General features: G+C 56.6%; 3 protein-coding genes and 6 long non-coding RNA genes across 26 annotated transcripts; 3 read left to right on the top strand and 6 right to left on the bottom strand.

The window, feature by feature from the left end:
* Positions 1 to 19,125: 19,125 nt before the first annotated feature.
* Positions 19,126 to 22,763, bottom strand: LOC103542264 (uncharacterized). Its single transcript, XR_011531170.1, has 2 exons — positions 21,009 to 22,763; positions 19,126 to 20,629 (listed from the first exon to the last, which is right to left on the bottom strand). It is a non-coding gene; the product is annotated as an uncharacterized lncRNA (long non-coding RNA).
* A 12,861-nt stretch (positions 22,764 to 35,624) lies between these two features.
* LOC103542265 (uncharacterized) lies at positions 35,625 to 40,040 on the top strand. Its single transcript, XR_011531169.1, has 3 exons — positions 35,625 to 35,954; positions 38,335 to 38,530; positions 38,999 to 40,040. It is a non-coding gene; the product is annotated as an uncharacterized lncRNA (long non-coding RNA).
* Positions 40,041 to 51,264: 11,224 nt separating this feature from the next.
* LOC103542266 (uncharacterized) lies at positions 51,265 to 64,184 on the bottom strand. 16 transcript variants are annotated; one of them, XR_011531155.1, is made up of 7 exons: positions 59,644 to 59,740; positions 56,655 to 57,063; positions 54,374 to 54,542; positions 53,919 to 53,981; positions 53,562 to 53,661; positions 53,034 to 53,348; positions 51,265 to 51,685 (listed from the first exon to the last, which is right to left on the bottom strand). XR_011531155.1 is itself a non-coding variant. In XM_070589433.1 (5 exons), exons 1-5 carry the CDS (start codon positions 60,108 to 60,110, stop codon positions 51,519 to 51,521), a joined length of 966 nt encoding a protein of 321 aa, XP_070445534.1. In that variant the 5' UTR covers positions 60,111 to 60,208; the 3' UTR covers positions 51,265 to 51,518. The 16 variants fall into 16 exon arrangements, 2 of the variants coding, with proteins under 2 accessions (XP_070445534.1, XP_070445535.1); XR_011531156.1 differs by having other exon boundaries at positions 53,562 to 53,649; XR_011531159.1 differs by lacking the exons at positions 56,655 to 57,063; positions 59,644 to 59,740 and adding an exon at positions 54,692 to 54,817.
* Positions 64,185 to 77,391: 13,207 nt separating this feature from the next.
* Positions 77,392 to 79,290, bottom strand: CEBPB (CCAAT enhancer binding protein beta). Its single transcript, XM_070589432.1, has one exon. The coding sequence runs from the start codon at positions 79,037 to 79,039 to the stop codon at positions 77,996 to 77,998; it is 1,044 nt and encodes a 347-aa protein (XP_070445533.1). The 5' UTR covers positions 79,040 to 79,290; the 3' UTR covers positions 77,392 to 77,995.
* An 11,908-nt stretch (positions 79,291 to 91,198) lies between these two features.
* On the bottom strand, positions 91,199 to 110,049 carry LOC139078269 (uncharacterized). The gene is made up of 3 exons (XR_011531166.1): positions 109,553 to 110,049; positions 100,907 to 101,082; positions 91,199 to 95,051 (listed from the first exon to the last, which is right to left on the bottom strand). It is a non-coding gene; the product is annotated as an uncharacterized lncRNA (long non-coding RNA).
* Positions 94,966 to 100,905, top strand: LOC103560082 (uncharacterized). Of its 2 annotated transcripts, XR_011531165.1 has the most exons (6): positions 94,966 to 95,053; positions 95,459 to 95,585; positions 96,301 to 96,434; positions 98,207 to 98,287; positions 98,574 to 98,601; positions 100,379 to 100,516. It is a non-coding gene; the product is annotated as an uncharacterized lncRNA (long non-coding RNA). The 2 variants fall into 2 exon arrangements; XR_547115.2 differs by lacking the exons at positions 94,966 to 95,053; positions 96,301 to 96,434 and having other exon boundaries at positions 95,411 to 95,585; positions 100,379 to 100,905.
* LOC139078271 (uncharacterized) lies at positions 102,331 to 103,707 on the bottom strand. Its single transcript, XR_011531168.1, has 2 exons — positions 103,555 to 103,707; positions 102,331 to 102,914 (listed from the first exon to the last, which is right to left on the bottom strand). It is a non-coding gene; the product is annotated as an uncharacterized lncRNA (long non-coding RNA).
* Positions 110,050 to 110,127: 78 nt separating the features above from the next.
* Positions 110,128 to 133,572, top strand: PEDS1 (plasmanylethanolamine desaturase 1). Of its 2 annotated transcripts, XR_011531164.1 has the most exons (7): positions 110,128 to 110,415; positions 118,288 to 118,407; positions 127,082 to 127,173; positions 128,383 to 128,527; positions 129,920 to 130,132; positions 132,166 to 132,890; positions 133,136 to 133,572. XR_011531164.1 is itself a non-coding variant. In XM_070589435.1 (6 exons), the coding sequence occupies exons 1-6, from the start codon at positions 110,292 to 110,294 to the stop codon at positions 132,285 to 132,287; spliced, it is 816 nt and encodes a 271-aa protein (XP_070445536.1). In that variant the 5' UTR covers positions 110,128 to 110,291; the 3' UTR covers positions 132,288 to 133,572. The 2 variants fall into 2 exon arrangements, 1 of the variants encoding a protein (XP_070445536.1); XM_070589435.1 differs by having other exon boundaries at positions 132,166 to 133,572.
* On the bottom strand, positions 123,037 to 127,816 carry LOC139078270 (uncharacterized). The gene is made up of 2 exons (XR_011531167.1): positions 127,649 to 127,816; positions 123,037 to 126,223 (listed from the first exon to the last, which is right to left on the bottom strand). It is a non-coding gene; the product is annotated as an uncharacterized lncRNA (long non-coding RNA).
* Positions 133,573 to 138,654: the final 5,082 nt, after the last annotated feature.

Below are 138,654 nucleotides of genomic sequence, written 5' to 3'. Positions count from 1 at the left end.
CGACCCAGGGACGAGGCTGCGCAGGCAGCAGGGAGCCGGGCAGGAGCGGGCTGGGAGCCCAGGACGGTGAGGCAGGATCTGAGGGGCCGGGAGCAGAGGGGAAGGGCAAGCAGCTGCCAAAGACGACACACCCACCACCCTGGCAGGAGAGCTTCCAGTGGGTGGCCCCACCCACTCATCCACCCATCCACTCATTCACTCATTCCCCATCCACTCATTCACTCATTCCCCCATTCACTCATTCCCCATCCACTCATTCACTCATTCCCCCATTCACTCATTCCCCATCCACTCATTCACTCATTCCCCCATTCACTCATCCCCCCATCCACTCATTCCCCCATCCACTCATTCACTCATTCCCCCATCCACTCATTCCCCATCCACTCATTCCCCCATCCACTCATTCACTCATTCCCCCATCCACTCATTCCCCCCATCCACTCATTCACTCATTCCCCCATCCACTCATCCCCCCATCCACTCATTCCCCCATCCACTCATTCCCCCATCCACTCATTCCCCCATCCACTCATTCACTCATCCCCCCATCCACTCATTCCCCCATCCACTCATTCACTCATTCCCCCATCCACTCATTCCCCATCCACTCATTCCCCCATCCACTCATTCACTCATTCCCCCATCCACTCATTCCCCCATCCACTCATTCCCCCATCCACTCATTCACTCATTCACCCATCCTACAAGTCTTTCCTGAGCACCTTCTTGTGCGGGGGGCCACGCTGAGGGCTGGGAACATGACGATGACCAAGAGAGACAAAACTGGAGCCGCCGTCCTGGAGGGGGTGACAGGCAAATAGCAAAAGCTACAGAGACATATTAATCAAGGAAGGGAGTGTCAGGGGTCAGTGAAGGCCTCCCTGAGCTGTGACCTTTGACCAAGACCTGAAGGAAGAGTGAGAGCAAGCCATCTTTGGGACAGGTGTCCCAGGGAAAGGGAACAGTGAGTGCAAAGGGCCTGAGGTAGGAGCATGCCTAGCATGTTTGAGGAACAGCAGGAGGGCCCATGCACCTGGGGCAGAGTAAATCCTCCCCACAGCCAGTGGGCCGGGTACTACTGTTAGCTCCTCTCAGAGAAGAGGAAATTGAGACTCAGAGGCGGGAAGTGACTTGCCCAGAGTCACACAGTCAGGAAATGGCAGCAGAGAGCAGAGCACAAGTCAGGCTGTGTGGGGAGGGGGTGGGTGCATGACACAGCTGCATGGCCTGGGAGTGACTCCCAGAGAGCACATGTCACCTGCCTGGGTCACAGCGTGGATGCCGTGGTGGTGCAACCCGGAGCCCTGAGGGCGGCCTCAGCCGGCCCCCACCCTTCCTCCCCGCCCTCTGGTCCAGGGGTCGCTGGGTAGCCAGGAATCCAGGGAACTAGTTCAAGCCAGGTTGTGAGTGACCACCAGCAGTCCCCAGCTTGTCCCCATCCGGGGGTAACCTTTCACCAGGTCACAGAAGCAGTTTGGCAGCCTCAGTTTCCCCATTTGTCAGATAAAGGGTCTGCTTAGGTGGTCTCCAAAAGCAGTTGAGGATCCTGGGGTCAGAGGGAGGTGTGGCTTCCTGAGGTCACACAGCCCGGGAGTGACAGAGCCAGGTGACCCGCCTGCCGGCTCAGAGCGCCCCCTCCTCCCACCTGGACGATGGTTCCTCCTGGAGCTCGGGCCTCTCCGCCGGTCCCGCCGTCCTCCACCCTGCACCCCCTCACTGGTCACCCTCCCTGCCCTTTGCACACGCTGTCCCCTCCTTGGAAAGACCTTTCCTCTGTGCCATGTCCTCCACCCAGAAAGGAAGGACACAGAGAGAGACAGGATAGAGGGGAGAATATAGAGCTGGCGAGGGCAGGGGGTCAGAGAAGGCTGCTCTGAGGGTCAACATTTAGCTGAGACCTGAAGGGGGTGAGGGAGGGAGTCATGTGACTACAAGGTGGATGAGGGCTCCAGGCAGTGGAAGCAACACGCGCAAAGGCCCTGAGGTAGAAAGATGCAAGACTTATTAGAGGAACTGCAAGGGGCCATCAGGCTGGGAGAGAGTAAGCGAGGGAGAATGTGGGAGGAGACGAGGTCACCGAGAGGCGGAGGGTTTGTTGGATGTGGGGTCATGCAGGGCCCTGTGGAAGAACTTTGGGTTTTACTCTCAATGGGAGGGAGCCCTGGGAGGGCTCTGGCCCGGGGAGGGGCAGGATCTGACTTCGGTTCTAAGGGGATCCCTGAGTGGAGAATGGGCTGCAGGGGGTGAGGTCCCCAGGTGGGCGATGCTGGTGGCATGGACCAGGGCAGGGGTGGTGGAGGTGGGGAGACGCAGGACGGATTTCAAAGGTGGGGCCGACAGGATGTGGCGAGCAGCGGGCTGTGGGGGCGCGTGAGAACAAGGGCTCGGGGACCACTCCCAGGTTTGGGGGGCACCTGGAGGACAGAGGAGCCTTTAACTCAGACGGAGTGGCTTCGGGAGGAAGATCAGGAGTGGGGTGGTGGCTGGAGGCGAGTTTGCGCCTCCTCAGTTGCCCCGTGGCTGGCGGGGGGCGGGGGGCTGGAGTCGGGAGCAGGCGGGTGGGCAGCTGGAGCGATGCCTTTGGAAGCTGCTAGTGTCTAAGGGCAAGACTGTCTGCGGCCCCCCGCCCCTCCCCCCTCTCCCCGGTACCAGGCCTGGCCCTGGGGGGCCTCAGGGACCCACGAGCGTGTGTGCTGAGCACGGGACCACGCCGAGCGCGTCCCCTCGTTGACCCGGTTCATCCTCACGACATCCTGGAGGGGTGAGGACCAGCGGAGCCCCACCTGACGGAGCCCAGGGAGGGAGTCTGCGACGTGTCGCCCAGCACAGGGGGGAGTCAGTGAACTAATTCGGGAGGGCTGCTCCAGCAGGTGCAGGGGGCAAAGGGCACGGCCGCTGGGAGAGTCACCTCCATTCCTTTTTTTTTTTTTTTTTAAAGATTGGCACCTGAGCTAACAACTGTGGCCAATCTTCTTTTTTTCTTCTTCTCCCCAAAGCCCCCCAGTACCTAGATGTATATTGTAGCTGTAAGTCTTTCTGGCTGTGCTGTGGGGGATGCCACCTCAGCATGGCTTGACGAGCGGTGCCATATCTGCATCCAGGATCCAAACCGGCAAAACCCTGGGCCACCAAAGTGGAACATGTGAACTTAACCACTCGGCCATGCGGCGGCCGCGGTCACCTCCCTTCTCACAGCCCCTGATCGTGACGCTGGGCTCTGGGGCTATGAGGAGCCCCAGTTCCTGAATCGCCAAAGTCACCTCCTCCAGGCAGCATGCAGGATTGCCTCTTGGTGATTGTGGGACCGCTGGGAAGGGCTAAGGGCAAACCTGGAGCTCCCCAAGGCCAGTAGGAGGGAAGCTGAAAGGAGCTGGGAGGGACGGGCGTGTCCCAGTCAAGGACTGAGGCCTCCAGCCCGGGGATAGACGAGGTCTTCAGGGCAGGCTTGGGGGACGGTGAGGTCCCCCCACCGCAGTGCTCTAGAGGCCGCTCGGCTCCCGAAGTGCCCTCCCGTGAGGCCTCCCTCTCCACCGCTCCACAGCCCAACGCCCAGCGCCAAAGACTGCCCTTTGCAGAAGGTTCCCCGCCATGACCCGGACGGAGCCTGAAAGAACGCGGAGGCTCACGCAGGGGCGTGACGTTGACTAAGCACCTACTGCGTGTCAGACTTCTGGCCCAGGGTCCCCAGCACGAGCGGGGCCCAGGCACGATTCAGACGCAGACCCACCTGGCCCTCAAGCCGGGTTCCTCCCCCTGTGGGGCTCAGAGCCCGCTCGGCAGCCATGAAGGACAGGAGCAGGAGTGGGGAGGGTCCCCAAGGGACAGGGAGGAGAAGGAGACCCGGAGAGGGTTTGTGGAGACCAACCCTGGACGGGCCCTGGGCGCAGACCTCAATCTCTCATCATAGTCCCAGTTGAGACCCCTCCTTCCTCCCAGGCGGTGACAGGTTGATCCAGGGACTGGAAACCCTTTCTGTCAAGAGCCAGCCAGTAAATATTTCCCCCTGGGGGTCTTACGGTCTCTCAAGACTCCTCCATGCCACAGTCTAGCGAAGGCAGGTATAGACGATAAGTTAACGAATGGACACACTGTGTGCCAATAAAACTTTATTTACAAAAACAGGCTGTGGGCCGGATTTGCCCTGAGGGCCATAGTCTGCCAATCTCTGGGCCAGTGAATGCAAAAAGGAGCACTTGGCACATAGTGGGCGCTCAATAATGTTTGATGGCTGAGTGAACTGATTCTGAATCTCACTTTCTCCACCCGCTGAAAAGAAATCATGACAATGAGCTGTTGGTTGAGTGCTTCCCCTGTTGCCTGGGCCCCAGGAAGCCGAGCCTGGCCTCACGTCGTTCCTCCTGATCTAGGAGATACTTCTATGAGAGACGGCTGTCGACGTCCCGTGTCACAGGAGCTGAGGCTCGGTGGCCCAGGCCGTGGGGCTGGGAAATGTCCAAGCTGGGATTTGAACCCAGGTCTTCTGAAACCAGGCCTGGGGCTCCCTAAACCACCCGGGGTCCCAAAGTTGTCCCTGAAGAGTGGAGACAGACCGGGGCCCTGGGGCCCGCATGGGGCCTGGTGCGGGGTCCGGCTCCAGACCCTCAGCTCAGTCCTGGGTGTCTGTCCTCCCCTGCTGGGCGTCAGCTCCAGCCCCCAAGCCAGGGGTCTGCTGCCAGCACCTGCTCCTGGGCAGAGGGTCAGACACACAAGGGAGGGAGAGAGACACACGTAGAGGGAGATGGGACAAAGACAGCAACAGAGGAGCCAGGGAGACAGACAGATGGAAACAGAGACACAGAGCCAGATGGAACTGGAGAGGGGCTGACCCATCTCCCATCCCTCCCACCCTCCCTGGGACCTCCTCACTGCCCCGCCAGGCTCTCCATCACCACCGACTGCCCCCCAAGGGAAAGAACCATCCAGCCCCCACGCAGTCCTGGGTTGGAATCCTGGTTCAGGCGATGACCACTGTGTGACATTACACAGGTGACTCTCCTTCTCTGAGCCTCATTCTCCCCATCCGTGAAATGAGGATGATGCTAACTCGGACAGCCGTACTGGCTTCTGGATAAGACCGAGCAGGGGTGCCTGGTACCACAAGTACCTGAGGACCCCAGGGGCCCCTCCCTGGGCCGGGGAAGGGGGGGTGAGGACATACTTTCTGAGCTCAGAGCCTGTGTTCCCCTATTCATTGGTCATTCATTTACTCATTCTTTCAATAAACATTTATTGAGCACCCACTGTGTGCCAGGTGCTGTGCCGCGTGCAGGGGATGCAGTGGTAAAGAAACGAACATGAGTGCCTGGCTGGTGGAGCTGGCGTTCTAGAGGGAGACAGACACCCACCCCACATGCACGTGACCCCGATGCAGCAGGCGGGGAGAAGGACGGGGGAGGAGATGGGGCCATGGGGAAGAAACGCCCCGGGGGCACACTGCCGAGTACTGGCCAGAGCTGGGCACGTACGTCCCTCATTTCTGTCACCCTGAAGCTCGCAGCAATCCCAGGAGACAGGTTCTCTATTGCCCCTATTTCCTGGGTGAGGAAGTAGACTCAGAGAGGTGAAGTGACTTGCCCAAGGTCACACAGCTGAAAAGGGGCAGAGCCAGAATTCAAATGGGCCTCGAAGTCCTGGGGACAAACAGAGGGTATAACCCAAGGTGGGATGGGTCCATGCCACCCCTGCAAGACACCAGGGCAAGGGCTGGAACGGGCGCCCGGCAGGCAGAGAATGAGACTCGCGCCAGAGGCCTCAGCAGCGGACAGGTTAAGCACAGGGAATCTGGATTCTCAGGCTCCCTGGCTGGGCCCCAGCTCGGGCTCCCGCCACCACAAGGCCCCAGATAGGGTGACAGCCACACCCCGCCTCAGCCGCTGGCCCGCGCCGCCTGCTGGGAACACACAGTCCTCAGGACCAGGAGGCTCAAAATAGAAAGCTCGGAACCTGGGCCGGAGCCTGGAATGCCGGGCGGGCGGGCTGGGGCTGCAGATGCCGAGTCCTGCCTGGCCCTGGGGCTGGCCAGGCCGCAGAAGCTTCCGGATCCAGCACCAGGGGCTCGGTCTGTCAGGCGCAGTTTCTGAGACTCCGGCTCCAGGATCTGATGGACCTGGCTCAGCCTCCGACTAGCTGAGTGGCCTTGGGCTGGTCACCTACCCTAAGGGACCTCAGTGTCCTCATCTGCCACTAGCTCAGACAGTTGTTCATTCAGTCATTCAACAAATGTTTGCTGAGCACCTGTAGGTTCTGGGCCCTGTGCTGGGGCCTGGGGACGCAGCAGAGACAAGCTACGTGCATCCGAGGCGACGAGCGCCCCAGGGGACAAAAGGCAGGACGGGGACATGGAATACAGGGGGCGGTGGGGGGTCAGAGAAAGCTTCCCATGCAGGTGACACTTGAGCAGAGCCCTGAAGGAAGGGAGCCCTGTGGACCCTTGGGGAAGAGTGTTCCAGACAGAGGGAGCAACCAGTACAAAGGCCCTGAGGCAGCCTGAGCTGTTTCAGAGACGCAGAGGAGGCCAGCCTGGCGGGAGGGGCCAGTGCGGAGGGGTCAGGAGAGGTCAGAGGGTGCGGGGCCTGGTGGCCGAGGGAAGGACTGGGGGCTCATTCTGGGAGCCCTGGGGATCCGACTCAGCCAGGGAGTGACCGGGCTGGTCCATGGCTTTAAGGGACCCTCTGGCTGAGCGCGGACAGGACATTCGGGAGGGCGAGGGGAGGCTTCTGTGCCAGTGTGGATGGTGGCAGTGGCGGTGGAGGCAGAAGGAAGGACTCGGAGGCCCTCAGGGCCTCGCGGCCCCAGCAGGAAGTCGGTGGTCAGGGGCCGAGCCAGAGGCTGACTAGTTTGTCCGGCCTGAAGCCGACGCCCCCCCGGCCCCCCGTGGGCCCAGGGCTGGGAACTGTGCCTGGAATGTCAGCCGCGAGCCCGCCCGCCATGCCCGTGGGACCCGCTGGGAGCCAGGCGGGCACCCTGGCCACAGCGCTGCCCACGCACAGATCCCTCGGGCCATCAAGCAGGGCGAGCGGTAATGACGGGACCCGGAGCCGAGGGGGGACCGCCAGCCAGAGCCCCCACTGCTGCCCCTTCCCGTCCAGTGAGCAGCTGCCATGTGCCCAGCCCTCACCACGCCCTGCCCACCCCCTCAGCCCCTCGGCCCCTCGGCCCACCGCCGCTGGGACCTCCGTGGGACCCAGCAAGAGCCAAGATGGGTAGGAGGCGAGATTCACACCCAGGACCACACCTGGCACTCCTTCCTTGCGCTGCACAGGCAACAAACTGCTGCAGAGACCAGGGCGAGTGCGGAGGAGGAGCACTAGACTGCGAGTCCCCTGGGGCTTTCTCTGGCCCTCAGCCCCCTCAAGTGTAGCAGTATTAATTCATTCACTCCATCATTCATTCATTTACAGCGTTTCCTGGGCACCTGCCCCATCCAGACCCTGCGCTGGGGGCTGGGGGTACAGCAATGAACAATGCAGACCAAACTCCCCCCCGAGAGATGGCGACATTCCAGAGCAAGAAGACAGCAAGAAACAGGATTACAAGTGGGGTAATTTTCTAGGATAAGCTCTCAGTACCAGGAAGAAAATAAAACAGCCCGAGGTGACGGAAATGAGGGGCTCACTGGGGAGGGCTTCGCTCAGGGGTGACTTTGTTGCTGAGGCCTGACTGCAGAGAAGAAACCACGTGAGGAGCTGCAGGAAGAGTGTCCTCCATCCCAGAGGGAAGAGCAAGTGCAAATGGCCTGGGGCAGCAGGATGATTAGTGTGTTCATGGCACAAGGAGGAGGCCAGTGTGGCTGCAGCTGAGCAGCAAAGAGGAGAGAGTGGGTGGGCTGGTGGCAGGGACTGTAGTTAGAGAGGCTGGGGAGTTGAAGGGGCTGGCGGTCCGCCTGAGCCTTGTGGGCTACTTCTGCTCCTAGTGCAGTGGGAGCCATGGAGGGTTCTAAGCAGAGGATGGACAGGATCTGTCTTGAGTTCTAAGGGAATCCCTCTGGCTTAGGAGGGCAAGAGTGGAGGCAGGGAAACCAATGAGGAGGCCACTGCAAGGGTCCTAGCAGGAGAAGGCAGGGCTGGACCAGGGCAGGCCAGTGGCAGCAGGCCCTTGGATGCTTGGACGAGCTCACTGGTGGACCAGCCTTGGGGGTAGAAGAGGGAAACCTGGGTTTAGCGCCTGGGCAGCCAGGTGGCGGGGGCTGCCATCACTGTGGTGCGGAAGACCCCAGGTGTGTGGTCAGGGCTTGAGGCTCCGCCCAGGGTAAAAGAGGGGCAGCCAGTCTGCCCGCCCCGCTGCCACCACAGAACCAGGGAAGGGATCCTCTGGAGAGAGGGCCCCAGCGTGGTGAGCTGCAGAGGCCCGGGCGACACAGCCCTCCACCGGCCCAGCCTCACCCACGAGGAGTGAGCGCACGGTTCTCTGCTCCGCCTGAGAATGCCAGTGGGCTCCCTGGACCTCCGGAGCGGGGGCAGCAGCGGGGAACAAGGGTGCCCGTCCTGTCCACCCACCCGCCTCCCCCCATAGCCTGGAATCATGGCCAGTCCTTCCTCCCCACCTCCGTCCAGGCTGTTCCCTTCGCCCCCTCCCCCGCCTCTCCCACCACCCAGCTCCTACTCGCCCCCCAGCAGCCCTCAGACATGGCGGCCCGAGTTGCTGGCCAGTCCCGCATCTGGGAAGCCCACTCCAGGCCCCGTCACTGCACACTCCCCCGCCCAGCTCGCCACTGCTCGGGTCTCTGGTTCTGCGTCCCCCTTTCGTAGATCTGAGGTCCTGGAGAGCCAGCGGGTTCCCAAGGTCACGGCAAGGTCAGTCACGTGCCAGGATTCAGACTCAGGTCTGTCTGCTTCCAGAGCTCTCGACCTCCGAGCCAGACGTCTGCTGGCTCAGGGGGCGAGGCTGACTCAAGACAAGGACGTGGGGGCCAGCGGTTTACGTGGGAGGTGACCCCAGGCACGAAGGAGAGCACAGCAGGGAGTGAGGACGGGAAACAAGGAGGGCGGGCGGTGCCTCTGGCAGAAGAAGCAGAGAACCTTTGTGGGCCCCCCAGGCGAGGGAGCGGGTATCCCCCCCTGCCGTCCCACTGCCCTGCTGGCCGGGGCCTCTCTCCCGCGCCCCACACTCCTGTGGCTACAGGGAGCCCTCGGGCAGGGACACTGGGGTCAGTGGCCACAGGTGTGCCCCCGCAGGGCCCTGCGCCCGCTCCCGGGGTCTTCCCAGAGGACTCCTCCGCCCCTCCCTCTCCCCACGCTGCCTCCCGGCTCTGCCCCGACCTTCTGACCCAGAAACAAGCCTGAGAACCAGAGCTGGTCCATGGGGGACACTGAGGCCCGGAGGTGGAATGCCCTCGCTTCTGGGCCTCCCCCCTCCCAGGACAGTGCCACCAGGTACACAGACAGCGACCTTCACTGGGATGCGGCTGAGCTGCGTGACCTTGGGCAAGTCCCTCTGCCTCTCAGAGCCTCGGTTTCCTCATCGGAAGAAAGAGATGATAAAAAACTGCGTCACGAGGTTTTAGCGTGGATTGAGTGTGACCCGTGCATAAGGGCTCAGCAGGGCACACGGGCTCAGCACAGCACACAGCAGACACCAGGAGCTGATCCAAATGCTGGGGTGTAAACGAGAAGTGCCTGGCACAGACATGCCACTCCACAGACAGGAGCCATTATTATTACAGTTGTCTGCGTTGTTTAGGACACTCTCCATAACGGCCCGAGCCCAGCCCGGCCCTGTTGGGACAAGATGTTGGCCAGGTGGCCTCCCCAGCTTCCTGGGTCCCCCAGCCTCTTGCTCAAGGCTGCCTGAACTTTGGGGAAACAGAGGAGGAGGAGGAAGGGGCGGGGGCTGCTGGCGGTAACAGCGGGCAGTGACCCCGCCTGAGAGGCCCCCACTGCCCCGTCCCCCATCCGCCGAGCCCCCGCCCGTTCCACGCAGGGGACGCCTTGTCTTGCGCAAGACAGGAAGGGGGAGGCCCGGGGTGGTGGCGGGTGACACCAGGACCCCGTGTCCACCCGGCTGTAGACGGGGTGGGCAAGGGAGGCCCCAGCCAGGCTTCCTGTGTGCTGACTGCACGGGGCAAAAAGGAGAAGTGGGGTCCTGGGTCACAGGGACATCTGGGCAGCGCCTTCCCTTCCCAGCCCAGCTCTCCCGCCTGCCGCCCTGATCCAGGGGCCCCGAGTTGAAATCCCAGCGCCCCATCTCCAGCTGCGTGACTTCGGACAGCGCATGTGCGCGGCCTCCGGTTCCGGGCGCTCCTGGGGAGCATGGAAACCCTCCTCCAGGCCTCCAACCCCTCTGGGGCATTGTCGTCATCGTCCCCATTCGCAGACGAGGAAACTGAGGCCATAGGGTGTTTTCAAACAGCAACCACCACGCTTGAAGATTTAGAAGCTTCATGGACAAGGGCAGGCCTGAGGACCTACTGTGCGCTGGAGACACAAAGATGAGGCCAACGTGACCCCATCTTTCCACCCCGGCCCGCAGCAGGCGTGACTAGTCAATTAGGATTCTCCCTCCTGGGAGCCCAGATGCAGCCTCAGAACCCTGCTCTCCAGCCACTGCCACCCGGAGCGCTGAGGCCAGAGTAAGGGAGGAGAGTGCACTGGCCTGCTCCATCCCAGCTCCGGGCCGGTTCAGAGGAGAACCTTCCCAGGAAAGAGGTTGCCCTCTGGCAAGCTACCTTTGGGTACTTCTCTGTGACCAGGAGCTCTGGGACCCATCTACCCCTGCCAGCCCAGCCAATCAGGCCTGAACATGGCGTCTCCAGAGTAAGCATCTACGAAGTGGGGCTCCAGAGTGGCTGAGGAACAGCGCACAGGGCTGGAGCAGCATGTGGGGGACCAGAGGCAAAGCCTGGGCTCGGGGACAGTCACAGAGCCCCCGGGCCTGGGCCTGCCCCCTGGAGAGGAGGGGCTGGGGTCCAGGGCAGGGCAAGGAGGGGGCCAGGGCAGGAAAGGCCAGTTCCCCGGCATGCTGTGGGGTCCAGCAGCAGAGCCAGGGCACGTCCAGTGACCCGGAGCCCCAGGGTGGACTGTGCAAAAGGAAAAACGAAACTGAATGCAGAGCCCTGGGCCGCCCGCCAGCCCCGGCCACCCGTCTCCACATTGGCCGCCATCACCCTGGTCCAAGCCACCCTCCTCCTTGCCTGCACATCCACAGGTGTTTCCAATCCGGTCCCCCGCTTCACCCTTGTCCCCTGCCCACTCTGCTCACACGGCAGCTGAGGGGATCAGAAGTGTAACCTGACCACATCGCTCTCCTGCGTCAACCCCCCAGGGACCGCCCATCACATTTAAGGCAGAATCCAGATGCCTGACCCTGGCCTCCGAGCCCTGGACGTCTGGTCGCTGCCCCCCCAACACCACCTCCTACCTCTCTGCCCGTCACTCAGGCCTCCCCAGGTACACAAGCTTCTTTCTGTTCTTAAGGAAGCCAACCGCACTCCCACCTCTGAGCCTTTGCCCTCGCTGTTCCCTCCACCTGTAACACTGTTTCCCCGTATTCTCCCTCGGTAAGCTGCATCTCATCAGTCAGGTCTCAGTAAATGCCACCCGACCCCGGGGCCACCCTGGACGCCTCCCTCATCGCCCTCCACCACACTCCCCTGGTAGTGGCTGCAGCACGCATCCGAGTCTGGAATATCTCCTCATTTGTTCCCTTGTGTGCCCACCTCCCTCAGCAGAGTATCAGCCCCACGAGGGCTGGCAATGTGCCCACCTGCTCCCTGCTGTGTCCCCAGCACCTGGCGCACAGTAGGGGCTCAATAGATACTGGTTGAAAGAGATTGAGAGGAAACAGCTTAAACCATCTAGGGGGCTCCCGCTGGGGTCTTCCAAGTCCCCGTTCACCGTCCCTCCCTGGGAATCACAGGCTGGTGCCCCTCACGTGCTGACCGGCAGCCAGTGCACCGTGCTGGGGGAATCCTGCTTTCAGTGGGAAAGAGGATCGATTAGTGATGTCTGCCAAGGCCAGGCAGGCGGGGAGCATCTGCAGGCATCTGTGTCCAGTTCATTCAGTGCTGTCTCCAGCCTCCCAGGACCATGCCTAGAACACAGTAGGTCTTCAGTAAATACTGGCGGAACGTCAGATTTGTGGGTTCTTCATCTACTTGGCTATTCCCTAAGGAAGAAATGCCACTTTAGCTCATTCAACCAACAACCGTCAGCCACCTGTTTGGTGACGCTCCACTGTGTGCTGACGCTGTGCACAGTCCGGGGAGACGTGCTGATCCTCTGTTCACAGAGGAGGAAGCCGAGGGGCTGGGACTGGACCGAGGTCACCCAGCTGGGTTCAGCTGACCCCAAAGATCTCCCAGAACCCAGGCTTGTGGGGTGGGGGAGTGAGGCCACTCCCAGACTCCTGCCCCCCACCCCGGGCATCCCAAGGCCCCCCTGGGGTACGGGGTGAGGACAGGCAGCTATGCTTCCCTTTTGGGACATGTCACAGGGCTGTGGTTAAACGGAAGCGGCCCCTGCCCATCCCAGGCGCGGGCTCTGTGGACCCCACCCTCCCCATTCCCAGCCCGGACTCTTCCCTGCTGACCCTGGCCGTCAGTTCCCCGTTCCTCTTTTCTCCAGGCAGGAGGAAGCGGGTGGGGCCATGGGAAGATCCAGAGACTCAGTTTCCTCATCTGACAAGTGGGCTCCACCCCTGCACCGTCAGGAGCTGGTCTCCAGGAGTGGTGGACATTCACTGAGACCATTCAGCAAAGACACCAAGCCAGGCATGGTGGGCGGGCAGGCAGGAAGCAGAGGTGGGCAGAGGGGCCTCGTGACCCCGTCTCCCTGCTCAGACCCACCCAGGGCTCCCCACTGCCTTTAGCCTAAGACCACGCTGCTCTGCCCGTGGAGTCTGTCCAGCCCAGCCCTCAGCCTTCCTCACTCCCCACTCACCTCTCACCTTGCTGCTCCAGCCACATGGTCTCTTAGAGTCACCTACCCATCTGCTTCATCCCACCACAGGGCCTTTGCACATGCTGTGCCCACTTGCTGGAACATTATTTCCTCCCTTTCTCAGCTACTAAGCCTCTGCTCATCCTTTAAGTCTCAGCTCTGCTTCTTCCAGGGAGCCTTCCGGACCTGGCCATTATAGGCCCTCAGATCACCTTGTGCTTGTCAGTCACAAATTGACATTTCTGAGGGTGATTTGGTTAATGTCCATCTCCCCCACTGGGCTAGGAGTTCCTTGTGGGCAGGCCTCATTCTCTCCCCAGCGCCTGACACAGAATAGGTGCTTTATTGATATTTGTTGAATGAATGAATGATAAATGCAGAGTGAAAGGAGCAGCAGGCAGGTCCTGCCCTCCAGGCGCCCTCTCCCACATCCAACTCTGGCCTTGGGCCCTGACCCAACCCTGCCCTGCCCAGACCCCTTCCTCAGGGACGGCTGCTTCAGCCACCCCACTCCTGGTCCCCAGAGCGCCACCTCCCTCACCTCTCAGAGCCTCACTCTCCTGGATGGAGACCAGAGGGCTGGCCCTTGATCGCGGGCCTTCAGACCGGGTTCCCCTGCGCCTGGTATTCTAGGACGGGCCTTGGGGTCTCCCTGCAGGAGAGGCCAGGAGGCCCCCGACCCCGACACCAACCAGAACAGCCCCCCTTATCTGCGTTGTGTTCAGGGCAGTCACAGTGACACAGGCACTTGGTCAGGACTTCGCCAACACACACTCAGCAAACACGAAAAGCCAGGCTCAGAGCCGAGGAGCCCCTGCCCGGAGGGTGGCCGGGAGGGCAGGCGTGGCGTCGGCTGGCTCAGCCCTATTCCCACACGGGGGCCCCCAGCTCGGGCCGCGCTGCCCCCTGGGTGGCCCCCACGCTGCGGCGCCGGTGGCTGCCTTTACGGAGGCCGCGCATCCTCCTTGGTGGAGGCCGCGTCCTTCCTGTGGAAGCCGGGGAGCTTGGCCGGGGTCTGCTTCCACCTCCCGGGCCAGCCTCAGGGGTGACGCGGGCCACCGCCCTGGGGTCTGCCGTGAGCAACCGGCACCACAGCTTAGAAGAAGGAAAAACACCGAAAACCACCGGACAAGATGTTCCCAAAGTGGGCAGTGGGGGCTGAAAACCCCCATCTCGGCTCCTGCTGAGGCCGCCTCCAGACTCCCGAGGGTCGTGCTGCGGCCATGAGGGTCCTGCTCGGTCGCCCTCTCCTCTGGGCAGCGTGGGGCTCAGGGAGGGACCTCCCCCCCACCACCACCCCAGGTCCGGGCAGCGCCCCTGGGAGGGGAGGGCCCCGTGACCAGCGGTCACCGCGGCACCTGGACCACGTCCCCACGGCCGCCTCCTCAGGAGCAGCTGCTGAGACTGTCGCCAAGCACAGAGTTTTGTGTACCTACTGTGTGCCATGTCCGGTGCAGAATGAGAAGCAGGTCCTGCAGAGTGGGGTCAGGGTGGACACAAGACACTCTGGGGAGCGCCTGCCTGCGTGAGGAGAGGGGGCAGGTCGCAGAAAGATCCAGAAGAAATGTGTTCCAGGAAGAGTGAAGGACGAGGGCAAGGCAGGGCAAGGGGTAGGAAAGCTCAGTGTGTTGTTCAAAGTCCGTGTGGCCAGAGCAGAGGGGGAGGGAGGGAGGGGGCGTGGGGGGGGCACGGGCCAGCCCTGCAGGGCCTTGTGGGGTGCAGAGGACCAGGCCTCTAGGAGGGCTTGGAGCAGGGCAGTAGCCTGGACTGACTGAGGCTCTAACAGGATGGAACAGGGTGGGGACAGGGAGGGGCATGAGGAGGGGGCACCAGGTGATGGCCGAGGAGGGGGACGCGGGTCAGGTCCTGGAAGAGGCGGAAGGCAGAGCCGGCGGGATTTGCTGACGGGCTGGATGTGGGTTCAGAGAGAAGAGTCGAGAACAACGCCAGCGTTTGAGGCCTGGTCCCCGGGTGGCTGGCAGTGCCATTTTCGAGCAGAGAAGACACAGGGTTAAGTGACACCCGTGTCTCTGATTTGGGCAACTGAGCAAGACAGAGGCCTGGGAGGAGGAGGAGAAGGCTGGGCCTGGGGAGTCCGCGGGGCCCCGGGGGACCAAGGGATGCACTGACAGGGACTGGGGAGCCCCCGTAAAGGCACGAGGGACGCGGGCGGCTGAGCTTGCCGGGCACAAGGTCAGGGATGGCAGGGGAGGTTGGAGCCCACCTAGAGGGCGTCCGGGAGGCCTGGGGCGGAGGGGGAGATGGCGTCCGGAGGTTCCAGAAGATGGAGCTCAAGGAGGGGAAGGGCCCGGGAGCCGAACTCGGCCCAGAGGACGAGCCAGAGGAAACCCAGCAAATCCAGGCCCACCCGTGCAAACCAGAGGGCGGGTGTCAATGAGGCTGGAACTGCTGACAGCCCAGCTGGGCCCCCGTCACCTTCAGAGCCATATTTCTTTGGGGCAGCCAAAGAGGCTGAGTCCTCATTGGTCCAAGTCAGCCAAGGGAATTCCTTTCTGGAATTCCTCCATTGTCATGTGGGACACCAGGGGAAGTCTACTGGGATATTTAGGAAATATTTCCCTGCCTGATAAAAGAGTGAGGTCTGGATGAGAAAGGTCTCTTGTCTGCCCACCCCATTCCCTTCTTGGTTAGGATGTGGTTATGTGGGATGTAATGTCTGGTGCCACAGCAGCCACTCGGGCCCATGAGGAAAACAACTGTGAAGAGATCCCAACCCAGAACCCAGCTGACTGATCCCAGAACAGCCCCACATCTGGACTTCTTGTTCTAAGATTTAATTAAATGTCTTTACTATTCCAGGCATGGAAGATGGCCTCACTGGGACAAGAAGAAAATGGGAATGAACCCTGAGTCGGGGAGAAAATAGAGAGGGGCAGGGATAAGAAGGCTGAAAAGGGGCCTTTTAGAAAAGATTTCATTTGGGGCAGCAAGCTCCTGGGAGAAAAAAGTATCACTTTGCAGACACTTAACCCCTCACCTAGAAGTGTGGGTGCCACAGACAGACGCACCTCATGCTACAGGAGAGGAAATGAGGCCCGGGGCCATCAGCAGCTGCCCACAGCAGAGAAAGGCTGGCTCGGTCACCCAGCCATGCTGGTTATCTCCCATGTGTCCTTGGACCTCTCTGAGCCTCGACTTCTCCATCTGCCACGGGGTTGAGAACAGCAGGCGGCCATCCTGGAGGTCCTGAGCCTCAAGGAGCCGCGAGCGCTCGGAAAAGTGGCTGAGAGGCAGCAAGCACAGGGCTCCGTGAGCGGAGGCTCCTGTTTCTGCAAACAGTAGGCGCTCCAGGAAGGGCCCTCTCCTTCACCTTCTGTATACCGGGAGCCCTTCCAATCCTACGCGTCCATTACCCTGTTTACTCCCCACGGCAGCCCAGGAACCTCGGCCACTCCCCAGCTCCCGGCTTCCCTGGCCCCACGTTCAGTGACTCACCCTCAGTGAGCACCCTCAGGCCCACCATGGCCCCACTGTGACCTCACTGAGTTCCCTCCACCCCTGCTCGCATGCCTCCTGGGACAGACAGCTCACTCTCTGAGAGCCCCACTCTCCAAAGTCCTTTGTCCTACGTGGCCCTAGGCGAGGACCTGGGGCCTCTCTGGGCCTCATTCTCCACACCCCTGCAAGGGCATCATTGCAGTCCCCCTGCTGGGCCGGTCACATGGCCCCGGAAGGCCCTGGGCGCAGAGCCTGGCCTAGAGCTGTGCTCGGTCAGCAGGAAGAATGGTTATTAGACGTTATTGTTACACGGGGCTGGCCCTGCCTCTGCGTCTATCGGGTTTGGGAGCTGAGGTGCCTGGAGTGTCCCCGGGCCGACGCAGCAGCTGGAAGAAGGGGAGGGAGCAGGGGCTCCTGGGACCGCCCCACGGCCCCTGGCTCCAGCTCGTGCCCCACCCAGGGCCACCGCAGTCTCTGAGGACCCATTGTTCCTGTCTGGCTCGGCTCCAGGGTCCTGGCCCTGCCCAGGCTCCCACTTCCCTCCAGGATCCCCGCCGCCCCCGGGGCGTGGGCCTCCCGACAGGGCCCTGGAGAGGGTGCCAGATGTGGCAGAACCCAGCCATGGAGCACGAGTTCGAATCCCGCTCTGGGCCTCCCCAGCTGTGTGACCTGAGGCACTTCCCCTGGGGGCCTCCGCGTCTGCATTCGTCACACGGGTGATGGGACCTCACAGAGCTGGAGTGAGGATTCAGCGAGGGTGGGGGTGGCAGGGTGCCCAGCACAGAGCAGGCCTCAGGGAACGTCAGTCCCACTTCCTCTGTTCCCTCGGCCTAAGGGACGGAGCCAGAAGAGCAAACGCAGGGTCGGGCGGGGGTGCGAGCAGAGCACTGGATGAGGAGTCGGAGGCCAGGGTCCCGGATCTGACCCCTGGCCCTGCTGTGTGACCTGGGGCAGGCCGCGGGCATCTCTGGGCCCCAAATGAGGGAAAGAAGAGACTGGGACCCTCCTCTCTCCCCAGGAAGCAGAGGGGAGGGGCAGAGCCAGGCTTTCTTTTCATTTTTTCATTTTCAGCACAAAGGGCTTGAATGAGAACCAGCTGCCGAGACAGAGAATCCTATTGTGAAGGCGCCAGAGGCTGGGGCGAGCGGAAGAGGCAGCGTCCCGGTGCGGGGCTGGGTAAACAGAGGCCGGGCCTCTGCCAGCGAGCTCACGGCCTGCCGGCTGGGGGTCTCCCGCACCTCCTGCGCGGCCTCGGTCTCTGTGCCCTGCCCAGGCGTCAGTCTCCTCGTCTGCAGCCTGGGTGGAGGAAGGCTCTTGCCGCCCAGGCAGGAGGAGCGTGTTGTCACGGCTCTGCAGAGCCCGGCTCCGCCACCCGCTGGCCGTGGGACTGGGGTTAAGCCACTTTAACCTCCCTGTGCCTCAGTTTCCCCATCTGTGAAATGGAGACAATAATAGTTCTAACCTGCTGGGAAGATGAACCAAAACAACTCAGCCCAGAGCCTGGAGCACAGGAAATATTAATGATGCACATTGTTCTTATTATTATCTCCTGCACTGGGCCTGCTACAGCCCCTCCAAGGAAAACCTTCTTTCCCCTGAGTACTGAGTCGTCTCGACAATTCCATCACGTGTTTCCTGAGCGCCTAGCATGTGCCAGCCTTGAAGCCCACATTCCAGGAGAAGAAAGATGCTAAATGCAAGGCTGTGTGTGTAGGGCTTGGCGCATACTTGGTGCTCAGTGATGCTGTTCACCCACCCCTGGCCCTGTGGCTGCTCTGTGCTGGGTTCCTGCTGGGGTCTGAGGCACAGCCCTCCCAGTGGTCCCAGGCAGAGGGTCTGGATGGGGGAAGGAGATTGGCATGTGGAAGAGGCGACATCCTGCAGTAAAGGATGCCCAGGTGGCCTTGGGAGCGGGAAGAGGTCAGGGCGGGCTTCCTGGAGGAAGCAACTATGAATGAAATTAACATCTATTGAGCATTATTCTGTGCCAGGCACTGCTCTCTTCACAACAGCCCTCTGCAGAAGGTTTTCTTCTCACACACCCGTTCTATGGGCAGAGTCTGAGAACAGAGAGCTCGGGAGCCTGCCTGAAGTCACACAGCAAAGACGCGATGGAGCCACAATTGGAGCCCTGAATTCTGACTCAGTCACTGCCCTGCTCCCCACGCAGTGCTCTCCAGCCTCCGGGCCTTCTATGGGGCTGTTCCTTCTACCCAGACCGCCCGCTCACCGTCTCCTCCGGCAGGAATCGCCCCGATACAGCCTCCTCTGCAGCCCACTCCCCACTTCTCAGACCCCCCCAAGGCCTCAGTGCTTTATACATCAGGGTGGGGGGGAGGCGTCCCTGATACAGACTCCTGAGAGGCAGGGCTGGCCCGGTTCCCCCCAGGAACGAGGAAGGAGGGGAACGGGAAGTTCTGAGCCTGCCCCGCGCCCCCGCGCCTGGCTCACAGCAGCTCAGGAGGTCGGCTCTGGGGTCAGCCCTGTTTTCCAGAGGAGAAAACCCAGGCGAGGAGGGGAGGAGGCCTGCACAATTCTGCAGCCCGGCCCGCCTCACCCCTGCTCGCCGCAGGCATGAAGGGACCCAAAGCGACTCTGAGCCTCGGTTTACCCATCAGTGAAACGGAGCTGGCCGGGCCCTTCGGGGAGGAGGAGACGCAAACAGACTCGCTCACTGGGGCCGGCGGGCAGGAAGCCCTCCCGCAGGCTGGCCGTTACTATTACTGCCGTCATTATTGTAGCTCAGCGACCTGCCCTGTCAGACCCGCAACCCCCACACCTGCAGCTCTTCCTGTAATGAGACCGGCGCCCAGGCCTCAGCGAGGGGCCCGGATCGCCCGTTTAATTATAATCTCTGGGAAAGGAAAACAGCCCCCTGGGCGGCTGCGCCGCTGTGGCCGCAGCCCGTGGGGGTAACCTGACGCCCCTCGGCCGCCCGCCCCGCCTCTGTCGGAGTCCCGCCCAGGTACCACTCCTGTTTTTCCAACCCCAAACCGGGGCTGGCATGAACTCAATGCCCGGCATTGTCCTGGGACCAGGCCCCCCAGGGCCCCGGGCCGGCCTCATCCTTCCTCCAGCTGGGGATCCGGCCCCCAGGAGGCATCCCAGGGGAGATCAGAAACTGGCGGGCCCGCTGGGCGGCCTCCTGTGTGCTGGGTCCTCATCTTCTTGCGTGTCCCCTCCTCAGGCCTATCCAACTTCGGCGCCTGGAGCGGCTCGCGCTGTGCCCGTTCTCCAGATGGAGAGACCGAGGCCTGGGGAGTCGAGTCGTTGCCCAAGTTGATGCAGGTGGACTTGGCGGAGCCCAGGTCGGGCCGGATCAGGACCTTTCCCAGGAGGGGTTGGGCCCTTGGCCCTCACGGGACCCGGGCATCGGGGGACTTCTGGGGAGTTAGGCTCCCTGCTGGGGCTCCTCAGAGCAGAGATAGGAGGCCCGAACCCTGGGGCCAAGGGCGGCGTGGCTGCAGGCTCTGGTTCCCCCACAGCACTCGGGGGTCCAGTCCAGCCCTGGCCCTGCCCTGCTGCCCTCTGGGCCTTGCTCTTCTGAGCTGGAAGACGAGGCGGGGAGAGGATTCAGGTCGCCAGCTCTGCGAAATGCTTAGCAGGTAGTAAGCACTCGATGGACAGGCGATTAAAAGCCAGAGCTTGGAAATGGCAAAGGTTATTAGCAAGCACACAGCAGCTGGGAAAAGGGAACTAAGACAGCGTGAGACCCCCGCCATGTCACCCGTGACCCAGGGGCCAGAACTGAAAATAGAGCGGCTCGGGGCACTCGCCCGCCACCCCAGGGGGATGTAAATTGATGCACGTGCCCTCTTTTGCTCCCTCCAGATCCCCGCCTTCCCCACCCTGAGCTGTGCCTGGGAAGCTGACCTGTGTGGAGCTTTCCGTCAGTTCACTGAGTGGAGGTGCCGCCAGAGACGGGAGGGCAGACCAGGGACAGCTCCTCCCTGCTGCGTCCGGGGCTGGAGCCGTCCTTCGTCACCGGTCTCGGCTCCTGCCAGGGGCCTCCCCATGCACCCCCACCCTGCAAACATCAGCGGTCCACTGGGGCCAGCCCCGCTCTGCGTCTGTCCCCGTTGGTTCCCGTAACCCTGCCCACACCTTTGCAATGGGCTCTTTGAAGCTCTCCTCCAGCTACTCCGTTCGAAAGGGGTGTTTCCCGCCAGATCCTGACTGTTATCCCATCAGAAATAAACACGGCAAAATGTGAAATTTGACAAAGCCAGGTGATGGGGACCTGGGGCTCATGATACCATCTTCTGTGACGTCCTGGGTGGTTGAAATAGTTCCTGAAGAAATAAGGAGACAGTGGAGAGAGAGCAAGCTCAGCGGCTGGGAGGCCCAGCCCATCGGGCTCCTGGCTGAGGGCCCTGAGGTCAGTGGATGTCACAGGGTCCATCCCCCAGCCTTCGGCCACACTGGCCCACTTCTCTCTCCTCCTGGGCCCCTTCTCCCCTTTCCTGACTCAGTACCTCCCTGTAGGAAATGGGCAGCACGTGGGGGTCACTGCAGAGGGGCCCCAAGCAGGACCACTGCGCCCCCCACAAGGAAGGGCCTGGCCCCCACCCACAGCTCCCAGCCGGAGAACCAGCAGCCCGGAGGAAATCCAGCTCCAATGGGATGTCATGGATGGGGGGCGGGGCGGAGGGGTCTCCAGAGAACACTTACCCCTGGGAATTCCCGCCTCTCTTCCAACCTCAGTTTCTCCATTGGACCAGGCGCTGTCCAGCCCTTCTCGCAGAGATCAGTTTTGGATTTTTCTTGTTTGTTTGGGGGGATTTCTTTTCACATCTCCATCCACAGTGACTCAGACTGTCACTTGTCACACAGGCCCACGTGGAATTATTTTGTGCACTGTTTTGGTTTCGCATCTGGCCCTTCTTCGCTTTTCCTTCTCTCTCCCCACGTTGGCACTGAGAGTGGGTTCTTCCTTGTTGTCTGTCAGCGTGAAAATCCGACGCAGATGATGCCTGGATGAGGGGTTTCTTTATCTGTCATTCCTTTTACGAGCCAGCATCCCACGGGACAGCCTTCAGCGTCTGGCTTTCCCACTCGTCCTCGGGCGTTCACGACAGCGCTATTCCCGATCGCCCAAAGGTGAAAACAGCATCCATGTGCAGCAATGGGTCAGCGGATAAACGTAACGCGCGCCGGCCACACAATGGGGCGGTATTCGGCCATAACAAGGAACGAGGTCCCCACACCCACCACGTGCACCTCAAAGCAGTGCAGATGGAAAGAAGCCAGACACCAAAGGTCCTATGTCGTGTGACTCCGTTTACGCGAACAGTCCGGAGCAGACAAACCCGCAGAGACGAGGCTGAGCCGTGGCTGCCGGGGCTGGAGGAGGCGTGAGGACTGACGGGTTTAACGGGCGCCGGGCCCCTTTGGGGTGACGGAAATGTTCTGGAACGACGTGGAGGTAACAGTCGCACAACGCGGTGAATGTAACAAATGTCACTGAATTGTGCACTTTAAAATGGTTCACTAATTAATGATTAAAGTGATTTTATGTTTTGTGAATTTCATCTCAATTTTTGAAACTATAAAAGATAGGAATGTAGGGGCTGGCCCCGTGGCCGAGTGGTTAATTTCGCGCGCTCCGCTGCAGGCGGCCCAGTGTTTCGTTGGTTCGAATCCTGGGCGCGGACATGGCACTGCTCATCAGACCATGCTGAGGCCGCGTCCCACATGCCACAACTAGAAGGACCCACAATGAAGAATACACAACTATGTACCGGGGGGCGTTGGGGAGAAAAAGGAAAAATAAAATCTTTAAAAAAAAAAAAAAAAAGATAGGAATGTATATGTTCCTCCTCTTTTTTAAAATAAAAGTGGAACACCATATACGCAATATTTTACCTAGTTTTTTTGAGTTAAAAATAAACCCTAAGGAAAAAAATACCTGTGTGATTAAGAATGTTTAAAAACAGGCAAACAGAAAAGATTTTTCTCACACAGGGCACCAGAGAAAACTGTGAGCCGTTCTTTTTAACAGCTGTGTACTAGTCCATGGTGTGGACAGACAGAATGGAGTCACCTGCTTCCCCAAAATGAAGAATGATGAGTTTTTTTGCCTCTTTCTCTTCCTTTTCCTTTGGTCTCTACACACATGTAGGCTCTTGACGCGTGAGGCAAGAAGGATTGTATTTCGCCCTTGCTCCAATCCTGTTTTTTCTCCCATTTTTCAGATGAGAAAAGTGAGGCCCAGAAAGGAGAAAGCCGGGGAGGGACGGAGCCAGCGCTCCACGGCAGGCCTGTCCGGCCCGGACGCCCACAGCCCTGGGCCCCCCTTGCTGGGGATGCAGCAGGAAATGATGCTGACCGAGGGGCCTGCCGGGGGAGCTGGCGTCCTAGTGGGAAACAGACGAGAACAAGATGACAGTAACATGTGACCTGTTCCCAGGTGTCAAGGTTGTAGGGAGAAATCAAGGAGGAAAGGGGGAGGACGGGACGGGGGAGGTTAAATTTTAAATAGGGCCCTGGCGGGGGCGTTGCTGGGGAGGTAATGTTTGGGCAAAGACCTGTAGGAGGTGAGAGAGCGAGTCCTGTGGCTTTCATCCTCTCCAGGGAACAGTGTTCAGAGCAGAGGGAACAGCAAGTGCAAATGCCTGGAGGCAGGGAGCTGTGCAGAGCTGGGCATTGCTGGGGCATGAAGGGAAAGAAGCAAGGTCAGGCCACGGGGGGCTTGTGGCCCAACTGAGGTGGCCGGGCTTTATTCTGGGGCCAGTAGGGAGCCATGGGAGGGTTTGGAGCAAGGCACATTGGAGGTTAGACTTAGGTTTCCACAAACTCCCTTCAGCTTCTCCGGGTGGGGGAGGGGGGCAGGAGAGCGCCTCGCTGGCAGCTCAGACTGGGAGGGGTCGTCGTGGAGATGAAGGGAGGCTGTCTGGGGCTGGACGGCTGGTCCGGGGGGCGGAGGGAGGCCTTGCCCGCCTCCCCTCTACCTCTGCACCCTTGAATTTAGTCCCTTTGGAGGAAGCCAGCTCCCAACCTCCCCAGAGAAAGTGCCAAGAAGGGAAGGAGAACTTTGCTGACTCAACGGCTTGGGCCTCCCAACTTCCCTCGGGGGGGGAGCTAAGCCCGAGGGTGGGGGGCGCTGAGGGCAAATAAATAAAATAAATAAAGCAATTACAACCATGGTAAGCGAGAGACAGCAGTTAACAAGGTGACCTGACGTGTGGGGATGTCATCAGGGAGGGCTTCTTGGAGAAGGTGGTGTTTGAGCCAGAATCGGAATAAGAGGTAGGCGTTCAACTAGGCCAAGATAGAAGGAAGAGCATCTCAAACAGAGGGAACAGCACCTGCCAAGACCCTGAGGCCGGAGGAAGCCTGGCAGGTTCACATTTCTGAAGGGAGGCCTGGCTGGGCAGCAGGAGCCCTGTGTGCCGAGCCCAGGGCAGATGGCGGCCTGACCGGGAAACACGCCCAGCCTGGCCCCACGCAGGTCAGCTCCTGGCAAGGGTAGCTTCTGTCGCGGGGAGCTTGCCTTGGTGAAGCTCCCAGCCCGTAATCTTCTCTGAGCTTCACCGCCAGTCAGTATTCGGCAGAGAAACATGGCAAGTCCCAGGAGCTGTGCTTCTCTTTGGGAAGACAAGGAAAGTGGGGCCCGGAGGGGTCGTCGACTTTGAGGGGTCACGCCAGGAGAAGCTGCCCAGAGTTCCACGCCCAGCACAGCCTCCCCGGCCCCTCCCTGCTCCTTGCAGGACCCACTCGGTCACACTTGGTGGGGGACCTTGGGGGGCAGGGGCGGCAGGAGAGGCAGAAAAGTCACAGCAGTAGCTGGCCCCACTGCCCGCGGAGGCTGGGAGGGGACGACAGAGGAGAGACAGAGAGAAGAGGAGAGGAGGGCAGTGAGGGAAGAGGAAGGAAGAGGCAGATAGGAGAGGGAGACAGAAGCAGAGAGACAGAGACGGGCAGAGGGAGGGGAGCGAGACAGAGACAGACGGAGAGCCCAAAAGGGGGAGACAGAAGGAGACAGAGGGAGAGACAGAGCCAGCCTGGGCGGGCAGGGCCCCAGAGCCGCCAAGTCTCGAACTCGCCGCTTCTGGGATTTAAGAACCTTGCCAAGATCCCAAGGTCTGATTTGAAAGCACTGATGCTCACTCGTTCGCCAAGCACACACTGAGCACCCACTGGGTACCGTGTGCCAATGCTGTTCCAGGCACTGGGGCACGGCCCGCAGACTCAGCCCACTCTCCCGGGGCCGACACCCTGAGGGGGCACAGGTGTTTTCCAGCAAGCAGACCCACGGATGTGTTTCTCCAAACAGTGATAAGGGCTTGGAGGGTGAAGACAGGGAGCCACGAGCGGGTGCCAAGGAGGCCCCGCTCCTGAAGGGGCGGCAGCCCAGGCTGCTGGGGCCGGGCTCAGCGGGAGATGAGGGGTGAGACAGCGGGACAGCGGGAGTCCCTCATGGAGCGGCCAGGAGGCCAGTGACCCGGAGTCAAGAGGGAGGGTGAGGCAGGGCGTGGGGCGGACAGGAGCCCAGAGCAGTGACAGGGTCCCACCCTGCAGGCCTTATAGGACCTCGAGGGGCCTCTGAGCCAGGTGGGACCCGAAAGGGCTCCGAGCTGGGGAGGGACATGGTCTCACTTGGTTCTAAGGGGATCCTCTGGCTGCAGGTGGGGAACTGACTGAGGGGCCCGAGGTGGAAGCAGGGAGCCCCAGGGGAGGTGCCCGCAGGGGTCAGGGCAGGTGATGGGGTGGGCCCCGCAGCGTCCGGGAAGGTGGGGAGACAGGAGGGAGCGGGCAGCTCTGCCTGGAGAAGCAGGAGGACTGCAGGGGACCAGGGCCCACAGGAAGACTCCTTCTCCAGCACGCCACCAACCGCCCTCTTTGGGCCACCACGAGCTGCCCCCCAGCCTCTGTGTCACAGGCTCCAGAGAACCCACACACTCTCGGTGGCCTGAGACAAGACTTCCCAAATTTGGGTGCTTCCTTCTGCTGGAGAGTTTGCAGATGGAAGAGAAAGGGGAGGTGGCGAGGGGAGGAGGAAGGGACACCGTCCCCTCGCCACAGACGCGCCGACACCGCCCCACAGCCCTGCCTGTGCATGAGCATCGAGTCAACATGTGCACACCTGAAACTCACACAGGCTCCTGTGTCAGTCACGTCTCAATGAAGCTGGAATAAAGGAAGAAGAAGAAAGACGCTCCAGTGGGACAAGCACCCGGGGCCCTCCGCCTCTTTAGGAAACGTTAGGAGTAAGTGATTCATTCCTGCCAGAAATGAGACGAAGAGACGATAATAATAGCAGTGGCTGCTCCTGCAAACTGATGACATGCCAAGGGCTTCCCAGATATTATTTCTATTTTTATAAATTGTCACTGTGTATTTGGATTACAAAATTAAGAGACTCGTAAAAAAACGAAAAAGTGAGACAGACGGAGGGGAGGGAGAGGAGGATAGGAAGGAGAGGAATTCTAACTTTACGGAAATGTATCTAACTCACTCTCCTCCGGTCATACTGGCCTTCTCACCGCCCCTCAACACGCCAGGCCTGTGCCTGCCTCAGGGCCTTTACACCTGCTGTTCCCTCTGTCTGGAATTCTCTTACCTCAGAGGCTGGGCCCCATGGCTCCCTCCCTCCCTGCTCACGGAGAGGCCTTCCCGGACCCCGCACAGTCCCTCCACCAGTCTACGGTTCTTCTTCACAGAACACACAGCTCCCTGACACTGCATTCGTTTACCGTCTGTCTGCCACCACTAGAATGTCAGCTCCGTGATGGCAGGGACTTTGTCTGTTCACTGCTATATCCAACATGTTCTGAACCACTCCTGGCACACAGTAGGTGTTCAATGCACATTTGCACCAGTGAATGAACGAGCAAATAAATGCATGGGCGAATGAAGCCGTCTCTCCCGCAGCTAGAGCAGGAAGAGGAGTCCTCTGAGGGCAGCCACAGGGTCCTGCTTGCGTCTGGCACACAGTAGGCATTTGTGGAATGAACAGATGGACAGTGGGGTCATCTGGAATTGAGAGGCACCAGAGCAGAGAAAACAAGACAAAGGAGGAGAGATTTCCCCAAGCGTTGGCACCTGTCCAGGCCCGCCCCTGTGTCGGTCACTTCATCCTCACAGCCACCCCCCAAGGCAGGTTTTATTTTAAGCCCATTTTCCAGATGAGGAAACTGAGGCTGAGTGAGGAGAAGCATTTTTTCCAGGTCCTGCAGCAGGAAGGGGCAGGGCTGGCCCTGGAAAGCAGACCTGTCCGCCTCCGAGTTCAGGGCCCCAAGCCGAGTGCGCCCGGCCCGTCCGAGCTGCCAACCGCGGCCGATCACCTGCCGTGTGCTGAGCGCAGGGCTGACCCCGCCGGTGGAATTTGAGCCCGGACTCTCCAGCCTCCGACATTTGTAGGAGAGACCAGGCGTCCACATTTTTGGTGAGGTCTCCTGCTCTTCAGCACCAGCTACCAGATCAAACTTTGAGGAAACACTGCAGGTGACACAGAGCGAGTCCCAGGGCTGCGAGTTTGAGACCCTTGGTCCAGGCTTGGGATTTCTGGGAACGTGGACACCGTGGAGGGTAGGGCAGGCAGAGAAGGCTTCCTGGAGGAGATGGAATGAGGCTGGCCTTGGGCCTAAGGAGGGTGGGGCCAGCCTGACAAGAGGAGGCCTGTGTGAGCGAAAGCAGGAGGGGCCTGGGGCTGCCCTCAGGCCACGCCGGGGGTCAAAGCAGGCTGCTGCCCGGAGTCCCCGCTGGAGAGGCCCAGCAGGTCAGACCAGATCCACGCCAGGGACCCCTGGGGGTCAGAGCACCAGGGCCACAGCCTCTGCCCCCACCCCCACCCTGCTTCCCTGCCATCCCCCCCGTGGCCCTCTGGGATCTCAGCTGCCTGGGACACATTTCCCAGAAGACTTTGTGTCCCTGTGAAGTCCCACGGGGCCAGCTGGAGGGAGGCACCGAGAAGGGCCCGGCGCGGTGGATGCATGGACTGGTCCCGGCCTGGGCCTGAGCTCGTCCACCCCTTGGACGAGGTCCTGAGCTTCTCTGTGCCTCCATTTCCTCACCTGTAAATGGGGTTGAGGGGGGTAACCAGCGTCTGGGGCTGGCATGCAGCTTAAAGGAGACAATGTGGTTTGACACTTTGAAAGTCTTTAGTGCTTAATAAACAGTGAGTGGCAGCGATAATTAGAGTTATCAATATAGCGACATGCCACAATTTCAAATCATATTGTCAAATAGGATGGAGGCTGGAGACATCAGTATGAACTCATGTTTACCTAAGTATAGATACAGACGGCCACAGAGAGAAATACTTACAGCAATGTGCATGTACGGGGGTTGGTGCGCACACACACAGGTGTATTTCTTTGCTCTGTCAGCTGAGAAGGCCCGAAGGAAATGCCATCCCACTAGCAGTGGGCACGCCTGGCACCAGATCTTGGTTTCTAATACCATTTTCCAAAAAAAGGAGCCAGGGCTCCGTGGAGAAGTGGCTGATTCTAAGACTGGGGCAGGAGGCATGTGAAATGAGCAGCCTGTGGTGCCCGGAGCCAGGAAGTGCTCAGAAGAGGGGCAAGAGAGCCAGCTGGAAGAGCTCCCAATGGTCAAAGCTGGAACAGTTTGAGTAGCAAAATAAAGTATCGGGGTCGGCCCGGTGGCGTTAGCGGTTAAGTGCACACATTCCAGTTTGGCGGCCCGGGGTTCGCTGGTTCGGATCCCGGGTGCAGACATGGTACTCCTCGTCAAGCCATGCTGTGGTAGGCATCCCACGTATAAAGTAGAGGAAGATGGGCATGGATGTTAGCTCAGGGCCAGCCTTCCTCAGCAAAAAGAGGAGGATTGACAGCAGATGTTAGCTCAGGGCTAATCTTCCTCAAAAAAAATTAAACTAAAAAATAAAGAAGTGTTGAATTATAACCCAAAGCATAAATAAAATAAATGTCCATGAGTCCACACTGACACAATGAAAAGAATGAATAAATAACTCTAGGAGGAATGGACACACGTCCCGTGCAGAAGAACGCTAAGTCGTTTATCTAGCGGAGCCTAGCTCCCTGCTGCTCAGGTCGGGGCTGGCAGAGTGACTTCCAAGGAGGACAGCACGGAAAGAGGAGAGAGCGACGGGACGGTGGGGAAACCTGAGGAGGGCTACCTGAGCCAGGTGACCAAGGTCGTCATCCGTTGTGAGTCACACTGATCGCACGTGCCCTCGATGTGATGGGGTAAAAAGTCACTTTGCTTCTGAGAGCCCCCGACCCAGGACCCAGGACCGAGTGGAACCACGAGAGGAACCTCAGACAAACTCTCCCAACAGAGGCGCAGCCTGTGAAACCCCGACAGCCCTGCTCCACGCCGCCAAGGTCACCGGAAACAGGGAGAGTCAGAGAAACGGTCACAGCAAAGGGGGCCTAAAGGGACGTGACAACTCATATGACGTGGATGGGATCACGGTCCAGAAAAAGGGTGTCAGGTAAAAACTAAGGGAATCTGAATAATGCATCAACACCGCTCCGTGAACTGTGACAAAGGTCCCGTCCTAGCGTTAAGGCGTCAGTCACGGGAGAAGCTGGGGGAGGGGGCTGTCTTTTCCATTTCCCCGTAAATCTAAAACTGTTCTCAAAAACAAAGTCTATCTTAACAGCGAGATCCTCTTTCCAGTATGCTTTTTTGCGCATTCTTCCGGTTCTTGGAACGACTCTCCGAACCCGGCTGACACGTCCTCGACATCAGCATCTCTATTGTTCTGCCGTCCGTCCTGTGGGTTCCAGACCTCAGGTGTCCAGACCAGAGCATGTTCATTGCTGGGTTGATGGGAAGTGGCCCTTTGTGAAAACCTTTCTGTGTGGAAACTGTGTCCTGAGCACAAGGACCTATTCCCCGGATGTGGGAGGACTGCCACACGCCACATAACGACGTTTCGGTCAACAACGGACCGCATCCGAGATGGTGGTCCCTTAAGATGAGCACCATAGAGCCGGGGTGTGTCGTTGGCTGCACCATCTGGTTCGTGTAAGTGTGCTCTGTGATGTTCGCACAATGACAAAATGGCCTGACACATTTCTCAGAACGTGTCCCCGTCATTCAGTGACACATGACTGTAAACCTTTGGTTCGTTCAGCCTGTAGACGCCTGTGTTTACCTCAATGTCCAGCAGTTGCCATCATGGGGTCAACCTCAGGAGTCATTACTGCTCTGGGTTAAAGTTCCTTCTTCCTTCCGTTTTTCCAGTTCTGACCTCAAGAGGCCAGTGCCCCCGTCTCCAGGCAGGGGTCCATCTGAGAGGTGGTCCCAAGGCTCCACACAGGACAGCATCCATGACAGAGAATGGTCTGGCTCAAAACGCCAGCAGTGCCGCTGGTGAGGATCCTGCGGTAAAGGAAGGAGTGGGCCCCAACCCGCTGGACGCCCCGCTCCACGCCTCCGCCTTGGCCCCGAGGGCAGCTGACACCGTCTTGGGGGAAAGAGGCAAGGGGAAGCACGAGGCAAGACACCCATTTCTCAGAAAGTCTGGGTTGGAAGTCGGGGGCCTGGGTTCAAGTCTTGCATCTGTGTCTGACTCATAGTGTCACCTTTGGTCCCTCACTTCCCGTTGTCTGGACCTCAGGTTCCTCATCTGGGAGTCAACAGCCTGGCCCAGCTGATGTCCCCAGCCTTCCCCAACTGACACAGCGCTGTTGAAATCAGGGCTGGCGGTGTGACGCCCCCTCCCCAGCCCGCCTCGCCCTCCCAACCAGCACTGACGTCCGAGCCCAATGCCGTGTTCGCCATGAACAAACTCGCGTTCATGCCGAGCGAGCGCACTGCAGTGCGTCCTCCGGCTGCAGTGACCGGCCGGCCGGCGTCTCTCTACTTCTTTATAAAGGAAAGGCTGCCCCGGGGGGGTGCAGGTGCCCCATCGCAGGGCCCGGCTCTGGGCTGGAAGTGAATCACAATGAGTTTGCACTTTGTGTCTTGCAGTCACTCAGTCCTTGTTTACCACAATCTCCGCTGGAATGACATTCGAATTCCTCACCCTGCCTCCAAGGCCCTGAAGGATCAACGCCTCCCTCTCTGTCAGCCCTCTGCCTCTCGCTCACTCTGTTCCAGCCACAGTGGCCGCCCACCTTGCTTGTCCTGACCTCAGGGCCTTGGCCTGTCTGTTCCCTTCGTCTTCAACACCCTTCTTTTAGGTCACAGCTGCTGCTCAGAGGGGCGCTCTCCAGCCACCTTATTTCAAGAAGTCGCTGGTCACTCTCCATCACACCCCCACCTCATTTCCTTCTAAGCCTTTACCGCCGTCTGAGATGCTGCTCTGGTTTGACTTGCTCACCATCTGTCCAAAGGCGGGGCTTTGGCCTGTTCTGTTCTGTGATGCGACCCCAGTGTTCTGCCCAGGGCCTGACACGCGGCAGGGTCTGAGTAAATATTGGTGAAATGAATGAATGAATGAAACCAGAAGCATTGAAATCCTCAGCAGTGGCCCTAGTCTGCAGCTGGAACAGCTGGTACTGGCTAAGCACCTGCTGTGTGCCAGGCACCGGGCTGCTGTTTCACCCCTGCTGGGGCGGGTGGTGTTTTGGTCCCCATTTTGCAGATGAGAAGACCGAGATGCCCAGGCTTCAGGGTCACCAAGGATAGAGCTGGCTGTGAACCCAGTCTGGGGACTCCAGTGTTTGGGCTCCTTCCCCCTACTAGGTTCCAGGGAGGGGAACCAAGCCCTGCCCCCCCAGCACACGCACCTGCCTGTCCCCACCGCCTGGTGGAGCCCCTGGGGCCAGGATGGGAGCCGGGTGCGCGGGCAGCCTGGCCTTGTGCCAGCCCGTGCCAGGAACCGGCTTAGGGAGCAAGCAGTCTGGACCAGTCCAGGGGTAGGTGATGTGGGCCGCTTGCCCCAAGTGGGCTCCTAGTGTTCACCAGGGCACAGAGGGTGGCAGCAGGCACAGGGGGCCTCTGGGAGCCTGAGGCTCCGGTCCCCCCTGCCTTCCCCTGGCGGTAGAGCTAACCCCTGAGGCCCCGGCCTGGCCCCTTGCTCGGTTTCGTGCTCTCAGCCTGGCAAAGGGAAGATCATCCCACAGCCTTCTCCAAGCAGCCAGGCCCAGAACTGGGCGACGCCGGGCCCACAGAAACCCTGGCACCTAGCACCTGCCCGGAAGAGGCCCCAGGGTGGGCAGGGGATGGGCAGGTGAGCAACAGCTGAAAAGCAGCCTGCGAGTCGTGAGTGCAGATCCCTCCTTGAACGCGTGCTAGCTGTGTGTCCTTGGGCAAGTCTCTTAACCTCTCTGGACCTCCACCTCTGGCAGATGAGCAGTCCTGTTGATTCAAGTGCAAGCTCCAAAGGGAGAGAAGGAGGGGGAGGACAGGTTCCCCCTGGGGACGGGGAAGTCCCCTAGTCCGCCTCCCACCCCCAGAGAAGGTGGCTGCCCCGCTGGGCCTGGAACAGCCAGTGGGAGTTTGGCACAGAAAGGAGAGGAAAGGGCGCTCTGGGCAGAAGGCACAGCCTGGGCAAAGGGTGGGCATTTCGCCTGACAAGCCTCTTCCCCACTGAGGTCCAGCTCCAGCCCCACCCTCGGAGGGCCTCCTGCGCGCTCCATTGTGGGAGCCCCCCCCCATCAGGGCAGCTTATCTCCCTCCCTGCACTTATGGCAACCTGCTTCGTTTGTTTGTTTTTTGCTCCCTCTGCCAGGTTCCCCCAGGGCAGGGACAACTCTGTCCTGCTGGCGGCTGGGTCGCAGAGTGTAGCTCAGCTCACGCTGAGCACCTCGGGAGCCAGCGACCCCTTTCTGTGCTGTAGATCCCTCATTATGGAAGGAGCTCCACCACGGCTCCCCCGCCAGGGTCACGACGAGAATCAAATGCGCTAACGTTCGTGAGCCCTCAGAACAGAGCCCGGCCGCAGCCGGTGCCCTGCACGAGCGTGTAAACAGAGAACGCGATGAGTGTACTCAGGGTGACGGCACACAGATTGGAAAGTCACGATACTGTCGATCACCACGCTGGATAAACTCTCACCCTGCGGTTTACGTTTACGTTGCATTTTCTGTTTTCCTTCTTCCTGACTTTTTATTTTGACAAATTTCAAACCCAAATTTCAAACAGCACAAGGGGCGTCTCGGTTCCCCAGCCCTGGACCACTAGCCCCACGCACTTGCCCTGCCGCTAGATGGAAGAAGAAAGACAAACGTGTAGGGTTGTATTTTCTCGTCTTGTTTTCCTTCCTGACCCAGGTGGGAGCAAGGTGAAGACACTGAGATAATCGCCCCGTAAACACTTCAGCTGCTGTGATTTTTCATTTAAATCTCTCACTCCGTGGACGGATGAATTCTCGGGCACCAACTGTGAGCGATTCGCTGATCTTATAAATCGGTAATTCTACAAATCTACTCATTGATGAACCCCTGAACCTGCAGGCGGTCGGTGCTAGACACCATCGTCTGCTGGTCCTGGAGTCTGCACACCGCTGAGGTTTGCTCCCTCGGTGTCTGGGATCCCGGCGCCCAGGCCCTGTGGCTCAGTAGCCTGTGCTTGCGGCTGGATTCCACCCTTGGGTGCCTCTGAGGCCTGATTCCCACTTCCCAGAAGCCGGTGGCGGGGACAGAGCAAGGGGAAAACCCCGCCGGTCCCAGCTCCTGACGCTATGCCCAGCCCCAGGGGTGCCAAGTGGCACAGGGACCTGGGTCACCGGTCCAGGGGTGAGACCCTGGCCTGGCCACACCCAGTGGCCCTGCAGGGCCTCACCGGGGTGCCCAGGCCCTGCTCAGGCCAGCCGGGTGAGGGGCAGACAGCCGGCCCCCACCCCCGCCCTATGCATGGAGCAATCCTCTGAGTCACCCCCACCTCATGACTCGCCTGCCTGCCACCACCAAGGCCTGTAATTACGGCCGCCGCCTCCTCCTCTGAGGCCGGGTCTTATCGGCCCATCGGGGCAGGCCAAGCAGGGGGACGCCCCAGAGGTCCCCCACAGATGCGGCCAGTCCTGGGGCCCAGTGGCACACGATCCAGGTGTGCCTCTGCCATAGGTGGCAGCTAGCCCCGAGCCCAGAGGCTGCCCTTCAGCTCCCAGAATTCCCACTGTGCAATCCCCGAGACTCTGCCTCAAGGTCCACCGCTCCAGCCGTTTTCCTGCTAACGTGGAGACGGATCGCTCACAGGCGTTTCGGAGGGAGCTCTCCAGAGCCCAGCCAGGCAACCAGCCCGGTTAGGACCGGGGCTCAAGGAAGGCCCGGAGGGGAGCTGCCTGTGGGTGTGGCTGTGCTGGAGAAGGGGCGACGGCGGAGGGGTCATCCCCAGCCCTCTCTGGAAGTAGATGACCTTTCACTCCCTTGTTTCCCCCTGGAGGAAGGAAGTCTGGGTCCCATTCCACGGATGAGGAGACTGAGGCTCAGAGAAGCAGCAGACCGACTCCCATCCCCTGGGCCGTGGCACGGGGGCTGTGCTGACGCTGGGGGAGTGGGTGGCGGCCATTTCCAGGGAAGAGGGATTCCCCCAACCCCCAGCAGAGTTGGGGGATGCTGGCGAGGGCAGTCCAGCTGCAGTCAGACACCCTGAGTTCAACCCCCGACTTAACCCCTCTGTGCCTCAGTTTCCCCAACTGTCAACTGGAGACAGTAACAACGCCGGCTTCATCTGGTTGTTGTGAGAATTAAATCCACGTGCGCTGAGACGCCCCCTGAAGGCACGCACAGGCTCCTCCCGTCCTCCTCTTGATGTGGGCCGATCCCTCCTCCCCTGGGTTGATGGAGGCGGGAGGCCGAGGTGTGAAGGCGAACTCTGGGCCCCCATGCCCTCCCCACCTACACAGGCCCCTGGGAAGCTGCAGCTGACCCCAGGCTGCCCCCCACCCCAGGCCAGGGTCCCTAGGATTAGCACCCCCAAGCCACGCTCAGAAGACACTCACAGACACCTCTGGAGGCCCGCACGGGGCGGCTGCTCGGCAGTTATTAATAATTTCCTCCCTCGTCCCTCCTCAGACCTGCTCAACCAGTCTCCCCGCAGGCGGCCCAGCAGCCTGACATTTGAACCAGCTATTATTCTCTCACTTCTGGGAGAAGCAAGGCGGGAAGGGCACTTGTCCTCCTGGTGGCAGGGGCAGGAGACAGGTTCCTCCTCGCTCCCGGCTCCCCAGGTGCCGCACTCAAGCTCCCCAGAGCCATGGGCTCGTGGCCCCTTTCCTGAAGCCCAGGGAGAGAGACAGAGATGAAGTCTGCCAGGGCGCAGCCTGGAAACCCGTCTTGAACAAGGGCAGGTGTGTGGGGTGGTTAAGACTCAAACTCCGGTCTGGATTCACGGCCTGGCTCTGCCCTTTACACACTGTGTGGCCTCAGACAAGTCACTTCACCGCTCTGAACCTCCGTTTTCTCGTCTGCAAAATGAAGTGATGAATTCCCACATTGCAGGGTCAGTGGGATTTAAAAAGCCTCAGGCCCAGTGCCCAGTAGGGCACACGGGAGACAGTTCTCTGGGGCCGGGGTCTGCTCACGTTCTTTCCTCCTGGGGGGGCAAGTGGGGCTGGGCCAAAGGGCCAACTGGAGCTGCCCGTGAGACAGAGCAGTGAGGCCTGGAGGCGCCAAGACTTCGAGGCCCAGGCCCATCTCCAGCCACATCTGAAACCCACCAGTGGGACAGGCCGGGGTGCGGCCCCCCAATTACTCCCTTTCTCTGTCATGACCGCTCATGGCTCCTCCTCTCAGTTAGGGCGTCTGCAGCACCCAGCACACCTGGCCAGACCCGGAAGGCCTGGTGCTGCCCGAGGCATCCACTGGCCAGGGGGAAAAGGGTGAGTCCTGGGGCCTTGGGGAGTCATCGAAGGCCCTGAGCAGGGGCGGCCCCGAGCTGGGCAGGTCAGAAGCTTGAGGTCTAACACTCAGGGCCTCCCCAGCTGTCTCTTTCCCTGGGGGAATATTGGAACGGCCGCGAGCTCAGGTGCCTGGTTCAGATCCAGGCTCCGATACTTGTAGCCAGCCGTGTGGCCATGAGCAAGTTACTGCACTTTTCTGCACCTTGGTTTCCATCTGTAAACAGGGGTAATAATAGCCGAGAATTAGGGGCAGTTTAAATGCAGCAACGACTTGTAAAGCACTGAGCACAGTACCTGGTACATAGTAGGTGCTCATTAATTGTAAGCTGGTAGTTGTTTCTGCATCTACCAAGTAGTTTTGCTCTTCATGCTGTTCCCTCTGTCTGGTAGGCCCATCTCCATACTTCGCATATGAACTCCTATGCATCCCTTAAAGCCCCACCTAAATAGTCCCTCCCCTGAGGAACCATCCCTGACCCCTTACACACACACACACCCACACAGGGGAAGTCTTCCCCTCGGGGCTCCCTGCCACCACACATGGCACCTCCTGGCAGCACCATAGGTAGATAAGCTGCTGCCTGTGGGGTTCACCATGAGATGGCCGGCGCCTGGCATGGAGGGATGTGGGTGGAGGGCTCTCTCTCTCTCTCCCTCTCTCACTTTGTCTCTTTTATTTCTCTTATAATTTCAACCAAAACCAGATGAGAAAAGTCCCCACAGATGTGGGAAGAGCTTCCAGTTTCTCGTCAAACTTTGAACATTTTCTCAGGCCGCCGCCAGAGCGAAGGACAGCGCGGATCCCACAGTGTGGAATCAGGATGGAAAAGCCCTTTAATCAAAGACGTTATCGATTATTTAGAAGGAAAACGAAAGGAATGTCGCGGGGCGAGGTAAGGAGAATGGGCCAGCCCTGAGTGCTGAGCTGGAACAGTCCTGAGATAAGTTGTCAAGTAAAACAAAAATGAAACGAGGCGAGACCGGGGTGTGAAGCAGACCGACTGCCGTCCGGGCGGGAGGAAGGGACGATTTACACGTTTGTTTGTGTGGACGTAAATCAGCTCTGGGGGAAGAGAGCGGTTAACAGCGGCTCTCTCTGGGGAGGGCAAGTCGGAGGCTGGGGGTCGGGGAGGGCAAAGGCTTACTTCTCACTCCATATCCTTTTGTGCTTCTTGGATTTTGTACCATGTGTTCACAGTAGCTAGTCAAAAATAAGCACATGAATCAAGTTTAGGGCTTTGCAAGTCACGTACTCCAGCACCAGGCCCCATCTGATACAGGAATACTCCTCAGCACCCCTGGCAGGCTATCCTACCTTGAATGCTCCCACTGACGGGGAGCTCAGTAACACACCAGCTAGCTAATCCATCCTGGGGTAGCCTGGAAGGGTGGGTTTGAGCTCAATGAGAGGAGGCAGATGCGTGCTTCTGGGGCTGCAAACAGCGCCTCTCTCTTGACCCCAAAAGTGGGTGGGAAATGGGTGTTCCTGCCTGGGAACCCACTCTGAGGGCCTGCCTGTCCCCAGGCCCAGGCAGGAGGTAGGCAGGGTGGTAGGGTGTGCTCCACTGTGACTCAGGCCCCACAGGTGCCCGGGACACAGCCAGCTTCCAAGGACAAGGCTGTGACTCAGGGCCACACAGCAGGGCCAGCCCAAGTGGCAGCTGGCGGGCCACCAGCACACCCGCGCCCTTCCCAGCCTCGAACCCCAGCAGGGCCTCTGTCCCAGGCACGCATCTCCTGGCTCACCACTGCCCCCTTGGCAGAGGGCGCGATGAGGGGATTAAGGCTCTGGCGCCAGACAGCCTATGTTGAAATCCTGCCTCCACCATTTGCTGGCTTGAGCCTCAGTTTCTCCATCTGTCCCGGGGTAGCCACATTGCCCCGCCCGCTCGCAGGGTTGTTACAGAGCTGCTCTGAGGGATCCAGTGCAGCGTCCAGATCGGCCCGGCTCAGAGTCCACACTCAGTGGCTGTCGGCCGCTCCCGTTGTGGGGCCAGCCCGATGCGGGGGTCGCCGACCCCGGAGCCTCCAAGGGAAGCTTGGCTGCCCCGGCTCAGCCCATGTGGCGTGGACCGCAGGCCCTGGAGGAGCAGTCTTCCAGGGCACCTGGCTTCAGCAAGCTCCCCCAGGCGACCCCCAGGGAGTCCTTTGTCCCCCTGACAGGGAGCCGCTCCACGAGCTTCCCCGTGTCATGAGCTGTGTCCCCTTGCCTGGAGCAGGGGCCCACACACAGGCATCGCATGGGGCCCCGGGCTCAGAAGCTCCTATGCTGGGTTTCAAGCTGGCACCATCTTGAAATCCTTAATTTTGGACAAGGGGCATCGCCTTTGCCGCTGCACTGGGCCCCGAATTCTATACACACAAAGCCGACACCCGGTGTGTGTTTTTGAATGAATGAATGAATGGATGGATGAATGATCTACTGGATGCAGGCTTGTGGCATCTCACCTGAGAGCCGTGATTCCAAGTTCCCTTCTACAGATGGGGAAACTGAAGCTCTGCTGGTGGGCAGACTCACCCCAGATCACCCAGAATTGGAACCCAGGCCTGTCGGCCCGGAGCCCAGGGCCCGTGGTCCCCCCGGGCGTGGCAGGGGCAGCTTCTCCCGCCGGGGGAGGCCACAGCCTGGGGGTCTCAGGGCAGCCGGGCCACACCTCCGGCCCTGCCCTCCCCCGAGCTGTTCTGCTTCCCTTTTCTCAGCTGGGGAAACTGAGGCCCAGCTCAGGGAAGGCACTGGCCCAGTTTGGCAAGGGTGCCTGCCCAGGAGGCGGCCTGGCGGGGTGCCCGGTCAGGGGGTGGGGGCCTCTGAATCGCTCCTCAGTCCCCGCCGACCACAAGCGGGTTGGGTGAAAGGCAGCTGCTCCCCGCCCGCTTCCCCGCCAACGTGGGCCCAAACAATGGGCCTTTGTGCCCGGCGTGGGCGGGTTGTCAAGGTGCGCGGCCCTGGCCCTGAGCCCTGGCCTCAGCCTCCACGCGGGCAAGGGGGCCGGGCCAGGGGGTCCGCGGGGGCCGGGAAATCCAGCAGACGCGGGAGCGGGGCCTCCCTGCTACAATCACAGCAGAGGAAACCGAGGCACAGAGAGGGTGCCCCACGCCCGCCAGGCCACACAGCACCTGGGCATCAGAGACAGGACGGGAACCTGGGACGCCAGCCTCCCTCTTGCTATGGTCTGAGTGTCCCCGCCGTGTTGAGGGGCTTGACATCGCTGCTGCTGACCCCTGCCCTTTGCGGGGCCAGCAGGGCCAGATCCCCTTCCTCTGTCTTCTCACTAGCCCCGTGCCCCCTTCTAAAGGGGCTCAGCCAGAGTGTCACCCCAACCTTTGTCGTCCCCGTCTCTGGGGGGCCCCCTCAGATCACATCAGCCACAGCATTGCTGGGAGAATGTCGCCCCTCCCAGGGCCCTGCCTGACCCACTCCAGAGAGCTCCCCTTTCGCCGTCACGTGCCCAGCAGGACACCACCTGGCCAGGTAGGCCCTGCCCTGAGCCCCATTTTACAGGGGAAACTCGGGGCTCTGCGAGGCGGCTGGGCTCCCCGGGGCCACCCGCTCGGGATGCAGCAGTCAATGCACATAGTTAGACTCCAGAGATTTCCACGACCCCCAGGAGGAAGAGGAGGCTGCAGACCAGGCCTCGCCCTCGCGGCACCAGCCTTCTCGTGGGAAATAAAGAGAAGCCGCTAGCAATAGTACTGACAGCCAGTAGCAACCAGTTATTGAGCGTTTCATAAGTGCTTTGTGCGCAGAACCTCATTTCATTGTCACGAAATCACTAGGAGGCAGGTATTATCATATTCCCATTTTACAGATGAGGAAACTGAGGCTCTGAACAGAAAAGTCGCAGCCCCAGGTCACACAGCAGAAAGTGGGAGGAGGCGCTAACCCCTGGGCTTCTGGTCCCCAGAGTCCCAGTCTTGTCTGCTTCCTCCTCCACCACAGCCAAGCTCCCTACACGTCCCTCGGATGTTGCCACCCCCCGTCCTCAGCACGTGCCAGGACGGAGGCGACAGCCCCACCCCCGTCCTCATCCAGCACGGGACAGACAGCATAAGAATCCAGAATGAGGATGCCAGGCAGGAATGAGCCAACCCTCACCGTCCACGCTCAGGAGGCTGGAGGAGCGCCGCGGTCTGTTCACCCGGCAGATCCGACTGCAAGAGTGACAGACACCAGAGCAGCCACCCCAGCGGGGACGGCTCTCCAGAACAGAGCCTCAGTGGAAGGGGAGCTGGTCGCAGATGCAAACGTATGAGGGACGCCATCCGTACAGTCACTCCCACAAGCAAAGCAGCACCCCAAATCCCTCGGGGGGTGTGTGTGTATAAAAGCTAAAGATGTGGTGCAAGCACTTTGGGAAACTGGCCATAGCTTCAAAAACTAAATACAGGCATGCCCTGTCTCTGGCAGTTCCACTCTGGAATATACACTAGAAGAAACGCATTCTCGTGTCCACCAAAAGCTGTGAACGAGAAAGTTCACAGAAATGGGGAAGAACGCACGTCTGCGTAGACAGCAGGGCAGTTAAACCATCTGTGGTCTGTTGAAACAGTGGAACGCTACGCAGCCGTGAAAAGGCATGAAGCACTGACACGAAACACGGACTGAGCTCACGGGCACGACGTCGAGGGAAAGTGCCTGATGCAAAGAGCACACACGGATGGACGCCATTTACACGAAGTTCAAGGACAGCAAAACCAAGGGCTCAAACGGGTCTGTGACTTGATCCGGGTGGTGATCCCACGGGCTCTCAAAATTGCCCAGTTAGATTCGGGCATCTGACCGCACTTTATCCGTCCATCCGACAAACACCAGGACAAAGATTCACGTGGCATCTTGAGCACCAGATCCAGGGGCGCAGCAACTTTTAGGAGAGATACAAATGGGGGCAGGGCAAACTGGGGTCACCTGTTTTGAGGTGTTTCCTTCTTAGGCTGAGTGATGGCTGTATAGAAATTTATTTTATTATCCTTGAAACTTTTTTGAAGTGTAAAGTATTTCATTGAAAACCAAACCAAAAACTAGACCCATTTCCAGAGCTTCTCCTGCTCCAGAGCGTGCCGTGGCTCCCTGCTGCCTGCGGGCCGAGGCCTACCCTCCTCTTGCATGCCATTCGAGGCCCCGTCCTGGGCCTCACCCTGTCTTTCCAGCCTCCTCTCTCGCCTCTCCCCAGCAGCCGAGCTGGTCGCCTCGCTCTTCCCCTAACACGCCTCCCACATTCCCGTCTCCTCGCCTTCCTCCCACCTGGAATGCCTCCTCCTTCCTGCTGCTTCCTCTGTGCCAGGCACAGGCCGCGGGCTGTCGGCTATTAACCCCTGAAGCCGGGGGCCGAGCCATGGTGAGACTGGGGCATCGCTTTCAGACCCAAATCATCTCCGCTGCCACCCCCAAAGCCACCCCAATTAATCCAAGCACAAAAAAAAAATGCTGTGCCCACGGTTCCAAGACAAATCCCCCCACACCACATTTCCTGAGTGCCTCCGATACAGAAATCTGGCCCACCGCCGGGTTTGGTCTTCACTCATCCCTAAGGATTGGGTGTTTATCACTCTCATTTTACATAGGGGGCAACTAAGGCTCAGAGAGGGCAAGTGACTTGTTCAAACACTCAGCAAAGACTGTCTTGGTCCTGAGATCTTTTTCTCTGAAAGCTTCCAGTCATGACTGACTCCCAAGCTTGTTCCTGCCTCAGGGCCTTTGCACTCACTATTCCCGCTCCTGGAATGCCCTTTTCCCAGATCTTCCTGTGCCCAGCTCCTTCTCATCATTCTATTCCCTGAATTCAGGTCAGAGCAGGCACCTTCCCAGAAGCCTGCTCCCACCCCCGTGTAAAGTAATCCTACCCCATCTTTCTCTGTCACATCTCCACATTTTATTCCAGTCAAATAACTTAGCACTATCTGAATTGTTCCACATATTTATTCATTCACTTCCACACTACGTGCCGCATGCACATCCCTTTAGGATGTCCACACCACAAGGCAGGGTTTTGCCTGTCTTGTTCACTGTTGTGTCCCAGGGCCTGGTGCAGTAGATGCCCGGTAAGTGAGGCATCTGGCTGAGTGTGCCTACCAGCGTCCCACCGCAAGGATACGGCAGAGAAGGCAGTCAGGGACCGTCTTGGGCCTGAATCTTTCTCTTCACCAATCAGCTCTCCCCAGGTCCAGGGCTGCACTGGGTCCAAAGAAACAGGAGAGAGAGGGGAAAACAGGCCAGGCCATGCAGCCAGGCAGGCCCCCACCACAACCCACCCGACAGGTTGAAAGGGCCTCACATCCCACCGAAAACATGAATTTTTTGCTGTTAATATTTCTGAGTTTGTGTAATGGTGTGATTTTGCCCTGATCCTGTCGCCAATTTTTAGTTCTCAGTTTCCTGTTTGCAGTGTGGCTCCATTTCTCCAGATTTTTAGCATTTTCAGGTGCTTCTAAAGCTCATATGGCCAGACAGGGTAGAGACCAGAACAGAGAAAGTCAGAGAGAGACCCCAAGAGACAGAAGGAGAGAAACTGAGGCAGAAAAGAGAGAAACAGGTGGACAGAGAGAGACAGATGGGGACAGAGAAAGACAGAGATGGGGGGGGGACCACAAGACAGCGCCATCTGACTCGCATGTCTCCTTCCATACCACACACCTCAATAACAACGACGACGACAGTAACAATAACAATATTTATTGAGCGCTTACTGTGTGCGAGCATGTGCTACACGTGTTTGCACGTGATCTTGTTTGACTCTCACAACCACCCTGTAAGGGGAACTGAGGCACAGCGAGGTCACCCAGCACACCCCCAGGCACAAAGCCAGCAGATGGGGAAGCCAGGTTTGCCCCAGAACCAGGCTGAACCATCTTCTCCAGCAGCGGGCCTTGGGGTGTCCGGGCTTGTTTTGGGGGAGCCCTTCTCAAATTTGGCTGTGCCAGCTACCTGTCATCCTGATGCGACAGGGCCGGGCTGGGGCCCAGGACTCTGCATTTCTAACAGCCCCAGGCGGGCCCGATGCTCTGAGGCCCAGACCACGCTCCGGTTTAGAGGGGTCTGTCACCCCGAGGACCCAATCAGCCACCACTCCAACCACCACCCACACCCAGGCCCTGGGGCCATGGCAGCCCTCTCGTCTCAGTTCTTCCTTCTCAGCACTTCCTGTCCATCTGTCATCAGATTCCCGGGAATTCCCCGTGAGAGGCTTGCACAAAGATGTTCATTGTCGCATTGTTTATAGAAGGACAAATTGGAAGCACTGAAAAGTCCACGGTAAGGGGCTAACTACACCGGGATGGATGCAGCCATCCCAAAGATGGCAGAGCAAAGCCCAAAACATACGTGACGTCTGACCTAGCAGCTCCACTTCTAGGAACAAATCCTACGGCCTTGCACGTGGGCACAGATGCTTGCACAAGACTGTCTGTTGCAGCGCGTGGTGGTGAAAGCCTGCCAACTCCTGACGCCCACCGAGGCAGCGCTGGCCCATTAGGTCAGCCTCCGTGAAGGATGCTGCACAGGCTTAAGAGGAGCCCGCTCGGCACCCACGCGGACCGTCTCAGGAGCTGCTGCAAAGGGGAAATAACCAGACGCGGAAACAGCGCGCACATCTGCTGTCTGAGGGAAAACAGAAAGCAAATAAATGTTTTTGTTTGTAGGTGCGTGGAACCCTTCTGGAAAGCAAAACAAGGAAAGGTCTCAGGGAGGACCTGAGAGGCTGGGGACCCGGCAGGAGGGGACAGACTTGTACTGTTATGTCTCGTACTTCTGGTATTTGGGGCTGTGTGAATGTATTAGCTACTGACGAAAATTAACGAAAGTTAAACATTTTTAAATGACGGAGGAGTGCTACGTTCTTGGATGTGAGAAAATGCTTGTGATCAATTACTGAGGGAAGAGGAGGTGATCCGATTGATACAGTGTCATGTTCACCTCTATCCACGTATGCAGGTACAGAGAGAAACGTCTGGAAAGACTGTCACCAAATTGTTCACACTGGAGTTGCCACTGTTCATGAACTACACGCTTTAACTCATTTAATCTTCACAAGCGGGCAGGTGGACGGACTGGTATTGTCCTCATTTCACAGATGGGGAAACTGAGGCCGGAGCAGTGAGGCCCCCTGCCCAAGGTCAGCCAGGGGGCAGGCAGAGCTGGGATCCGAACCACAGCTGTCAGTCACACAGCCCTCTCAATTCAGACGTGGTTGCTTCAAGTTTTGGGCATTATTGGAAATCGAGGCAATGAACCCAAGTGTCTCTCTCTTTCTCCCCACCCCTCTCTCTCTGTCGTTTTAAACAAAGCTTTTAAGAAAACGCCCTCATGGAGCCGGCCTGGTGGCATCGTGGTTAAGTTCACATGTTCCACTTCGGCAGCCCAGGGTTTGTTAGTTCGGATGCCAGGTGCAGACCTGTGCACTGCTTGGCAAGCCATGCTGTGGCGGCGTCCCACATACAAAATAGAGGAAGATGGGCACGGATGTTAGCTCAGGGCCAGTCTTCCTCACAAAAGAAATAAATAAATAAAATGTAAAAACAAAAAGAGTGTGTTATATAGTCAAGCAAGGACAGAGAGAACGTTCCAGAGAGAAGGACACCAAAGAGACTTGCCACCGAATGCAGGGCCTGACCCTTGATTGGAGTCTGGACCGGGGGAAAAAGTAGCTATAAAGGACACTTGGAGCAATCCCAGGATTCAGATGTGGCCCGGCTCTCAGTTGACATGACTGAGTGGATGCTTGGCTCCTCGGGGCGCCGGGCACCGCGGTTTGTGGAAAACGCCCTCGTGCTTTGGAGACGCTCCCCGGAGGGTTTAGGGTGAAGGGTCGGGACGTCTGCAACTCTGCTCACAAAGAGAGCAGCAAAACTCACAAGGAGAAGGCACGAGGGGCCCGCCCGGTGTGGACAGCTGGGATGCGGTGAGGGGACCACAGAGGTTCATTGTTAAGCTTTTCTCACCTTTCTGTAAGTTTGAAAACTTTCAAAATAAAACGTCGGGGGAGCTGGGTGGCCGTCAGCGGCCGGCGGTGGGAAATGAGTCGACCTCAAAGGGGCCCCAGGAACTTTATGGAGCGATGGGACCATCTCTATCTCGATCATCGTGGTGGTTACACAACTATATGTTTGTCAAAATTCATAGAACTAGCCGCCAAAAAAGGGCAGGTTTTACCGTATAAAAATCTTACTTCCAAAAAACGTGACTTTAAAAAAGCAAAGTTAGAGGACACGAAGAGCCGGCAAGGCCCACACTCGCCAGCGGGCGACTCCAAGGAAGCCTCTGGAACACGGTGGGTGTTGCCTTGGGCCGCCTCGCCCCAGCCTGTCCGCAGCGGACCCGAGGGGTTCAGCAACGCAGAGGGGCTGGCCCCCCAGGTCCTGGGACCTGCAGCCCGGCCTCGGGGAGCGTCCAGCTGGAGCTCCCTCCTGAGCCTCCTTGGCCTGAGGCTGGGACCTGTTTCCCCAGGGCCAGCAGAGACATAACGAGTAACCTTCTCATGTGTCCTAGAGAAAGCAGGGCTGGGCCTCGGCGTTCGGAGCCTCAGCAGAGACAGAGGGGCAGCGGAACCACCACTTGTTGTCACTCCATCCACCCTCCCCTCCGCCCCCCACCGCCACTGGGTACAGCCAGAGCTGTAGGGCCCAGAGGAGGGAAGCAACTTACCCAAGGTCACACAGCAAGTCAGCAGCTCAGACTGGGATGGACTATCCTTAAACTAAAGCTTTGAGCCTGTCGCGTCTGACCACCCCCATTTCTCAGGTCAGAAGACCGAGGCCCAGATCTGTGTGGGAGGGCACATCGGCAGCGTCGGGGACCCCAGACCCTGGCCCCGTGGTCCTGAGTGGTGTGGTTCCCACAGGCTTGTGATGAGACGTGGGAGAGGGGGCTGTGAGCCTCCAGGCCTAACCACCATCCTCCGTTGTCCCCACTGGCCCCTCCCAAGCTTGCCCTGTGCCCACCCCACTGGGCAGAGGGCCGGGCGCAGGGAGGAGGCGGGGGTCCCTCGGCCGCCCCCACTGCCCCAGGGAGCGCCCACATGGCGGAGAGCCATGGACTCTGCCCAGCCCACGAAACTCACCTCACCCAGAACCTGTTTCAACTCCTCCTGGCAGCCGAGGAGGCCTCATTAAGTGATGCCAGCGCCTCCCACACACCTCGAAGACGGGGAGGGGGCACATGCCAACGATGGCGCTCTATGGCGCCTTCCCCAGGGACCCCGGCCCCTCAAGGGCAGACGCAGCACAGCGCCCTGTGGCCCGGCCTGGGAGCAGGCCCCACCGTGACACAGCCCCGCACCCTCCCCCGGGCAGGCCCGAGGCCCACGGGGTTGTTCAACCTCCTTAATTAACCGGCAGTGATTAACAGGCCACCTTGGAAGGGCCCCGGGGCTTCAGGGGGGGCTGGGGGCTGGGGAGGGAGGCAGGGCCCCCAGCCACGGTAGGCTCAGAGGCTCCCCCGCAAGTGGAACAGGGAAGGGGCCCCCGTGCTACACCAGAGGGTTGGGAGCAAAACAGCCCAGCCTCCCTGTGCCGGCTGTGTGACGCTGGGAAAGTGGCCTCACCTCTCTGTGCCTCGGTTTCCACTGGGAGGGAGGGAGGGTGGCACTGAGACTTGATTAATGACTGTTTGTGAAAAGGTCCTGGAGATGCTGCTGATAACAGGCCCAGCTATTATTCTGGGAAGGCATCGAGGAGTGTCTGAGCCCATAATTACCGAGAGGATGAAAACAGCGAGCAACAAAGAGGAGGCCTCGCCCGGCCTGGCCCAGCCCTGCCCTCTGCCCCCCACGCCCGCCCTCTTGTCCTGCCAGGGCCCCTCCCGAGGGCAGGGGCCCCGGGGAAAGGAGGTTTCAGACCCCAGCCTGGGCCTGGAGCCGTCTATTCCTCCTCTCAGCCCCTGACTCTTCAACTATTTCCATCCATCCCTTTGCTCACTCGTTCATTCATGCCACAAACGTTTATCAACCACCTACTGTATACCAGGCAATAGAGCAGTGAGCAAAACCAACATGGTCCCTGCCCACGAGAGCTCACTCCACTGCAGGAAGCAGATGATAAGCAAATAAGAAAATTCCATCAAGGGAGCACGATATTTTTTTAAAATAAAAAGGTGATGTGATCGGGAACAACCAGGAAGACTTGAGCTCATGCACTCAGGGAGGGCTTCCCTGAGGAGGTGACATTAGAGCTGAGAACCGGAGGATAAGATGGAACTGGTGAGGGAAGAGTGTTCCAAGCAGCGGGAACCGTGTGTGCAAAGGCCCTGTGGTGAGAACTGGTGTGTTGGAGGAGGCTGGAGCAGAGAGCAGGAAGGGGAGAGTTGTGGGAGGTGAGGTCAGAGAGGGGGTGGGGTGGGGATCACGCAGAGCCTCTGGGGATGCAGCGAGGAGCCCCAAGTGCATCCTCGGGACAGCAGGCAGCCATGGGAGAACTGAGCACCGGGGGGAAAAAGGGTGGAGCATCTCCCCAGCACGTTTGCAGGGCCTGCTCGATGCCCACACGTGGGCTGATTCAAAGTCCAAGTGGCCGAAGGTCCTAGGGAGGATGACTTTGCTGTCTGTAGAGCAGTTTCCCACCTGAGCCTCCAGCCCCGGCCCCAGCCCTTGCTAGGGGTGATGCTGGGCCTCAGTTTCCCCTCCTGTGAAATGACAAGAGAACAGTCTCCCTCTGAAGGGGACAGGCGCTCCCAACTCCAACGGGGATGATGATTTGAATCCCCAGCAACTGGCAGAGCAGGAACTCCCCAAGCGCCTGCCGTGTGGTGCAGAGACCCTCAGGGAGCACGGCCCTGGGAGCTCGGAGGGGACGCCCAGCCGCTCCTGCGGGCTCTGGAGCAGTGATGCCTGAGCCAGATCCCAGCTCTGCCCCTCAGGAGCTGTGTGCCTTGCACACATGTCTTGGCCTCTCTGAGCCTCAGTTTCCCCATCTGTAAAATAGGGTTAATAGTAAGACCTCCCTCGTGAGTGCTATGAGAATGAACTCGGTTCCCATGTGCAAGGCAAGGAGAGAAGGCCCGGTACAGTGGTCGTTCTTTCTGACTCATTTCCTGAATTCCTTCTTTAAGCTCCCCCGCCGGCTGCCCCCCACAGACACCCTAGTGCTGGACCTCTCAGCTCAGTGCTGCCCGACAAGTCCAGTCCCGCCTCTCGGCTCCACTTCCTCCCTGCAACCAGACGGATTCTTCCAATCACATTTCTCCTCTGCTCCACACGGCCGCAGCTCCCCACTGTCCCCAGAACACAGTCCCCACAAGGGGACTGCGCACGTCCCCAGCCTCCTCTTGCACCACCCTCCCTTCCCCCTCTGCCCTCCAGCCTGAACGACCTCCAGGCCTCCAAGCGTTCCGTCCACCCTGCCTCAGGCCCTTTGCACATGCTGCTCCTTTTGCCCAGAGTGTCCTTCCTCCCACTATTCTGCCTGAGCTAACTCCTCCTCCTGTGGGGGATCATCCGGGGCTCCCTAGGGCGCCCAGACATGGCTCACTTCCCCGTCACAGCACCTGCTGAAGGGACATGTCAGAGTCCCCGGCTAGGCTGGGAGCACGCAGGGGAAGGAACGAGGTCTGAGCATCTCTCTCCTGAAGACAAGAGGGTGTCTGGGCAGGGAGGCAGCGGATACAGCGAGTGTGTCGGGCGAGTTGAGGTGGTGGCGTCATGTCGAGACGAGTGGAGCTAAACCAGGCCAAGAGGAGTGAAGCTGAGTTGAGACGACAGGGAGCCGAGCTAAAAGAGCCCGAGACTGAGCGGGACCAGCTTGGGCTGAGTCGAAGAGGGGGCTTGAGGCGAGCTGGGGTGGAGTGAACTCGGTTGAACTGCGTTGAAGTGAGTTAAGTTGAGCTGAGTTGGGTTGACTTGGGTTAAATCATGCTGAGTTGAGTTTTAAACTGAACTGAGGTGCGTAGAGCGGAGGTAAACCGAGTTAACAGGACCAAGATGAGTGCAGTCAAGATGCAGGAACTGAGTTGAGTTGAACCGAATTTGAGTGAGTTGAGTTTTGTTATGTTGAGTTGAGGAGTTGAGTCAAACCCAGTTTAGGTGAGTTTTAAACAAAGTTGGGTTAAACCAGAGTTTCCCAACTTTCTTTTTATTGTTGCCCCCTAAGGAGCATTTGTAGACATTTTTTTCCTAGTTCCCTCCCTATGAAATTGTAATGCCACAGATTTACTGTATGTCTGTTTCTGTTTTGTATGTATATCTGGGCTTTATACATAAAAAAAGGTAAGTTTTTTCACCCCAGAAGCATCGATTTCCACCCTCTTGGGGGCAATCTAGCACCCATCACACCGCCCATCACACCACCCATCGTCCCTGAGAATGTGTAAGTTAGGCTGAGCTGAGGCGAGCAGAGCCGCACCTCTTCAGAGTGGCTCGGTGTTGTCTTCCTGGAGGAAGGGTCTCTGATGCAGGTGGAGCCCACGCGAGGCTGAGGCCGAGGCCAGGCCGACCTCAGCTCCCGTGCCGCTTCCACCAGGCACCGCTCCCTGCAGCCCTGTTTCCTCACCTGTGAGACGGAGAGAGAACAACAGAAGGAGGGACAGACGCACAGGCGCGGGAGCAGGGATGAGCCCGCGTGCGGAGTTTGGTGGAGGGCGGCCCTTGGTGGGACGTGGAATCTGCGCACAGAGCAGGGCGTTCTCAGACGCCCGGAGGAGATCCAGACTCTGGACAGAAAACATGGCCCAAAGGGCTGGATAGTGACAAACGAGAAACAGCAGAGTGCCCTGGGGCCGGGTCGGGGAGGAGACAGACCCAGCCGGGCCTGGGGGCGCTGCCCGCTGCCCCAAGACCCCGAGCCAGCGCCATATCCACAGAGCCACTCCTGTCCCCAGCCCGGGACAGGGGCCCTGGGAACGGCCCGTGGACCCCGGGACCCTGTGCCGAGTCGCGGCTGTCACTCCTCTCCTTAACCCTAGAAAGCTTCTGTCAGCATGCACGGTGGTCCTGAGGGCCCAGAGGGACGTCCCCCAGCAGGGCGCACACCCAGGGACCCCCTGACAGAGAGGTAGGCTCGGGAGCCAAGCAGATGGAGGGCCCGGCCTCCAGCTGGCGACCTCACCTCTCCGAGCCTCAGTTTCCTCGCCGCAACAGTGGGAGCACCACCCCACCTCACAGGGAAGGAAGTCGCCAGGGGGGCCTCACACCGTCATCGGGGACACAAGGTCCCGAGTTTAGTCCCACCGACCACACACCTACTATGTGCCAGGCACCAGAACCAGCACTTTCCGCCCACGGCCCCAAGGCCCACGGCAAGCTGGGCAGGCAGAGCTGGGATGCACCAGGCTGACACTCCAACCTGCTCTTACTCACAAGGCCACAAGGCCACAAGGCCCGGGGGACGCCAACCACTTCTTGAGCACCTACTGTGTGCCAGGCACTGTGCTGAGCATTTACAGGATTCACCCGCCTCGTGCTCACAATGAACCCCATGAGGTCAAAACAGCTCCATCCCCAGGTGAGGAAAGCGGGGGTGCGGAGAGGGAGGGCCTCAAGGACCCAGAGGTGAGGAAAACTGAGACCTGCACCCAGGCCTGTCTGAAGCTGACATTCTAGAACTTTCCACCACATTGACAGTAAGAGTAAGAAGAGCAGCCGACCTGTATTAAGCGCTAGCTGTGTGCCCGGCCTGCTCCTGACACCTTATCCACATCGTCTCACTTCGTCCACACCACCCTCTGCAAGGGGTGCTACGATCATTTTCTCATTTTCCAAACGAGGAAACCGAGGCTCAGAGAGAGATGTGAACTTGATCGGGGCCACACAGCGGGAAAGGGGCGAGCTGAGACTCGAGCCCAGGCGAGCTGGCCCAGTGCCCACGCCCTTCATCTCCCCTCTGCACCCCTGGCTCCTGACTCGCCTCCTCCAGGAAGCCTTCCCCAAGATGCCTCCCCCCGGCCCCCCCATCAATGCACGCGCCCTCAGCCGTCCACCGTGCACGCGCTTGCCATGGGCCGGAGCACCATTTGTCCCAGAATTCATCCTTTGGCGGCCACCCCCTCCACCAGCCTGGCCCCCACAGGGGACCCTGGACCAGCCAGGGCCCTACCTGCCCCATGATGATTAAGTGGACCAACTGTGACCCGTGTCCCTGGACCAGGCCTCGCGCTGGTGACCTCAGCCCGGCGTGGTGAGGGTGGGAGGATGGGGAAGCGGTGGAGACATTCTGTGGGAGGATGGGGTCCCCCCGCCGCCCGCCCGTCCCTGGGAGGAGCTTTGGCAATCGGAGAAGGCAGTGGGCCCACCAAGAAAAGGAGGAAGAGAGCACAGGCCGAGGCAAGAGGCTCGTGGCCGGGGTGAATCAACACCCAGTGGGCGGCGGGGCCCGGAGGGTGGACTCCACAGAGCCGCCGGCCCAGGAGGGAGGCCAAAGGCGGGCGGAACTCAGCGGAGCGGGGAGGGGGCACACATTTCGAGCCCCTGTGTGCCAGCGGCCATTCGCCCAGACCTTCCCAACTCTGCCCAGCGGCCCTGCAGGGCAGGGGTCCACATCCGCATTTAATGTAGCCGAGATCAGAGAAGTAAAGTGACTTGCCCAGGGTCACACAGCATCTAAGTGGTGGAGCTGGTATTTGAACCAAGGTCCGTGGCCCAGAAAAGGGGTTAAAAGCACAGTCTTTGTCGTCGGACCTGGATTCCAGTCTGGGCTCCCACTTGTAACCATGTGGTCTTGCACATGGCACAGCTCCTCTCTGGGTCTCGGTTTCTCTGTCCGCACAACGGACGTGACAACACACCAATGTCAGAGATTGTCAGGTGGCATCTCTGAGCCAGCACAGAGCTTGTCTGAAATCAGAGAGGAGGAGTATCATGGGACAGGTAGTGTGGGCCCTATTTGAATGCCCCCATTGCTGGGGAGCTCAGTCTCTTACAGAATAGATTTTCCAGCCACAAACTTCTCCTTACTTTGAACTAAATAAGACCTGCCTTTCCCTGGGACCGTCCCAGGCTGGCCGTGGAGCCCCCCTGCCCCCCTCTCCTCCTCTGTAAAATGGAACCGCTGACCTTGTGCAGAGGGCTCGGTTACTTAACAACCGAGTCCTGGCCTCCTACTGTGTGCCAAGCATCGGTCTCGGCACTGGGGACACAGAAGGAAACAAGACCAACAAAGTCTGTGATCCTGTGGGGCTGATGCTTCACGGAGAGGACACAGACGTCAAACATAAACTCTTCAGAAATATAATCACTAGATAATCTTTTGTTGGGGAAATCTCAATACCAGGAGCATCCAAACAACAGAGAACATTTAGAATTTATTTTTCTGATCTTCCATTTTTTAAGTGACATCATTGTACAAATCAGATGATGCTCCTTCTTGGCTTAAAACCCTCCCATGGCTCCCACCGTCTTCAGGATCAAGTGTAGATGCCTTGGTACAGCCGACACGCTCCATGTGGTCCGGCTCCTACGGTCCTCTCTGACCCCCCAGCCCACTCCCCTGGAGCTGCCCAGGCACCCTCACTGTTCCTCCAACACCCCACGCTCTTCCAGTTCTCAGGGCCACCGTCCCTGCTGTTGCCTCCACCTGAAGCTGTTCCTCGCACTCTCCAGCTGGCCAACTCGTCCTCGGGACAGTCCCCCTCCTCGTCCCGGGGAGACGCATCTGGGCCCAGTCCAGCCTATCCGCTCGGCTGGCTCACTCGGCCTCCTTCTCCGGGCCCCTGCGAAAATCCACGCAGAACGGAAAGAAAAATAGCCAGGAAAGAGCGTGAGTCATTTGTTTACAGGCTAATTAATTACTAAGCTCGAAAACTTGATTTCCATTCTTCCTTTTTTTCCCCTCTCTGCCCTTTGAGAATGTTTGGAATCCACATTGTTTCCCAACGCAAAAGTATGTCAAGGTTATTTTTAGCAAACGCACATGACCGCCGGGACTGTTATTCACGCCCGCGTCAGTGGGGAGCCGGCCACGGGGCCAGGCTGCTTCGTGCTGTTCAGCGGTGGCTCCTGGCAGGCGGGCAGGTCTGCAGGAGCCCTGACGGCCTTGGCGTCCATGGGGACCCAGGCCGGGTCCAGGGCTGAGGGCCCGGGGGCTCCAGGCCACAGTTCCTCCCCTGACCAGGGGCTGCGCTGCAGGAGGGGCGGGGCGTTCTCCCAAGCCAGGTGCACAAATGGCTTTTTCCTAGACTCGTCGGTGGGGACCTGGGACAGGTCTGCGGCTCGCCCCTCCACGCCTTGCCTTCAGAGGGCAGTGGGAGAAGCCTTCCTGATTCACCTTTGGTTCACCCAGGATGGAGCCGTCCTCGCGCTCTGTCTAGCTGACACCACTGCCCCCTCTGCTCACGTCCCCGTCCCCACCCCGCTCCCACCCTCCTCACTCCTCCCACCAGACGCTGCTCGCCCCCCTGCTCTCAGAGGGCCCAGGGCGCAGAGCGGGGGCCCCGGGGGCAGGCACGCTTGCCAGGGGCTTCCTTCCACGATGGCTGTGCCCCTGTCCTGGGACGGGCCCAGCCGTGGTGGGGAACCTACTTGCAGCTGCCTCACGGGGATAAGAAAGGACCTGTCTCAACAGACACTGTCACCCAGCGATAAAGGGGACAATACAGCTGTGGGGCAGAAGACCGTCACCCCCAGAAGGCTGGCTCTGTGATGGTCCCTCTGTGTCCCCAGTGCCTGGCACACGGTGGGTGCTCAGGAAGGACGTGCCCGCTGACGGTGACCTGAGCTCCAGGCTTACTGTGCATCATCGGTTGAGTCACTTGCCTTTTCTGAGCCTCCGTGTCCCTTCTTGCAAATGGCAACTGACCTCTAATCCTAGAGCGGAGGTGGCACCTTCAACTGCCCACGTGAGCCAGGTAGGGACACAACGTGAAATGGGGGGGGGCGACTGACGCCATGTCCCCTGTGTGGGGACAGCCACTCCTCAGCTCCAGCACACAGCACCTGTGAGCCCAGAGTCCCCACATCTTCCAGAGATCCGGATGTTTGCAGACAGTGTCCTAATTTTTCAGTGTTGGCAGCTCATTTTGACTTTCAGCAAAAGAACCACATGGGCCAAACCCAACGCACCTGGAGGCCAACCTGGCCCATGCGCCACCGCCGGTTTAAGGCCTCGGTGGTGAGCGTTTGTGGCTCCCTAGGTCTCAGCAGGCCTGTCCCGCCCAGGCCTGGAACAGGGCAGGAAGGAGCTGGCGGCGCAGGCCTCAGCCCGCGTGGGAGCAGCTATTATCCCGGCTTAGGGGGCCGGGCCGACTCGCCTGCAGGCTGCGGGCATCGCCTGCCGCGCTGCGCCTTCACTTAATTAAGGAAGCCGATAAGCATCGAGGTGGAGCGTGGAGATAGGTCCGGAGTGAGTTAGCACACTGCGGCTGGTGAATGGATCTGCTGTGAGTGGCCCAGACAGGAGATCAGATTAGGACTCGGTGTGAGCCCAGGATGACCCCGGGTCCTCACGCTCAGGGCCCAGCGGCCCCTTTCTCGCCCTGACTCCGCAGGCCTCAGGGCCGGGCGCAGCGTCTCCTGGTACCTCCCTCCTGGCCACAACTGGCCCTGCAAATGGGCATGTGACACAAAGCTTGATCAGCCAGCCTCCAATACCTGCACAGGGTGCCAGGCCCCATGCTGGGCACCAGGGACAGCAGTGGAACCGAGGCAGATGAGGGCCGGTCCTCAGAGGGCTCCGGGTCTGGGGAGGAGGCTGATGAGAAGCAGGGGAACACAGCAGCCCAGCGCCGGGTGAGCGCGTCAGGGAGCTGGGCAGCATGGGCCACTCGACAGGGCAGCCAGGAGGACCCCCCCAGCTGCGACCTGCAGGCCGCGGAGTGTGCCCATAGCACCGTCCGCACGCCACCAGCCGGAGAAGGGGGCTTGCGATTCACGGAGGCGCGATCTGCACCAATGTCACCCCTCCTGCCACCCCTTCACGGATTCAGCACATCTCTGTGGAATACCTACTGTGTGCCAGGCCCAGGCTGAGCGCCGGGGGTCATCATGAACAAGACAGACAACAGGCCCTATCTAAGGAAGGAGAAAGACAAACAAATAAATAATGTATCACGTGGTGGAAGTCAAGAAGAAGGACTGGGGTGACAGCTAGCAGGGTAACCAGGGAAGGCCTCCAGGAGGCGGTGACCTTGAGATGAGACCTGAGTAAGGCAAGGGGCCCAGCTGTGCGGCAGAACTGGGGGAAGAGCCCGAAGGCCGAGGGAAGGGCAGTGAAAGGAGGTCAGCCCTGCCCAGTGCGACAGGGAGGCCCGTGTGGCGGGAACGCATGAGCCAGGGAGAGAACAGTGAGACAGGTGGAAAGGCCGGGGGCCGGAGCAGGCAGGGCCCTGTGCCCTCGGGAAGACTCAGAGACGGGAGCCATGGAGGGTTCTGGGCAGAGGGCCGAGAGCCGACTTAGGACCCACCTGGAAGCAACGGGCCCCTCGGCCGCGCGTGGGGAGTGGGCCAAGCGGAGGAAGGTGGAGTCGTGAGGCCGCAGAAGGTGCTCTGACCCCCTGGTTGGAGGTGGAGGGGACCCTGGCTGGATTCTGATGTATCTTAAAGGGAGAGCCGACAGGACTTCCTGACCGATTCCTGGATGTGGGGCAAGAGAAGAGTCGACTCACCCGCGTCTGGGCCCGAGCACCCAGGAGGACGGACCTGCCCCTCCTGAGAGTGGTTGGCCGTGGGTGGACCCAGAGCGCGGTCCGGACCCTGCCCACTCCCCGAAGCCCCCTGCTGACCCCAACCCCAGCTCTCCAAGGCCAGCCGTGGAGGGCGAGAGTGAGGAGCTGGCCCCACCCAGGCCTCCTGGCAGGAAAGGGGCACCCAGGGCCTGGCCGCAGGATGACACAACACTTAATTTCTCCGCCGAGTTTTGCAATGGGCACCCTTTATTGACTGGCGGAGCGAGGGGATGTTGCAACCGCCCCAACGGGTGATCATGGCTGATGCCAGGCCAGGCCCCCGGCATCCTCTTGACCCACAAGGACTGAGTCCCAAACAGGCCAGCCCGGGCCTGGCCGTGATGGTGGCACAGCAGGCAGAGAGAGCGCTGGCCTCAGAGCCCACCCAGTTGAAAGCTCAGCTGCTCCACTGGGCTGGTGACCTCGGGCAAGTCACTTCCCTCTCTGGACCTCAACTCTTCCTCTGAAAAAACGGGAGCAATTAAAGGAATTATTCTTAAATTACTGTAAAACTGTTACCCAGCACACCGTTTAACGATTATTGAGCACTTGCTGTGTGCCTGGCCCCGTGCTGAGCGCTTTCTGCACGTCATGTCATTTAATCCTCATGTCAACCTTTAAACTGTCATTTTCCTATTTTGCAAATGGGGAAACTGAGGCTCAGAGAGAGGAAGTGACTGGCCCCGGTCACCCAGCCTGTCAGGGGCGGAGCAGGGACTCGGGCTCAGGGTCCGACTCTGAACCCTGGCTCTCTTGTCAGGATGCCACCATGGCTGTCTCCTCCCCCGTAAAATGGGAATGACAGGCTACAGGGCGTTAAGCAGCGCCCCCCTCGTGGCTGGTGTCTGGCACCTGGGGGCACTCAGAACACAGTGGGCATTATTATTGTTAGCAGAATTGTCGTTACTGCCAGCACACCCCTAGGGTTTCCAGGCAGCCGGCATACCTCCCTCGCCCCGGCCCTGCCCCACTGGCCCTGTGGGGCACGGACGGGACACAAGCTTCAGACCCCTCCAGCACGTGTGCCCTGTCACCAGGGCCACGATTCCCACCACCACTCCAGGCCATTTATAGGCCAAAGGAGGCCACGGGGTCAATGACAATCCCAGAGTGATGGGTGCCACGGGACAGTCCCGTGAAAGAGGGTCATTTACCCCATCCAGCAGAGGCGGACGCCAAGCCAGAGAGAAGGGGACAGGGACGTCACTCCCACCATGACGGGCCTGACTGTTCAAGGCACTGACGCAAGGCCTTCCTGGCAAAATGTCTGTCTCTCCCCGTCCCTGTCTCCCTCCTCCCTCTTTCCCTCCGCGTCTCTCGGCCTCTCCGCTGGGTCTCTGTCTCTCCCTCGGATCTCTGGCCCAGGCCCCTTTTCCGCACACACACCCTCGGCCGCCTACCTCCTCTCCGCTCCTGGCTCTATAAATATTTACTGAGGTGAAGGGGTCTGGCCACCTTCTGTGCTCGAAACCCTCACGCAGCCCCACCTCCCTTCCCACAGCCGCCACCCAAAGACCCCCCCTCCCAGGAGGGAAGGCAGGTGGGGGTCCACAGCCTCAGGGATGCCGGGAACGCCGGCACAGGGGTCCACAACCCTGGCCCCAGCTGGATCCCCTCTTACTGGGGAGGGCAGACTCCACCCACGGCACCCTGAGGGCGAATGCTGATTGGCCCAAGTCAAACGTCACCCTCTGCCTCCCCTCGCAGAGATTGGCTGAGGCTGGACAAGGAATGCGACTATGGCAGCAGGTGAGGAAGTCTGCCAAGGGACTTCTGGGAGCAGTTTCTTCCTAAGGGGACACTTGAGGGCCTTTTCTTGCCTTGGCCATGGCTGTGTAAGGAAGAGATGGCAGGAGCTTTGGCAGCTGTCATGGAGCTATGAGGAGCTAGGCTGGGAGGAGATGGCAGAATCACCAGACGGGAAGAACCTGGTGCCTCAGTGATGCCCAGCCCCGACAACCTCCAATTTGCCCAGCCATTATTCATTCAGTCATTCAACAAGTATTTATTGACCACCTACTGTGCTAAGCGTTGTGTTGGGCACTGGGGACGCAGCCAGGAGCAGTCGACATGATCCCTGCCTTGTATTCTGGGGTAGAGGACAGACCTCAGACGCATAATCATCTGAGCAAGTGTCAAACAACGGCCACAATGAGGCCTGCGAGGAGAGCTCCCTGGAGATGAGACCAGAAGGGGAGCCGGGGAGGCGTCCCTGGGGCTGTGTCTCAGGCCCGGGTGCCCAGCAGAGCCTGAAACGAAGGCTGGAATGCAGGTGACTCACTGAGGAATGCTTGCGGAGAAAAGGAGAGAGCGATGCAGGGCAGGGCCTGGGCCAGGGCTAAGCTAGGATGTGTCTCAGCGGCGTCCAGCTTCAGCCTGACCCCACGGGGAGCTCTGGCATGTGAATGGCGCTGCGGAGTTGATCCCACCTGGAACCAAGAGGGTGGAGGTTTGTTCCCCTGATTTAATCTGTCATTGGCTGTGTCTGCCTCTGATGTGGGGGTGAGAGGACCTCCAGGATGAGGCAGTCCTGTTCAGTGAGGCAACTCTCCAGAAAAGGGCTCCAGCCAGGAGCGCTGAGCTGCCGACACTGCATGGCAGCTGGGAGCTGGGTGCAGGGTCCAGTGTAAGGGAATCTGAGTGGGTCACCACAGCACCCACCACAGGAGGTCCCCCTCCTCTGAGATCTGGGCACTGACTAAGTGAAGAGGAGAGAGGAAAGCATTCTAGTAGAAGAGACAGCATGTACAAAGGCCCTGAGGCAGGCATGAGTCAGACTCACTGAAAGGAAACCAAAGCAGCATTAACAGAGGGAATGAGCGAGAGAGTGGGGGTGGTTAGGAGAGAGGGCAGCCATCTTGCAGCACCTGCAGGCCATGATTCAGAGGTGAATCCGTATTCTGAGGGCAGTGGGTGTCAGGGGAGACTGCTGAGCCAGGTGGGATGGCGATCCTGCTCACACCATGTAAGGCTACATCTGGCAGTGCATGGAAAGTCGGCATGGGGCTGAGACTAGGAACAGGAGACCACCTGGAGGCTGTTGAGATCGTGCAGGTGGATCCCAAGCCTGAGCGGTGGAGGGAGGGTGCTGGGAAGGGCCAGGGCCAGGCAAGGCTTCAGGAGGTGACGACAGTGGCAGTTATCGATCACTCCCCGTGAGTCAGGCGCGGCTCCAAGCCCGTCACAGACAGTAACTTATTTAAGCTCATCCGTGCGAAGGAAGAACTTATTACCCCTGCTTCACAATGAGGAAACTGAGGCATGGTGGGATCGACACCCTAGAAATGGCTCAAACCCTCACTTGCCAGAACTTTCTGTCCCGCCCCACTGTGCCCCAGGACACTTGTAAACCTCAGGCATCCAGGGCACCTTGGGGCAGATCAGGCACCTGGACCCCCTCCACCCCCAGATGGGGACACGTGGGAATCCACCACGTCACCAGTCACTTTCTCATTTCTCCCTCCTGGAGACATCAGTGTGGTTATCATGTCAAGGTCCCCAGCCACAGACCCCATTTCCACCCAGTTCCTCGTGCTCTCCTCTGGGGCGGGACCCTACCCCCGACCCCGTGTGACCCAGCAACCCAGAGGCAGGCAGGGACTTGCCCGAGGCCACCCTGCATGTCCCAGGCGCAGGTGCCTGCAGCTGAGGCGAGGTCACCAGGGCCTGTGCTGTTATCTGTGGCCGGAGGCAAGGGGCCCGGTGGGACACCTGGGGCCAGTGATACTGTGGCCTGTGGTCCCGGGCTCCGTGAGGACAGGCGGGCCATGCCCAGCCCGGAGATTATCAAGAGCAGATTCTGGCCAGTGATTCATTACGACATCACAGCCATGGCTGCCCCACAGGGTCTGCAGACTCTGAGGCAGGATCTTCCTGGACTGGGACCGGGGGAGGGGTGGGGATGGTGCGGGGAGACCCCGGGTCAGCAGAAGGCCCTTCCTCAGAGGCATCCACACCGCAAAAAATGTCTGGGCCACTTCGTGATGGTCACTGGCTCACTCGTGGAGCCCGGGCTGTGCATCAGGCCCTGTGGGACACAGTGGTGACCAGCAGACCTGGTGCCTGTCCTCAGGGAGCTGACACTTGTGTGGAGGAAGCAGGCAGTGAATAAGGAATCCCATTAAGAGAATGGAGAAGGCAGAGTGCTGGGAAGGAGAGGTTCACGGGGCTGCAGGGGTGTGTACCAGGGAGGCCTCCCCACTGCGGGGACTTTGATCTGAGGCCTAAAAGATGCACAGGGGAGGGCTCTGGGAGGAGGTAGAGGAAGAGCATATGGGAGGGGTTGCAGCATATGCAAAGGTCCTGCGGTAGGCCAACTGCGGAATGCTTGGAGGTAAAAGGGCAGAAAGGGAGGGCCAGAGTGATGAGGTAGGAGCAAGAACAGATCAGCAGGTCCCCCTAGGCCGAGGTAAGGAGCTAGGATTTTAGCTTACAGGCCATGGGGAGCCATGGAAGGCTTTAGGCAGAGGTTGACGTAGAATTGATCAGACTGGAGTCCAGTGCATCAGCTACACAGGGTGGCCTGGAGGGGCCTGAGTGACTACAGGTTCTAAGACCTGAGAGTCGAGGCCTCCTGGGTCTCCCCCTTTCCAATAGTCAGCACCCCAGTAGTCAGCAGGCAGAGGCCTGGCTGGGCAATCCCAGGCACACCATGGCCCCCGGCTGCCCACCCTCACCTGGACCTCCCAGGGAACATTCCAGGCAGCGATTATCTTAGTTCTGAGCACTAATTAGCCCGGTTCCACCTCAGGCCTTCCTAGCTCTGCTCCGAGGGGGCCCCAGGGAGGCCGCCTCTGGGTCGGAGATCCTGAGGAGCGACTGCAGGGGCAAGAAGTCAGGAGCCTGAGCTGGCTCCTAGGTCCACTCAGAACTGTAGCTGCCACCCGGAGGTGTGGGACACGCCCTGCTGGGGACGCCTCCCGCACCCTCTGCCCCCGCCCCCGCCCCTCCCGGCGTTCCTGCCCCTAGCCACTACCCGCCCCCCTCCCCGGGAGCTCACTGCCTCCTACCCTGCTCTGGTCTCTGCCTCTCTCAGCCTGAATCCGGCTCCGTGTGTGTCTCTCTTTCTCTTCCCCTCTCTCGGTCCTTGTCTCTCTCTCTCTCTCTGCCTCTGTCCCTCTGTCTCCTCATCTCCCTGCCGCCCCACCCCCGGGCTCAATGCCCAGCCTTCCTCCCCTCCCCCCAGCCCGGGTTGGGGGCTGCTTTTCTGCTCCCAGCCCCTCGGGGGTAAGGCGTGGGGGTGAGTGTCCCTGAGCAACCTCCAGGTGGAGGAGTGAAGACGGTGCCCACACCGCTCCAACCCTGCCGGTTTTTCCAGCTCAGCCCCGCCCTGGACTGGGCCACCCCCTCCCGGGGACCCACCCTCCCTGAGCCAAGCAGGGCTAAGGCAAGGTGAGGCCTGAACGGGAGCGTCCTGGGAAACGGAAGCCAAAGCAGGATTAAAGGCCCGGGCCCTCTGCACCCGTCCAGGCTCCATTTACATAGGGGGAAACTGAGGCTCAGAGAGGGCTTAGGGTCGCATAGCTAATTACAGTCAGAATTCGAACCCAGGATTTAGGAGGAGACTCAGCCATAACCAAGGGTCTCCCTCCCGCTCCCGGCCCCCCAGTCTCCTTGCCCAGAGGCCAGGCTGGTCCCAGTGTCTTATGTGTCCTTCCAGAATTGTCCGTGCATTTCCATATTCCTCTCTTCATGAATGTTCTAACACAAGTGGAGGAACAATAGGCCTCGTTCTGCACCTGCTTCTGCGCTTAACCACATCGTGGAGGTCTGCTCTTATCAGAGCCTTCTTCCTTATTTCCAACTCCCGCTGGGTCCTCCAGGGAGGGGACCAGCCCCGGAGGACTGAACCAGCCCCCCAACCATGAATGTCCCGGTTCTTTCTAGTCTCTTTTTTATGTAGAAAATGTCGCAGTGACCCCCAAGCCCCTAACACACAGGCACATACGTGCACACACACACACATGCTCACACATGCATGCACACGCCAGGCTGCTGGCCTGCAGGGTCCAGTGGCCCTGGAAGGTGGCGGTGAGCCCTGCCCAGGCCGAGCTCAGGATCACAGAGCGGAGCTGGTTCAAACCGCAGGTTTCGGGGCCTGCTCCACTCGAAGCTGAAATGTGGGCCAAAAAAACCCCGGAATCTGCATTTTTAACAAACGCCCCCAGAGAGGGAGTCAGAGCCGGGGGCCATGGCAAAACGGGGGGCTGTCCAGCTGGATTTTCAAGCAGTGTTTGCAGCTCCCAGGGCTCCAGGGGGCCGCCCCCCATCTCAGCAGCTCCCTGTTGTTCCGTTCACGTGCTGAGGCTCCGGAAGAAGTCGGGGGGCAAATAAAAAAGGTTACACAGTGAAATAACAGCGATAATGAAGCTGAAAAACCAATAGATGGGGAAACAGAGGCAAAGAGAGGCCATAGGACAAGCCCGAGACTCCACGGCCTTGGTGTTAACATGCAGCAAGGCTGAACTTGAACCCAGGCCTCCTAACTCGCAGGCCAGTTTTCTGTTGCATTCCGTCCCACCCTGGGCAGTCTCCCGTCAGTCAGCCGTTGCTCCTCCACCCCCACCTGCCCCTCCCCCACCCTCTCACTGCTCATGCCGTCATCCAGCCCACCCCCACCCGCCTAAGTCCATGCACCCGTCTGTCCATCCATCTCTCTGTCCCTAGACACAACCACTCACCCAACACCCATCCTCCACCCTCATGCAGGATTCAGGGCACCTACTATGCGCCGGGTGCCATGCCAAGCGCTGAGAACACAGCACCAACATGACAGCCCTGTTCCCACCCCGGAGCTCAGCGCCTGTGGGAGGGACCCACCGCAGCAGATAACCACACAGCTGTGCCCCCAAACGGGGGTCCTGGCTGTGAATACTGTGCACAGGAATGGAGGGGAGCAAATGGGGCTCCGGGGAGCCCTCTCCTCTGAGAATTAAGTAATGAGCAGGCCTGATCCGGGTAAAAAGGAAAGGGAAAGGCGTTCGTTGAGGAGGGAACAGCGTGGGCAAAGCGTGGAAGGAGGAATGGCAAGTTGCAGGAATGAGAGAAAGTGGGGGGAGGGTTGAGGTGCAGGTGTGAGCGGGGACACACTGGCCGTGCTGAGGACCTGTCTGATTGGAGCCCCAGCGACAGGGAGAGGGGAAGATCAGAGGGGCCGAGGGGCGGGGTAGGTGCCACAGAGCAGAGGCCACCAAGCCAGCAACCAGGCTCCCGGAAGCCCACGCGGGAGACGGTCTGGGGAGCTCCCCTCAGGACTGGGTCCTGCCCCCTGCCTCTCTCCCCAGGGGAACCAGCCCCGGCCTGCCCTCCTGGCCGGTAGGAACGCTGTCTCCCTGGCCCCCCGCCAGCTCCCAGCTCCCTGCCAGCCCCAGCCCGGCTGCCGCCTCCCACTCACCTGCCATCCTGCCCCACTGCAGGGGGCACCCCCTTCCTGCCCAGCTCATCTCGGGGCACCAAGCCCTCCATGGGGGGAGGCTGGGCATCACCCACCCCCAAGAACTTCATGAGAGCTTGGCAGGTCACTCCGTCCAACGCCTCCCTCTGCATACCCTCTGCACTGACCCGATGCTGCTTAGTGAGTGCCTACTGTGTACGAGGCACTGGGCTTAGCACTTCCCACCGGGTTCTTTCCTTTTGCGCTCTCTGCTTCCAGCTGCCACCACCCCTTAACCCCGGGAGGAAGAAGTCAAAGCAAATCCATCCTCTGCTCAGAACCCCACCGACCCACTGCCACATATACACGCCACCTTCTTCATCTCCTCTCCTCCTTCTCTCCCCTCGCTCACAACAGTCCCTGACACCGGCCTCCCAGAACGGAGAGAGCACGATCCCACCTCAGGGCCTTTGCACTTGCTGTTCCCTCTTTCTCCAGACATCCCCATGGCCCTCTCCCTTAATATCCTTCCACATCTTTGCTTAAATATCGCCTTTTCTCAGTGAGGCTTTCCCTGACCTCTGTAGTTAAACACAACATTGCACGCGCACACACACACACACACACTTCTTCTCTCCTTCCTTACCTTATTTTTCTCCACAGCCCTTCCCATCTGACCAACTGTATCCCCCACAGCGAGAATGGAAACTCCATGGAGACAGGCTCTGGGGCTATCTTATTTCCTGCTGTATTCCCAGGCTGAGCACCATGCCTGACACACAGTAGGGGCTCAGTGAAGTCATTCATGGAGCCCATCTTTGAGAGTCTTCTCTGTGCCAGGCTCAGGGTCACAGACACAGCAGAGAACAAAATGGAAACACTGTGGGACGCGGCCTCAGAGGCCCCGGGTCCAGGACGGCACGCAGCCACTTCCCGCCTGTGGGACCTCAGAACAATCCTGGAGGGCTGCAGGGCAGCCGGCCCCCGTGCCGCCCCACTGGCTCCCTCCATGCACCCCAGGCCATTCAGTGTCGTAATTCTTCTCGGGCAAGTGCTGGGCACGGTTATGGCTGATAGATATGGTCGTGCTCTTAGAAGTTTCACAAGGAACTCCCGTTGACCAAAACCCACCTCAACCGGACACTCAGTTACCCAGAACCAGGTTTTGTGGCTGTTTGTTTGTTTTTGTCCTTTGCTTCCGTTGGTTCATTTACCAGCCATTTATTTTCTGGGCACCGAACGTGTGGATGTCACGGAGGGTCCTGGACCCTGACGTCCAGGCAGGACTGACACACAGGGATTCGAATAAGGAGAGAGACGGGCTGGCAAACGGGGAGGGGGCGTGAAGCCACATGAAGGCACACTCCCTTCGTGGGCGTGGGTGGGGGGTGGTGAAAAGGGACCCACTCTTCTGGACTCAGGTTATAGTTCCGTAAAAAGCTTGTTTTAAAAAGTATAACAGAAAAAAAAGAAAGGCAGGAAGGCAAAGACGCGTAGGCACAGAGATGAAGGTAAAGCACAGGCAAACGCCTGCAGGTTGCACCCAGATCGTAAAACCGCCCTCGGCTGGTGAGGGGGGAGGTCCCGGCCGCGGTCCCAGATCGCCTGCAGCCTGATCAGAAATGTCTCCACGTTTAAAAAGAACCGATGTATTACTAGCATCCTTTTAAATCAAAAGTCAATCGTAAAAAAGGCCGAAAGGCCAGCCAGGGCATCAAAGGGCAGCTCCACCACGTGCTCCGGGGCCACACTCGGGCCTGGCCAGTCCTACTTCCCGGGTCTCAGCCCCGCTCGGCTGCCGATGGAAGCTGGGCCCAGAGGCCCGGCTCCTCTTTGGCTGCCTGTGGCCTTGCACAAGGCACGGCTTCCCACTTGCCAGGGTAGGAAGGTGAGGTCAGCGAGGTCCCCGGCGGGGACAGCAACACTCAAAGAATGTTCCTGAACGTCTAAGGGGTGACCTCACCAGGTGCCACCACCCTGCCCAGGGCCAGCGACCTGAAAATGCGGAGCCCCTCACTCTGAAGTCATCAGAACTTTGGGACGCAAGAGCACAGCATTAAGCAGGGAGCGGGGCCCCGTGCGGCGGCCCAGGTCGCGACCCAGGAAGCCGTCCCGGGTCCTGCCTCAGCTCTCCAAGAGCTGTTCCAAACCCAGAATGGAAATTAAGTTCCTTTCTCCAGAACTTTCCATTCCGTGCTGGCTGCTTTAACACGCTGGTGTTTTGAGGTCTGAGGGCAAAAACAGGCCGTCCCCCATCCCACAAGCAGCAATAACAACAGCAGGTATTACTACTGAGCACTTAGTATGCGCGGGCGTTGTGGCGAGTTTTGCACACAATTAACTCCTCCACTCTGCCCACTGACGCTGTTGTAGATGCTCTCAAGGGCAGGCTCTGGAAGTGGAAACTGAGGCACAGAGTGGGGAGCCACTCACTCTAGGTCACATAGCCAGATGAGGACAGAGCTGGGATCCGCACCCAAGCCTGTGGGGCTCCACAGCCCACGCGCTGGCCCAGGAAGGAAGGTAAAGGCCACAGGAGGCGGGCGGAGGCTGGCAGAGCCACCCCAGGCCAGGGAACGAGGCTCCGGGGAGGAGCAGCCGGCTGGCCGCCCTCTGTCCCACTGCCTCCCCTCCCCACTTGGAGCCCCGAGCTCTGGGCTGGAAAGGCCTTTGCCAGGCGGTGGTTTCGCCATCCCTCGCCAAGCCCCGGGGAGCTTCTGGGAGCTGAACAGGGCTATCCAGCTGGGGAATACAGGCCAGAGCACTGGGTGAAGAGTATGCCCCAGGGTCACCCAGGTTCAAATCCTGCCTCTGCTACCCACCGCTGTGTGACCTCAGACAAGGTAATCCCCCTCTCTGACCTCTTGCGTCCTTTTTGGGTTTTCCTTTTGAACCTCAGGTACAAAGGGCCGAGTTATCCAACACCTCAATTCACAGTGTGTCATCATCATTGTCCACACAAGGCTCCACTCTGGTTTTACATATTTATTCCCTTTGACCCCTCTCCCTACTCCCTGCCCACCTTATTCTCCTAAGTTTGGTGTGTATCTTTAGTTAATTTTTTTTAATTTTTTACCTTGATTTTGAGTTAAACTTTTGTACCATAAAGTGCAGAAAGAGAACTCATCTCGGTGAATTTTGTTCTCAATGAATACTTAGAGATGTGTAAATCCACGTGACCGTTGCCCCGGTCCAGACAGGACCTCGGCAGCAGCCTAGACGGCTCCCCCACGCCCCTCCCCAGGCAATAACTCCTCTACCCACAACAGGAGCCACCGTCGTGACTTCGAGTTTCGTCTGACCTGTTCTGGAACGTCCCGTCAGAGGACCCGCATAGTCTGTGGTTTTCCGTGTCTGGCTTCAGGGCCCCAGCGTCGTGCTTTTCAGCCTCATCCATCGTGTGCAGGAATCGATCGCCATGCCGTGTTGTCGCCGAATAGCATCCCATTTATAGCCGTTCTACGATTCTCAATTGCTCAAAGACGTTTGCGTTGTTTCTAGTTTGGAGCTCTCGTCAATAAAACTGCTTTGGAGATGCTTACAGGTCTTTCCGTGACATATATTTTCATTTTTCCTGGGTTTATTGAAGGTCAGATGTTTGGATTTGTTTCTTAATTTATTTGGGTATAACTTTTGAGCTTACAGAAAACTTACAAGAGTTACAAGGAACTCCAGGATATCCTTCGCCCAGATTGCTTATATTTTGTCCCACTTACTTCATCATTTCCCCTCTATATTTCTCTCTTGTCCTAAATTATTCACGAGTCAGTTGGAGACCCGGTGGCCTTTGATCCCTGAACCCTCCAGCGCATATCTCTGGACCCCCCATTGCCCACAGAGGACTGTTATCAGACTCAGGACCCATCGGAACAGCACCGCCATCGAACCCACGGGCCTTATTCAACATTCTGTGCTTGTCCCCACAAAGGTCTTTATGACTGTTTTCGGGCCCAGGATCACACCGGTTCCCTTCTGTCACATTCAGGCCTCTCAGCAGCTCCTCCGTCTCTCCTGGATGCTCACGACCGTCACACTTCTGAGGACGAGGGGCCAGCTGCTCTGCCGTGTGCCCCTTCTTTGGGTTTGTCTGTTTCCTCGTAGACTCGGGCGGGGCATCCTTGCAGGGGTGGGACAGGAGCGAGGCTGTATTCTTCCTGCGTGTCCCGTCGGGTGGCATACAATTGTGGTTTGTCCCGTTGCTGGAAAATGGGCATGAGAAAAGCCCTCCCACCTCACAGAGCCCAACAAGGATCAAATGAGATGCAGCCCAGGGCCTGCTTTTGTAATGACCCTCTCTCCTGCCCCAGGAGGGAGGGTCTGGCACGGGGGAGAAGAACAGATACAGGCTGCCCCCGCCCAGACCTGTCCCCTGGGCCCAGATCCTCGTCCTGCCTCCTGCAGCCTGCAACCAGGATGCGAAGAGAGACAGGAATGCACCAGAGCCTAGAATTCTAGTCAGACCGGGCTGGGGGCCCTGGATGCTGGCTCAGCCTGACCCTCTAACTGAGTGATGGGGACCCGAGGGCCACACGGGGAGCCACTCACCCTGCGGGGTTCAGCCTGGCTGCTGCACCCTCCACACCAGGGGTTTTCAGCTCAGGGGGTTCTGCCCCCCCAAGCCACTTGGCGATGTCTGGGGACATTTTTGGTTGTCACAACTGAGGGGTGGGGATGCCACTGGCATCTAGTGGGTGGAGGCCAGGGATGCTGCAACGCGCAGGACAGCGCCCCACAACACAGAATGATCCCGTCCCAACGCCAACAGTTCTGAGGCTGAGGAGGCCTGGTCCACGCTGGACACGCAAGAGCAGGTGACAGGCAAGACCCCGGCCAACCCACGCTGCCGCTTCCTCCCAGGGCCCAAGTGGCTGCAAGGAAAAGGCAGTTCGCACCTTCAGCAGCATCTAGGGCTTAAGAAGGGGCTCCCCGGGATTGCACAAATGGGGTTCTCCTGCCCGAGTCTTGTCTTCTGAGTCCACAAGGGTTCAAGCCAGCGCTGTTAGAGAAGCTTTGAGGATGTCACGACCTCTGGGGAGCTGGGGGTGGGGGCTGACAGGGCATCAGGAACCCGGGCCTGGGATGCAGGGGTTGGAGGACCTTGAAACACCCCTGGCAGCCAGACTGCTGGGCGGGGCAGTTACACCCCAAGATCCTGTCTTCTTTTCTGGGCTCTGATTTTACAAAACTTGAGTTTCCAGGTGGTTCTAGTTGCAGGCAGGAAGAGATGACTAACCCCAACACGTACCGATTCTCGGTAAATGATTTGTTGAAAAACCATCTTGTGATCATAGCTGATATTTATTGAGCATTTCCCATCTGCCAGGCACTACCCTAGCACCCTCCATACCTCCTCATTTCATCTCGCCACACCCTATGAGACAGCTACTGTTATTGCCATCCTCATTTTGCGGAAGAGGAAACTGAGGCACAGAGAAGTTAAGCCACTTGCCCAAAGTCACAAGCTGTAAAGAGGAACCTGAGTGAATGAAGGAAGGAAGGAATACCAGTCCCCACCTAGATTAGCATTTTCCCTTCAAATGTTACTGAATCAAAAGTCTGCTTACAACTCTTCTTGGGGCCTAACAACCCCAGCTCACGCCCCCTGAGTCCCCGGCCCTCTCCAGGTCAGCCCCTCCCCCTGTCACAGCCTTAGGAGGACCGTGTCCCCAAACCTGGGCCCAAAGGAGAGACAGCCACAGAGCCCTGGGGCCATGATGTAATGGACCCTTTTGTTTATCAAAGACTTACTTTCCACAAGCCCTACAGCGCACACCAGGCAGGCATGCGAGCAGACCCGCTGCCCAGAGGAAACTGAGGCTCAGAGGGGAGGTCACTTATTCCAGGTCAAACATCTAAGTGACAGAGCTGGGATGGGAACCCAGCCCACCTGACCCTTGTGAGCCCGACAAGGGGACAGAACAGCAACAAAGGGCGACAAGGAGAAACTGCCTGACACGGGCAGGGGGATCGTGGAGAGTCAACCTCAGCCCATCCCTCCATCAGTCTCTCCCCAAACTCTGGCTCAGTGTGCAGACCACCTAACCCGTGACAGAGGCCCATTCAGTGACATTGGTCATGGCAGCGTTTGTGGCTCCAAGGACTTGAAGGATCAGTGTCCATCGCATGCGGAATCGTTCATTAAATGAGGCAGATACATACAGAGGAACACGGTGCATCAGAGGAAAAAGCAATGAATTAGAGGGACACAGAGCAACACGGCGGCAGCCCTAAACACAGCCTTCCAGGAGCGTGTGCTCTCCTTGTGCAGGATGCCACCTAATCAATATGGCTGTCCATCACAGTATCATGTGAGCTAGAAAAGGTTGGCAACAACCTAAATGTCCATCAAAAGGGGACTGGTTAAATAATTATGGCACAGCAATGCAATGGAATATTGTCTGAGCCTCAGAAAGAGCAAGGCAGCTCTGCGGGACTGATGTGAGCAAGCTCTAAGACACGTCATTCAATGAAAAGGCAAAGTGCAGACCGTGTGCAAAAGCACTACAGCGTGTGATGTGTGTAAATGTCACATGCGTGTCTGCTCACACGGACCACCTGAAACAGGAAAACTGCTGACAGCTGTGGGACCTCTGCAGAATGGACCTGGGAGCTTGAGGGCCCGAGTAGGAAGGAGACCAACTTTTCACTGTAAACCCTTTCAAACCTTTGAATTTTGAACAATGAGTATATATTATATATTCAAATTGAGTAAAAAATTAAAAAGAAAAATGCATGGAGGCCGCGGGAGAGTTGAACTGAGATTATCCACAAGAAGGGCGGCAGGTGAGAGGGCAGAGCAGGACGCAGAGGGGATGGGCAGGGTGTGTGCGGAGCAGGAAAGTGGTCCCATCCAGGGGATTGGTCAAATAAGTAAATATATTCAGAATAATGGGAGCCAATTTTCTCACTGTCAGAGTTCCAGATATGGGAAGAGAGAAGATGAGAATAAAGTCTGTGGTGCTTGGTTGGAACTGGAGTTATCAGTGTAAACTCAGTTTTCTAGACACGTGATAGCTGCATACATACATACACACACAGATAATTGTTAGATACAAAAATAATACAGATATAAACACGCGTCTCTGTGCACACACACACACAGTCCTTAGCTCTGGCCACGGAGAGGGCCTGGGAGCAGTGACAACCCAGTAGCAATGAGCACACTTCATGCCAAGACCTCGGTTTCTAAACACCATCCTCCACTCCAGAGAGGCAGGGCTGCTGGGCGAAGTGGCTGATTCCAGGGCCGAGGCAGGGACAGCACTGGGTGAGCCCCGAGAAGCACATGCCCGAAAGTAAGAAAAAGCTGAAAGAGTGATGGCAACATGTCAAAAGGGCACGGAAGCCAGCTGGGGGGCTCCCAGTGGCCATATATGGGAAAACATGAGCATATAAATAATTAATAATAATACGCTACAACCCATTGAATAAAATAGAAAACCATGAGTCCATTCTGATAAAAATAGATGAATCATTAGAAGTTTGTTGAGGAACGGGATATTTACATGGTTTCAAAGTACCTCCCAGGAAACACCTGCTATTGCAAAGGGGGAAAGGTAACCTTACAGACTGACGTCTGGCAGGTGGCTCTTCAATCAAGAGATCCAAGCCAGCACCATCATTCTCATTGGAAGGAAAAACATTGTAACTATGGGACCTGACCATGCTAACTAAACTTACTGAGGTAATTTCATAACATATACAATATCAATCATTATGTTGCACTCCTTAAACTTATACAATGTTACACACCAATTCTATCTCAATAAATCTGTAGGAAAAAAAAAGTGAACACCAGCAACGATGGGACAAAGAGAAGAGCACATCACTTCTGTGATTTACCTGCCAAGATGCATCACCTGAATCTAATCATTGGGAAACAACAGACGAGCCCAAAGTGAGGGACACACTACAGAATAGCCAGCCCGTCACCCTCAAAAGTGCCGAGGTCATGAACGTCACAGAAGACAGGAGCTGTTCCGGGTTAAAGGAGACTCAAGAGACATGGCAACCAAATGCAACACGTGGTTCTGACCTGTACCCTTTGACTGCACATCATTAGGGCAATTGAAGCCTGAATGGGTCTGAGCAGGCAGTGGTAACGGATCGTGTTAATTTCCTGATTTCCGTGGTTATACTGTGGGCGTAGACAGCCCTTGCTTGTAGGAACTGTATATCAAAGTATCAGGGGGCAATGAGGCAAGAGGTCAGCGTTTTATTCTCAAATAATTCAGGGGGGAAATGTTCTTTGTACTGCTTTTTTAACTTTTCTATAAATTTGAGGTCTTTTTCAAAATAAAAAATGCTATAGACTGAATGTTTGTGTCCTCCAAAATTCATGCCTTGGAAGAACCAGTGTGAGGGCATGAGGAGGCGAGGCTTGGGGAGCACTTAGCTCCTGAGGGTGGAGCCCTCGTGCACGGGATTAGCGCCCGGATAGAGGAGACCCCAGAGAGCTCCCCCAGCCCTTCCGCCGCCGAGTGAGGACACAGCATCTGTGAGGCAGGAGGCAGGCCCTCACCAGACGCAAGTCTGCGGGCAAGTTGATCCTGGAGGTCTCGGCACCCAGAAGTGCGGGACAGCAACTTCTGTTGTTTATGAGCTTCCCAGCCCACGGCAGCCTGAACAGACTGAGACACAAAGTTTTCTTTAAAACAGAAAAAAAGTAAGAAATCGAATAAGATCCAGGGTTGAACACCATTAACTGGAATTGAAAACACATACTCACAGCATTTCCTATGACTCAGCAAGGCCCTCCTGGGTATGTGCCCGACTGAAACATGTGTGTGTGTGTTCACCAAAAGACATGTGTTCTAGAATGTTCATCACAGCCCAATTCTAAACCTAAAAGCTGGAAACAACCTAAATGTCCCTCAGTAAAAAAAAAAACGGGTAAACGTTGTGGTCTGTCCACACAGTGGACTTCTATTCAGCAACAAAAGGAACGAACTCTGATACGCACAACATCCTGGATGAATGTTATAGTCACAATATTACGTAAAACAAGTGTGACTGCAATTATGCAAAGTGCAGAAACAGGCAAAATGAACATGTGCTGTTAGAAATCAGAATGACGACTACCCTTAGGTGGGGGGGTGGGCTGGCTAGAAGGGGCATGAGGGGCTCCTGGGGTGCTGATTGGTTTGTTTCTTGATCTGGATGCCGGTCACATGCATGGGTCCACACGAGGCAAAGCCACCGAGCTGGAGACCTCTGCTGTGTGCGCTCTCCTGTGTGTGTATATTTCACTAAGAAGAAAAGACCTAGAAGAACGAGATGCGTGTGCAAGGACAGGTACCAACCACACTGGGCGGGGGCTATGAAAAGTGGGCGGAATGGACGTGGGGAGCCGAGATGAAGGGGGAAAATAAACCAAATGCAATTCAGGCCTTGCAAGGACTGACGGCAGCCCGTCCTGGGAACCAGGAAGCACGATCGGCTGATGCTCTGCGCCCGAGCTTCACGACCACAGGAGGGAAAGGGGCCCCGTTATCCATATGTCCCTCACCAGCCCCCGGGGGGTGAGCGAGGTGAGTTTGGGGGCCGGCCCCATCAGGCACGTGACAACTGAGGCCTGGCTTGAGTAAGCTGCCCAGGTCGCCCAGACTCCTGCCCCAGCTCTGTCTCCTCCACAGCCTACGGACCCCCATCCACCTGCTTCTCCCAGGAGCCTTCCTCCTCCTGCCACCTCCGTCCCCACCAGGACACCAGGGACCCAGGAGGCACGGATCTGGTGACAGCTATAAAAATAAAAGCTCCCAGCCTCCAGACTCACTGTGCAGAGATCCCAGCTGGGCCGGCCCCAGGCAGGCTGGCAAAGGCGACTCCCAGGCCTGGCAGGCGGGGGGCCGGGCGCAGCAGGTGGTGGTGGTGGCCGCGTGAGGTTACCCGGGGTGGTGTGGGGTGTGTGGTCCTAGCACGCTGGTGCTACGTGGGTCACATGTGGAGGGCGTGGAGCAGGATTTGATCTCACTGGGGTTAGCAGAAGAGATTCCGTCCATTCCGAGGGCCTGGTTCAAGCCTGTCCTGATGCACACTGAGATTTCAGAGTCTCAGGGGAGAAACCTGAGGACAGGCGGAAAATTTTCATGGCAGAACATCTTCAGGCATGACCTCTGTAATTAAAATGAATTGAAAGAAGTCCTTCCACCACATCTGAGGGCAATTATTCTTCCTAAGCAAAGAGCAAGCCCCTCGTTCTGCACCATGTGCAGTAGTGTCAGTGGAACGTTCTCAGACGAGGAAGCACTGGGACATCACTAAGAAATGCAGGTCACAAAACAGCTCACACAGGTTGATTCCGTTTTGGCAAATGTATCAGTTAGAAATAGATTCAGCTGCCAGTAACAGGAAGCCAAAATGACAGAGGCCTCAATAAGCAGAGATTTATTTTTCTATCATGTAAACAAGTCCAGAGAAGGCACAGAGCAAGCAAGGCAAGGACTGGTGTGGCTATTCCACCACCGTGAAGAAGCCAAGTGCCTTTATCTACTGGTTTCACCACCCTCAGTATGCACCTTCCATGCTTCAGTGTTTGCCTCATGGTTCAAGATAGTTCCCAAAGATCCAGCCATCACATCTGAGTTCCAGGAAGGAAGTAGAAAGAGGCAGGGGGAGTGTTGCAGAGGAGGGAGGCAAAAGAGAAGGTACCTCATAGCTTAATCAGCCCCCTTTAAAGAGTTTTCCTGGAAACCTCACCTATAACTTCTATTTATATCTCATTGGTCATCCCTGGCTACAACAGAAGCTGGGAAATGTAGTCTCTTAGTAGAGCACTTGCCCCCAGCATTAGAGGGAGGGTTCGCCAACGCAGAGCATGAGTACAGGAAGGAAATAAAAAGCACGCAAAATGCCACTACCCAGAAATAAACCCTGTTAACACCTGCTGTGTGGCTGTGGGCAAGTCACTTTACCTCTCTGCGCCTCAGTTTCCTTGTTCATAAAATAGAATAGTAATAGTACCTGCCGCATAAGGTTGTTGTGAGGATTAAATGAGTTAATCCGTGCAACACACTGAGGACACGCCAGCACACAGTCAGTATTAGCCCTCCCACCACAATCGAGCATCCCATGGGAAAGCAAATAGAGAGAAAACCCCCTCCCAGGGCCCAGCCTCCTGCCTGCCCCCAGGGCCCCCCACCCCGCCCTGGAGGCCATAGGGAGGCCGGCGCCTCCCCCGCCCCCACCCCAGCAGCCTGGCCCGCTGCCTCCTGTGCCCTCTCCCCTGCAATCGCGGCTTCCCAGCGCACTCTCCCTCTCTTGGCTCGGGCCCCTGCCCCGCTCCTGGCGCATCTTTCCCCTCATTCCTGCCTGGTGAGCAGCTCCCAGGGCTCCGGGCCCTGGGTCAGAGGCTCCTCACCCACAAGGCCCCTGGGCGCAGGCAGGCAGCCCCCCTGTGCCCTTCACCCACTGCCCTTGGCCTCCTCCCAACGCCGAGGGGCCTGTTTCTCCCCAGCGACAGACTCGTCAAGGGCTCCCCAGGAGCCGGGCGGGGGTCACCACTCATTCATCCTCAAAGCGGCCTCTCGGAGCCTCAGCCTGGCCTCCACGGCCCTCAGAAGGACCTGCCACCTCTCTGTCCCCCTCTCCCCACTGCGCCCCAGCCGCCTCCACTCTAGCCGTGTGATCCCCTCACCCCGTCCCCAGCACAGCGAGCTCAGCCTGCCAGCTCCGGGCCTTTGCACCTGCTGCCCCTTGTGCCTGGAATGCCCTCTGAACCACCCCCCAGCGCCCAACACCACCGCCTCCACTCTGTTTTCCTGAAGGCCTTTATCGCAATCTGAAGTCGGCTTGCCGGCGTCTCCTGCCCCAGAACATCAGCTCCAGGAGCCAGGGACCATCGCGGGCCCAGAGGAGGCCCTCGCCTGACTAGGTGAACGGCAGCCCAGGCCCAAAGACGCCAAGCTCTTGCCGGCGGCCATCAGCAAGGAACGGACGAAGCTCGGAGCGTTCCTCTTGCCCTGGGGTCTTACCCTCGGGGGGTGCAAACTCGAGCCTCACCGGTGTGTCCCCCACAGCTCAGTGGCTGGCGGGCAGGAAGGTGGCGGGCTCAGGGCTCAGGGCTCAGACACACACAGATTCAGTACCAACGTGCCTACTTCCTGGGCAGGGGGCATCCCTCTCGGAGCCTCAGGACACACTCGGTGAAATGGGACTCCTACCTCTTGGCCTCAGAGGACACCCAGGAGGGGCTCCGACCCTGACAAGCTGGGGCCCCTGAGTCCCACCCACCCTGGCCCCTCCCACCCCTGCTCGTGGGCACAGCCAACACCAGGCTGAAAACCCCAAGGAGAGGGGGCCCACCAGCAACCCGGGGCTGCTGCGTCTCCATCCGCAGTCACCCAGCAGGTCAGCCAGGCTGAGAAAGGCTTTGAGGTGGGGGTCGGGGAGCAGGACAGGAAAACAGAGCAGATGAGATGTCAGGGCCACGGGCTGAGGCAGGAGGCAGCCTCTCAGGTTCAGACATAAGGTGCAAATTCATTACATTAGTCGCTTGCCAGCTGTGGGGCCAGTGACTTTGTCTCTCTCTGCCTCAGTTTCCCCAACTAGGGAAAGAGTGATAAGCGGTCCCAGAGCCATGGGTTATTTGAGGGATAACAGACACAGAAAGCACACACGAGAGCAGCTGCTGGACAGCGAGGGCCGGATGACCAGACGCCCGGCCCTCACACCTCACCTGCTCAGATGCCGCCTCCCAGGAGGCCCTCCTGCCTTCCGGCGCCTCCCTGCCCCACTTCCCTTCCTTCAGAGCCCTTGTCCCCACCTATCATCATCTTGTTCCAGTTACTGGACCCTGAGTGTCTGTCTCTCCCCACAAATTGTCACCTCCATCTTGGTCACCACATGTCCCCAGCACCCAGAATAGGGCCCGGCATACAACAGGTGCTCAATAAATACTTGTCAAATAAATGAAAAAAATACCTGGCCCAGACAAACAAACGTCTCAGACACCAGGACAAACAGTCCCAGGGAGGTACGGACAGGACTCTGGCGGAGGACGACATATGCTTCAGGGGTTTCGATGGGGAAGTCCCTCTTCTCTTTCTTACCCAAATTTCCACTATTCTTAGCTGTGCAACCTTACACAGGTCACTTCCCCCTCTGTGAGCCTGTTTGCTTGGCAGGAAAATGCCAATAACGAAAGCCTTGGAGCTGGGGGCCGATGACCCTGGCGAGACCCCCAGCGCTGGCCGCCCGGCAGTGTCTCCAGCTTCAGTTTCTCACACCACTTTTCTCTTTGGTAAAATCACCAGGCCATGGGGCCACAGCATAAGATCATGCGGTGTGAATGTGTCTTGTCAACTCTCCCATCCCGAGCACACACTGCTTGGGGTTCCCGGCCAGCCTCAGTGGTCACCCCGCTGAATGAGTCTGTGGTTAACACCCCCAGCCTTCTGGGGAAAATGGAAGGATCCAGCAGGTCCATCTGGGCCAAGGCCTTGGAGTGGGGCTTTCTTCGTGCATGATACACACTGCACTTGCATCCAGTATTGCCACTCTTCCTCGAGGCTGTCTCTGGCCCCTGGGCCCCCTGGTGCCCCTTCGCCCCCTCTAACTCTCGTTTCCCAACTTCTGAACGGTCTGGGCCCTGCTCCCTGCAAGCCGTCAGCCCTCCCAGCCTAGTGACCCATGAGCTGGGTGTCCCCTCACCGGTGATGTCTCCCCACATCTTCGGGCACAGCTCTGTCCCCAGTGCCCCCACAGCAGGCCACCCCGACTGCCACCAGAGCCCTCAACCTGTCACCATTTCCCCAGCCTTCCTCAGGGACAGTCACACGGGCTTGGGTGCAAATCCTCTTTCTGTTGCATCCAAATTGTGACACAGTGTGCAAGTCACTTAACTCGGGTGCTGGGGGTGCCTGAACTTGGGGCCGGGCATGGAGCCCCCCTGGCAGGGCCCAGGATGGGGGCAGGGGCCGGATTACAAACCGGACTCCGGGCCCCAAGCTCTCCCCGGAGACCCAGGAGTCGGACCAGAGACTACCCCAAACCCTGATCCCGCTTCTGGGGGCTCAGTCCACGCTTGTAAAGTGGGTGTAACACCTTCCACGAGGTGTTGACGCAGATTCAAGCGGGATGTGAGTGTGTGGAGGGTGGCACTCGGGGCAGGCTCCGAGGCAGCACCAGGGGAGGGGAGCACGGGGGTTGCTGTTTGGCCAGCTGCTCCCGGCTCACCTCCTTTGGGATCTCCCCAAAATGGGTGAGCGGCAGCCACGAGCCAACTCTCGGCGACAAAGAGGAGAGCGGGGACTGGAGAGACTCCTTCCTAAACTGTGGCCCTCCCCACGCCCCGAAGGGCACGGCCACCTCGCTCCCCAGGTCGGGCCCCAGCCTGGGCCCTTCAGGTAAATCTACGGGCGGTTGAGCCGATGTGCTGTCGCTGGTACTGGACCGACTCCCAGCGAAAAATAACAAGAGCAAAGGCTTATATAACACCTCCTGCGTGCCAGGCACCGCGGCCGCCGTGCGTGGATCCACCAGCCCCTCCGTCTGCACCCTCAACTCTCAGGAATGCCGTCCAGGGCGGGAATGGCGGTGGGGGTGCAGCGCCGGGGGGCGGGGAGGGGAAAGCCTCACCGGGAGCCGTGTCTGTCACAGGGAATCAGGGGCAGTGGCCCTGGGTTCAAATCTGAGCTCAGCCACCCTGAGCAAGCCGGTGAGGCTGGGCCTCGTGTCCACATCTGGACAGGGGGGACAAGCGGTAACCGTCCTACCCTAAGGAAAGGGAGTACCGTTCCTCCACCTCCCTCCACCTGGCCCAGCTCTTCCCTCCTCCATGGGCCAGGGACACACACGCCAGCCAGGGACACACAAACACAAGCTCGCCCACACACCCAGGCTCCTCTCTTAAAATACACATATACACACACACAATGCACTTTTTAAACAGCCCGCCCCACTACACTTACCAAAAGAATCTGCCTCAACTTGGGCAGGACGGAAACCTGTACCCCTCCTCCTACGTAATCGGGCCTGCCTGACTGGTCCCCACACACTGTGCAGAGGTCGCAGACCTTCCGGGCCCCCTGAACCCAAGTCCAGCACGCAGGTCCAGCCAGAGACCCCGGATCGTTCCCCAAACAGGGCTCCCAGTCACTCCTCCCCAGCACCCAGGGGCGCTGAGTCACCGGGTGAGCCTGACCCAGCGCTCCTCCGCCCCTCCCCCATCCTGGCTCCCCCATCTCCAAGCACAGACCCTGGGGGGAGTAGCAGAGGAGGAGAACCAGCTGTAACACCCCCGCCCCACCCCCACCAAAAAAGCCAAAAATACCAGCAGCTCACGCACACACACAACAACCCCCGGCACACCAGCAAAGCAAAAATAAAACCATATCCATCCAAAACAGAGAAAAAAATCAAAAGCCAACTACTGCCCCCAAAAGGCTTTTTAACCATTCTCAAAAAAAAAAAAAGTTTATTAAAAGTGTTCTTAATGCTTGAAACGGAAAAGATTCCCAAATATACAGACGCCTCTTTTCTCATAGAAATAGATTATTTTTTTATAATACAAAAAAAAGACCAAAAAAAAAAAAACAACAACAACAATAAAAACAACACAACAGCAACAACCCCGTAGGAACATCTTTAAGCGATTGCTCAGGGCCCGGCTGACAGTTACACGTGGGTTGCGTCAGTCCCGTGTACACACGCGTTCAGCCATGTTTAAACCGATTGCATCAACTTTGAAACCGGCCCGCCCGCCGGCGCCCGGAGAGGGGCAGGGGGAGAGGCTGAGAGTTTATCGTCCGTCCGGACGTGGACGTCTCTTCTTTAAATAACACCACGGGCGGGCGCCCCATCTGCACTGCGGTTGGTTCGGACAAAAATATAGATAGATATATAATAAAATATTAAAATTACCGACGAGCTCCCCGCGCCGCCAAGTGCCCAGTGCCAAAGTTTGCCGGCGCCACCAGGGCCGGGGCGGGCGCGCGGGCGCAGCCCGGGAGCGCGGAGGCCGGCGGCAGGGGCCGCGCGCGGGGGCCGCGCTAGCAGTGGCCGGAGGAGGCGAGCAGGGGCTCGGGCAGCTGCTTGAACAAGTTCCGCAGGGTGCTGAGCTCGCGCGACAGCTGCTCCACCTTCTTCTGCAGCCGCTCGTTCTCGGCCGTGAGCTCCAGGACCTTGTGCTGCGTCTCCAGGTTGCGCATCTTGGCCTTGTCGCGGCTCTTGCGCACGGCGATGTTGTTGCGCTCGCGCCGGATCTTGTACTCGTCGCTGTGCTTGTCCACGGTCTTCTTGGCCTTGCTCTTGACCTGCGAGGGCGCGGGCGCCGCCCCCGCGTAGCAGGCGGCCGGGGGCGCCTTGGCGTCGGCGGGGCTCGGCGTGCCGGGCGGGCTGGACGACGAGGACGTGGACAGGCTCCCGCTGCTGCCGCTCGGCACCGCCTGGTAGCCGAGGTAGGCGCGCAGCGCGTACGGAAAGCCCGCCGCCATGCCCGCGGCGCCGCCGCCCGGCGCTCCGGCCTCCTCCTTCCGCTTGCAGTCCGCGGGCTCGAAGCCCGGCTCCGCCTTGAGCTCGGCGGGCGGCGGCGGCGGCGGCGGCGGGGGCGGCGGGTGCAGCGGCGCGAAGCAGCCGGGGTGCAGCGCGCCCTTGGCGGCCCCCAGGCGGCCCAGGCTCACGTAGCCGTACTCGGCCGCCTTCTTGCAGTTCTTGCCCCCGTAGTCGTCGGAGAAGAGGTCGGAGAGGAAGTCGTGGTGCTGCCCGGAGGAGGCGGGCGCGGGGGCGGGCGCGGGCGGAGCCGCCTCGAAGGTGTCCGTGGCCGTGGCCGGCGCCGGGGCCTGCGGCGCGCCCAGCGTCTCCAGGTACGGGCTGAAGTCGATGGCGCGCTCGTGGTCGCCGATGCTACCCAGCTCGCCGGCGGGGGGGCGCGGCCCGGGTCTGGCCGCGGGGGGCGCCACGGGGGCCGCCTTGCCGCCGTACGCAGCAGCCAAGCAGTCCGCCTCGTAGTAGAAGTTGGCCACTTCCATGGATTTAAAGGCAGGCGGCGGCGGCAGGGGCAGACATGCTGGGTCCCAGGCCACCAGGCGTTGCATGAACGCGGGTGCCCGGGGAGGGGGCCTGGGGCTGCCCGCTCCGGCCGGCCCGCGGGTGGCGCGGCCTCCCGGCTCCGGACTGTCGCCGCTGGGTCTCTGCTGCTGCCGCCGCCGCTGTTGCCGGGGTGGCCGCTATCAGTGCGGGGGCTGGCGGCTGGACCCTCGAGTGGGTCCCCTTCCCGGTCCCGTGCGCGGCTCTGACTCGCTAAAGTTTCTCCCGAGCCCGGTTATTTATAAGGCGGACCATGGCAACGGCTGCGTCACGCCTGGCTGACGCCCCGGTCCCTCCCGCCGCCGCCGGGACGGGGAGGCCACGGCCGTGGCGGCCCGAGACCCCCGGGGGAGGGGCGGCGGGGCGCGGCGGCCAGACCTGAGACCTGGGACGCGCCCTCCGGAGTCCCCCGGCCCCGGGGGGCGGCCTCACGCCCCCGGCCCACCCCCACCCGGCGGCCCCGGGACTGGGAGCGAGAAGGGGCGGTGCGACCCCGCCCCCGGACCGCCCCCTCCGGGCTGGAGGCGGTCCTGGAAGGGCGGGGAGTCGGGGAGGGGGCGCTGCGGTCGCCTTCTCCGACCCTAAACGCGGCCGCGGCCCGCCCTCTGCTGGAGGAGGCGGTGGCTTCAGGATCGGCGGCGCCCAGCCCCGACGCCCCACGGAGGGGGCGCCCCGCCGCCGGATCCTGGACACCCCAACCCCCAGCTCTGGCTCCCGGGGGGTGACCCATCTCCACGGCCCCTCCCCGGCGCGGCCCCGCCCCTAAACTTGTCCCAGTCCCCAGCTGCTGGAAGGAGGGCATTCCGCGCCTGTGGCGACTTCCCTCGGTGCGAGACGGGGTGGGAGGGCAGGTTAGGGACGCGCGGGGGCCTCTGCCCGGGTTGGCCGCGCCCCTCCCCTAGCCCCGCCCACCGCACCTGCCCGCCCCCTTAGGCCACACCTGGGTCCTCTCCAGCCCCACCCCGATCTGACCTGGGGCGCCAGGACGGTGGAAGGGGGCCCGGGGTGCTCCGCCCTGCCACCCTGTGTGACCGTGGGCGAGTCACTCCGCTTCTCTGAGCTTCGGTCCATGAAGGCGGCGTTACTGTTAGCAGTTGCGTTGCTGTCTGCACCACAGACCCACACATGAGGCTGAAGTTTTAAGTCCACTCTGGGAGGCACGTCAGAAAGAAGGGCCCCCCAGAGGGTACAGAGAGGCTCAGAGGGGGCATAGCACACCCGAGGTCACATGGCCTCGTGTCGCCCATTAATCTCAAAAGAAAAGCACTCGTCTGGACGCCCTAAGACCTATTCGCCAACCCGAGGCCAAAACACCTGTTTGTGAGGCTGGCGCAGGAGAGCGGGGGCCTTGCCCATTTTTACCGCCTCCCTGCGGCCGCGGGTGGGCCTGGACCCAGGGCTCACTTTCCACCCTGCCGGGAGGGTGCTATCACTGGCGCGGTGTCACCGACGGGAAGGTGGGCGATGGCCCACCCTGGATTTGAACCTAGGCTCTCCCCGCTGGGTGGCTTCAAGCCTCCCCTTGCACTCCCGGGCACCATTCCTGGGCCATTTGGGCAGCTCCTTGGGGCCCCGCTCCCACCACTCCTGGCCCAGGCCGCCCAGGCAGGAGCTCCCAGCCTGCCTGGGGCTGACCCCTGACCCACTGACCCCAGCCCTGGCCCTGGTGGGCAGGCGGGCATTGCTCAACCTTCGGTGTTATCTGCTGAGCTGGGGTGACCTCCGCCCCGGAGAGCTGGAGAAATGACCGCTCCGAGCGCCCTTGGGGGTGGGGGGCAGGGAGGGACGGGATGGAACCGTCCTGGCCTGCTGGCTCTCTGCGCCTTCCCAGCAGCCTCTGGGCCAGGGAGGGATCCGAGGCCCCAGGGCCACCCAGCCAGGCCTTCCAAGCTGCAAAGTGGGACACTCAGGGCTGAGCTGGAGGGCCCCCGCCTCCCGGAGGCGCTCCCTGCCCCACCTGCTGGTGAGCTTCCTTCCCAGCCCGCGTCTCCAGCTCCCATCCTCCTGGTTGTCTTGTGACCTGGGTCTCCCCGCAGACTGCTCGCTCCGTGAGGACGGGCCCTCGAACGCTGGAGCTCCCGGGCTGGGCATGCCTAACATTTACCAGTGAATGAGGCATTTGCTGTTCCCTCTGGACTGAGAACACTGTTCCCCCAGCTCTGCCCAAGGCAGAACCTCCTTTGGGCTCAGCCCAAAGGTTACCTCCTCCAAGAAGGCCCCCTGACTTCTCCATTGGAAGTCCCAGGCCTCAGTCACTCCTTTCACATCCTCCTGCTTTATTCCCTTCACATTCCCATTACAATTGAAATTATCTCATTTACTCATCTTGCTTTCTGTCTCTGTTGCCCCCTCCCCATGGCAGACCCACCAGGCAGGGATTTTTGTCATTTTTGTTCACTGCTGTTCTCCTCGTGCCTGGCATACAGATGGTGCTCAATGAAATGAGGAGGCTGAGGAGAAGGCAAGGTTCCCCCATTAGCTGGGCTGTGTGACTTCAGGCAAGATGGCTGCCCTCTCTGAGCCTCAGCACCCCCTCACCTCTCAGGATTCTGGGGAGATGCAGTGAGACCTGGGGAGTCTGAAGCTTATTGGAGAATTTGCTGTGTGTCCTCAAGCCAATCTTCCACCCTCTCTGAACCACATTTTAAGCTCTTTGCATGTATTAACTCATTGACTCCTCCTGATAATTTGTAGGAAGCAGGTCCTATTATTATCTCCACTTGACAAATGAGGAAACTGAGGCCCAGCAGGGCTGTGTGTGCCTGCTTAGGGTCACAGTAAAGGGGTGAGAAGATTGAAGTCTTGCCTGACCTTCCCCGTTGGGTTTGCAATAAATCATAGCAGGTGTGGCGACATGAACCCCGTTTTCTGAGTGGAAACACTGGAGCCCAGAGAAGGGTGGTCCGGGGGTCACACAGCGAGTCAAGGGGCAGCCCAGCGCCTGGGGACCAGCCCCAGGGACCAGACTCGGCCCCATCAGGCCATCTCGCCCTGCTGGCGGCTCGGGTGGGGCTCGCCCGCCGGACCCTGCGCCTCTGCTCCCCCCATCAGCCTGGCGGTGAAATCGTGGCGGTTGCCACCCGGTGCCACCCCGGGTGCCCCGCAGGCAGGTGCGCGGTGACGTCAGCCTTGTTTTTCCAGGGCTCCTTGCTCAACAGGCCGGGCCTGCCGCCCCGCCGGCGCTCCGCGTTCGCCCGGGAGGGGACGACGGCCGCCGAGGCCTGTGGCCAGTGGCCCTGCAGGCGGCGGGGCGCAGACGCCGGGCCCTCCTGCCGCCACCACGACGACCTCCCCCGTGACCGTCCCGCGTGGGCGGCCGCGGGCACCTGGGCGCGCCGGTCTCCATCCGCAGCCAGCAGCCAGATCCAACCCACGGGCGGCGCAGTGCGACCCCGGGGTGTTCCGCTTTGTTTTTTTTTTTTACTGAATTTATTGCCAATATTTAAAAATCAGGAGGCTTCACACCAAAATTCAACTTCCCAGCTTCTCTTTTCAAAGCGGAAGGCGCGGGCGGGGCCCACGTGGCGCGCGGCGGGCAGGAGCCAGAGGGGGCTGGGGGCACCGGCGCCCTCCCCGGGGCGCGCCCCCCTCGGCCCCGCGTTCACCCTCCCGTCCCCGCGGCCGCCCCTCGGCCCGACCTCGGGCGGAGACCCAGGCGGCTGCCCGTCCCACGGCCGCTCTTGGGGGCACGCTTTGCCGAGGGGCCTCGAAATCAGCCAGCGGGTGGAGAAATCGGGCTGATGGGGAGCCGTCCGAAGTGGGCGGTGCAGGCGCCCCTGGTGGATCGGGTCGGGGGGTGCAGGGGCTGGAGTTCTGCTCTGCTCTCTGCCCTCCTGGCTGTGGCGCTCGGGTCCCCCTAGACCGCAGGCCTTGACGTGTAAAAAGAGGGGGACGCTCTGCCCTTCTCTCGGGGTTCTGGACCGGCGGTCCCCCCTCCGCTGGCCCGCCGGACACATGGAAGTGAATCACACCTCCCCTTAGCCCCACAAAGGGCCTGACTGACCGCAGCAAGTGATGAAAAACACCCAACGCAGGCAGATGGGAAACAGGCCCAGAGAGGGATAGGACTTCCCCCAGGGTCACAGAGAACCGGTAAGAGAGTCGGACTGAAAAGCCAAATCCCAATTCCAATGTCTGAGATTTTCCCCCACCTCGCCTCTTCTTTGAGGCCTGACTTTCTCCGTCTGCCAAATGGGGCCAAGATTCGATCTCTGAGGGCTGCCAGGCCCCGGTATCCTGGGATCCGGAATTTTGGAGTCCTGGGGGGGCGCTGGCTGGTGAGATTTGCCTGAGCATATGCTGCCACCATGTGGCCGGATCTGGGAATGCAGGCATGATTTAAATGAGTCTTGATCCAGCACCCCACTGGGTACCTTGCCTTGGGATACAGGGGTCAACGCTGTGGATACGAGGGATGCTCAAAGGACACGAGCAGGCCACTGAAAGAACTAAAAGTGTCCAGAAAACAGGCAAAAAGTGCTCTCTTTCACTTAGTCATTCAAACTTTTTGGCATCTGCTCTGGTTCACGCCGTAGAGACATATTCATAAACAAGACAGAGCGATTCCTTTTCTCCTGGAGTTGACATTCCCCTTGGGGAAGACAAACAGTAAACAGGATAAATGAGTAAAGTATGCATTGTGTTAGATTCTGGTAAGCACCACGGAGGAAAATACAGCAGAGGAGGGGGATGGAGCGTGCTGGGGATTTGATTGTAGCTTCGCGTTAGAGTGGTCTGGAGAGGCCTGACTGGGGTGACATTTGAGCAAAAAAATGAATGCATGAGGGAGTAGGCCATGGGTATCTGTGGGGAGAGTGGACCAGGCAGGGGTAACAGCAAGTGCAAAGGCCCTGGGGTAGGAGCATGCCCGGCCCTGTGTAGTTGTGAGTGGAGTAGAGGGAGAGTGGCAGGAAATTATCTCAGAAATAGTGGGGGCCCTATCAGGCAGGCCTTTGTGGGCCACTGTAAAGACTTTGGAGAGTTCTGAGCAAGGGAGGGACAGGACCTGACTTAGGTTCTAACAGGATCCCTCAGTCTGTGTGGAGGGGTGGGCTGTACTGGAGGTAAATGCAGAAGCAGGGAGCGCAGAGAAGAGGGAACGGCAGTCCTGCAGGCAGAAGATGATGGTGGGCTCCACCAGGGTGGTGGCCACGGAGGTGGCGAGAAGTGGCCAGATGCTGAATCTGTTTTGAAAGTAGAACCTTCAGGATTTGCTGATCGATCCAATTGATGACCGATAGAACATCCACATAATAGACCACTGCGTAGCCATTTAAAGGGACAAGGTATATGACACCAGAAACACTGACCACAAAAGACAAAATAGAGAAATTGGACTACATCAAAATTTAAAACTTCTGTGCATCAGAGGATACAATCAACAGGGTGGGAAAGCAGCCTAAAGAATGGGAGAAAATATTTGCAAATCACATATCTGATAAGAGATTAATATCCAAAATATATAAAGAACTCCTACAACTCAACAACAACAAAAACCCCAATCAAAAATGGGCAAAGGGGGGCCAGCCAGTGGCGTAACAGTTAGGTTCACGCGCTCTGCTTCGGTGGCCCGGGGTTGGCCGGTTCGGATCCCAGGTGCAGACTTACGCACCACTTGTTGAGCCATGCTGTGGCAGGCGTCCCACATACAAAGTAGAGGAAGATGGGCACGGATGTTAGCTCAGGGCCAGTCTTCCTCAGCAAAAAGAGGAGGATTGGCGGCAGATGTTAGCTCAGGGCTAATCTTCCTCAGAATAAATAAATAAATAAAATGGGCGAAGGACTTGAACAGACATTTTTCTAAAGAAGAGAGATGAACGGCCAATATGCACATGAGATGATGCTCAGCATCACTGATTATCAGGGAAATGCCGATGAAGCCACAATGAGAGACCACCTCGTACCTCTTCGGATGGCTCCTATCAAGAAAGACAGAAAATAACAAGTGTTGGTGAGGAGAGGGAGAAATCGGAACCCCTGTGCCCTGTTGGTGGGAATGTAAAATGCTGCAGCCGCTGTAGGAAACAGTAAAAATAGAACTACCGTATGATCCAGCAATTCCACTTATAGGTCTAGACCCAAAAGAATTGCAAGCAGGTTCTGGAAGAGGTATTTGTACAGCCAAGTTCATAGCAGCATAGTCACAACAGCCAAAAAGTGGAAGCAACCCAAGTGCCCATCGCTGGATGAAGGGATAACAACACATGGTACATCCATCCGATGGGATGTCACTCAGCCTTAGGAAGCAAGGAGATTCTGGCACATGCTACATCACGGACGAAGCTTGAGGATAGTCTCTTAAGTGAAATGGGCCGGTCACAAAAGGACAAACACTGTATGACTTCTATGAGGTCCCTAGAGTGGTCAGACTGAGAGAGGAGAAGTAGAGTGGTGGGTGTCAGAGGCCGGGAAGGGGGCCTGGGGAGCTGTCGTGTAAGGGGTGCAGAGTTCCAGGTCGGGAAGATGAGCGGTTCTGGAGATGATGGGGGGGATGGTTGCCCAACAATGTGAATGGGGCTTAGTGCCACTGAACCGTGCACTTAAAAATAGTTAAGATGGTACATTTTATGTTACGTGAATTTTACCACAACTTTTGTTGAGGACAAGGTTGGTCTTTGTATGATGGCGTGGAAGGATGCCCCCTGATGTTGTCACGTGAAAGGAGAGCGTGGCACAGCAGTGTGCTGGGAGGGTCATGTTGTCTTGAAAACTTCGCCATTAGCTAAAAATCTGTGTAATTGTGAGTTGTACGCTGTTGATGAAGGGGTGGGAAACAGGCACGCTTAGTGGCTGTGCACAGTGGTACCACCTCCAGTTGTCACTTGGCCACAGCTCTCAGAGTGGGAACCGTTGCTGGGCATTTCTACAACAAAGACTCCCACCCCTGCACAAAGACCAATGGACGTGGGAATAGCAGAAGCTCGCGAGATCACATCATGGCTGTCATTACCAGGAAATACGATGCAGCCGCTAGAAAGACCGAGGCAGTGCTGTGGGAGAGGATCCAGACCAGCGCCGTCCCATAGAACTTTCTGGAACAGTGCCATCTGGGCTGTGCCATCTGGGAGCTACCAGCCGTGTGTGGCCATTGAGCGCCTGAGATGTGGCCAGCGTGACTGAGGAACTGAAGTTTTTATTTCATTCCATTTTAATTAAATTTCAAGAACCTCCTGTGGCTGGTGACTACTGTGTGGAACGGCACGCATCTAGCACCATCTCCAAGATCTATCGTTAAGAGAAGAAAGCCAAGTGCAGCCAGAATGTGTGGCGTGCCAACCCCCACATAAATGAGGGGAGACACGGACATTTACGCATGTGTTTGTCTGAAGATGTGTCTCCCGCTGGAAGGGACACAAGGAACTGGCCACAGTGCCAGCCTACGGGCAGGGCGTGCTCTGAATATTGTGGTGTGACAATGCCCCCCATAACTTGGTGGCTGAGAACAACCACTGTTTGCTTTGCTCATGATCCTGTGGGTCAGGAATTTTGGACAGAGCCCAGAGGGCCAGCTTGTCTCTGTTCCAGTGCTGGCTGCTGGCTGGAACATCCAAGGTGACTTCTTCGCCCCCATGTGTGGCTCATCCTCAGCGAGCGAGGATGGCCCCAGTGGCTGGAGCACGTGTCTGCCCGCCTCCGTTCCTCCATTACGTATTTTCTCCCTCCTCAAGTGGCCTCTCCAAGTGGCCCCTGCACATGTGGCCTCTTCACATAATCTTTCCACATGGCCCCTGCATGTGGTCCAAGTTGTCTTTCCTGGTGCTCTCTCCATGTGGCCTCTCTGTGTGGCCTTTCCACGTGGTCTCCCCACACAGTAGTCACACTCCTTACACAGCAGCTGGCTTCCTCCAAACACAGAAGTAAAAGCTTCTAGGCCTTCTTTAGGCTTAAGCCCCAAACTGGCACACCACCATTTCCGTCACATTCTATTGGTCAGCCCAGCTGCAAGGGCAGGGGACGACACAAGGGCATGCACACCAGGAGGCTGGTTCACTGGGACGGCTAAAGGAGGTCTACGTGGGGGGAGGGCTGGGGGCCTGAGGTGAGAGGAAGACCTACATCCTTCTCTAGCTCTAAAATGTACCCCGTGGATATGCATTACCTTGTTATTTGTTGGGTTTAGAAAGTCTTTCATCGCACGGTCCTGCCTCCACACCTTTGCTGGTGCTGTTCCCTCTGCCTCTAACACCTTTCCCTTCCACCGCCAGCAGAGAAATGCACAGAGGAACTTTCCCTGAATGCCCAAGTCCAATTACCCTCCGCTGCCTCCATGCTCCCTGCACTCGGTGCCTCCAGGATCCGATTCCGCCCCTGCCAGAGTGAGTTCTGTGTGATCTCCCTGGCCTAGGAGCCCCTCAATGTCGGCCCAGTCTAGGTCATCCCCGTACACGCACACAGGGGAATGGTGCCGGTGCTGGGGCTCAGGGGCTGGGGGGCCCAACCCAGGGAAATGCACGCTCGCCTGACCACAATCTTCCCCTCGAGCTGGGCCTCGCGCGGGACCTGTCGTTGCACCGTCTGGAACCGCCGCCAGGGGGTGCGGGAGCCCAGCCCCCACGTGCGCGGGGCTCGGAGCCGAGCCGGCACCTGCGGGGGGTCACCTGGCGGTCAGGCCCGGGCGGGGGCTCCGAGCCCAGCTTCGGAGAGAAATCTCTCATCCTCACTGCCCACTCCTCTCCTCGACTTCGAAACGTGCTTCCTCCTCGAGCAAATTGACTTTCATTAGAGGCCTGCCGACCGCTGATAACGCACCAGCCTGCGCGCATCTCCAAAACCTCGCGCCGGGTGGAAGACGCCAGACACGAAAGAACACAGCTGCGCGGTTCCGTGTATACGAGGCCCCAGCATAAGCCAATCGATCTCCGATGGGAACTATCAGGACGGCGGTGGACGCAAGCTGGGGTGGGAGGACCGACCGGGCAGGCGCACGAGGGTGCTCTTGGGGTGATGGCGAGTGTCCTCTATTATTTTCCCAGGCTGCTGTGACCAAGTACCACAGACGAGGCAGCTTAAAACAGCACACATCTGTTCTCTAACAGCTCTGGAGGCCAGGAGTCTGAAGTCAGGCCGTGCCCCGCTCTGCAGGCTCCCGCGAAGAAGCCTTCCTCACCTCTCCAGCCCTGGGGGGGCCGGCCACCCTTGGCCTGGGGCTGCTCCACTCCAGGCTCTGCCTCTGTCTTCGGTGGCCTTCTTCCCCCATGTGTGTCCGCGTCCGGATCGCCTTCTCTTTTCCCTTATAAAACACCTGTCGTTGGATGTAGGGCCCACCCTAATCCTGCCTGACCTCATCTTAACTGGGTACATCTGCAAGGCTCTATTTCCACATGAGGTCGCAGTCACAGGTGCCGAGAGTCAGGACTTGACTATATCTTTTTGAGGGAAACAATTCAACCCACTTTGTGTTCCATATCTTGGAAAGAGTGTTTGAATAACCCAGGGAGATGCATTTGCCAAAAATAATCTAAAGTACACCTAAGATTTGTGCATTTCACTGAATGTAAGTTGTACAGACAGAGAAACAAATGTTGAACCCTGTCCCTTTGGTCTCTTTTTTTTTTCAAGATTGGCACCTCAGCTAACATCTATTGCCAATCTCCTTTTTTTTTCCTTCTTCTCCCCAAAGCCCCCCACTGCATAGTTGTCTATTCTAGTTGCAGGTCCTTCTAGTCCTACTATGTGGGACACCGCCTCAGCATGGCCTGACGAGTGGTGCCATGTCCACGCCCAGGATCTGAACCGGCAAAACCCCAAGCCCCCGAAGCGGAGAGGACGAACCCAACCACCCGGCACGGGCCAGCCCCTTGGTCTCCTTTAACTGGGAACACTTGCTCAGTCTCTCCTCTTTAATGACCTTGACACTTCTGAAGAGGACAGGCCAGTTATTTTGTAGAACGCCCCTCCTGTGAGTCTGTCTGAAGTCTCCTCGTGGTTGGACACAGACCATGCATCTTTGTCAGGAACCACCCAAGCGGTGGTCTGTCGCCATCAGGAGACACCCGAGAGCTGTTTGTCCTGTTACTGGTGACGCTAATAGTGATCTTGGTCAAGGTGACGTCCGCCAGGTTTCACCACTGTCACGTTACTGTTCTTCTCTTTGTGTGAATGAGTATCTTACGGGGAGATGTACTGTCTAAATATCCTGGTACTCCTCAGCCTTCACCCACTGATTTTAACATCCATTCCTATGCTTGCTTCAGTCTATCTACTGCTGTGTAATAAATGACCCCGAAACTTAGCAGCTTAAAATAATAATCGTTCATTTTCTCACTGTTTTGTGGGTCAGGAGTGGTTTGGCTGGAAGGTTCTTGCTTCCGAGGTGAGTCTCTCAGAAGTTGCCAACTGGGGCGTCAAGGTGTCAACTGGGGTGACAGTTATCTGAAAGCTCAGCTGGGGTCGGGGCTTCACTTCCCAGGAGAAATATACTGTGAGCCATCAATGGGAACCACATGTTTAATTTTAAATCTTCTAATAGCTACAGTTTAAAACGTAGAAAAGTATACAGGTGAAATCTATTTTAGTAATATATTTTATGTAACCCAGTAGGTCTAAACTCTTCTCATTTCAACATAGAAGAGGAGAGTGTTGAAGGATTTGTGGACACCATGCCCCCATTTATTTATTCATTTATATCTGTAGGGACTTTATTTTATCCATGGGTTGTAACTCCATCCATACCATTATTTATTTTGGTGCTCAAATTGACCCAGATTTGGCCAGCGTAAGCTCCTTTCAGTGGCTTCTGTGTTCTTTCATCGTTTCCATATTTTCTGGCACAATAAGATGTTCCAGGCTCCATTTCAGCTTCTCGGACCCCAGCCTGGTTCCTTTCCGTGCAGAATGCCATTCTGAAACCATAATCTGCGTGCTACCCAACTTTTTGATTGTTACCACTCTGCTAGGTGTGGAGTGACGTCTCCTGGCTGTTTTCATTTGCATTTCCTCTGACGGGTGAGTTTGAGCCTTCTTCACGGCTTGTGGTTTTCCTCTTCTGTAAATTGCTCTTCTCATCCTTTGTCCTTTTTCCACTGGGCTGCTGGCCCTCTCTGGTGTTTATTTGCAAGTTTCCTGCATATTCTAAGCTTTGCAATCTTAGGCAATGAATATCTTCACACTCTGACATCTGTTTGCTTCGTCCATGGCATCCTTTGGCTAGAATTCCTTAATTTGGATGTAATCAAAATAACTGTTGTAATGGTTTTTTGCCTTTTAACTTTTGTGCTTTTTTGATTGTGGTAAAATATAGATAACAAAATTTACCATTTTTGTTATTTTTAAGGGTACGATTCAGTGGCATTAAATACATTCACGATGTGCAACCAGCACGACTGTCCATGTCCAGAACTTTTCCATCATCCCAAAGAGAGACTCTGTGCCCATTAAACAGAGCCCCCCACCCCCACCCCCTGGAAACCTGTGACCTACTTTCTGTCTCTGTGACTTTCACTCTTCTAAGTGCCTCATAGAAGTGGAATCATACAGTATTGGTCCTTTTGTGTCTGGTTTATTTCTCTTAGCATAATGTTTTCAAGATTCATCCATTTTGTAGGATGTGTCAGAATTTCATTCCTTTTTAAGGCTAACTAATGTTCCACTGTATGCATGTAACGAATTTTGTGTGTCCACTCGTCTGTCAATGGATATTTGGGGTGCTTCTGCCTTTTAGCTATTACGAACAATGCTGCTATGAACACGAGTGTACAAGTAGCTGTTTGAGTCCATTTTCAACTCGCTTAGGTATATACCGAGAGGTGGAATTGGGGATCAGATGGTAATTCTCTGTTTAACTTTTTGAGGAGCTGCCATGCTCTTTTCCGCACCAGCCGCAGCATTTTACATGCCCACCAGCAGTGCACAAGGCTTCCAATTTCTCCACATCCTCACCAATACTTGTTATTTCCTGTTTTGTTTTTATATATATATATGATAGCCATCCTAGTGGGTGTGAAGTGGTATCTCACTGTGGTATTGATTTGCATGTCCCTGATGACTAAAGATGCTGAGCATCTTTTCGTGTGCCTTTTGGCCATTTGTATATCTTCTTTGGAGAGATGCCCGTTCAAATTCCCTGACCGTTTTTGAATGGCATGCTTTACAGTCGTGCTTTTGAAATTTGATTTAAGTTCTTTCTCACCTCTAGGCAGAAAGATACTTTCTGACTTTTCTTCTACTAATTTTGGGGTGGGGGTAAACCTTTTGTGGGTGTGGTAAAATGTATATAATATTTTCTTTAGCCATTTGTAGGTGTCCAATTCAGCGGCATTAATTACGTCCACAGTGCTGTGTAGCCATCACCACTGTCTGTACCCAAAACTTTTTCAGCATTCCCAATAGGAACTCGGTTCCCATTAAACCATGACTCCTCATTCTCTCTCCCTCTGGCTTCTGGCAACCACCATTCTACTTTCCACCTCTGTGAATTTGCCTATCCTAGGTACCTCGTATGAATGGCATCATACAATATTTGTCCTTTTGTGTCTGGCTTATTGGACTCCGCATAATGTTTTCAAGGTCCGTCTATGTCGTAGCATGTGTCACAATTTCATTCCTTTTTATGGCTGAAGAGTATTCCATTATGTGGCTATAACATCTGCGAATTTCATAATTTTGCGCTCCACTTCCAGTCTTCGCTCCATCTAGAGTCCGCCTTTGTTTGCAGTGTGGGGTAAAGGTCTAGTTTTATGGGGACAGGTTCCCCAACACCATCTCCCAAACGGCTGTCCTTTCCGAGGTGGGCTGTGGGGCTGCCTGACTGGTTTAGTTCTCACATGTCCGGGGCCTGCTTCGGGCCACTGCTCTGCTCCTGACCTGTTTCTGCCTGTGCCAGCGCCCCGCTGACTTTATTATGATGGGGCATGCCTTTCGACCGCTGTAGGGCAAGTCTCCTCTTTCCTATTCTTTTTTAAGGCTGTGGCTAAGTTCTTTCCATGCCACATCTCATCAAATCCTCAGAGCAACCCTGAGTCGAAGGCACGATCCTTATCCCCACAAGACAGGTGAGAGAATTGAGGCCTCTGGGAGGGGAAGTGACTTGCTGAAGTTTACAGAGCTGACAAGTGGCAGAGCTAGGACAAAAGGAGACCTGCCTGACTCGAGGGCCAGCCTTTGATCCCTAACACCCAGCTGCCTCTGCCATCTGCAGGCTGCCCGGCTTTTATCTGTAAGAAGGACAAAGGGGCAAGAGAGGCCTTCTGGGCTGGCCGCTTGCCAGTTAGCTCTCAGGTCCTTTCCTCATATCGGGAAAGGAAACCACTGAGCGTTTACACAGACAGACTTTCCAGCAGAGAACGCGGTACCGAGATGACAGAGGGGCCCAGAAGCCAAACAAGAGACGGTGAAGCAGCTCAGAGATTTCAGCAGAAAGCCATTGCCACCTTGAAGCTGGAGGGATGGCAGGAGGAGGTAACATTACAGTAGCCCTGTGGTCACTCTGCGAAGCTGGAAGCACTGTGGACTGTCCTGCGAGGGCTGGAGCCCTGGGGGAGACACCACGGTTGATGGAGATGCAGCCCAAGATGTCAGAAGAGAGGGAGAAATATTCTGCTTCTCCCTTCCTCCAGCCTCCTGTCTCCCATCATGACCACCTATTGGCCAATGGGAAGTCAGCCCACCCGGAGTCTGGGCAATGCAGCCGGCAGAGGTCAGCCCCTCTGTAATTCAGTGAAGAATGGAGGAAGGGCGGGCAATGGCTCTGAGGACAGAGGAACAGCCCCTACCCAAGAGGCCCTCCCTTCCTGGTCCCAGTTCCCACCAGGCAGCCCCCATGTGGTTCTAGCCCTGGCTTTTTGTATCCAGTGACACCACAGCCTCCTTCTGTGCCTCTGGCCTCCGGCTGTGGCCCATTCCAGGGTGCATAATCCTGCCCTTTTGGCGTCTCAGCTCTCCCATCGTCTGTATAAGCACTTCCCTGTACGCCATTCCTTCTGTTTGAAATGCCCAGAGTGATCTCCGCTTTCCAGACTGGACCCCAGCTGATGCACCCGCCACGCCATAATTTACAGAATGGCCGCAGGGGCACCACGTGAAGTTTGTGGATTGATGGAGTAATGAACCAGAGGGCAGGGCAGAAACTAAGTGAGCTGGGTCCCCAAGGCTAGGCAATCCAGAGGCACACTGGGCCCAGCTTCAGAGCAACCGCGGCAATCTCGAGACTGGCCTGGAGTCTGCAGAGATGCTGAGGGTTCACGAGTCGGGCTCCGGGGCAGCCTCTCTCGAGGGCCCTGTGTGCCTGTGTCCTACGTCACCCGTACTCCCCTGCACAGCTGCCATAAGAAAGGACCGCAGACCGGGCAGCTTAAACCATGGAAGTTTATCGTCTTGTGGTTCTGGAGGCTGGAAGTCTAAGATCAAAGTGTCAGCAGCATTGGTTCCCTCTGAGGCCTCTCTCCTTGGCTTGTGGATGGTTGTCCTCTCCCTGTGTCTTCACAAGGTCATCCCTCTGTGTGTGCCCGTGACCTCATCTCCTCTTCTCACAGGGACACCGGTCCTAGTGGATTCGGGCCCACCCTCATGACCTCATTTTACCTTAACCACCTCTTCAAAAACCGCTCTCCAAACACAGTCCCATTGGAGGTCCTGGGGGCTAGGACTTCAATACATGGATTTGGGGGGACACAGTTCAGCCCGTAACAACCCCCAATATCACAGGGTGGGCATTATTGGCCTTGTTTTCCGAAGGACGAAATGGAGGCTTAGACACTTGTTTGCGCAAGGCCTCCAGAGCTGGGGCCGCTCGGTCCAGGGGCTGCTTCTCCCCCTCCAGGCCCCGGGAATCTTCTCACTCTCGTGCCTGCCTCAGACCCCAGGAGACGGATTCCAGTCTCCCTTTAATTCCTTTCCCGCGTGATGAGACAATGACCCAGCGTTTATTGAGATTTGCTATGTGCCAGGTTCGTCCACTGGCGTCTTATATGTTGTGCTCCAAGATGTGGCTCCTTCAGGCCTCTGCTCACACCCTCTCCGAGACGCCCTCCCCGAGCCCGTGTCTGTAATGTGCCTCCACCCCCAGACCCATCCCCTGCTTTATTTTCCTTTACGGTGTCATCAGTACCTGAAATTACCTTGTCTGCCTGTTTACTTGTTGATTGTCTCCCCCACTAGACTGAGAGCCCCATGAGGGCAGGACCAGGTCCTGGTGCACCCTCAGTGCCTGGAGACTCTCATCAACCACTGACATCAGAGGGGCTCAGTGTTGGTTCAATAGATGATGAATGAATGAATTCTCTCTTTGAATCCTCATCAGACATCTCATTCTCTAGAAGAAGAGACTGAGGGTCAGAGAAAGTCCCTAATCTGCCCAAGCTCCGCCAGCTAGGAAGTGGTGAAGCTGGAGTTCACACCCTGGTCTCTGCTCTCGACTTCACACCCTGGCCAGTCACCTTGCCTCAGCCGTCCTCCCAAACCTCCCCCTGGTCTATGGCTTCCCAGACCATCCTCACAGCTACCCTGAGCCTCTCTGGTTCTGGAAATTCCCAGTGCCTTGCTGAGCTGGGCTGCAGTGTCATTCTGTGCCAGCAAGTGTCACCAGAGAATTCCTCGCGGCCACAGTCAGCTCTCTAGCACTCTAGAACATGAATGTGCCGCAGTTTAATTAATCACCTTTGAGGATATTTCCAGGGTTTTACTCCACAAACCAAGCTACATCCTTGTACCTGTGTTCATGGGGTGTGAGGTGAGAATTTCTCTGGGAATGGATTTCTAGAAATAGAATTGCAAAGAGCAATGAAAATCTTTAAATTGCACAGAGTCCATGAATTTGCTAAGCCTGGTTTGCAACCAAGGAGTGTCAGGCCCAGAGAGGGCACGTGGGTTATCCAGGGGCACACAGCAAGCGAGGAGAAGGGCCAGGTTTGGAACTAGTTCCTCTGGCCATAAATTTTTCCACTGCATTTGGACGATGCTTCCACCCAGGCTTGAGTGTGGTCTTTGTGCCTTTTTCCAGGTGCAGGGCTGGATCTCACGGCTCCCCGTCATGCACTCATCCATACGTTCTTTTAAGAGATGCACTGGCGAGATGCAGGCTCCATGCTGTAAGAAAGGCTCAAATAACAAGTGTCTCCTAGACACGAAAACAGTTAGTTTTCCCCTCTCACATCAATCTGAATGACAGCAGTGCAGGTCTGGATGGCGGCTTTGATGTGGATCAAGGCTGCCCCAGGGAGAGAAGCCCAAGGCGTCCTCCCCTACACACCAATCTGTCATCCTCTGGGAGGCATAGGACGTCCTGACCTGATTCATAGCCAAAGTTATAGGACCACAGGAAAACCAGACCCGACCCGCACTGATATCATTTTAATGACATTTTTACATGATCTTTCCTTTGTCTTGTAAAGAGATAACTCACACACCTCTGCCTTAAATTTAGCCCTGCCCTCAACCCACTGCAGCTCTTCACTGCCCGTGGGTCCTGTCCCCATGCTATTCTCTGAATACAGGAGCACTACTGCCACACCCTGAGAGTCCAAGAAATCTTTCTTTCGACTCCTTGGCTCACTGACCCCGCATCATTTCTGGTGGCCCGTACAGGGATCTTGCTTCGCCGGCTTGTGAGTTCAAGTTCTGGTAAGTACCGTTTTTGCTTTGTGCCTTTCTCTTTTAGAGGATGGATCTAAATTCACTTCTCCATCGGAAACCTTCTCAGACAGCTGTATCAATCCACGTTTGCTGCCCATGGCTACTCTATGGGGCAAATCTTGGCATTCAGCCTGAAAAGAATCAATACCTTAAGCCTGAGGGTGATAAAGAATGAATTAATCCATTCCTTCCTAATCCTATTCTAAAATATAAATTTTACATGGGCAGGGGTGACCACTTAAGTCATTAGGACGGTCGCCAATCTCCAAGACTCCCGTGGCAGGTTTCTTTTCCTAAGACTGGATGGGGATCCCTCCCTATGGTTCCTGACCACACTCTGAACTGCGGGAAAGTCCCAACCAGGACTCCAGTTCAAGGAAAGTACCAAACTTTAAACTTTGGTTCAGTATGGGAACCCCTTCTTGAGAGAATGGCTCCAGGATGTAATTGGGTAAAATGTCCCCCAGACCAGCGGAAAATTCCTCACTGGTTTTCTCTATTTTTCTTTTATCTCTGGGACCATTCACCAGGCACCTATTACTGCCAGGCATAATAGGGAAAGTATACAAGGGATGCAATGCTGGGGGACGCCCCCATCACCCCTTGCTATAGGAACGCCACAGGAGGAATGATGGGTAGGATGCTGCCCTGGGTTCAGGGGGTTGTCAAGGTAATGGACCCTTTTCTTTCATCTCTCTTAAAGTTATAGTGGCCATTTTGGGCTCCTTTTGAGCTTTGCAACCGAGAAACAAAGGAATCTTTAAAGAGTCAAAGGCTCCACCCCTGGGAGCTCCCCCTACCCCGGTTTCCAAAATTAAGAGCTCTAATTGGCTTAAAGTAAGTGCTTACATCAATTCTAAATGTAGTAGAAATTAACCCAGGGTTTTTCAAGTTAACATGGTGTGAATTAATCTTTGGTAACTGAAAAATTATTTAAGTTTGTTGGTTTGGTTGAAATAGGCATGTCCTCAGAGTCGTCAGTATTTGGACATGATGCGGACATGTAGCCTGGGTGTACTAGTCGAATAAGCTCATGTTGTCTCTTACAAATTCATCAGCAAAATAATAGCTTTAAATGATAGCTAATTTTGTCTAATATATCATGAAGTTTTCATAGGTAATCTGAACATAATTGTTGGAAACAAGTGATTTTGATAGATGAAGATGGGCAAGAGTTTTTGGGTACAATAATTATGTTTTATGGTCTGTATACTTGGGAACAAACAGCTTCCAAATTCTTTTTGGTAACAAACTTTAGAGTTTTGCCAAGTTAAGTTAAATGATAAAAATCTGTTGAGTATCTGGGTCATTTTTGGATAGGATAGAACACTGAAACATTATTGCTACTTTTGGCATCTTATTGCAGAGAGGCTAAAGGATGTTTGGGTCCATTAGCAAACAGACCTTGTGTTTTATTACTAAGAAGTAGCATGTTTCTAGAAATTATGAAAAGTGTTAGAATGCTGATATAAAAGACATGTCATAGTTGCTTAGTTTTTAGTTTTTTGCTAGGGTCTGTAAAGGTTAAAAATTCTAATTAATATATGTAATTAAAGCTACTAAAAATTAATAACGAAAACAGCTCTATATACAAGGACAGTAAAATATGTTTTCAGTAAAGAAGGTATAAAGAATGGAGGTATTTTCGTTTGTTGGGTTAAGAAAGATAAATTTGTCCTAAAGTACTAGAAGGGAAGAAAGTAAGCATGGGACAAATTCTGAATGTAAAAGGAAAGTTGTAGAAGGTTTGTGAAAGACAGGATCTGAGAGAGTTTTACGTCTGGTCAAGTTGGCTAAGATTAAAGTAAATCCAATTAAGTAAATGAGTTTTAATATCAAAAGTAAGCTGGCACAAGAATTAGAATTTGGTTTTCTCTCTCAAAAGGATAATTTTCTTGAACTTTTGGTCTGCTCTTGATAAAGAGGAATAAAAGGTGTTTCTTTGAGTAAGTCTACCTACAAGACAGAAAATCTAGGTTTTGTTAGAATAATTCCCTGTGTTCAGAAGGACTGAGGTCTCTCTATTAAGATTTTTTTACTGTTTCTGCTGTCATTTTGAATAGATACCCAAGCATTGTTTCATAGTGAGTGTTGTTTCCTATTTGAACAAGTGTTTTAAAACCTTTTGATATTTTTGATAAGCTTCTCCCTCAAAAAAATATTCAAACCCTGAATGAAAGCTTTCTTTTGACCCAGAAGAAGGAAGAGAATTTCTCCGAGGATTTTCAGAGGGCCCCTGAGACTTCTCAAACAAATTTGCTCTCTCTTCCTATAAGAAGGAAGATACTAATCTTATTAGGCTTATTTGGTATGTTAAATTACATGGGAAGCAATGTCAAATAAGTGATGATAAACTTTCTTAGGTGGTATTATGTGGATAAATGTTATGAATATAAATGTTTTAAAATTATATAACATTCCTAAAATTCCGATCTGTCCTGGTTGTCAGCTATAATTCCAGTTATTATCTTGAAGTGTTGTACGTCACAGAAGTAGCCAAGTTTCTTTGTCAATTGCCCTTCTGAGTCTTTCATCATTTGCAGATGGTTGCTGTTTATTGCTGTTTTACTCTGATACTTTTTGCCTTTGCAAATATGTTTCATCTTCAGAGAAATTCATGGAAAGGATTCTGACACAGGATTCCAGAAAACACTTTTCTGATAAACTTTCAGATCATAAAACTGAACTGGGTAAGAAATTACAGAATTCTAATAGAGAAACAAAGCTCATAAATCTGCTAACAGAAGATTAAGATCAAGAATCGATTATATAAGACTGAATGAACTGATGAGGATGATTATAATTTTTTATGAATTTTTTTGAAATATTGTTGATTTTTTGATGTTTTGTTTCATTTTCTCAGATTTAAGGAAATATTTTTCTCTTTTCTCTTATGCTAACTATGACTTGTAACAATTTGGTGAAATTATACCTTTGTGAGCATAACTGAAACATTTATCTTTTTCTCCCTATCAGATCCCTCCAGATTTTGGAAACTTAGTGAGTGAGTATGGTTATTTCATGGCAATATAGTTACTTGCATAAGTTCAATAAGAATCTGTTCTCCTTATAACAGGACACATTTGGAAACATTGGTTATATAACCAAGGCCTTGAATGGAATGTCATATTTGAGAGAAACATATAGGCTCAGATATGACAAAACAGCTTTTGAGGGGAAAAGGGTGACTTTCTGGAATAAAGCCACCTGGAAATATTGGCCTGGTACCTTGTTTACAGGGATTCCAACAATATTACTTGGCAAGCAAGGAAGGTGACTTATCTGGCAGGTGCCTGGAACCCCAAATATTTTGGGGGACCTCGAAGAGAGGAGTCCACCCAAATCTGTAGGTACTTCAGGAAAAATCTGATGGCAAGTCCTTGGCTTGGCTTTCCTGGCCTCAAGAGGCCTTTAAAGTTCAATCTGAGATTCCTCATAAAAAAATCCAGCAAAGCAGATTTAAAAGAGCCTATATGACCAATTCTTGCTGCACTTCTGTAAATAATTGGACCAAGTTTTATTGAAACTAAACTTATTTTGCAAACCAGTTAATCTTAATTTGGCTATCTTTTGTAAAAATGAGGGTGATTTTAGAGAGAAAAATTGTTTCAGTAGAAGCTATAGTACACATTCATGGATATTAGATTCCAGCTCTTCTCTTCTACAAGATTCATCTGTTACTAATCATAATGTCTCCTTGTGGCCATCCGTCTCTGATACCTGGGAGTTCCCTGGCCACAATCAAACCTTTTCCTTCAACTCTACTGCCCAAATTCTAACTAGATTTGCCTTGTCACAGGTGGATCGTAAACAATGAGTTTCCTAAGGTAAAGTCCCCAACCTATCAATACACACAGGATGGACTATATCAAATTTGGGATGAATATATTTGGCTCACTCCTACTAGTGGTCAACTCAGTCAAAGGCCACTATGTTGGGAACAAACCAATCACACCTGTGATACATGGCCTAATAGCACGCGACCTATGGGGAAAATTCCCCATTATGTGTGTTCTCATATCATAGCCTTAAGAAATACTGATTGGTTTGGGACTGACTGGGATAGACGGCCCAGCATACATTGGTTAGCCCCTAATGGCACTCAGTGGCCATATGGCTCCAACTTATGGCCTTGGCTGCCGCCTAGATGGCTTGGACAATGCACCCTAGGCTTCGTCTGGATGCAAGGCAGAACTACATTTACTATATCTCCTCCTGCTAACCTACCCAAGCTGTGACAACGCTGGACCCATTCTGTCTTCCACTGATGTGATCACCTTGCCTCAATTTTCCTTCCCCAATTAGGAATTGAAAGTGTCATCTGGCACATGGAAGCCCTAGGCCAACTTAGCATGAAGGCATTAAACGATACACAACATAGCCTTTCACTGCTCGATTTAGAAGTATCCCAAATACGTAAGTGGGTCCTCCAAAACCAAACGGCACTGGATGTCTTGACGGTGGCACGGGGGGGCACTTGTGCCATTACAAAAACTGAACATTGTGTCTATATTCCTGACTACCATCAAAATATCTCTGGCTTCCTATCTGATATGAGCCACCAAATTAAATCCATGTCTGACCCCACCCTGTCCCTAAATGCTTGGTTGGACTCCTGGTCAGGTCCAGGTCTCTGGACTACTATCAAAGCCTCATTCATTGGGTTAGTCACATTGCTTGTATTTCCTATTATAATTTGTTGTCTGTTTCATTGTCTTCCACATGTCAACAAAGTTTCACCTCCTGGACCACCTCTCATCAAATGATTCTCTCATCTCCAGGGGATCTGTACACCTTGTCAGCCTTGGACTCCATGGATGCAACCTTCCAGTCCACTGAACGTCCTGCCTGTACCCCTATGGTCCCCATTTAGGGACAGCTCTACAACCTTGTACGGCCGGGAGTAGTTACAGAAGACTGACCATTGTCCATATCGCCAAAGGATTTCCAGGCCAAATGGGTTCAGGGAGGATTTCATGATGAGGATCAAGGCTGCCCCAGGGAGAGAAGCCCAAGGCGTCCCGGCCTACATGTCAATCTATATCACCCTCCAGGAAGCATAGGACATCCTGAACTGATTCGACCTGACTCATATCCAAAGTTATAGGACCACCCAATAACCAGACCCCACCTGCACTGATACCATTTTAATGACTTTTTTACATGATCTTTCCTTTGTCTTGTAAAGAGATAACTCATACACCTACACCTTATAAATTTAGCCCTGCCCTCAATCCATTACAGCTCTTCACTGCCCATGGGTCCTGTCGCCATGCTATTCTCTGAATAAAAGAGCACTACTACCAGACCTGAAGACTCCAAGAAATCTTTCTTCTGACTCCTCAGCTCGCCGAGCCCACATCAGCTTCGTGGTATCAGGGACTCAGATTCTTGCTATCTTACAGCTGCTCTTCCATCTTCAACCGGCAGTTTCCACCTCATGGTCCAAGGTAACTGCTCTGGCACTGCCATCACGTCTACATTCCTGCCAGTGGGAAGTATAGAAAAGGAAGTAGAATTCAACCCATTTAGGGACACAAACCAGAATGCTTTGTGCCACTTTCCCTCTCATTCTTTTGGCCAGAGTTAGTCAGATGTCCTACACTGCTGCAAGGGAGGCTGGAAACAGTGGTCAGTCCTTAACTGACAGGGCTGGGCAGCCATGTTCTCTGCTAAAACTAGGGGTACTGTTACCAATGCATATATTGTCTGTTCTCTGCCACTCACGCATTTTCTGAGCGCCTACGACGCACAGAGAAGATTCAGTAGACTGGAAAGAGCGTGGACTTTGGAAATTGACTCATCTTAGGTCTGAATCCCAATTCCGCCTTCCCCAGCTGCGTATCATGCCCTCTCTGAGCCTCAGTTTCCTCCTTTATAAAACGGAAGCAAGAGAGTAAATGTGCTCATCCCCGTGCGGGAGCGCGAGAGTCACAAAGCAGCCTCAGCACTCAGCCTGGTATACAGCTGGCACTAAAGAAATGGCAGTTGCTTTTAAAATGAGCCAGACCCTGAGCTGGGCCCTCAGGAGCCAAAGGTGGCTCGGCAGCAGCCCCGCCTTCGATTCCAGTGGAGAGACATTCTGGCAGCCTCCAGACTTGTCAATAAAAGCCCGAGACATGTCAGCACAGAATCCTAATGCATCAATCACACATGAGTCAGAAGGACTTATGCACATAAATCGTAAAGTAGCAGCTGGGCCCAGGATTCCTAGCACCCCTCCAATCCCCCCTCCCCAGCCCCATTTTACAGAAGAGCGGCAGAGTCGGGGGAAGAGCTGCAAGCACAGTTTTATTCCATCAGTCTTCTCCTAATGGGGCATATGGGTTGGTTCCAGTTTGGAGCCCTGTAAACAGACTTGGCTGGGCCTCCCTGTGCCTGTAGGAGTGGGGCTTCCCAGGGCAGCCTGAGAGCAGCAGAATTGCGGGGGTGAATTTAGATCCGTGGGGTGCTCCAAGTGCAACAGAGGAAAGCGTCTCTCCCCAGTTTCCTGACCGATTAGTTTCTCACCCTCAGCTCGATTGTCATGTGGGGCTGGAGAACCCTGTGTTTGTGGGGCTGTCGTGTGTACGGCAGGATGTTCAGCAGCCAGGAGCATGTCACCCGTGGTGTGACAGCCACAAGTGTCTCCAGACATTGCCAAATGTCCCCCGGGGGCCCAAAATATCCTCAGTTAAGAACCAGTGCTTTAGCTGTACAGCGCCTACAATCGGGACTTCTAAATACAAATTCCTTTTTTTTTTTTTAAGATTTTATTTTTTTCCTTTTTCTCCCCAAAGCCCCCCAGTACATAGTTGTATATTCTTCACTGTGGGTCCTTCTAGTTGTGGCATGTGGGACGCTGCTTCAGCGTGGTTTGATGAGCAGTGCCATGTCCGCGCCCAGGATTCGAACCAACGAAACACTGGGCCGCCTGCAGCAGAGCATGTGAACTTAACCACTCGGCCACGGCGGCAGCCCCTAAATACAAATTCTTTCAGCAGATTTGTGGATGTTACTGATTTTCTTCTCTTTGGGAAGGTGTATGTTTTATGTCTTTGGAATGGGTACAATGACCTTGGTAGTCATCAGTTTAATAATAAAGATGTTAGGGGTTGGCCCGGTGACACAGCAGTTAAGTTCATGCACTCTGCTTCTGTGGCCCAGGGTTCACCAGTTCGGATCCAGGGCACGGGCCTACGCACCACTTATCAAGCCATGCTGCGGTAGGTGTCTCACGTATAATGTAGAGGAAGATGGGCACAGATGTTAGCTCAGGGCCAGTCTTGCTCAGCAAAAAGAGGAGGATTGGCAGCAGATGTTAGCTCAGGGCTAAATCTTCCTCAAAAAAAAAAAAAGCATAAAGATTTTGGGTCATTATTGGGACAATTAGCAAGATTTGGATATAGACAATAAAAATTATAACATTGTATCAATGTTGAATTTCCTGGTTTTGAAAACTACACAGTGGTCATGTAAGAGAATGTTCTTGTTCTCAGAAGATGCACATTAAAGTATTTTATTTAGGAGTAAAAGGACATTGTGTGTATAACTGACTCTCAAATGGTTCAGAAAAATTACACATAGAAAGAAGGATAAATCAAGGGTAGCAAAATGTTGACAATTGGGGGATCTGAGTAAAGGAGAGATGGAAGTTTACTGTGCTATTCTTGCAACTTTTTTGTAAATTTGAAATTATTTAAAAAGGGATTTTTTTTTGAATCACCTATGTTTCATCCTAGTTTTTAAAACATGGTCTTGGGGCCAGCCCCAGTGGCCTCGTGGTTAGGTGTGGTGTGCTCTGCTTTGGGAGCCCAGGTTCACTTCCCAGGGGTGGACCTACACCACTCGTCAGTGGCCATGCTGTGGTGGTGACCCACTTACAAAATAGAGGAAGGTTGGCACAGATGCTAGCTCAGGGCGAATTTGCTCAGCAAAAAAAACACAACAAACCATGGTCTTAATCTGTTATTCCCACCTGCTCCTAGGAAGAGGAAAGTCATTGCATGATTTTGCCCAGGATCCATGGTCCCCATTCAGGTCACAGTCCCAAGAACATCCCAGAAAGTGTTCTCAGTGTAAGCCTGGCGGGTGGGAAGACCCTTCACATTTTTTGGGGTCTGTAAAATGCCTGGAAAGGAATTCCACCCAACATTAACAGTGGTTAGCAATGGCAACTCCCCCACCCCCCCAATCAGCCCAGGTGCCTGGGGGAAGACACCCCATCCCCGGGTCCCTGAGAGCACTGATGGGTCTAGGGGTAATCTTATCCCCCTGCTAATGATTGGTCCAAGAACGGGCATGTGCTGCAAGGAGCCAATGAGGAATGAGGAGGCTCCAGGCTGGTCTTTGACTTGCTTTGATCAAAAAATGAGAGGAAGTGACTTTATGAGACTTCCGAGCCTACAACTCTTGGATGCTGCCCTGAGAATGCCACGTAACAAGGCCAGTCTAGCTTGTGGAGGTTGAGAGGCCACCCACAGAACCACGATGCCCCAGCCAACAACCAGCACCCGCTGCTGGACGTATGAATGAGGCCACCTTGGACCTTCCAGCAAAGCTGCATGAATGAGCCCAGGGGAAACCAGCAGAGGCGCCACCAGCCAGTCCACAGATTGTGAGAAGTAATAAGTCAGTGCTGTTTTCAGCAACCATTGGGGGATGAATGTGAAGATTCAGTGAGGTTGTAACATGACCTGGCACGCAGAAAGTGCTCAATAAATGCTGGTCATTATTGTTGACCATGCATGTCTGCTCTCATCCCCTCTGCCATCACTCCCTCCGTTTTCCCCATCTAGTGAAGCACTCCCTGTCATTCTCCACCCAGCTCTGCACCCTGCTTCATTTCTCCACGTCATTGGTCCCTCCCTGACATTAATTATCTTTATCTGTTTATTATCTGTCCCTCTTGCAACTGTGAGGGCGGGGACCTCATCTGTCTTGCTCACTGCTGTACTGCCAGCATTTTACCCAGCAGCCCGCCCACAGCAGGTCTCAGTAAAGATCTGGTGAGCAAATGAATGGGGCAATCCAGATCAACACGATTTGAGGCAAGTCATGGGGGGATCTGTCTCCCAACACTGTGACACCTTGGGAGTGTCCATCTCCGGCAGCTCTGTAGCCTGAGTCTCAGAGCCAGGAGGAGCTAGAGAACAGAGACCTGAAGGAGAAGGGGCTTCTCTTTCCCTCACCCCCTCATCCCATCGACCAGCAAATCCTGGCCACCGTCAAAATGCATGATCTCTGGAGAGCACATGCACCGGGAAGCAGGTACAGTGAGTGCAAAGGCCCTGCAGTGGGTTGACAATGGGAGATGTCAGGAGACAAGGCTGGAGAGTCAGCAGGGCCCAGATTAGCAGGGTTTTGAATGTCAGGTGAGGGTGCAGACCTCATCCCCCTACCCTTCTTAGTCAAGTGGAACAGACGGGGAAGCTGACAAACATTTCTGCAGCATCTCCAGCCTACCAGGTAGCCCACCTCTCACTGTGCTCACTGTGAGCTTTAAAACAAACCTATGAAGAGTATTTCTTCCATTTCATGGAAGGAAAATGGACCCTTATGGCTCAGAAACACAGTGTGAGGGGCTGGCCCCGTGGCTGAGTGGTTAAGTTCGAGCGCTCCGCTGCAGGCAGCCCAGTGTTTCGTTGGTTTTTCTTTGGTTCGAATCCTGGGCACAAACATGGCACTGCTCATCAAACCACGCTGAGGCAGCATCCCACATGCCACAACTAGAAGGACCCACAACAAAGAATATACAACTGTGTACCGGGGGGCTTTGGGGAGAAAAAGGAAAAAAATAAAATCTTTAAAAAAATAAAAATAAAAAGAAACACAGTGTGAGACCCCAACCTCAAAGGCTGAGCCCCTCCCACTGCCCATCACTGCTCTCGACCTTCACCCTGTCGATGCAAATAACCCATGACCACTCTATAAATGAAAATTGGGGTGAGTTTATTCTGAGCCAAAATGTGAGGACCATACAGCCCGGGGCCTTCCCTCCCCAAGGAAGGAAGGGAACCAAAGAAGTGGGGTGTACGGAGTGGTTAGATACCCTCAAAGACCATGTTTCACATATGATTGAAAAGTCCCTTTTACAATAGTCACGAGACCGCTCTGTCGGCACAGCAATGGATGGACACAGCAGGGAGCAGGTCTGTTGTCTCCAGCTGGGTGGTCACAGGTGAGCTGGGTGGTCACAATTGAGCACAGCAATCAGTTCCTAGCCTAGGAGAGATGCTTATCCTCAAGGAAATGCCAATGTGGGAGGAGTTGCACCTTTATCTTAAGGCCTTTTGTTCTTGCCATAGGAAATGCTTAAAGCGGATGTACAATGCGTGCTCAACAGCCACAATCAGGCCCTTTTGGAAAAACAAGGTCAGGCCGAATTAGGTTTACACCAAATGGCTTCCTCATATACTCTACTCTGTCTTCTTACATGCCATTTCTATCTGTCAGCCTCCATCTTAGGTGTGTGATTCTGCCTGTTCTCTCCTTACTGGCTTTGCTCTAACTTGGTGACCAAAATCACATGTCATTCTCTAGGCCAGAAAAATGACTTGACACCCACTTGACATCTCTACTTGGGATGTCCAACCTGCATCTCACACGCTGTACGCCCAAGACAGGACGCCTGGTCTCCCCGCCCCCACACCTGCTCCTGCCCTGTCCCTCCCCAGCTGAGTCAGTGCAGCTCCATCCTTCCCGTGGCTCAGGCCAGAAACCCGGGGGTCATCCTCGACTTGTCTTTCCATCACCCCCCACCCCACCGACCAGCAAATCTTGGCCACCTTCAAAATGCATCCAGAGCCAATTACTTCTCCCACCTCCGTGGTCACCCTGGTCTGCCCTCCATCCTCTCCGACCGGAACTATCGCAGTCACCGCCTCCCTGGTCTCCTGCCTCTGCACAGTCCCTGAGGCCATCGCCCACCTGCAGCCAGAGGGGTCCTATTAAAATGTAAAGTGAAGGTCACTGTACATTCTTTACCACACTGCCCAGTAGAACATTCTGTGATGGTGGAAATGTTCCACATATGCACCGTCCAATTCATTAGCCAGCGGCCACATGTGACTATTCAGCACTTGAGAATAACTGAAGGACTGAATTTTTAATTTTACTTACTTTAATAGCCACACTCTGTTGGCAAGGCTGCGGGAAACAGGTATTCTAGAACACAGCCGGTGGGAGTATAAATTCGTATATGATTCCAATGGCATTATCTACCCACATACCTACCAACAGGTTTGTCTATATCAACCAAATGACAAGCATTTAACATTTGTCACAGCAATCCTACTTCAAGAGTGTGTCCTATTGACCTACCTTCACATGCAAAAATGACATTATGTAAAAGATTTATAACATCCAAAGACAGGAAACAACCTAAGTGTCTATCAATAAGCAACTAGTTAAATAATTTATGGTCCAGCCAGGAATACGATGAAGTTGTAAAAAAGAACAGGGAAATATGATGCCTAAGGCACAAAGAACAAAACAGATAAGTTGGACTTTATCAAAAGTGAAAACTTTTTTGTACATCAAAAGACACTAGCAAGTGAAGACAACCAAAATAGTCAGTCTAGCGTCCAGAATATGCAAAAAATTCTTACAATTCAACAATAAAAAGAGAAATAACCCAATTTTTAAATGGGCAAAGGATTTGAAGAGACAGTTCTCCAAAAGTATGTAGAAATGACCGATAGGCACATGAAAAGATGCTCGACGGTCATTAATCATTAGAGAAACATAAATCAAACCCGCAATGAGATGCCAGTTCACATCCATTAGGATGGTGATAACCAAAAACACGGAAAATAACAAATGTTGGCGAGGATATGGAGCAACCGAAACACTTAGGTTGCTGGTGGGGACGTAAAATGGTACAGCAGCCACGGGGAAGAGTCTGGCAGCTCCTCAGAAAGCTAAACCCGGAGTTACCACTTGACCTAGCAATCCCACTCCTAGACGGAGACCCAAGAGAAATAAAAACGTATGTCCACACAAAAAACTCGTACCTCACCGTTCATAGCAGCATTATTTACAACAGCCAAAAAGTGGAAACAATTCAAATGTCCATCAATTGAATGTACAAACAAAGTGCCGTCTACCCAGACAATGGAATGGTATTTGGCCATAAAAAGGAAGTCCTATGACATGCATGAACCTTGAAAACATTATGCTAAGTGAAAGAAGCCAGACAAAAAAAGGCCATATATTGTATGATTCCATTATATTACGTGAAATAATATACATATAATTTTAATGTTCAAAGCATGTGAATGTCCTACATATTAAAAGTAAAATTGTTTTTTGAAATATAAATCAGGTCGTGTAATTCTTTTATTCAGAACTCTAGAGGGAAGAGACTTCTCAGCTCATTTTAAGTAAAAATCAACGATTCTCTAATCCCTTCCAAGGCCCTGCCCCCTCTGCCCCTTCTCTCTTGCCCTCTGACCTCACCTCCTCCCACCTCCCCCTCTCTCACCTAGTTCCTGTCTCACTGACCTCCTTGCTCTTCCTGGACATGGCAAGCATGTTCCTGCCTCAGGACCTTTGCACTTGCGGTTCCCTTGGCTTGGAACAATTTGCCCCCAGGTAATATTTGCACAACTGGCTCCCCCATCTCTTTTAGATCTTGGCTCAGATGTCACTTTCTTTCTTTTTTTTTTCTGGTGAGGAAGATTGGCCCTGAGCTAACATCCATGCCAATCTTTCTCCATTTTGTATGTGGGACGCCACCACAGCACGGCTTGATGAGTGGTGTGTAGGTCCACACCCAGAATCTAAACCGGTGAACCCTGGGCACGAACCTGTGAAGTGGAGGGCACGAACTTAACCACTACACCACCAGGCTGGCCCTCAAATGTCACTTTCTTGAACAGGCCTTCCCTGACCCCCACCCTCACCTCCCAGGAGACTCTGTCATGTTTGCTGCTGTTTCCCCGAGGACAGTGCCTGGGCCAGGTTGGTGCTCAGTCCATTTGTGGTCAGTGAATGAATGAATGATCTCAGGCAGTCTGTCTGTCCATTACCCATCTTGTGCTGGCCACTAAGGAGTCTCCAGACGCCAGCCTTGTGGGCCATCCCAGCCAGCCTGGAGGTCTCAGACACAAGCAGAGGGCTTTGGAGGGCGTTCCCTGCAATCTGAGCTCCAGTCCTCCCCACGGCAAGCTGCCTTAAGTTCCCGGGTTGAAAATCCAACTGCCTAAGTTAATGAATGACACGAACCCAGCCGGTTTCTCCAGAATCCACCAGGACTTGGGCTGCAACCTGTCCCTGTCATCACAGCCAACTTTCTCTCCCGGGAGGAGGTGTAGGAGGAAGCAGGGAGGGAGCAAGGGCCTGGGTGGGGACAGTGGCCACCCTGGGCAGGAACACTCAGGAAACAGACGTGGGTGACCAGCTTTTCCTAGCAGCTGAGGAATCCAGAGCTTAAATCCTCAGGAAACCAGGGCAGGGTGGAGCCTCCAAAAGACATTCTAGAAGAGCTCTTAGCTCCCCCCACCCCGCCCCGCCCCGCCCAGCTCCCCCTCAGGCACTTCCTGGGTCCTTCCAGAGCAGCTCCCATTTGGTGACACTGTATGGAATTTATACGAGCAATTGTGTACTTTGTAGTCAGCTAGACCTGCGGTAGAAGCCTGCCCCGCCCCTGTTATTTACATGCTGACACAGTAAAAGAGCCGGCCTGAGCCTTCATTCATTCCACAAGCTCTTACTACCACGCGCCCCATGCTGATACGGACATGGGGGTTCAGCCGGGAAGTAAGCAAGTCCCGGCCCTCAGGAGCTTGTTTTCTGGTGGGGGGACATGAACTGCAAGTTCTCCGCCCAAGACAAGGGCTCTGGAGACAAAACAGGGTGACGTCACAGTGACTGGAGGAGGGGCCTCCGAGGAGGCAACCTCATGGGTCACTCAGAGTAAAAAGATGCTGCTGTCTAGCGCTTGGCCCCCCGCCTAAGAGATATTAAGCTCTCACCAAATCTTACAGTGACTCTTAGGGTCATTCTCATCGGTTTACTGTCCTCTCCCTGGGGAGAACAGGAGCTCCTGGGGGTCAGGCTCGACGTTTCTCCTCCCCAGGGCGCACAGCACAAGCCGGCACCCAGTAGGTGTACGCACGGTCCTCGTCATCTCCGCAGGCGGTGAGGCTCCATAAGGCAGCCCAGCGCAAACCGGCCCCAGCTAGGGAGCACTATTCAAAGAGTCCTCCAAGCGAGGGCTCCCTGGCCCCGTCCCCGCGCCCTCCGCTCGCGCTCCTTGCACACAGTAGGCGCTTGGCGGTGCGGGCTGAAAACAGGCCCGTTTCTGGGCGCGGCGGCGCACAACTCCGGCCCACTGCGCAGGCCCAGCGGCCGAGCCCATGGTGGGCGGTGCCGGCCCGCGCGTGTCGGGGAGGCGGACCGGGCCGGGCCGGCCCGGGGGCGCAGGGCGGCCCGCGGAGATGCGCTTCCGCGCCCAGCTGCGCCCAGCTGTGGCCCTGCCCCCCGCGCGCCGCGGTTGGCTGCGGCTCGGCGGCCGCTGATTGGCCGGCGCGGCCCCGGCGCGGGCCCCGATTGGCTGTGACGCGCGGCCGGGCGAGGCGGCTGCCGGCGCCGCCGCCGCGCCCGGCGCTGGGCAGTCATTGGGCGGCGTGATCTCGCCGCGATTCCGCGGCCCTGCCGCCGCCGCCGCCAGCAGCGCTAGCGGAGCGTGCCAGGCGGGCCGGGCGAGGGGCCATGGCGGGCGCCGAGGATGGGCCGGGCCAGCAGCCGGAGCTCGACGAGGACGAGGCGGCGTATGGCCGGCGCTGGGGCGCGCAGCATGCCGGGGCCCGCGAGCTAGCCGCGCTCTACTCGCCAGGTAGGACCTCCGGGCCCCCTCCGGGCCCCCCTGCGGGCCTGCCGTCACCAGCCCAGATTGCAGACAGCGACCCCGGGTCCCGCAGATCGGAGCCCCAGCCTCAGGCCCCGCAGAACTCCAGCCTCGGCTTCTAACTTGCAAATAGCACCCCCAAGTCCACCCCAGAACCCCTTCCAAGACCAAGCCAGAACCCCAGCCCCGGGGCTTTCTGGATGCAAAGACACTCCCCACATCAAGGAACTGCCATATCAGGTCCCTGGGCCACACACAGAGCTCCCATCGCACCCCCAGATCCGGATCCTAGCCCCGGGGCACCCGCGCCTGCAAAGACTGCTCCTAGACCGAGGGAGCCCCACCCCAGGACCTGGTCCAAGCCGGAGGCAGCCCCTCGGCAACATGCACTGTCCCCAGCCGGTTAAAAATCACACCCTGTCTCAGGTTCCCCAGATCCGAAATTCACACCCTAGGGCCCCATCTGTGCCCCCAGCCAGGACCCTGTGCTGCAAACAGTGACCTCACCCTCTAAATTTGGGCGTGTCATCCCCCTGCTCTGGGAACCCCAAATCGGGAGCGCCCAGCTACCGAGTGCCCCAGACGCCCCTCCCCTAGAGCCCCGTCCTAGCTATAGCTTCAGCGGCTGCAGACCACCATGCCCTCCCTCCCGTCCTCCTGGCTCCTCCCCCTCCGCAGTGAGGAGCATCGCCCGCACGCTGTACTCAGGAGTCCCAGGTGGAGAGGGCACGGCAAATCCTCCGGTTTCAGCTCCTCCCATACACAAGCCGCAACCCCAGCCCATGCCCCTCCCCCACGTGCATATATTGGCCACCTCCACGGGGACTTTGGGGTGGAGCCCCCATATTCCCCGGACCAGACCGCTGTTTAGAGACACCTGCTCCGGTTCGGCCCTCAGGCCAAGATCGCCGGCTTCCTTCCGCTGTGCCTACCGTTTATGCTCCCTCGAACCAGCCTCACCCCCTCTCTGACTTCCACGTGAGCCTCGGGAACTTCATTGCCCAGCCCCAGGAGAGCCAAATGTCCCCAGGGGTTAAGGAAGTGCCTGTGAGAACTCCATAGTCAGATGACTGGGAGCTGTGGAAGGCCCCTCTGCCTGGATGTCACCATCACGCTGAGCTCTGTCAAACATTCTTGACGTCTTTCCTCTCGCCAGGGAACAGCCACGGTGCACAGCCCCACCCTGGGGTGGGCATGGGTCCACCGCCACCTTTGGCTTTCTGCCCTGACCTGCCTGGGTTTGCATACCATCTCAGCCATAACTGGCTGCGTGACCTTGGGCCATTTGCTTTCTCGCTGAGTCCTAGATCCCCAGAGGCCTTTCGGGACTTGCAAGTCCATGCTGTGGGTGTGATTTTTTTCCAAACCTGACTTGGTACCTGGCCCATGCTGCCATGGTTTCTTCACCCTGTTCCTAAAACATCCAGCCTGTGAACATAAAACCTCCTGTGCTCCCTGGGGCAGGCTGGGCTTGGCATCCTGACTCCGCTTCTTAGCTCTGTGACCTGGGCCAGGCGACTTTCCCTCTCTGAGCCTCAGTTTCCTCACCTCTAAATGGGGACAAGGCAAAGTTTGTCTGCTCCTGAGTGTCGCTGGGAAGAGGAAGTCAGATCATGTGCTTTGGTGCCTTGCCTGCATACAGTAGGCGCTCCCTATCGTTAACATGGTAGGCTGACCTTTCCTGTGAGTCTTGGAGTCAGCTGCCTCACCTCTCTGGTCCTCAGACTCATCACCTGGGAAGCGAGGGTGAGGATTCACAGATTTCTCCTTTGGTGTCCAGCTCTGCCCATTCAAGTTTAAACCCTACCAGCTTTCAACCAGATCATACCCGGGCATTCCGAGCCTCCCCGGGGACCGCCACCTCCCCGTTCCACGGAGACTCCGTCTTTGTCCGCTTCTAGTTTCCCCAGGTGTCCCTCACTCTCTGACGTACAGCCATGAGGGGATCTGCAGACAGCTTTCTCATGCCCCAAACCTGCAGTCTTATCTCCTCCTGACCTTGAGTTGTGGGGGCCGGGAGTGGAGGAAGGAGAGACTGGCCAGACTGGTTTCTCCAAATTCCCTAGGCCCCCCTCTGCTTGCCCCTGTCCCTGCCCTGTGTGGCCTTGGGGAAGTACCTTGACCTCTCTGGGCCTGACCTATAAAATGAGGGACCAGGCTCAATACATATTGAGCACCTTTGTCCCAGTCCCTGCTGTAGGCCCTGGGGTGAACAAGACAGGAAAAAGGAGCTGGCATTTCAGTAAACTCAGTCAGTAAGGGAAATATCTCACTTGCCAAATGGTGGCAGGCACTTTGGAACAAATATCTAGCAGAAAGGGGGAAGTGAAATATTGGGGGTGGTGACATTTTAGAGAGGGGGCAATTAAGGCCTCACCAAGCAGGTGACATTTGAAGAGACCTGAAGGGAGGGAGACACGAAAATAATGGAGGAAAGATTTGTCCAGACAGAGACACAGCAGGTGCAAAGGCCCTGAGTATTTGTGGAACACCAAGGAGGCCTGTGGGCAGAGTGAGCGAGGGGAGAGTAGAAGTTGCTAGGTTCCAGGACTGAATTCTTGAGATTCCTGGGGCCAGAGATGGGTTGGCACTGTGACGGCTGGTGGGAATAATAAGGCAGCTAACAGAGTTGACATTTATGGAGCACTGGCTGTGCTGGGCATTTTCCTCACGTGCTCTCATTTCATCTTCACCACGATTGTCCGAGGGGCACCCTGCTGTTAACTCCGTTTCGAGACCCCCAGAGCATCCTCATAGCCCACCCCCCATCTGTGCTCTTCCTAATGCCTGTCCTGCCTGGTTAGGCCTGCTTCTGCCCCTACCCGAGGGGCAGGTCCAGGGCCAGCATCAGTTTGCTTTCCCTGAAGTGCCTGGCGCGTCCTGAGCGCCCCATCCGTGTTACAGTGTCTCCTGAGGCTTAGCAAAGGGTGACCTGCCCACGGTCACACAGCCGGTGAGTGTCAGGGCAGAACCAGAACACTCAGTGGGCGGGTGTTCTAGGTTCTGTGTTCTTAATCTTCACCGTGGAAGTGAGCCAGCAAGGGTGACGTGCAGGAGGGAGAGCCGGGTCCCGTGTCAGCAGAGCAGCATGCATGCTGGTGGTGGTGGAGAGCGCGGGCCTGCTGTCTGTGGGGAGCTGTGAGTGGCCCGTTCAGGGCAGTGTCGGGTGGAGGGAAGGGCGAGGGCCAATCCTGGGGGCCCCGAGTGTCTGGCCGAGGAGCTGGGGCCTGGTCCTCTGGGTCCGGGAGCCACAGAGGGGCCCACAGCCCACTCCACTCCGGGTTTGGGTTTTGCAGCAGCAGCCGGCCCTGTCCCAGGTGCCAGGCTTTGCAACGGGCCTGCTGGGCTTGGCAGGCCTCCCCCAGCCTCGTGGGCAAGCCTTGGGGTGAGGCAGGTAGTCCAGCTTCCCAGCAGGCGCCACCTGAAACCTGGCTATGTGTGCGCCACTTCTCAGGTGCCCTGGGCTCCCGGGGTGGATGGATCCTGAGGGGTCACTCGAGCCCGCTGTCCACCCACCCTGGCTAACTATGGATGCCCCTTGCCCTGGGGGACACACGGACTCTCAGCGTGGGGTCAGCGGAAAGGTGGAGGGTGTCAGGACTGCTGGGCGGGGCTCCTAGCCTGCTGTCCAGAGCTGAGCCAGGTTCGCTCCCCAGTGAGCGTGACTGAAGCCAGAGGACGGAGGCCTGGTCCCTGCCACGCTCCGGCCCGAGCTGTCTCCCTCCCTCACTCTTGTTGCTTTTCCTTCTCCCTGGCCGTGCTTTCTCTTGTTCTCTATTTGTCTCTCTATTATCTCTCCCTGTCTTGGGTTTTCTCTCCTTCTATCTGTTTCTCGTCTCTCTGCATCTCTGGCTCCTGTTCTCGTCTCTGTCTGTCTCTCTTCCTCCCTCTCCGGTCCCTACCTTCTCCCGACCTCCTGTCCCCCCACCTCCCTGACGCCGAGGGGCTCCTGGTGGCCCTGGCCGTCAGAAGCGTAGGTGAGTCAGGGCTTCTCTGACTGAACTTCCGGAAAGAGTCGGCCTGAGGCCAAGCTTTGCCTGTGGCTGGCCCCGAGGAAAGCAGAGACGGCCCGAGGCCTGGTGCCTCCAAGCCCTCCACACCACCACCCCCGGGCCAACAGGCAGTCCCGGCTGTCACTCGGCCCAGACCACGGACCTGGCCAGGTCACGGCCTGCTCGGGAACCAAGGCCCCAGCGCTTTGCCAGAGATGGCCTGAGCTCTTGTGTCCTGAGCAAAGCCCATCCCCTCTCTGGGCCTCAGTCTGCCCACCTGTAAAGTGACACCGTTTAGACGCCTGACCACACAGCCCCTGCCAGGTTGACTGTCCACGCCGTGACTTTAGACAAGTCACTTCATCTCTCCAGGCCTAATTCTCCCTCCGAAAGATGGGGCACGTGGTCCCCAGCCCACAGCGTACAGCGAGAGCCAACTGAGATGGTCCCGGGCTCTGTACCTGGCCTGTAGCAGGAGCTCAGTGAAGGCCACTTAGTATACAGATGTATTTTTTATGGATCAAAGTTGAGGCACTTGGTCTGTAGAAGGATCTGGATTCCAGAGGTCAGAGCGAGAGTTTAGATGGGAAAATATTCAGATTGCGGGACATTCTCCGTGGCATGGGGAGAGAGCTGGGCTGTCTTTGGAGTCAGGACAGCCCCGGACAGGCTAACGTGTCCCATTTAGGAGCCGGGGATCCAAACCCAGCTCTTCACTTTCACCCTCTGAATCTCAGTTTCCTCCTCCGGAAGCAGGATGCCACCGCGCCTCCCTGGAGAGATTGAGCCTTGGATGAGAGACTGTGCTCAGAGTCTCAGATGACTGCAGGCGCCCGGCCAGGACTGCCACCGGGGAAAGCCACCCAGTGTGAGGCAGCGAGGAGGGCAGGGGACCTGGGTGAACCAGGACCTCTTGCCCCATCTGAGGGGGCAGCCTCTGCTGCTCAGGCCCGGGGTGACCAGAGTCCTGTGTTCTCAAGGGAAGTGGGAAACTAGGAGTTTTATGTGGTTTTGTTAAAGGGTAGCTAATTTTGTTAAAACTGAGAGCAAAATATGCTGGAGGGAGAGGGTCTGCAGCATCTCTGATGTGGGCCACACCTGGCCCCCAGCCGTGCCAGGCCTCCCTGGGTGTCCCCGCAGCTTGGGGGTGGGCAGGCAGGCCGTGGGCGCTGAGGGATGGGCTGTCCCTCACCCCCTGCTGCCCCCTTCCCCAGGCTTCCTGCCGCTGAGCCCCAGGCCCTGGCCAAAAACAGGAACCAGAAAGGGGAAGGCCCCGGGGGGCCTGACTGGGGTGACCCCAGGCTGCTGCTGGTGGGGCATCAAGGCCATGTGGGCCAAGAGAAACAGCCCCTGACTGAAAAGTAGGAAGTGAGGCACCCTAGGCTGCTTCTGCTGCTGTGTGACGCTGGTGGGGTCCTTCCCCTTCTGGGCCTCAGTGTCCTCATCTGTGCGAGAGGGGGCCAAAGGGACCCTGGGTGTGTCCCTTCCCCCCTCTGAGCCTGGATCTGTTCTTGGGGCGTGGGGAGGATGGCTGTTTTGATTCTGGCTCAGGGTGCAGCATGCTCTCGTGTAACCTGGCAAGGCCCTTTCTCTCTCTCTGAGCCCGTTTCCCTGTCAGGAATCATGGGACACCTCCTCTTTCCTTCCCAAGGTGCTTTGGTGAGGGGAGCCCCGGACACAGAGCCTGGCAGTTTTCCTTTAGGATCATGGTTGGGAATTTGCTCATCCCACAAGCATTTATTGAACCCCAACTGTGTGCCAGGGCCCTGGCGAGCAAGCCAGACACGGTGCTGGGCCTTCTGAGTTCACTTTTGGGTAGGGGAAGACGCACGTTATACAGGCAGTGACAGTCCGGCATGATGGGCCCTGTGTTGGGAGAGCCCAGGAGTCAGAGGAGGTAATCATGGATGGCTTCCTGGAGGTAGAGGTTCCAGGTTGAGATCTGTAAGAGCAGTACCAGAGTCAGCCAGGTGCGGAGGGGGTGAAGGGAACCCCAGGCGCAGCGCAGTGAAGAGAGGAGAAGACAGACGCAGGAGGGACTCTCTTATCCGTCCTGGCCCCTTCTGGTTGTTAATCACTCACAGGGGCCTGCCTGGCCCTGTTCTTTAAGGTCAGCCTGACCCAGAACATCCTCAGGGCTGTAAGGAGGGAGAGACCGGGACAGCAGGAGCAGGACAGGGTTGGGTGAGAGCAGGGTCTCAGGAGCCAGACCCTCTGGCCATACGATCCTGGTCTGTAGCTAACCAGATACAGTGGTCTTGGGCTACTTCCTTGGGACCACTCTGACCCTCAGATTTCTCATCTGCAAAAAGCATCACCTCGGCGGGTCCTGGCACAAAGTAACTGCTCAGTAGATGTTAAACACTAATGATAAGAAAATTCTTATTATTAAGGGTCTTCCATGCCCTTGGGACCAGCTGCCTGAGAAAACAATATTCCCAGGGGCCCTGTAACACATTCTGTGTCACCCACACAGGGTTTTAATTTCCTTTTATTTTTTTTTTTTATTTTAATTTACAATTACAAGAAGAGATTTTTGATGGAGTAGTATATTCACAAATTTTAAATTCAAGAAGGAGTGAGTAAGAAGCCCGTCTTGACTGTAAAGGCCTTTTTCTTTTGTACATAAATGGCTGCCGTTTGGCACTTAGCTTTTTGCCCTTTCCTGTACGTCCTGGGCATCCTTCACATCCACATGGAAACACCCGCCCAGGCTTTGTCCAGGCTGCAGAGATGCCATGGACTCAATTAACTGGGCTGATCCCCCAGGCAGCGGACACTTGGTGATTTCTGGTCTTTCGACACCTCGGACAAACTGCAGTGGGTGAATCAGCTTGTCAGAGCTCACGTGCCTGTTAAAAATGTGGCAACGTTTAAAGAGGAGGTTTCCCACCCACGTCCTGATGTCCAGCTTCTCTCGGGAGTTAGCAGCTCCAGCCCCCCGGGCGCCCTCTCCCACCCGGCAGTAGTGGGCCACTCAGTGGCCACTCCCTTAGAAAGGGCGCACGTGCTTCAGTTTCCCACTGTCCCCACCCAGCCCGCCTCACCTGCCAGCCCCTGGAGACTTGGAGAGTTTGAGACCCTTGTCTGCACTGCCTCTTCCCCACAGCTTGCTGCCAGACACCCCGCTCCTGGCAGAAGCCCCAGCAGTGGTACCCAAGGCGCTGTTTCTCCTGAATTCCTGACTCGTTGCTGGAGCCCTGCTGGATGGAGGTGGGGCAGGGTCTGAACCTCTGGGATTAAAAGCTGTTTGTAGCCTCTACCTCCAAATAATTACCTACAAAAGGGGACAGGTGATGCCATGATGCCAGTTTGAAAAGCAGGACGTTGGGGCCAGCCCACTGGTGCAGTGGTTAAGTTTACATGCCCAGCCTTGGTGGCCCAGGGTTCACAGGTTCAGATACCAGGTGCGGGCCTACACCACTCATCAAGCCATGCTGTGGTGGCATCCTACATAAAATAGAGGAAGATTGGCACAGATGTTAGCTCAGTGACAATCTTCTTCACCAAAAACAAACAAAAAAAAGTGCATTAAAGTTCCCTCAGGTGTCTCCAGAGGGAGCCCAAAGGACCCCAGGAGACCAACATTTTGGCCTATGTGCCAAAGAATTGGCATGTGCCAAGCCGGCTTCCTGGGCATGTGAGCTGTGCAGAGGGACCTGTGTTCAGAAGGGCCCTGTGCCTGGTTTAATGTGGCCAGTCCCGAGTGTATGACCTGGCCAGGCCCTTCTCCTTCTCTGGGTCTCAGTGACACAGTGACATCGTCTGTGAAGTGGGTAGGTTAGGGCCTGTCTGTCGTGGGGCCCCGCCCTCTGGCTGTGGGCCTCCGCTCGGGCGCACGCTCACCTCCCGCCTCCTCTCCCTGCAGGCAAGCGTTTCCAGGAGTGGTGCTGTGTGGTCTTGTGCTTCAGCCTCATCGCCCACAACTTGGTCCACCTCCTGTTGCTGGCCCGCTGGGAGCACACGCCCCTCATCATGCTGGGTGTCGGTGAGTTCCCACGGCCCCTCTGCCTGCCTCAGTTTCCCATGGGCCGGGGACCTACCTGGTGTCTGCACCACTCTGATGGCACCTTGCACGCATGTGTCACTGTGTGTGGGTGTGCCTGCTTGTGTGTGCCTGCCTGCGTGCGATGGAGCCCATGCTGGGAGCCCGCCTCCCGTCTCAGTCAGGGGCACCCATGGCCTTCCTGTCACTTGGGCCAGAAACCTGGGTGTCAGCCTCCCTTCCCCTCTCTCTCTCATTCCACGTGTAAACCATTATCAAGTGCTCTTGGCACTGCTTCCAAAATGCATCCAGAATCCAGCCTTCTCTCCACCTCCACTGTCCCCACCCTGGCCCAGCCTCCGTCCCCTCCCACCTGGACTATTCTCTGCCCTGGTCTCCCTGCCTCCACCTCTGCCCCCCACTGTGCATTCTCTGCCGGCGGCCGGAGAGATCCTGTTAGATACCCAGTGAGGTCACGCCACTCCCCTGTACACGTGGAATAAAACACCAACCCCCCAGCACGGCCTGGCCCGGCTCCTCCTCAGACGTCATGTCCGTTGACTCTTCTCTGGCTCCCTCTGCTCCTGCCACACTGGCCTCATCACTGTGCCTCCACCGTGTGCTGTCCAACACACTCCCGCCTCAGGGCCTTTGCATATGCTGTTCCTGGGCCTGGAAATCTCTTCCCGCAAACACCTGTATGGTTCACCCTCTCATCCAGGTCTCTACTCAGAGACCACCTCCTCAGGAAGGCTCTCCCTGATTACCCCTTGAAGATAGCAGCCCCATCACAGGCCACCCCTCATCTGCTCTGTTACACAATATCTTTCTTTGTTCGTTATCTGTCTCCCTGCGCTCAAATGTCAGCTCCCTGGGGTTAGAGATTTTTGTGGTTCACTGCCATGTCCCCGCCCCAAGCGCCAGGCCTGGCGCGCAGCAGGTGCTGGATCAGTATTTATGGGCTCAGTGAGTGAAGGAATGAGCAGGCTGCAACTTACCAGTCCCTGTGGAGCGTTTCCGTCCGTCCGTCCTCGCCCATCCACAGCCTGGGAGGTAGATGCTACACTTGGCATCCTATTCCAGGTGAGGAAACTGAGGCTCAGAGAAGGGACCAGCCAGAGTCACACCTCAGGCCAGACGCACAACGTAGTTCTCAATTCACTGTCTCCACTCCCAGGTCCTGGGGTGGCTCCGTTTCCTTCCTCTCCGCCCACCACCTGCCCCTCTTCCCTCTAACGCAGGCCCACATCCCCTCCCCGGTCCCGGGCTCCGGGCGGAGGGCAGCTGTGTCCTTGGTCCGCCCGGCCCTCCCTACATGTTCAGCTCCCACAACCTCATTAAAAGCATTCTGGCCGCCTGCGCCAATAGTGCTCAGGCCGCTAGGGAGCCTTCTGTGTCCGGGCGGGGTGGGCGTGTGCTGGGGGCTGGACCAGCTGGAGCAGGGGAGGCTGACGCATGCAGTGCTGGGGAGCCTGGCCCTGCCTGCAGGAGCCAGACGCACCACCTCCACCCAGGGGTCAGAGAGACTTGCACCTCCGGCCTCTCTGCCCTGGAGCATCACATTCAAGGGCAGTAAGTAGACAGTGTGAGCCCTGAACCCCATCCAGGGACGGTTACCAGCAGGCCCCTGCCGACCTGGGTTCCGAGCTCCACCACCTCCTGGCTGGGTGGCCTTGGACAAGTGTCATTGCATCTCTGAGCTCATTTTCCACATCTGTAAAGCGAGGCTGCTCACAGCACCTGCCTCCCAGGGCTGCTGTGAGGGCAAAGTGCAGGCATGCATAACGGCTGAGAGGGCCAACGACAGCAGAGGTGAGGGGACCCCGCCAGCATCAGGCACCGGGGCTTGGACCTTCCTTCCGCTCAGTGATCACTTTAACAATGGCTGTTTCCCAAACTCCTGCTGTGCGTCAGGCCCCACGCTGGGCTCTTTAACCCTTGGTGGCCACCCTGAGGAGGTCTGTCACCATCCTCTGCGAGGCTGGGTGACTTGCCCATTGGCCCTCAGCTGCAGTGTCTGGGGTCACGTTTCCAGAACTGCCTGGCTCCCAGACCACGGACTCATCCCGGGGGCAGTACAACCTCCAGTTAGCATTGGAAAAAAGGGGGTTCCAGGTGGCGGGCCCAGTTTGGGAAAGGGTATGCAGCTTCAGAGCCCAGGTGTGTGTTTTCTGAACCAGGAGAGGGGGCGTCCTGAGCAGGGCACCACGTCCCTCCCTGGTTGGGACCAGAGCTGCCAGCCCTGGCCCAGGAGATCCCTGGCTGTCTGGCCACTGCATGTGATACCAGCCCCCCCCCCCCCCACACACACACACACACACCTTGCCTCTGGGCTGAGCAGGGCAGACAATCCTGATAGTGGTGTTTGCACAGTCCCTAATCCGTTTAAGTAGCCGCCCTGATTTGTGTGCTAACATGCGGGCGGGAAGGCATCCTGCCAGCCTACAGCACCTGCCCCAGCCCAGCACTATCTCCCCAGAGGCTCTGGTGCTCCCGGCAGGCCCTGGAAACCGGGGCGGGGCCGGGGGGGAAGCATGAGAAGGTGCCCAATTAATAAGCTCAGACAGATGAGGCAGTGCTGGGAAACAAATCAAGATCAGGGACCAGCAAGAAGAGGTGAGAGGTCAGGGAATACCTCTCTGGAAAAGCGACATTTGCATAGAGACCTGAAAGAGGTCGGGGAGGGAGCCAGGCACTCATCTCTGGAAGGGCCATTCCAGGCATAGGAAACAGCAAGTGCAAAGGCCCTGAGGCTGGTATGTGCCCCATGTGAGGGGCCTGGAGAGGGGGCCAGTGTGGCTGGAGAAAATTGATCAAAGGAGAAGTAGCTGGTGGCAGCTCCAGGAGGCAGTGGGGGCAGATCACGTGGGGCCTCGAATGCTGTGGTCTGGACTCGGGGTTTTCTTCTCTAGGCTGTGAGAAGCCACGGGTGAGTTTACCAGGGGAAGCTGACGTCATCTGATGCTGCAGGGAGGAGGGATAAAGAGGTCCAGACAGGAGGTGAAGAGGGTGGCAGACCCGGGCGGGCAGTGAAGGTGGCAAAATTCGTCCAATCCTGGGCGAGCTGTGCACGGTGAGCCGTGAGGGAGGGGTCAGCGGCCACTCGCAGGCTTCGGGTTGAGTGATGGAGGCGGTGGGGCTGCTGATGGCAGAGACGGGTCACGGTCTGAGGAGCTGGCTTGAGGGGAGATCCTTGAGGTCTGGCCTGAGAGCCAAAGGGAGGTGTCGACCTGGCTTGGAAGTCCCAGACTGGAGGCAGGGGCCACGGCTGCAGGTGGGAATCTCAGTAGCGATGGCCTTTGAAGCCCAGGGGCTGGCAGAGTGGCCCCAGGGGCTGAGTGTGCACAGAGGCCCAGGCCTCCTGTCTTCCGGGCTGGGGAGAGGAGGAAGAACCCGCCAAGGAGCCAGGAGGGGACGCAGAGGCTAAGAGGACAGTGTGTCTCCAGAAGACTTGGGGGTCAGCTAAGGAGCAGCCACCGAGCAGACCAGTGAGATGAGGTGGTGAGGGGACCACCGAGTCTGGCCACGTGGAGGTCCTAAGCGACGTTGACAAGGGCAGCGTTGTCGTGAATGCGTGAGTGACTGCTGAATGCGTGAGTGAGTGGGCGCTGTTTGCTGCCCTCTGGGGAGGTGGAGAGAAGGGTGGGGGCTGTGAGCTGGTCCTGGAAGGAGTGGGTAGGAGTTTTCTGGCAGGCTGGCAGAGGGGCGGCGGTTCAGGCAGCGGGGCACCGTGAACAGGGCACCGTGAGCGCAAAGGTCGGTGATGAGGTCAGCAGTCACAGGCCTCTGGTCACGGCCCGCCCCACCCGGTAGGTCAGGTGAGGAGTCTCCGCGTGATTCTGAGCGGAAAGGTGGCAAAGACGGGGTTTGGCTCCCGGACCACAGGGACCAGCCCTCAGCACTCTCCGCTGCTGTCTCAGCCACTCTGTCTCCACACCAGGCCTTGAGGTGGGCAGGGGCCAGGGAGGCCCAGCCGGGTGACCTGTGACAGCCCAGGGACTGTCTGAGGGTCATTGAGTCATCCCCATCCCCACACAGTGGCCTGCAGCCAGGGCGGGAACCAGGCTGAAGCCAACCCGGGCAAGCCAGCGCCACGCTGGGACAAAGAAGCTTCTGTGTGGCTGCCTCCGCCAGCCCTGCCCCCACTGATGCGGCCCCAGGCGGCAGGCTTGGGTCCTGGAGGCCTGCTCTAGAAACAGCCACCCGCTGCTCCCCAGGGCAGGGAGGCTCCTCCTCTCCCATTCTAACCTCTGTGCGAAGCTCACATCCCTCCCCACGCAGCAGCCTGAAAGGACCAGGTGCTGGTCATTTGACGGATGACAAGGCTGAGGCTCGGAGAGAGGAGCAATATCTAAGCCACCGACCATAGCAACGTGGGGGCGCGCGATGTGGCCTGGGACCGTGCTGCAGGCTCTGCCCACGCCCACCCGTTTCCTTGATGGATGGCAGGTGACTGAAGTCACTGCCCATGCCCAGACCTGGACAGGAAGGCTCCGTGGCCGTGCAAATGGCCCTCACCGGCGGCCCCCACCGCCCCGGCTGCCACATGACTCTGCACGGTCCTTATCCTCCCAGTGTCGCTTCCTCTCTGGGAAGTTGGGTTGCGCGAGGCCCATCACAGTGGACATGGAGTGAGATAATACCCTTTTTAAAAACAGGCTTTTTTTTTTAGAACAGTTTAGGTTTACAGAAAATGAGCAGAGTTCCACATGCCCCCTGCCCCCAGTTGGCCCTGTTAACATGTCACACCTCACATTAGTATCCTGCACTTGTTACAGTTCACGTGCCAACATGGATACATTATTCTGAACTGAAGTCCACCGTTTATTCAGGTTTCCTTAGTTTTTACCTCACGTCCTTCTTCAGTCCCAGGATCCCATCCGGGACTCCGCATGACCCTGAGCTGTCATGTCCCCCGTGAGCCTTCCCGTGACAGCTGGAGGCAAGCTGCTGCTGGGTCGGGTGCCCTCTGCTGGCGCCTGTCTGGCGTTGGCCCAGCCTGGTTGTGTGCTGGGGAGGAAGCGCTCAGAGGTGGGGTGCCGCTTCCGTGACATCACAGCAAGGGGGGGTGTCAGCAGCACTTGCATGTGGCGCTGACCTTGACCGCTGACCCTGGTGGTGTCTGCCGGGGGTCTCCACGACCCGGTCACAGTCCTCCGCTTCCATGCTGTGTGCCCTTTGGAAGGAGGTCACTGCGCAGCCACAGTTAAGGTGTGGGGCGTTATGCTCCCCAGTGATGCCATTTTTAACACCTTTGACGTAGGGCCCGGCACACAGGAAACACTCCAGTGCTGACCTTTATCACGTATGTTGTCTTTATAATATTGTTCTTATTATCATCGTTCTTGTCATCTGTAAGGATTAAATGCTTAGGACGATTAAGGAGATAAGATATGTAACCGGCTTAGGACCGGCCTTGGTACAGTTTAGGGATTAAAAGAGATAAAACATTTAAGGTGCTGGCAGGGGGCCTGGTACTAAGTGTTCAATAAATGTCAAGTAAAAAATAGGTAAATAAATAGCTGATGTCCGGACCAAAGGCAGCGAGGGTGTATGTCTGCACACAGGCCTGTACCTGAGTGTTCACAGCATCTTGAGTCCCAACCTGGACACAACCCAGACATCCAGCAACCACATGGATGAGCGCTGTGGCACGTCCAGGCAGGGGAATACTACTCGGCGATGAAAAGGATGCCGTCCTGATAACACACAGCTCCACGGATGACTCTAGAAGCATCGTGCTAGTGACGGAAGCTGGATCCAAGAGCACATACCACATGCATCCATTGATAGGAAGTTCCAGAATAGGCAAAAGCGGTCTCTGATGGGAAGCAGATCCGTGGTTGCATGGAATGGGGGGGGGGGGGCGGGTAGGAGATTAAGGGGCATTAGGGTGCCTGCTGGGGGGCTGCCTTCTCGTGAAGGCAGTGTTTAGGCACGGCATTGGTTACAGCTATCAGGACAGGGCCTCAGGAGGCACCTCAGCTGACCCCTCACTATGCAAGTGAAGGTGCTGAGGCCCAGAGAGGGCAAGGGGCTTGCCCAGGGTCACACAGCAATATGGTAGCAAGAGATGAGGCCCCCGACTTTTGGTCTAGGTCCACCTTAGCCCTTGGCCATGTGGCCTCTCGTCCCTCCTGCTAGACAGTGTGTGCACAGCATCCTGTGGTATGCAGCAGGAGCTCTGTTAATGCCCCTGGACCTACCGAGGTGCCGTTTAGGGCGTGAAAGGGTGCTGGTCTGGGAGGCAGGGTGACCCTCCTCTTCCCTACCTACGGCTGTCACTTCCATGCCATGGGTCTGGGGGGCAGGTGATCCGGTTCTCTGAGCCCCGCCCTCATCCAAGAAGTGGGGACAATCGATGAGGCCATCCCAGGTGGTGACAAGTGTGACAGAGAAAAGCAGGGAGATGTGACCGAGAGCACCTGCCTGGGAGGACAGCTCTAGCCAGGGTGTTTGGGTGCTGGTTGCCCTGAGCTGGAAGCTGAGGAGGAGCGGGCGCCCGGGGTCTGCAGGGAGGGGTGGGGGGCAGGTCAGCCCTTGGCCTCTGTCTCCCCAGTCTCCCCCAGCCCTCAGCCTGGGCCACCCTCCCAGCATCGTCACCGAGGAGCCCAGCCTCTCCCCAGCCCAGCCACCTGTGCCTTGTCACCCTACAGCCTGTCCTTGGGCTTCCACATGCACGTGCCCACCTGCCCGCCAGCCCCTGTCACAGGAGCTCGCAGGTGCCTGCATATAGCTGTGCCTCCCAGCCCCCCGTCCCTCCCACGTTTGGCATCCGTGGGGCGGGACATGCGAGGCCTCTGGAGAGTCTCTGGTCACAGCTGCCCTCACTGCAGGCCCGGCCATCGAACTGCACGTCTGCATGACCCGCACGCTCCCCCTGCCCCCTTGCTCTCGAGCCCTGGTCCCCTGTCACCCTGTCACAAGCAGCTGAGGCCCTAGCGGAACTGAGAGAACCTTAAATGGCCCAGCTGGGCCTCGGACATCAAATTCACACCAGGAAACCGAGTCTGGGGAGGGAAGGAAAGGGTCGGCCTGAAGTCACATGACCCAGCCGGCACTCACCACTCGGAACCACTCCCCCCCACCTCCACCCCTGGATCTCTGCCCCTGGAGATAGTGAGCTCAGTGTCTGTGCATCTCTGGCTCTAGAGCTTGGCACACAGTAGGTCCTCGCAGAATGTTGCTTGATCGACTAAATGACTGAGTAACAGCAAGAATAATGTGTCCTGAGGGCTCCGTGTGCTGAGCACCGGCCGTGGTGCTGCACGTGATGAATTCATCAGATATCTACTGAACCCCAGTGAGGGCCAGGAACCGGATTCGGCCATCAACAGAAGACGGAACTCCCTGCCTTGGTGGGGCTGACATTCTCGTGGGGACACAATAGACAAACAAAAAGGAAGTCCAGGGTGACAGGTGCTCCGGGAAAGGAAAGACAGGAGATGGACGCACTGGAAGACGGGAGTGGCCACAGTTTTAGATCAGGGGTCCCCAGAGGACTTTGAGCAAAGGCCTGAAGGAAGTAAGGAGTGAGCTGTGTCACCTTTGGGAAAGAATGTTCCGGGCAGAGGGAGCAACAGTGCAAAGACCCAGAGGCGTGTAAGGGTGTGCGAGGGGACTGACAGGGGATGGCTCGGGTGTGGTACCTCTGGCAGGTTGCTGGCCACTCTGCCTCAGTCTCCCCAAGTGTACAAGCGTGGCAGCATCCTGCTGTGTTCGATTTGGATCTCAAGACAGGTTAAGAGCCCAGCCCTGCCCCTTGCCGTCTATGTCACCTCAGTCTGGTGGCTTCTGTTCTCCAAGCCTGTTTCTTCATCTATAAAGTGAGAATAAAAATTAAAATGGTACCAATTTCCAACAGATTGTGGGACGCCTCTGAGATCGAGCATGTAAAGCACTGGCGTCTGGCACTGAGAAAGTGCTCAGGAATGGTAGCCACTATGTTTTTTAAATCATCATTCCCATCTATCTAGAGGAAACTAGGGCACAGAGAGGTTAAGTAACATGCCCAGTGTCACACAGCCAGTGAGTGACAGCTGGAATTTGAGTCCAGGCCTGACAGCTTTTAACCTCTGTATTATCCTGAGCCCTCAAGTGAGTGAGTGGTGTTGGGGTCTCGGAGGGGACACCACCCAGTTCTGAACAAACTGAGAACAAAGATAAGGAAAAGGCTACTGGAGGCCAAATTATCGTGTTTATTGTTGATAAAAGCCAGGTTGGGGAGGGCATGGCTTCTGTCTGCACAAAAGATGCTCTGACACCCACCCTGAAAGGAGGTTTCCCTCTAGTCACCGGCCGTGCTGGAGCAGAGCAGGCTTCCCCATGTGGGGCAACTGGGGCTCAGGGACACGGGACAGTCAGCACCTGATAGGGGAAGGGTGGGCTGATCCCAGCATCCAGTTTATTCTCTCTAGACTCACCAAGCAGGTGAGTCCCTGCGGCTCCCCTGAGGCAGAGCACGTGAGGGGACAGATGGAGGCCAGGGGTGTCACACCGGGGCTCCAGTCACAGGGCAGAAACATGCAAATAGAGAAGGGACCCTCTCCCCTAACGAGTGAGTGAACGGGCAGGTGAGCGGGTGAGTGCGTGCGTGACTCCTGATTTGGGGCGGGGAGGTGGGTGGCCGTCCCTCTGTGTGTCCCCCCACCCCGGCTCACCCTGCCCTTGTCCACAGTTGCAGGAGCCCTCATCGCTGACTTCTTGTCTGGCCTGGTGCACTGGGGAGCCGACACCTGGGGCTCCGTGGAGCTGCCCATCGTGGGGAAGGTGTGTATGTGGACCAGACCCGCAGCCCAGCCTGGCTCCTCCAGAAGGAGGTCAGGCTCTCTGACCTTGGGCCAGTCCCCTGTCCTCTCTGGGCCTCTGATTCCCCATCTAAAAGATGGGAACCATCCTTCCAGCCCCACCCCGTGCCCCTCCTCCGAGACTAGCACAGGAATCCCCCGGGATTTTCTGGAAGCAGAAGCATCAAGCATAGGACAGTCAGAGAGCTCTGCGCTGTGTCTGCCTCCCCAGGACCCCGTGAATGTGGGGCCACGTCTGGTTCTCTTTGCCTGCCCTGCCGCACCTCACTGCCTATTTGTTTGTTTTAATTGAACCTTATCTTATACCAGTCAGACTTTTTTGGTTGTTCGTTACACAAAATCCATTACAAACTGGCTTAACAAACAAAAGTACTAATTCTGTACTGGAAATTTCAGTAGAGCCAAATTAAGACGGGGCCAGGTCCGGCAGGACAGACCGTATTCTCTGGACGCAGTCTCTCCACGGCCGGCTCTGCCGTCGCCTGCAGGCCTCTCTCCGGTGTAGGCTTCCGCCAACGAGGCGGCCGGGAGGGCTGTGGCTGCCTGGCTTCCATCCTCTCAGCTCAGCCCCCAGTGGGCAGAGAGCTCTCCCCTCCGGCAGTCACGGCCAGTCCCATGGCTCACTCCCATTGGTCCAGCTTGGGTCACATGCCCATCCCTCAGCCCGTCACTGGGGCGGGAGGGATGGGATGCTGTGATTGGCCAGGCCGGGGTCACGTGCTCACTCTTAGGTGGAGCTGTGGGGGGTCAGCCCCATCAGAACAGCTTGTACTAAGAGAAGAGGGGGGGCTGGTACCAGCAGGAGGGGCTTGGATGCTGGGAAGAAACAGGGTCCTGCCTGTCACTGTGAGGCATCTGTTCAACTGTGTTAGGGTGGGGAAGAAGGGCGGGGATGGTCTCCAAGTCCCCTCACAGCCCAGTAGGGAGACTGAGGCCCAAAGAGGGGCAGTACCAGGCCGAGGTCCCCACCAGGGCATTTTGACCCATCTTCTGCCGGAGCTGCTAGACCTAGGCCCTGAAGGCTGGGTGGCATCTGTATCAGTGGCATGGTGGAAAGTTCTGGCATCCCGAAGGCAAGGAGGTGAGCCCAGTCGAGCGTGTGCAGAGGGTCATGGAGAGTGGCTGACCAGCACGGGCTGACTGGTCGCATGGATCCCCACCCCCACCCCAGGCCTTCATCCGCCCATTCCGGGAGCATCACATCGACCCCACGGCGATCACACGGCACGACTTCATCGAGACCAACGGGGACAACTGCCTGGTGACACTGTTGCCGCTGCTGAACATGGCCTACAAGTTCCACACCCAGAGCCCCGGTGAGCACGCCAGCTGGTGGTGGGCTCCAGGGGCCACAGGGACAGACGTGCACACCCCCTCCAGGAGCCTCCTGTGGCTCGTGTGTGTGTTTGACCCCTCACAGTGTTATAAAAATTCTTAGTTAGTTGCCTTCATATAAAAGGGGGACATCTGACATAAAGATCTGTGTTTCCAGCTTCTCCCGAACAATCTGATCTGGCCACCCTGGGGCTTTGTTCCCACTTGGCTTCCCTGAGCTGGAGATGAGCTGTGGCCACCTTCTTTAGACAGGACACATGCTCTCCTATTTGCCACAGTCCCCACTACTCCCTGCTGTCCTACACCCAGCCCGCCTTGCTCATTTGTCTTACCTGCCTGACCCTGAGGGCTTCTGGTTTTGCTGCCTTGGCTTAGTGGGAAGAGCATAGGCCGTGACCTCAGACAGTCCGGAGTTCAGATCTCTGTCCTGCCTCTTTTGGAGAGGGAATTTGTCCCAAAGCAAGTCCCTTCATTGCTCTGAGCCTCAGTTACCTCATCTGTCACGTGGTGGGAAGGTGGGTGGATGAGTGCTTCCTCCGTGCCAAGGATTTCTCCAACAACTCGACACCCGGGTGCGTATGTGAGTTTGGGCGGTACAGTGGGTGCTCTGGTACCCCAGCACATCCTCTTCCCCAGGGGCTGCGCCAGCCCCCAGCTGCTGAGAGTGGTGGCTGCTAACGGCTCCCAGCCGCCCCTTCTGAGAGTGGCCAGGACAGGACCCGCCTCTCCCCTTGGGATAAGCCTGAAGCCAGTGACAGGAGAAGCCTACGAAAGGCCAGCCCCCTCGTCTCTGCTTGGGACCAACTCTGTGGAGCCATTGATGCTCCATAGCGCCCCCCAGGATCCCGCTGAGACGAGACTCTGCCCCGCCATCTTTGCTCAGCTCGTCTCCTGCCCTGTCCTGCTTCCCTCACTCCCTCATGCTTTTCCAGAAGAGAGGATTCCCCCCCAGGCCCAGATAAATCACGTGCATGTGAATCCTTGTCTCAGGCTCTGCTTCCAGGGAGCCTCGACCAAGACTTATTCCCATTTTATTGATGAGGAAATTAAGACTCAGAGAGGCAGAATCACCGACCCAACCACAAACAGCCAAGAAACGTCAGAGCGGGGATCTGAACCCAGCTCTGCCGACTCCGGAGCCCACGTTCTTAATGATTGCTTGTGCTTGCTCCGCTGTCTGCCCACTGCAGAAGGGGAGGCTGAGGCCCAGAGGGGAGTCTGAGCTGGCTGAGGCCCTGTGGGAGGTGGGAGGGGGCCCTGGTGCTGTCCTGGGATGGGAGCTGCCCGGCAAGTGCTGAGGGCCAGGCTGATGGTGGCCCCAGCCTATGTGACACCGTGTGGGCCCTGTGGGCACCCACCCTGTACCCCTGCAGAAACCCTGGAGCAGCTGTACCCCTGGGAGTGCTTCGTCTTCTGCCTCGTCATCCTCATCACCTTCACCAACCAGATCCACAAGTGGTCACACACGTACTTCGGGCTGCCACACTGGGTCACCTTCCTGCAGGACTGGCATGTCATCTTGCCACGTAAACACCATCGCATCCACCACGTCTCGCCCCATGAGACCTACTTCTGCATCACTACAGGTGCGGCTGTAGGGTGGCGTGGAATGAACCGCCCCTGCTCCGGCTGCAGATCTGTCTTCAGGGTCAGGAGGGCAGAGGTCACATGGGAGGTCATGCAGTCCTTGCCCTGCCAGAACATTCTCACAGAGCACACATTTATTGAGCACCTACTATGTGCTGGGCACTATTCTAGGTGCTGAGGACACAGCAGTAAACAAGACAGACACCCCACCACCACCTCATGGACCATCCCATCCCTCCAGCAAATATTTACTGAGGACCTACTATGTGCCAGGCACTGCTCTGGGCTTAGGACACAACACTGAACAAAACAGGCAAAAATCCCTGCCTTCGTGGCATTCACCTTTAGTAGGGGACATTCCAGACAATAAATAAATAAGTCCTACATCTGATGGTGCTAACTGCTGTGGAGGAAGATAAAGCAGGGGGCGGGAGAAGGAACTGGGGGCCTTCGCTGAGCAGGTGACATTTGAACAGAAAGAGTGATGCCGACCTGGAGGAGGAGCCCTCCAGGCAGCAGGAACAGTAGGTACAAAGGCCCTGCGGCAGCAACATGCATGCCTGATTTGTTTGAGGAACAGCACAGAGGCTCTTGTGGCTGGAGTGGAGGGCGTGAGGGGAGAGTGATGGCAGGGATGAGAGAGGCCGCCAGCCCTGAGGGTGCTGTGAGGAGACAAAGCAGGGGGAAGGGCAGAGAGTCACGGCCGCCGGGGCAGGGGAGGGAAGCTGTTCACACAAGGGCTTCAGAAAGCTGAAGCAGTGTGGGCGGGGCCCTGCAGATAAACAGGGACAGATGGTCCAGGCAAAGGAAACAGCAAATAAAAAGGCCCTGAGGCAGGAACATGTCAGGAGACCCACATGCCCTTGGGAGTAAAGGGCCAGTGCCAAAGAGGTGAGGGGAGGCAGGCAGTTTTCTGGGGCCTGAGGGGGTCTTTCAAGGTCAAGTATATCGGGGGTGCTGTCTAGTCAGGCCAGCTCAGCTTCACTTGTCGGCTCCTCCATATGTGTCTTGAGACTCACAGCCTCCCTGGATGTCATTTTTTCATCCACCAAATGGGGCTGCAGCCACCTCCAGAAACCACCTCCCCAGGGCTGGGGTGTGCATGGCAAGATGGCAGGTGCAAAGTGCTTGGCACATAGTAGGTACTCCGTGAGCTGCAGCTACTTGTATTTTGGTTTTTGTTGTGTTTGTTTTGTTTTTATTTTGTTCTTTTTGTCTTTCTGGAGATACAACTTGAGAGCCACAAAAAATATTTTTGGCCCGTCCTGAAATCACACTCTGAGGGCAGATGGAGGGTTTGAGTTGAGGCTGTTTCAGAGATCAGTTGACTGCTCAGCAGGCCTGGGATCAGTCTTGGTTTGGCCGCATAGTAATCGGGACACCCCCCACAAGCCTCAGTCTTCTCGTGTGGAAAATGGGACTAATAACAGTATCTACCTGGTGGTTCAGTGGGAGGCTGTAATACAAGGTAAATAGGACTGTCAGCAGTATTTCGTGATCACCTACTATGTGCCAGACACCATTCTAGGCGCTGGGATCAACAGTGAAAGAACATGGGGTTGTGCTGTTAGGAGCTAACATTCTAGTTGGAGGCTGGAGAGAAAAACCCACACAAAACAGGGAATTGGTGAATGAAAGAGAATGGTTACAGGTTATCATAAAGGCTATCAGGAAATAAAAGAGGGTGATGTGACAGGCCTGGAGTGCTGCTGAAGTGGTGGTCAGGGAAGGCTTCCTGGAAGAGGTGGCATTTGAGCCAAGGGATAAGAAAAGCTGCCACCGTGCCTGGCATGTAGTGAGCGCTCAGTAAGAAAGGAATGAGTGAGGGGATGAAGGCATGTCTGAGCCGCCCCTCACTAAGCCCCTGGTGGGAGGCCCCCATCCCCAGATGCCGCCGTCACTCTTTGTCCCCTGCCCTCTGCAGACTCACTCCCCCGTCACGTCACTCGTGTCCCAGGCAGGGCAGCTCTCCACCCCCTCGCCTGCTGCTCTCCCATTCAACCCACCGCCCTGTGCTCTGTTTCCACCACAGGCTGGCTCAACTACCCTCTGGAGAAGATAGGCTTCTGGCGACGCCTGGAGGACCTCATCCAGGGCCTGACGGGCGAGAAGCCTCGGGCGGATGACATGAAGTGGGCGCAGAAGATCAAATAGCTCGTCCGAGCCTGCCACCTTGTTGCCAACCCTCCCCAGCACCCCCAGACCGAAGCCATCTGCCAAATTCCAGCCTCCTCTCGCCGGCCCCTCCAGGTGGAGAGGATGCCTCCTGGGCTGGGCCCGGGCACCCCCAGCCCACCCCTAGTCACAGAGAATACTTGAGCCACTGATTTTTCATTTCCTCTTTTTCATTTTCTTTCCTCGGCCCCTCCCGGCCACCCGAGCTGCTCGGTCTGCCAAGCCTGACTCTGCAGAAAAGGAGCCCCACCCTGCCAGCCTCCCTCGGTGGGGGGGCTCCACCGCTCCCTGCACCCCTGTGGCCCCCTGCCCCGCTGGGCAGCCCTGCAGCACGGCTGGCCTTGGGACCACCGAGTTGTCTTATCGTCCCTCCTTGTCTGCCTGCAGTGGTCTGGGAGCTCCCAGGCGCACCTCAGTGTCCCTGGAGCATGGCCCTGCCGTGGCTCTGCAAACTGACCCCAAAGGCCTGGATGGGTGACAGCCCCGACCACCACCTTCAGCCTCGCCTGCCCACCCAAGGTTGGCAAAGCGCAGCAAGAGTCGAGGGCAGCCGGCCAGGAAAGGCCAGAATTTCCTGCCCAGGTCTGGAACCCCGCCCCCACCCGCCCCCGTCTGTCAGAGCTGATGTTTCTAGTCAGGAGGATGTCTTCCCAGGGTCTTGTCCTTTGAAAGGGGGACACAGTGTCCCCTCTGGCCAGGGGTATGCCAGAGAAGGAAGAATGGGGCTTTTTTGTTTTAGTTTTTTTTAAAGGTGCTTGCTTGTTTAATGTAAATAATAGAAAGCCTTAATATCTTTTCTGTAACACGGAGTAATATTTTAATGTCAGGTTTTGGATGTACATAATATATTTATAACAAAGCAGCAAGAGTCTACTTACCCTCGGCTGCCTCGTGCTTCCTGATTGGCTGGAGGAGTGGGGAAGGAGCCGGAGCGTGCGGCCCCACCCCTACCCCCGTTCCCAGCTCCCCCCAGCCCTGGACCCAGGATGGGGGGCTTTGTCACCTGAGCAGTGAATTAATGTTGGCATCTGCTCCAAACACTTGGAGGAGAGCCACGATTTGATGAGGAATCGTCCTCATGCAGCAGATTATGTTGGCTGATCCCCATCCGTGACTGCGTGATGTTTACTGCACCTGGTGTGTACCAGGCTCTGGCCTGGACACTGGGGCACAGCGATGAACAAACAGACAAGGACTTACCCTGGTGGAGTTGACCTCCTGGGGAGAGAGACAATAAACAGAAATAAATGCACATGGACATTCAGATGGTGATTTGTGAAGAAAATCAAATAGCATGGAACCACATGGGAAAAGCGGGTCTGCTTTGGCAGGGTGGTCATTGGGGAGGGCCTCTCTGAGGAGGTGACAGTCCAGCTGAGACCTGGAGGAGAAGATGGAGCTAGCTGGGGAAGGAACTGGAGGAAGAAACTGCATGACTGGACAGCAAGTGCAAAGGTCCTGAGGCAGGAACAGGCTTGGGGGTTTAAGAGACTGTGGCTAGACTGGAGTGAACAAGGGGAAAGTGGAAAATGAGGTTGGAAAAATAGAGAATTGTTACGGAGCCTCACAGGCTGAGACAAGTGGGGAGACACTGAACATTTTGGATAAATAAGTATCTTGTTCATTTATTCGTTGACAAATAATTATAAGGCACTTCTTATGTGTCAGGCACAGATTCAGTACTGAAGACTACAGACTTTACAATCAGTCTGGGCTAGATAGTTTCTACAATATTAGCCAGGAAAAAGATAAGAAAATGCCTGTTGGGGACAGAGAAATGATAAGACTCTAGAGCAGTCACAGATAAAACATTTTTTTAAATAGTAATAGTTTTTATTTTTTTAAAGATTGCCCCTGGTAACATCTGTTGCCAATCTTTTTTTTCCCTCCTCCTTTTTCTCCCCAAAGACCCCCCGTACATAGTTGTGTATTCTAGTTGTAGGTCCTTCTGGTTGTGGCATGTGGGATGCCACCTCAGCGTGGCCTGATGAGCAGTGCCATGTCCGCCCGCAGGATCTGAACCTGCAAAACCCTGGCCGCTGAAGTGGAACTCGTGAACTTAACCACTCGCCCACAGGGCCGGCCCCAAAACGTTTTTAAAATGTGACTCATAAACTCATTTTCCTTAAAGTTTGTCCACCACTAGACTTGATTAGTGACTGAGGGGGCCACAAAAGGAAGGGGGATTAGAATTCATTAACTCCTAACTGAGAGAAAACTATAACTTAAGCAAAAGGTGGTTTTGGTTTTTTTTAAGATTGGCACCTGAGCTAACAACTGTTGCCAATCTTTTTTTTTTTTCTACTTTTTTCTCCCCAAACCGCCCCCCAGTACATGATTGTATATTTTAGTTGTAGGTCCTTCTAGTTGTGGTACGTGGGACACTGCTTCAACATGGCCCGATGAGCGGTGAAATGTCTGCGCCCGGGATCCGAACTGGTGAAGCCCTGGGCTCCTGAAGCGGATTGCACGAAGTTAACCACTCAGCCACGACCGGCCCCATTAAGCAAAAGTTCATAGCTAAAAGAATTTTATTAGCTCTTATAACGGAAGTTAAGAGGCGGGTCTGACTTCTTAAGGTTTGACAGGACCTGGGGCACAGGTGACTCATCAGCACTTGGTCTCTCCGTCTAGCTGTTTTTCCCTGAGTTGGGACATTGGACCAGCTCAGCAATCCCAATAGAACAAAATCTCCCCTCCCAGCAGTTGCAAGGAGAGCCCGGGGCAGGCTCTCATTGGCCTGGATTGGGTCATGTGCCCACCGCTGGACCAATCACCTTTCGGGGAGGGTGCTGGTGAAGTGTTCTGATTGGCCAGGGCTGAAACATGTCCACCTGCAGTTCCCGGGGTGGGATCAACACACTTTTCAAGCCACAGGATGAGGGGAAGGAAGGATGGTTCCCAAAAGAAAGATTAAGGTGCTGTGTAAGGAAGGCTGCCATGGATGGGGCAGATGACCTAACTCTTCGGAGGGGCCAGAGGAGCAAGCTTGGGGCTGGTTTCCTGTTCCCAGGCCATGCAGGGGGCATTTTCCTGGCCCCACCAACCTGTGTCAGTTCCTTTGGGGCCAGCAACAGGCTAAGTCCCGAGAGGAAGTGACTTGCCCAGGATCCTGCAACTAGTAAGGCAGAGCCCGGCTTCACACTCAGATCTCACTGCTCCTGAATCCCAGGGGCTGCAAAAATACTTTTCAAAACCAGAAGGAGGTGTGTATTTCATCATAGCTGGGACTGGGGGTCATTTGTGAGATGGGGGTGTTACGATCAAGTGCTTATGAGGGCCGGGGAGGGAGAAAGGCTGACTCATAATATCTACTGAATGCTTACCTCGTGGCAGACTGCAGACAGCTCCCTGCAGCTCTGAGTGGTGAGTACACTTAGTCCCGTTTGCCGATGGGGAAACTGAGGCACAGAGGTCATGTAACATGCCCAAGGAGACACAACTGGTGGGTGGCAGGGCTGGAATCCGAGCCCTGATCTGACCCAGAGCCTTCGTGCTTTAACCCCCACCTGCAGCCTCAATGGAGGGAGGGAGGTAAGGAGGCTGGTGACGAGGGAGAAATGTGTCCCCTATGAGAAAATAGCAACACAGCAGGAAGAGAAACAGCTGCCGCTGAGGAGTGAGGTGCCCTGGAGACATCAGGCCCCAAAGGGCAGCTGCTACTCACATCAGCCGATTAAAGAGGAGCCAGAAATCCAGATTTTTTAAATGCTAGCTCCATTTTTTAAACATACTGTGAGCAAAATAAAACACGTGTATGGGCTGCCTTCTGCCCGCGACTTCTCAGCTGGTGCAGGGGTGATTGGTTTTGGTGGATGTGTGCTGCTATCTGGCGGTGGAGTCGGGCAGGTGGCAGCGCGGGGCGACAGATGGGTTTCCAGCTCCACTGGGAACATCGTGCATGCCCCTCTGGGCTCGCTTCTCCTTAGAGGTGGTCTGGGTAGGGCGCCTGCCCCCAGCTTTCACCCTGTGCCCTTCTCATAAATCTAAAAATTTCAAGCTACCCTTTTAAACATTATTTCATGACAGGCAATGTATGCATAAGGTAAAGAATAAGAGTCAGATGATACAAATGGGTTTAGAGCAGAAGTCAGCGGCCTGCGGCCAGTGGGCCAAATCCTGCCCAGCCGTGTTTCTATGGCCCCACGGGCATTTTTTTGTTTAATGGTTGGAGGGAAAAAATATTTTCTAACACAAGAAATTCAAATTTCAGTACCGGTCCTAAAGTTTTTTGGCGCACAGCCACACCCATCATTTGCATACTGCCTACGGCTACTTTTTTAACACAGCAGCGGAGTCGGGAGACCAGAGGCCTGCAAAGCCTAAAATATTTACTATCTGGACCTTTGCAGAAAAAATTTACCAACTCCTGGTCAAAAGTGAAGAGAAATTACTCCCATTCATGTCGCCCCAAGCCCTCAGTTGCCTCCCCAGAGGCCATCATTTCGACAAGACCCTTACAAGTGCCATGTCTGGGAATAGAGACCTCCCTGTCCCCACTTTTCACACCACAGGTAGAGCATTATATGCACACTTCTGCACCTTGCCTTTTCCCACTTATATTTTGAAGACTGACTTGTCCATGCTTCCTTATTCTTTGTTACAGCTGTGTGGCGTTGCAACCTCAGGCCGCACCTTCATTTGCTAACTCGCCTCCCGTCGAGGTCATTTTCAGTCTTGGTAATACAAACTGCTGTCATGTGCATCGGGGAACTTAAGTCTTGCTCCTTGGGGCCAGTAGAGCCGAGGGGTCAATTCCTGGGAAACGAGTTGCTGGGTCAAGGGTGTGCGTGTGTTACATTTTGATAGCTCAGGCCAGACTGCCTTCCACCAAGGCCTTGCCCATCTCTCTCTCTCACGGCCTTTGAAAGTACCTGTTTCCTCACAACCTTGCCAGCACGGCATGTTCTCGAGTGTTTTGTACTTTGCCAATCTGATAGGTGGTTTTAATTTGCATTTCTCCTACTGTATTTCATTGAATCTAAGATGTCGTTGACTGTAAGACACACCCTGATTTCAGAGATGTTTGAATGTAAAAATTTGCATCTTAGAATCATCGAAATACAATATGTTGAGTGAGATTGGCTATCTTGTCCTGTTTCCTTACCACATTTCCTTACTCGGTGCGTGTCCTTTTCCTTTTTTGGTTGGGGGGAGGCAGAGTAGTAGTGTTGAGAGTTTGGGGTTCAAATCCCACCTTTGCCACTTATAAGCTTGTGACTTTGAGCAAGTTCTTAACCTTTCTGTGAGTCAGTTTCCCCATCTGTAAGATGGGATAATAATGGTACATACCTCAGAGGGTAGTTGTGAAGATTAAAGGAATTAATACATGCAAAACACCATGTTTCTGGAACATACTAAATGCTCCATAAATGCTATGCTTGTCATCTTTCTTTTGGGTTATCTTTTTTCTTTTCTTTTTTTTAAAGATTTTATTTTTCCTTTCTTCCTCCCAAAGTCCCCCGGTACATAGTTGTGTATTGTTTTAGTTGTGGGTCCTTCTCGTTGTGGCATGTGGGACGCCGCCTCAGCATGGCTTGATGAGCGGTGCCATGTCCCCGCCCAGGATCTGACTGAACCCGCGAAACCCTGGGCCGCTGAAGCGGAGCATGTGAACTTCACCACTTGGCCACAGGGCTGGCCTGTGGGTTATCTTTTTTCCTTAATGAGTTGCAAGGGCTCTTTATAAATTAAGGAAACTCATCCTTTTGATCCTCCCACTCCGCACCCAGGCCCCTGGTTTTTATTCCTTTTTCTCTGACCACAAAAGTAACAGATTATACAAAATTAAGACATTATGGAAATAAATCGTACAGGAAGAAGCCAATTCTTGTTGTTGTACACCTACACTGGGTTTCATAGGAACAACCCAGAAGTCCACCAATGGAGGAGTGACTGAGATCCCCATGGCCCCCTGCCCACCCATTCCCATCCCTTTTTGGTTGTATATTTTAGCAACTATATCAAATATTAAATAAAATACCAACGCTATACTCCAGACACACCCCAGGGGGACACAACTCCATGTGAGCGCCATGAAACACCACTAGCAAATGTGTCACACACGCGACCAACCAGAGACCCCTCCCCAGAGAACCTACTCTCTGTCTTGTGGGCGCCCGTGACCCTTCCTGTCAACAGTTTGTCAGCTTCACTTCTGTAGTTTGTATTATAAAATCTATAGCATGAGGCTGGGTTTTTTCCCTAACTGTAAATTGGAAATACAAACAAAATTATACAAGGTTATCCACCATCCTGCTACTCAAAGAGTGGTCTGTGGATCAGCACTGGCATTCCCTAGGAGCTTGTTTGAGAAATGCAGCATCTCGGCAGCCCCCAACGCCAC

The sequence above is a fragment of the Equus przewalskii genome, chromosome 21 (assembly GCF_037783145.1).
Source record: "Equus przewalskii isolate Varuska chromosome 21, EquPr2, whole genome shotgun sequence".
Lineage (NCBI taxonomy): Eukaryota > Metazoa > Chordata > Mammalia > Perissodactyla > Equidae > Equus > Equus przewalskii.
The sequence above is the reverse complement of the archived record's forward strand: the minus strand, read 5'-3'. Positions and strand labels throughout refer to the sequence as shown.

What these genes read in the sequence shown, in the direction of transcription:
- LOC103542266 (XM_070589433.1), bottom strand. Translation starts at nt 60,110, where the DNA reads ATGGAGCCTGGACGGGTGCAGAGGGCCCGGGCCTTTAATCCTGCTTTG. An exon ending in GAGGGGCCCGTTGCTTCCAG is followed by an intron (nt 53,982 to 54,373) that starts GTGGGTCCTAAG and finishes CTCCTTCCTTAG; the next exon opens with ATAGGGCCTGTTGTCTGTCT. An exon ending in CAGCCTGGGCCTGGCACACA is followed by an intron (nt 53,662 to 53,918) that starts GTAGGTATTCCA and finishes GCTTCTCATCAG; the next exon opens with CCTCCTCCCCAGACCCGGAG.
- CEBPB (XM_070589432.1), bottom strand. Translation starts at nt 79,039, where the DNA reads ATGCAACGCCTGGTGGCCTGGGACCCAGCATGTCTGCCCCTGCCGCCG.
- PEDS1 (XM_070589435.1), top strand. Translation starts at nt 110,292, where the DNA reads ATGGCGGGCGCCGAGGATGGGCCGGGCCAGCAGCCGGAGCTCGACGAG. An exon ending in AGCCGCGCTCTACTCGCCAG is followed by an intron (nt 110,416 to 118,287) that starts GTAGGACCTCCG and finishes CTCTCCCTGCAG; the next exon opens with GCAAGCGTTTCCAGGAGTGG. An exon ending in AGCTGCCCATCGTGGGGAAG is followed by an intron (nt 127,174 to 128,382) that starts GTGTGTATGTGG and finishes CCCCCACCCCAG; the next exon opens with GCCTTCATCCGCCCATTCCG.